The sequence below is a fragment of the Nyctibius grandis genome, chromosome 5 (assembly GCF_013368605.1).
Source record: "Nyctibius grandis isolate bNycGra1 chromosome 5, bNycGra1.pri, whole genome shotgun sequence".
NCBI lineage: Eukaryota > Metazoa > Chordata > Aves > Nyctibiiformes > Nyctibiidae > Nyctibius > Nyctibius grandis.
In genome coordinates, this window is record NC_090662.1 from 42,326,996 (window position 1) to 42,431,083 (window position 104,088).

The window sequence follows — 104,088 nt, forward strand, 5'->3', positions numbered from 1 at the left end:
TCAGACAACTTGTATTTGTTTCTGTAAAGATGACCAAGTTATCCTTTGCATGTTATGGAACTATTCAGCAGCCCTGTGAGCAAATCAAATGTGCTGTGCCAGGAAGTAAAAAAAAAAAGTGTGAATGTCTGTTTGCAATTTTTGTTCATTTGGCAAGGCAAGCAGCTTTCAAAATACAAATCTCTGGAGTTGACTTTAGGAGTTTTTTTTCTTTTTCAGGCTGAGATTGTGTGACAATATGAATGAAAAAACATAACAAGTGCTCTACTGGACTGCATACTTTGCTTGCACTCAATTGCTCACACTCAATTGCAGGTGCAAAATGGCAGGATTTTCCACAAATAAAAGTAATTACTTTTTTAAACTTAATGTTAATAGAGTTAACAAGCTTCTTTGACTACTTACAGCTTAATGAATATTGTGAATGCACCTTTGGCTTCCAAGTGTGTCAAAACTTTCAATTTTCCTGAATACAGTAGGGAAGAACAGCTTAACTTAAGTAAGGGGAAGAAGAGAGAATTAGGATAACAAAAAAGAATAGCGACAAAGAGAAATTATTGTTATATGTGCATCATGGTATACGTAGTTGGGATTTATTTTAACATTCATTTATGATACATTTATACTATTTCTGTTTTAAAATGTTTTAAGCTAGAACATGACATCATGTAAGTTTCTAGTGAAAGTCTTGCCTATGCAAATAGCTAATACACATCCAAAATGAAAATTTACGTTTCAATTTTGATAGGAAAAACCTCTTGAATGCCTAGTGATTAGGCCGTAAAAAGAACTCATTAGCACTGGAATATGCAGTATTTTTCCTACTCCCTCCCTGATAATTATGATACTTTTTAAGGTGTTCATGTGTTAAAGGAGTGGCTGGCACTTCTTATTCCCACAGTTGTGGAGAATTCTGTAGTTTAGGACAGAAACAAATTTCATCTCATCTACTGGCTTCTGCTTTGAGAATACTTTCACCTGAAGTGATCAATAGCTTTTTTCTTCAATGTCTAATTCTGCAATGTCTGGCAAATCTCACATTTTTTCACACTCTACAATTCAGCTTTATTTCACATAGTGTATTTCATTTAACCTCTGATCTAGAATGTTATTAAAATGCATGGTGGAACATGCTTCTAAGTTTCTCAGTGAAACATTTTGGTTTCTTTATTCATAGGATCAAGAAACAAGACATATGGCTAAGAGAGGTCTCCTTCACTTGCTGAATTGATCAGACAAAACTGCACCTCAGTTTAATGACTCCAAACAAAAGATCTGAAAACATTTCATAGTTAAATCATAGTTTCTAAGCTTGCATCTTTAAGCACCAGTATGCTGGGTAAATACAGGTATTAAGAGTTGGCAAAAACGACCAGGTTTATGCCTCTATGCATGTAACAAGGGTGACACCTTTTGGACTTAAAATTTGGAGAATGAATAGTGCTGCAGCACTCTTGCCGTTCCATGTGCTGAGTCTGTTGAATGTAGCAGGGCCAGCATGTGGCTCCTTTTTCCTGTCTGTGTTTATTAAAGCATGAATTAATCCAGGTAATTTTTGTTTCAATCACAGTCCTGATTAGAGTGATAACTATGTGCCACCTAAAGCTTCATTCAGGTCCTAAGCCACCTGAACTCTGAGTAGGCAACACAGAGAATCTTTAAAAGTTAGGTTCACTGAGCTTGCGGTTAACTTACGGTGTTATTTCCTGGTTTCTGTATGGCAGTCTGTGTAGTAGTTAAAGCATTTACTCCATAAACTAAATATTCCTGAGGAAGACTGAATCTGCAGTTTTAGAAGTTCTTAACCATGAGGTCATGAGAGTGCTGTCCGTTGCTGCTGATCACAGTGAGCTGTAGACAGTCAGCTCTGCAAGACTCCTCTAGGACTGGACAGGGAACAGGCGAAGGATAACCATAACCTCACTTGGTAATTAGGGCACTGGAGAAAACATTGAGTGCTTTTTTCCGAGCTGAATAAAGCCACCATCTCACGAAAGGGTTAGATTCTTAGTAAATGAACATGTCTAAATTAGATGGAATTAATTTCCCTTTACCTTGAGAAGTTACACACCTTTTTAGTGATTGTAGAAGAAATCTATATATTGGACAAATTGGAAGTGATTTTTTTCCTACTTGCTACACGTTAGGCATATTTGCATGGTGAGGCAAGGCACAAGATAGGCACTTAAACTAGACAGACTGGACTCCACCACCCTCCTACATGGTGTTTGGAAATGATCAAAGCATCCACTGCTTTGCAAAGCTTTGTGGTTGCTCTGAATCTTCCTTTTTCAGTCTTTATCGGCAGCAGCCAGGAACTGCAGTGTTAGATGAACACGGGCATTGCCTTGGATCACTGACAGAACGTCGTGGGCAATGTAAGAGGGCAAAACTGATTTGGTATGCACTCAACTGCCAGGCCTGCAAGTCAGCGTGTGTCTGCTCCTCTTGGGTAGTAGTTTGTACTCTCTGAGCATCTCCTCACTGATCAGTCTGCTGGTCCTGTTTCCTGCTAGATTCATTCTACAGTATTTAAAAGTCATGAGTCTGCAATTTCAAATAGCTAATGCAGCCTAGCTGAATTTAAAATAAACTGGTTTGAGTCTTGCTTACTTTTTATTAGTAAACAACCAAAGAATCCTAGTCCTGGTGCATTTACTGAGGACAGAGAAGATATATTTCTAAGGCTGTGAATTCTTTCTAGTATTTTTTTTCCCTTGAAGGATAAAAGGCAGAAACAAAGTCATTACTGTAAAGGTGATTAAATTAATTTGTATGAGCTTCAGTGTTACTTTCTTGGAACAGGCTGACACAGTATATGTCTTTTAAAATGGAAAAGCAGTAAAACTTTTCATGGTTTCATTGTCTGAAAAGTGAAATTCAATTGAAGTTTGTTCGTAGTCTAATCTGACCTCATATGGTACAAAAGGCTTGCATGTGCCCTGCCTCTGCATTTGGAGCTGGAAATGCTAATACTTCACTAAATAAACCTGATCTTCAATCCTTGTGAAGTCACTGGGTTTCAATCAGACCTCTGGTGAATGAAGGTAATAAATCAGTAAATGAAGAAGCCACATTTTCGTAGTAGAAGGGCCACTTGAGAAAAGGGTCACTTTAGTAAAGTTTTATATTTCATGACAGACTTTACAGCATTCCTTTACAAGTATTAAGCTAAGGCTTTTGGAAGTCTGATAGATAACTACGTATAAATTTATACAAATCATTTTTTCAATTTGTCACCTAGCCATTGCAACTGTATGCCCTCTTGTTGACTTTGCAGTAAAATTATTTTCTTGTAGAGTATTTCATACATTTGCCCAAGGATTTTCCCTTTATAAGTTCCGTCTCTCTTCTCAGTTCTATGCTACAGCTCCTTCACCACTCAACAAGGAGTACTAAAGAGAAATGATCTGTAAGACAAAAAGCAAAGTATAACTTGTTTTTGCTGCTGCTGTTACTTTCAGAGCTTTATCTGACACACTGATGCTTTAGAGTGCTAACTTCAGAGCCTTATGGAAATCTAGAGATAGTTTGTGTGACAACTCTGAATACATTTTGTAATCATGTAACAGCTGTCCACATACAAGCATGTTGAACTTGGTTAGAAGCCGTTATACCTGTGTCACCTCTTCATGGTCGGTGTAAAAATACCCCGAAAAACCAAAACCCTGTGGCTGAACCTCTATTGTAGTGTCCCTGATACAAAAAATAAAGTTTGCTGATCTACAGTATTTTAATAATAGTAACATATTGTAAATTGCATCTAACACTTAGTCATAGATGCATTGTGTCAGACATTTACTTGTTACCATTACAGCTTTGGTTGGAATTTCTGCCTAAAAAAAACCCACCACCAAATAAATCAACTCGGTTACTTGGGTGCCTTCTGATCTCTTTCCTGCTCCATAGTCCTATCTGTTTTTCAAGGACTAGCTGTGGTTTACTCCACTTGGACTAGAATTGCATCCAAACTAACTTTAGTAAAGACACTTTGCAACTGTGAAGGAGAACTGGATTTGAAATAACATTCTCATGATCAAAGATTCTAAGAAGCTTTTGTAATAATTGGAGAATAACAACTATATTAAATGTGTTTGCTTCTCATATTTAAATTAAGCATAAAGATAAAATGCATGAGAGGCTTATTAAATGAACATACAGATACTGCATCTGATAAGATCAAAGCAATTGAGTGGGATTTTAATTTAGGCATTTGACTGACTTTGTCTGAAAAAAAAAAGTTTTTGAAGTAATGCTGGCCTTGTTCCATAATATCTGAGATGTTCACTCAGTTGTGGATTGCTTCACTGCGCTATTCCCTCCACTGCTGATATATTATTATTTGTATCATATCCTGAGAATACTGTACATGCAAAATGTGCAGGCAGAGTTCCAGGCCTGACGGCCTTCAATCTAAATGGGCAATATAGGATGGGTGGTATAATAAATTGCAGCTCTTTACTTCAACTGTAAGCAATGTCTTTCAGCTCCAAAATTATACCCTTCAACCACTTTGAACTGAAGAAGCATTCAGTACAGTTTTCATCCTGTGGCAACACAACTCAGTCTGTAGTGGATAAGTGAAGCAACTGCTGTCTATGTGTTTCATCATCTTTAACAAAATAGGCTGCTTTTTAAAAATCACTGTTCCTGGAAGTCACTTGCATGAAAATTGTTCTTATGGTTTTAAAAAAATGAGAGCTGGAAATAAGACTCGAGCCAAAATTCTCTGAAAATCTCCCATTTGTATCAAAAAGGCTTTCATTTGGGGGGCTGCAGTGGGCATGCAGTTGTTTGGTACAGAACTAAGTAGCCTTGGGAAGAAAAACTAAGAACAAAAACTAAGCATCTTGATTCATTACTTTGACAAAATAAGTCTGTACCCACTGTCACGGTTTAAAGCTGGGCCAGCTATTAATCAGGTGGCAGATGCTCTCTGTTAACCCTCTCCCCCCCCTAAGGGAAAGGGAAAAGGGAGAGAGACTTATGGGTTGGAAAGTTAAAACAGTTTTAATAAACTATAATAATGAAAAAAAAAAGTATAATAACAATAATAATAGAAATAATCAAATATATACAAATATATACAAAACCAAGACTGAGAGCTTGGAAATCCTCCTCAAGCAGAGTTGCTCCCCCCAGCACGGGCAGAAGGGAAAATGCAGTAGCTCTCCCCAGCACAAGCAGAGGGGAAAATGCAGTAGCTCTCCCCAGCACAAGCAGAGGGGAAAATGCAGTAGCTCCCACTGCCATCACATCTGCAGGCTTTTAACTGGAGATTTGGCAAAGCTGGTACCAATCAGTGGGAGACAGGAGGGCCCCTCCCTCCTGGGCCCCACCTCCAGGAGGCAGTGGGTTAGTGATAAATAGGAAAGTAAGAATGATGTGTGTGGGATGGAATACCTCATTGGTCAATCTTGGGTCACCTGCCCTGTCTGCTCCCCCCTGCAGCTGCGACCCCCCTTCGGCTCTTCACTCGTAAGCAGTGAGGAATTTAGCAGTGACCTTGGTTTCTCTAAGACTAATTGGCCTGGTTTGGGCCAAACCAGGACATTCCACCCCTTATTCCATACCATTCACGTCATACTCAGATCACCACTACCTTTTCATTTTCAAATATATATACACATATCACTAGTTTATGATTCATCTCTATACAAAAAGTTCATTAAGTTCATTTGGTTCAGAATTGTGGGTTTCCATCTGGTTAGCAGTCTCTCAGCAATCTCTCTGGCTAACAGTCTCTCTTTCGTCGTGGTTCATGCCCACGGGTTGCAGGTTAAAGATGTCAGACTCGAGGAGGTTACTGGACGCCACTTGATGAAGCTAGCTCCGGTCTCATCACCACTGTCTTAACCTGAAAGACACTTATGCAGCAACGACATACAGTTCAGACTTAAGTAGTCTCACCCAGAATCAGATCACCTTCAGGGACACATCGGACTTCACCATCTTGCAACACCACCCACCAAGTACATCCAGGTCCCTGAGCAAAAGCAATCCCACGAATGGGTTTACCTTTGCCCATTACAGGAAGAATCCAGACAGTTTTTCCCAATAGATTCCTTTCATGCACCACCGGGACTTTATCTCCTTCTACTGTATGTAGAAGGTCTGACTGAGCAGGGCCAGCTCGATTGATAGATCCCCTGGTATTAACTAACCAGGTAGCTTGTGCCAGATGTTTATCCCAGTTTTTAAAGGTTCCACCCCCCATTGCTTTCAGGGTAGTTTTTAACAGCCCATTATACCGTTCAATTTTCCCAGAGGCTGGTGCATGATAGGGGATGTGATATACCCATTCAATGCCATGCTCTTTGGCCCAGTTGTCTATGAGACTGCTTCTGAAATGAGTCCCGTTGTCCGACTCAATTCTCTCTGGTGTGCCATGTCGCCACAAGATTTGCTTTTCAAGGCCCAGAATAGTGTTCCGGGCAGTGGCATGGGGCACAGAGTATGTTTCCAGCCATCCGGTGGTCGCCTCCACCATGGTAAGCACATAGTGTTTACCCTGGCGGGTTTGAGGGAGTGTGATGTAGTCAATTTGCCAGGCCTCCCCATATTTATATTTCAACCACCGCCCCCCATACCACAGAGGTTTTAACCGTTTGGCTTGCTTAATTGCGGCGCATGTTTCACAATCATGGATAACCTGTGCAATAGAGTCCATGGTTAAGTCCACCCCTCGGTCACGAGCCCATCTGTATGTTGCATCTCTCCCTTGATGACCTGAAGTGTCATGAGCCCACAGAGCTAAAAATAGTTCACCTTTATGTTCCCAGTCCAAATCTATTTGGAACACTTTAGCAGCTTGATCCGCTTGTTGGTTGTTTCGATGTTCCTCAGTTGCCCGACTTTTAGGTACGTGAGCATCTACATGACGTGCCTTCACGACTAGTTCCTCTAGCTGAGCAGCAATATTTTGCCACAATTCAGCAGCCCAAATAGGTTTCCCTTTGCGCTGCCAGTTGCTTTGCTTCCACTGCTTTAACCACCCCCACAAGGCATTTGCTACCATCCATGAGTCAGTATAGAGATACAGCCTTGGCCACTTTTCTCATTCAGCAATGTCTAGAGCCAGCTGGATGGCTTTTACTTCTGCAAATTGACTTGATTCACCTTGTCCTTCTGTGGCTTCTGTGACTCGTCGTATGGGACTCCATACAGCAGCTTTCCACTTCCGATGCTTTCCTACAAGACGGCAGGATCCATCGGTGAACAGGGCATACTGCTTCTCATCCTCTGGTAGTTCATTATATGGTGGGGCTTCTTCAGCACGTGTCACCTCCTTTTCTGGTGGCATTCCGAAGTCTTTGCCTTCTGGCCAGTCCATGATCACTTCTAAGATTCCTGGGCGATTAGGGTTTCCTATTCGAGCCCTCTGTGTAATTAATGCAATCCATTTACTCCACGTCGCATCAGTTGCATGATGAACCTTACCCTTGAACATCCAGCCTAGTACTGGTAATCGAGGTGCTAGGAGAAGTTGTGCTTCAGTACCAATTACCTCGGAAGCAGCTCTAACTCCTTCATATGCTGCCAGTATCTCTTTTTCAGTTGGAGTGTAATTGGCCTCAGAGCCCTTGTATCCTCGACTCCAAAATCCTAGGGGTCGACCTCGAGTCTCCCCTGGTACTTTCTGCCAGAGGCTCCAGGTAGGACCATTGTCCCCAGCTGCGGTGTAGAGCACATTTTTAACATCTTGTCCCGTACGGACTGGTCCAAGGGCTACTGCATGCACAATCTCTTGTTTAATCTGTTCAAAAGCCTGTTGTTGTTCAGGGCCCCACTGAAAATCATTCTTCTTTCTGGTCACTCGATAAAGAGGGCGTACAATCTGGCTGTAATCTGGAATATGCATTCTCCAGAAACCCACAACGCCTAAGAAGGCTTGTGTTTCCTTTTTGTTAGTAGGTGGGGACATAGCTGTTATTTTGTTGATCACCTCTATTGGGATCTGGCGACGCCCATCTTGCCATTTAATCCCTAAAAACTGGATCTCCCGGGCAGGTCCCTTGACCTTGCCTCTTTTTATGGCAAAACCAGCTTGCAGAAGAATTTGGATTATTTTCTCCCCTTTGTCAAAAACTTCTGCTGCTGTATCACCCCACACAATGATGTCATCAATGTATTGCAAATGTTCTGGAGCTCCACCCTTTTCTAGTGCAGTCTGGATCAGTCCGTGGCAAATAGTAGGACTGTGTTTCCACCCCTGGGGGAGTCGATTCCAGGTGTACTGGATACCTCTCCAGGTAAAAGCAAACTGTGGCCTGCACTTTGGTGCCAAGGGAATAGAGAAAAATGCATTAGCAATGTCTATGGTGGCATACCACTTGGCTGCCTTTGACTCCAGTTCGTATTGAAGTTCTAGCATGTCTGGCACGGCAGCACTCAGCGGTGGCGTAACTTCATTTAGGCCACGATAGTCCACAGTTAATCTCCATTCTCCATTAGACTTTTGCACTGGCCATATAGGACTATTAAAGGGTGAGCGAGTCTTGCCAATCACTCCTTGATTTTCTAATTGTCTAATCAGTTTATGAATGGGGATCAGGGAGTCTCGATTGGTGCGATATTGTCGTCGGTGCACCGTGGTAGTAGCAATTGGCACCTGTTGTTCTTCAACCTTCAGCAACCCCACAACAGAAGGATCTTCTGAGAGGCCAGGCAAGGTAGACAGCTGTTTAATGTCCTCAGTCTCTACAGCTGCTATACCAAAGGCCCATCTGTACCCTTTTGGGTCCTTAAAATACCCTCTCTTGAGGTAGTCTATGCCAAGGATACACGGAGCATCTGGGCCAGTCACAATGGGGTGCTTTTTCCATTCATTTTCAGTTAGGCTCACTTCGGCCTCCAATACAGATAACACTTGAGATCCTCCTGTTACTCCTGAAATGCTGATAGATTCTGCCCCTTTATGATCCGATGGCATTAGGGTGCACTGTGCACCAGTGTCTACCAGGGCTCGATACCTTTGTGGTTTTGATGTGCCAGGCCATCGAATCCACACAGTCCAATAAACTCGGTTGTCCCTCTCCTCCACCTGGCTGGAGGCAGGGCCCCCCTAATTAAGAAATGGATTCGTGCTGCTCACAGGGACTGGACCTTCATTTCTCCTATTCACACTTGGGAAAAAGTGATTTGAGGCCCATCTCCCCTGACTGGGGTCCTGCTCACTGGTAACTGGAGCAGCCATCCTTCTAGAAAAATTCTCTCTGGTATTTCTTTTAGCTTGCAACTCACATACTCGTGCCTGTAGGGTACTGGTAGGTTGTCCATGCCATCTGTTCATGTCCTCCCCATAACCACGCAGGGCAAACCACAGGATACCTCGTGATGTGTTCTGTTTCCTTTGAGCTGGTCCTGTAGGAGAGCGTTTTCTCCTAACAGCTGCAACGCGGGCCTGTGTAGGTAGAGAGTCAAGTTTATTCTCGATCCTGGACAGTTTGTCTGACAGTTGTTTAAATGAGTCCTTGTTCTCCTTAGTCAGTTTTTCCACAGCCGAGATGCGTGCCTGCAGTGGGGAAGAAATACTATCTTCATACTGTCGCATACAGTTAGCCATTTCGCCCACAGTAGAATGTGCCATATCATCTTCTCCCCAGACTATTATTGACAATGTATGGGTATATGTCGGTGGAGCATTCTTCACAACCTTCCGGAACATGGATCGGTTGCATTCCACTTCATCAAGATCTACAATGTCCCGTGGGTGTCTATAAACGATCTCTTGCACCGCTAGTTCTCTAAGGTAGTTAATACCTTTTTCTATAGTGGTCCATTTGCTCAGGTGGCTCATAACATCATCTTTATAGGGATACCTGCTCTTTACAGCTGACAAGAGTCGCCTCCAGAGACGGATAGTGTTTGACTTTCTTGCGAGCGCCTTATCAATACCACCATCTCTGGACAGGGATCCCAGCTGTCTGGCTTCTCTGCCATCCAATTGCATGCTGTCTGCCCCATTGTCCCAGCATCGGAGCAACCAGGTAATAATAGGTTCACCGTCATAACGGCTGAAGTCTTTCCTTATATTTCTCAGGTCCTTCAGGGATAAGGAGTGGTAGGTTATCTCTACGTCCGAGTCCTCCTCTTGTGATAGTTCTGCTTTAGAAGGACCTTTCTTCTGTGATGGGTCTGCTTTAAAAGGACGATCGAGGAAACCCCCATCTGTGTCAGGCCCTAACTCTGCCTGAGAAGGGCCCTCACCTGGGTCATATGATGGCTCTGCCTTAGAAGGCTCTGAGTCATCATCCTTCACTTCACGAGCTGATTTCTTTTGGTATTTCTTCCTGGTTACAGGAGCAATTGGTACAGATTCGATAGATGCTGGAGTCTGAGTAGCTGCAGTGGCCATCTTGGGGGGTGTAGCAGCTGTGGTACAGGCTGCCAAGGCTTCAGTGGGTTTAGTGGCTGTAGCAGCAGTACACACTGTAGGATCTGAGGTGGCTGCATAACACCTACAACTGTCCCTGCACCGATATTTAATCTTATCCCACATCAGAAACACATTCAGGACAACCAAAAATAAAAACATGCCACCTAGACAGCACCATCCTAATTTTGCAAAATCTAGTGGAATCAGCTTGGCAGAAAAGGAGAAGGTACTATTTCCCAAAGTAAAACTGGAAGTGTAATCATTAACAGAATCAGCTAAAGGGCGCCTGGAGCGTGCAGATGAAGTCGCTGCTACTGATTCGCGATTAAAGCTGCCCATCATTGTGTCATAGAGATAAGAGATCGGAATATTAACTGCCCAGTTTATCACAGCATAAATCAGTATCAAATCCCATACCAAAACAATACATTTCGACCAGCACCCACTGCTAAAGTGCATGTAAACATTCATAAGAAGCAAGCAATAACACAGTGCCCACGGCAGGTAAGGCATCATTGCAATACTCAACTGTGAAAGAAACTCCATAAAAAGATGAGATAACACAGCATTCAAAAATGACATCACCATCTTCACTATCTGTTTTAACTTTCCAACCCCTCGTAAATCTCAAAGGAAGAAATCTGTTACTCTCTCAGCTGAGCTCTCCAGGTCTCCTCCCACCAGAGCCAGGATTCAACTTATCAGAGCAACCTGTTGGAGCTTCTCTCGTGCCCCACGTTGGGCACCAATAAATCTGTCACGGTTTAAAGCTGGGCCAGCTATTAACCAGGTGGCAGATGCTCTCTGTTAACCCTCTTCCCCCCCACTTAAGGGAAAGGGAAAGGGAAAAGGGAGAGAGACTTATGGGTTGGAAAGTTAAAACAGTTTTAATAAACTATAATAATGAAAAAAAAAAGTATAATAACAATAATAATAGAAATAATCAAATATATACAAATATATACAAAACCAAGACTGAGAGCTTGGAAATCCTCCTCAAGCAGAGTTGCTCCCCCCAGCACGGGCAGAAGGGAAAATGCAGTAGCTCCCCCCAGCACAGGCAGAGGGGAAAATGCAGTAGATCTCCCCAGCACAGGCAGAGGGGAAAATGCAGTAGCTCTCCCCAGCACAAGCAAAGGGGAAAATGCAGTAGCTCCCCCTGCCATCACACCTGCAGGCTTTTAACTGGAGATTTGGCAAAGCTGGTACCAATCAGTGGGAGACAGGAGGGCCCCTCCCTCCTGGGCCCCACCTCCAGGAGGCAGTGGGTTAGTGATAAATAGGAAAGTAAGAATGACGTGTGTGGGATGGAATACCTCATTGGTCAATCTTGGGTTACCTGCCCTGCCCTGTCTGCTCCCCCCTGCAGCTGCGACCCCCCTTCGGCTCTTCACTCGTAAGCAGTGAGGAATTTAGCAGTGACCTTGGTTTCTCTAAGACTAATTGGCCTGGTTTGGGCCAAACCAGGACACCCACCGACCAATTGTGAATGTGGAATAAAAAACCCAAGTACTTCAGGCTGCTTCATAAAGGTTTGCACTGACAAGGGTGTCTTAAGATCAGGATACGCAGTCTGCCCTGAGCTCTAACATGAAGAGCAACTATTTGAACATCTCAGGAAAGGCCAAGGGTATGACAGAGAGAGAAGGAAAAAACCATCAAAGATGATCTATGGTCCACAGTTACCAGTTCGGTTCTTTTGTCACAGTGAAGCTCTCTTCTGCGAGGGGGCTGAAGCTTTCTTAGCAGTGGAATGAACTTCCCCAAAAGTCAAAGACTCATAGGCTCATAAACTTCAACTTTTCTCACTTCATCTCGAAGATCTGTTTCTTTGGGGTTCTTTAATATCAATGCAAGCCTTTTTTTTAATGCCTCAGTAAAGCAGAAACTGTTCTGTCATCTTTCTCTCCTCCTGCTAACAGGCAGTATGGAAAAACAAACACAATGGGACAAATATCTCTCTATAGTAGGGTTAGCTAGTCCCACGTGAGTCAAACTGCTTTGGGAAAAATTCCGTGAGCAGGACCTCCTTGGTCTCCATCCTTCAGACTCTTCCCCATACTTGTTTCTGTGTGAGAGAATAATGTTGGTATATATTTTGCTTCTGTCCCTGATTTGGCTTAAAATATATGCTATTATATGTAATTGAAGGGAAATCTAATTATTTCTGCTCAAAATAATTATTGCTTAAAATGCCATTAAATTAACAAGTCTGCTTTTATTTCCCTTGTTTCAAGCAATTAGGTAGTTTGCTTATACTAGTTATATGTGTGAATTTAGCCAATCCTAAAATTGAGAAATAATATGCTGGCTGCAAAATGAGGCACTGTAAAAGCAGCTTTATATTCCATTACCAATAATTCTGCTTTGCCATACTTCATCTTTTCTTCTTCTATGCCCCTTCTGAGGGAACATGCCCAAAGTTATCTCATAGACTTTTATGTTGGCTGTCTCAGCTCTAATTTTAAACTTATTTTTCCAAGGGCTGGAGTGGTTCCTCACCTTGGATAGCCCGTTACCCTCACTTAGTGGTTTTTGCCCACATGGTAAGAAGGTTCTCACTTTCCTGTAGAAGCCTACTCCTTATATACTGGGGAGAAATAAAAAAACTCTGGCATTTATGTTTTTCTTCTCTTAAAACGTCAGGCTGTGATCAGTAGTTCAGCAGTGGCTTCATATACTGAGCCTTCTGCCAAGCAGGGGTGAGACCCTTCAAGAGAAGGGTAGGCGATATCTTTCAGTCCTCCAATTTTCATCTGTCTGTGTAAATCATGATGCTCAGTTATCCATTCACATCTAGCTGTGATTTTGGAGTACGTGGGACAAAGGCACGTGAATGAAGGAGAGCAAAGCCTGCTGTACCAGTGTTCAAACTGTTGATCTTGCACTTTCTCTGACCACTGCTTTCACTAACAAATTACGATTAAGAGGCAGGAAAGAAGAGTAACCCTGCCAGGATTGATCTTGGGTTCCCTCTGCAGATTTACTGCTGAGCAAGTAGAGTTGTTTTGGAAGACAGAAAGTGTGTTTCACTGTTTTTCAACGTGACATTCTGACTTCTTCAGAGAAGCTTTTACTTCTTGCATAAAGTAATATATTCAACACAGAGAAATTGCACAAGGTCACTGTGAGTCCAATTTACTTCACTATTTACATCAAAGTTAATTTGAAGTAATTTATTTTATCTTTTCTATTCCAGATAGGAAAAACACTGAATGAAAACAAACACAGTTATATCTGATTTTGCTAAGTCAGATCCATCGCTGCTTGGGGAAAAAAAATCCAGCTTGCAACTTTAAATGTTCCTTTAAACGTTCTTCCTGGGCATACCAAAAGGCAATTTTCTTGAAAAAGCCAGGGTATCTTTCTCATTGCATACGACACAATAACTTGTGTGTTAGAGAAAGGAGTTTCAGAAAGGCAGGTACATAACTCTGGTATGTAATGTAGATTAGAATTTGACATTAAAGACCATTTCGCAAAGACAATTCAGTCATTCTGCCAACCGCAATGTCCCTTAGTTATGCAAATGACCCAGTAGAGCAGCGATTATCTGTTTATGCCAATACAGATCTTTACACCACTGCTAACTATACATTTTTGTGAAGCTACCTGCTGCCCCTATAGGGACTGGCTCCCCTCAGAGTAATTTTAACAATCTCTGAGCATGAAAAAAAAAGTTTATTTAAATGTAGTTGAGGAACCTGGACATCCACTCATGAAAAGCATCAAAAAGAGACTTTGAAGGTTTCATAAAAAACATTCTGTAAGTCATTCTGTAAGCTGATGGCAAAATGCATAGTAGTAACAGCTGTTCTAGTACAAGTTCACATCAATTTGCCAGTTTTCTTTTCTCACTGTCCCAGATCCTATATGTTGCCACGCTATGGCCAGACTTTCTGACACTGCAATGCTTTTCCTGACTGGAAACGGTAGCAGGACATATTCTTGAAAGGATGCAGGCCCAAGGAAAACGTAGTGTTATTTCTAACATTTTCTCTCTAGTAGTTACTATTCATAACTTACAACATACACTGTGAAAAGACTGAGAAAACCATTGATTGATTTAAATCTGCCTTAAGTTTTTACCAAAGGCAAAAACTCCACACACTGGTGCTTAATCATACTTTTCATCATGTACAAGCATGCCGTTTTCCGTACGAATTCCATAAGGTGTTTAATCTACTATTGCAAAAATACTTATTTGCATACAATCACACCCTACTGTGGTTTTAAATGTTTTCTGAGAATACATTTTGAGCCTATTATCTTAACCTCACTGCCTTTCTACCCACATATAGACTAGCAGACATGCAAACCCTTTAATTTTTATTCAGGCCTGACTGCAATTAAGTTGAAGTGCATTTGTTCTTTAAAACTATAGGACTCAGCTTATTCCGTAAGTATTGTTGGTGAATACACTGTTGTTCAGCTGCTGAGCTATAGCACAGTCTGCATCTTACAAATAAAAGTTCTTATTACAGGCGATGGGCAGTTTTGGGTACTTTTGTATTCTGAATTGTTTGTTCATGCCATGAATGCCAGCTGTTGAACAGCAGTCAGTCACGAACAGCACTATCTTATCTTTCAAAAACCTTAACCCAAATACCAAGAAGCACTGACCCTAGTTAGAGAAATCAAAGTGAAGAAAAACATCTTTTTACTGGCTTTCTTGTTGGAGACAGGTTTGATCCAGATGCAGAAAATATGCACTGACACAATCACATTGTGCAACACGGCAGCAGATGCTGTGCTAGGTGTACTCTTCCCCATCATTCAGTGTCTGACAAACTAATTAGATATTTGTTTAAAGAAGACATTAGAAGTAAAAAGCAAAAACTGTAAGCGTGGACAACAGTACCATGTACTGACTCCTGCTATAGCTGCACCCTGACAAACAACTCCTCCTCTTGATGTAATTTTACAAAGTATTTTAGTGACTACTGTCAAGCCACTAGACAGAAAGTACTGTACTGACTCTTGCTTCTTTATGGCAAATCCAAAGCGTCTTGTCCCCACTGTGTTCTTGCACTGAATTTTAATATATATTAGTTAACCCAGACCAAATATATTCCACTTTGTCAATTAATATACCATATGGGGTAATGTATAGCTAGGGCATAAGCACATGGTGAGAACAATTTTAAGATGACAAAACCACATAGGTTGCAGTGGGCCTCAGGAGGTCACCTAGGACCACGTTACTGCTCAAAGTGGGGCCAGTTAGAGCAGATTGCTCAGGACCATGTCTAGTCAAGCTTTGAGTATCTGCCAGGAAGGAGGTCGCACAACCTCTCTGGGTAACTTGTTCCAATATTTGACCATGTTCACGGTAAAAATCAATCAATCAATCGATCAATCAATCAATCAATCAACCAATCAATCTCTGTATCTAAGCAGAATTTCCCTCTCAGTCTGTCTGAGAAGAATCTGGCTTGGTCTTCCATGCAAACAACAGCAGCAAGCTCTTCTCTTAGCTGCCTTCTTAAGGCTGAACATCTCAGTTCTCTCAGAATTCTGCAATATACCATTTTCCAATCCCCTGACCATCTTGGTGTCTCTTTCCTGTATTGGCTGCAAAATGGCCATCTGCATCAGACTACACAGGTATGCCTAACTCACTTGTGATCTTAACGACCAGGACTGAACACTCAGGAAGAGCATAAAGAACAGGTCAGGTATAGCACAATCTTTCTTGATACCTAAGCAGAGTTTTCAGCAAATCATTGGTTAGGGAAAACCTGAACCAAAGGCCACTGTATTCCATTCCATTTACTAGCTGCTGATGCACTGCTTCCCTCTTGAGTTTAATCCCTTTTTGAAAGTAATGACAGTTTTAGCTTCCACACTTCTGGAAGCAGTGAGCTCCAAACTTCAGTTCTGCAGCATCTGAAAAAAAAAGGCTACCTTTTGGTTGTTTTAAACCTGATGTCCATTAATTCCCCTATGTGCCCACTTACTAGAAAAAGTGAATGAGAGCTCCCTACCTTCTCTCCATAAGCCACCATTTTATATAATTCGATTATCTTCCCTCAATCACCCAGGCATTGTCACTTTTGTCTTTTTCAAACGGAAAAGTCCAGGTGTTGGTAGTCGTTTTAAACAGAAGGCATTCTCTATGTTTTATTATTCTTTTCTACCTTTACCTTCTTTCTGACCTGGGAAGCCAGAGCTTCATACTGTTCTCTAGATGTGGTCACACCACTGATCCACACAAAGATGTCACAATGTTTTCTGCTCCATTCTGTCTTCCTTTTCTAATAATTCCCGGTATTTTTGACTTGGAGCTGGAAATTGAGTTTCCAAAGAATTACCTATAGAGACTGTCAGAACTCCTTCTATAGCAATAACAGCATATGTAGGACTTACCATTTGACACATACAATTAAGAATGGTTTTGCCTGTATGCATTACCTTACATTTATTGAGACTAAATTTCAGCTTCCAGTTTAACACCCATGCTGCTAAGCAGAATGAGATCCTTTTGCTTGCTGTCAGCTTCATATTCCACTACTGTAAAGGATTTTACATCAGCAGCAAACTGTGCTGCTTCCTTACTCACTCTCTTTCCAAGACCATTTCTGAGTATGCTAACTAGTGCAGGTCCCAGCATGAATCCCTGTGGGAGTCCAATCGTAACTCTCTCGCAGTGTAAAAAATGACTATTTATTGCTACCCCATTAACCCTTCTCTTTCAGCTTGTTACTAATTCACAAGGCAGCCTTCCTTCCTAACCTATGACAGCTGATGTTCTTCAGCAGCACTGGTGAGGGACTGTGCCAAAAGCTCTTTTGAAATCACTACAATGAATGTATCACCCTGGTTTATCTTTTTTTGTTCGTCAAAGAACTTCATAATTACGACAAAGCTTCTCTATCTACAAAAACCCGTGTTGATTTTTCCATAGTCTGACGTATTTGTCTGTATGCTGAAGCCTCACCCCAGCTCTCTGTCTCTGATTTGCTTATGTGACCTGAGACAAGTCTCAGTGACTACACCAGTAGGAGGACTCAGATGCTGAAAATGAACACTTATGATCCTTAAATCCAAAATGACTGTCTTCAAAATTCTCATCCAGTTGCTTTCCAGCTATGGAGGTACTTACATTCCATAAATTCTTATTTCAGTGACGTTCCCGAAACATCTCTGACCGCTTTAGCATATACTTCCCAGCAAGCTAATTCTGCTCCTAAAGGTTCAGTCCAGACAGTCACAACTATTTCAGTGGCTAGGATTAAGGAAGCTGTAATAACCGTATGATGGTTATAGCACACCCCGAGTGGAGGAAAATATTAATTTATATGTTCACAGACGGAGGATGAAACCAAACCGAGGTCCCCCACAAGCAGAGTTTTGGGGTTTCTAATCACTGAACTATAGGAAAAGGACAGGATAGTTTCTCCTACCCCTTAAATGTTCATGTCCTGTATAAAGGGGCCCCCTTAGGCATCTAACATGAAAGAGTTTACTGAAGTGAACTCCAAGTAGAGCAAGCAGCTCCTTCCAACTCGATTAATTTTGAGGATGTTGAGAGAGACACTTGTAAGTTTTGCAGCTGTACTTGCCCACCTGCTCTACCTCTGCATCGAAACACCTCCCATTGTGTTGGCAAAATGGACTATTTGTCAGGGTCCTTGTTATGGACTTGCAGTGTGGACCTAACTTAACATTCCTGAATTAGCACTGTAGTGGCTGAGGCAGTCGTAATACCTGCTCGTGGGACACAACAGACACAAGCCCAGCATCTTATAAGATTCTTTAGCACTAAGCAGTGGTCACTGTGACTTCAGTCACATGAATGTCATCGGCCTTTCACAATGAAAAGTTTAGTCAGCTTCTTGTTCAGAGTGGATCCCACATGATCCCATTCCTTAACTTGCTTCTGCCACGTACCATATAGGAAACCTCGATAGAGAGGTAGTTGGCGATTGATTTCACCCAGCAGCAAGGTTCTTCAATGTTAACTGCCACAAATCTGAGCACTGCAGCACCAAGACCCTCTGTAGACCTAATCCACTCTCCCTTGTAAGTAAAATGAAACTATACTTCTCTTGTAAAGGAAACACAGAAATAATTCCACTAATGCTAATGAAGTAGCAGCTAATACAATGACAAATGTCCTAAGAATACCTAAGTAGTTATTCATTGAATGAATAAATAAATAAGGCAAAGGGCACTTGCTGCACACAGAAATTTAAAATAAACAGCTGTTTTCTCCTGAGAGGCATCTATTCTGTGTCCTGAATGAGGAAGGGGCAAAATAAGAAAAATGGTTTATGATAGGCTACTTAATTCTATCCTACTTTGTGCCCACAACGGAGTCAAAATTACAGTTGCACAAGTTGCCTAATTTTTAGAAGTCTGACATTGTGACAATGCTCTTTGAACACTGTTTTGTACATAGTACATAGTCAAGCGTGCACAGTTCCGAGGCCCTCGGAAAGGGGTGAAGTAAGGACAAAGCAGCAATCTTCACTTGGAATTTCCTTGCTTTCGTCAGCTGAAGTCAGATCTTGAATGTTATTGCAAGACACTGTAGCTTTTTTGCATTTAATTAGATTTACATCCCCCTTGGTTATCACAGGCTAGTTGGAAACACGTGTGTACGTTCTACAGTCAACACATCGATGCTCCTCCTGGGGAACAGCCAGCAAGAAGTTACAGGAACTGTGTGTGGCAGCCTTTGTTAGGGGAATGAAAACAGTTCAATTTGGTTAAACAGAACATTCATTTGTGAAGAGAACTGAATTTGTATATATGCTTGGGAGGCCCAAAAGGCAGCTTCACTTGCAATGATGTTTTCCAGGCTTTCAATATTCAAACGGTAAGGGACCAAATATCTAGTATCTCAAGGAGTAAAATATATAGTATCATCTCAGACAGCAAGCTCAGTCTAATATGAGGTCAGAGAAAATACCTAAATTTAAAATTATGTTTTTGCAGCTCACTGTATTATCTTTAAAAGTCTACAAACCAACTGTCCCAGCAACAAGTATCCTCTCCTTCACAGTACATTACTTAGAGCTTATGGATCCTTTAACCATGTCAGTAGTATATTTGTACAAGAACAAGATAATTTATACAACTGAGGAAAAACAAATTACAATACAAACAGACACCTGAGGAATTCCTGAATGACCAGGTCTGCTCCACTTTTCCCTGGATAACACAGGAATAAGAGCAGAAGGTTTGTCATATGCCAGCAGTCATTTCAGGAAAAGTTTCAATATGTGAATTAAAATGTCCAGCTGAAAGACGCCTTTATTTACTGTTGAACTTTTTTTTTCCTTTTAACTGAAATGATGACAACTTAACTAACGATGACAATACTCAATGAAGTAGTGAACTACTGGTTTAAATTATTGGCTTAATCTTGTACTTCCTTCTGAAAAAAGAAGACTATTAACTTTACCAGGGAGGTGTTCTTTCTTAAGAAGTGCAGGACCAGGCCATAAGTGGCTGCTATATAGCCCTTTCTGTATGCAAGGGCTTTGGTCAATTGTGAAAACAAAAAACTTCTTGATTTGATATATGAAGGGTCATTCTACTTAGCATGCCACACATGAGGGGAGGCAGAATGTGATGTGACTGGCGTTGCTGTGTTCAGCTAGCACACCAAGTCCAACTCTCTCTCTTTGTAAATCTGTTTTCCAGCTCCTGAAATGTTGTTATAGACTGAATGTGTGGGTTTTTTTTAAAAAAGACGTTTTTGTTAGTGTCAAATGGATTTTGGAAAGGGGGTCTCAGAATAAAATTACACTCTAGGTAGCCTCTTAACAGCAGAGAGCGAGCTTCTGTACCACATTTCAACCAGAAACATGCTTTTGCCGCTGAGTCATAAACCCTGAAAGACAGTGTTTACAATAGAGCCCTCACCTATAGCTGGGTTAGGTGCCTATAGCAATATCAAAGGCCGCCTTTATTACAAAACAAAGTTTCTGCATGCAAAGTTCTATGATTTGTCATGAGGCTGTTGCTATGGTTTTATTTTTAAGAGAAACTGTTTACTCTCCTATGTTTACTTCAAGAGTAGAATTTATACTTGAAACATTAAAGTATCTGAATCAGTATCCATCTCCAAAAAATACATCCAGGCTTCATGCTGGTGTATACACATCTCATATTGATCAGAAGACTTCCCTGATGAGAAGACAAACTATACATGAAATGGGATAGGTTCCGAAGTTCTTGGGAAGAAGAAATATTAACTGCTTCTATTCAAACCCTTGAGCAGTTTGTTGCCATGAATCTCTGAAAAACATATGAAAGGCAACTGCAGAAACACAATGCAGAATCTGGCATTCTATTCCCCAGGAGTCCCCTCTTTGTCAGACCCAGGCATTAGGAAAGAATACAAGATAAATAAGGGAGCACTTTCCTAATCAGATAAATCTGCTGTTAGAATGCTGTATGTGACTGAACTGCTCTCTTGCTTACAGAACTGAATACTGCCTAAATCAACGTAGGTCACAGGCAAAAGCACTTGACCTGCAGAGTCCAAATTTCATGATAAAACCCACCACAAAATGTTGGTATCATCTCGTACGAATCCAGGAACTGGAACAAGAGGGCTCTATGGACCGATATTGAAATACATTAGGACAGTGAAATGAGAACTTCTGGAAATACAAGCTAGAGTATATCTGATGCAGTTCAATCTATCTTCATTCCTCTTCAAAGATGAAGACTCTTTTCAGAATATTTATATGACCTTCTGATTTTTAAATAAAAAGGAGGTGTTAACCTGAAGATTTTCACTTGGAGTGAAAGTTTCATTCTTAATAAAGGAGTTAATTCTAAATAGTACTAAAATTTAACACCTTTAATGGGAACATTTAACTGGGTAAACCAGTTATGAATCAGAGCATGACAAAACGTATGAATTCTTTTTTTGCCTCAGAAAAGCCATGCATTTAGCACACCCAGTAGCCACTGTATAAGACCATACATGAAATGCCCAAGCAAACAAATAGAAATGCTTAGCTACTAAAATAATAATTTTACAAATTTTAGCTATGGGCTAACCACTTCTGGAAAAGGTTTACAGGTGGTAGCAGCATCTAATTTTTAGAAAGAGAGAATATGAGCTCTAGTGAAACAACAGAGGAGTTCTCTGACTTTAAAGTTGATCAAAACAAAGTTTAGGAAGATCTAAAACAGAACTGAAGATGCTGTCAAAGGACTTAAAGCAATGTAAATGCATGATTTGTAGAAGTCTGCAAGCAGCTATGCAATCTTTGAAAGAATAGTAATCCATACAGCATCTGGATGGAGCTGCAATAATCTCAGTTTGGGATGACAAAAATGATTGCAGATATGACCAGCAACCAGTATATCAGGGATCCAAAAAATCTATGAAGTGAGAAAGAACAATGTGACCAGCTGGACATTCCCATCAGGAATGAGAAACAGCAAGGTCTTAAGAAGCCAGAAAACCACCTAGAGAAAGGTATGTATCCTGTTTTTGCGGAGATAAAATTTATAGAATCAATTTTCTGTTACATTTTGTTTCAGTTTGTGGCTAGCTGTGGTATGGTAATCAAGGCCATTAGCAGTAAGCAGCTGACCCAGGCTGGCCCACAGGTGTATTCTATAACATTAATGTCATGTTCACTATAAATGGGAAAGCTTGGTGGGGATGGGGGGTGCTTTTTGCCCTGCTTCTCCCCTGCCCCTCCTCCATAGTTGTGATCCCCGGATGAACTTGCCACCAGTCTGTGGGCTAAGTATAATTTTGTTTCTTTTGTATTAGTATTGATATTGTTTTCCGTATTTTATTAAATCTGTTTAAATTTTAACCCATGAGTCTCCCTCCTTCTCCCACTTCCCCTTCTTAGTTGGGGAAGGGACATTGAGTGACAGAACAACTGCTTATTGTTTAGCCCTGGGCGTGGGCTAAACGAAGACAATATGTAAGAGCCACAGAGCACAGCGGAGTTCCAGTATCTAAATACAGAATTGGTCTGTCAGTAAATCTGGGTGAGCTGGGTAAGACAACACTCAGCTAGATGGTGAAGGTGACTAATTTGACAGGTGAACAAAACCAGCACTTCACCTTTGATGAAGACATTGAACTTGATTGTTGATGAGACACTATGCTATCTAGATTTAATCTTGACATAAGGTTTACATGCAGCCATTCACATGAGCTGGTAAAGGCATGGTGAGAGCTAGAGGGAGCAGAAAAAGAAATAAATGACCCAGCAGAAGACACCTGTGGAGACATTGTTCCTTGTTCATCCAGATGCTGCTGAGAGGGCTATGGAAAAATTGCAATGTACAAATACTTACTTAGATGTGGACTCACAGATCAAGGTCAACAACTGAAGCCAAGCAGACTTTGTCAAGTCTGCATAACAGAGGACCTGAAGGTCATAGGGAATCCTGCAGATGTTTGTCTTAAGAGCAGCTCATTGCTTTGTAGCCCATTGATTATATTATGCTTACGGGATATGAGCATATACAGTATGTTAGATGACAGAGTTTGCTGTGTGACTTCATGTATTATGTGACTCAGCTATAGGAAAATCCCATTCCCTCTACTTTATCCATGCAGCTCTCTGAACATTGACTCACACACACAGAAGCCAACAGCTGCAATGGTACAAACATTAAACCACAGTTGTATTCCCTCTCCCCTTTCCTTCTAGATATTATCACCTTTCCAGGATGAACATCTGAAGAAAGTCTCTGCATGGACTTCAGCTTCTCCAGCTCATACAGCCTACAGATTAAATTAATATTGGGGTACTGGAGTACTGTCATCCTTTTGCTTCTGCTACGAAGCAGTAACTGTCAAGGGAAGGGGAGAAAGGTGAGCAACTGTCAGACCAAGATTCTGCATTCTCCCTGCCAAAGACTTTAGATAACTGAAACACAGTCAAAACACGAGTTGCACAACTGCTGAGAAAGTAAGATAGATAGATAGATAGTTCTGTGAAGCAACTTGGTGCTAGACATTGTTTGGTGGAGAGGTCAGAGGTTAAGGCAAGACGAAAGAAGCTAAACACAACAAGAAGGAAACATATGTAGCATGATCCGAGACAAAGCTGAGAGTTTTGTGCAGGTTGCTGTCTGCTCAAACTGTGAGCAAAGTGTTTGATTTGTGTGTGTGTTGGGACGTTAATTACACATTCAAGATTAATTGTAGATTACAAGGTCTTCTGGCCCAAGACCTTTCACACATATTGGTCTGTAAACAGGCAGCAGACAAGAGCGTATGTGTAAGGTAAGAGAGTAAGAACAAATGCAAGGTGGTTTTCTTGCACTGGCTAACAGGAGTGTTAAATGTTTCCACAAAACTGCACAATGTGCAGGTGTGGCACCTTCTCTCATTCTTGTTTCACACATTTATTTTTGCTGTATCTTTTAGTATATACAGTCTACCTCTGCCTTCAGCTGCACGTAGTGTATTTTATGGACACAGAGCGACTTCAGTGGCTGCAGATGAGTTACCGTGGCAGGGGCTAAAATATCACCGTGACATCGTGTACAGCACAACTGACGGAGGCTGCCTCGCAAGAAATTTAAAACAAACCACACCAAACCGACTGAGCCAATCCTTTCCAAAGCTCTGCGCGCAATTACAGCTTTAGTCTTTTTTTTTTAATTTTTTTAATTTTTACCTGAGAAACCAGTAAGACCCGCTCCGTGGCCGCCTCCCTCACAGCTGGCCCCCGCACCGCTCTGAGGCGCGCTTCCCGGGAGAAGCCCCGCCGGCCGGCTGGCGGGCCGGGTGACAGGGCGGCCACCGCCGCCCCCAGCACCGTTCAACGGCGCCCGCGCGCGTACCCCACAGCGCCCGCGCCCCGCCCGCTGCCCCCGCCCCTTGGCCGCTGCCCCCGGAAGGCGTTCGCGCCCTGCCCCGGAAGTTGTGGCGGGCAGTCCGGCCCACAGAGAGGCCCTGTCGCTGCCGCTGTCGGGAGGCGCAGCCGTTACCGGCCGCGGACGCGGGGCCGCCGTCTCGCCCCTCACAGGCGGCCCGGCCGGCTCGGCGCGGCGGCCAGCGCGGGGCTCATGGCGGAGGTGGGTGCTGGTCCTTCCCCTGCTCCTGCCCCCGGCTCCTTCTCGCGGGGGTGCCCAGCCGGCTCTGCTGGGAGGGGGCGGCAGCGGAGGCTCCCGGGGCCGGGCCCAGCTGGCCCGTGGGCGGGAGCAGCCCCGTGTTTCGCCTCCTCCTGTGGGAGCCGGGCTGGGACGTGCCTTGCGGTAGGACCTGCTCTCCTTCCCCGTCCGAGGTGTGCGTCCGGGGTGCGGGGACTCGCTGCGCGGGTCGAGGGAGATGGGTGGCGGCTGGGGCGCCCCGGGGTGGGGACTGCCAGGGGCACGGGGGAGAGGGGCTTGTTTGTGGCGGGGAAGGCCGTGGGGGGGTCACCGCCGTGCTGTGGGGCCGGGGCGGGAGGGAGGGAGCGGGGGTGGATGAGCGGAGTGTGAGCTGAAAAACAAAAGACGAGCCATGAAAGTTGTGCTGGTGGTTGGTTTGCTGGAGGCAGGTCTGGTGCGGGTTCCGGCTGCCCGACCGCCTCTTCGGTGCTTGGTGCGTCTGATAGCTCAGTCTCATCTTGTGTGACCTGTCAAGGGCTTGCACCTTCCTCTGGGTCAGCTGCTTTTGTTACATGCCTCTCAAGACAAGTGTATTTTCTGTTCCACGTCGCTGAGCAAGTCCAGGGGCTTTCGAGGTGTGAGTCTTGAGACTAATTGAGAGCTCTGTCAGGTCAGTGGGTTAGGGTCAGCAGATAGAGCCTCCCGAGGGGAAGGGGGTCCTCCGGGCTTTTCAAAGTGGTGCTGTGCGTATGAATTAAAGTGATACCTAGCTTGCTTGCTCGTCATTTTAAACTCCCCTTCCTCTGACATATACCTATATGCGAATGTAGCACGGATAGATTTGCAGAATCACAAAGGTCAAAAGGTGTCTCGGTACTAGTTTGACTCAGTTCTCCATCTAAACTTGATTTTCTGGAAAATGAAAGCAGGCTTTCTCATCTTCCTGGTCACTGCATCTTGTTGAGCGTTTATGCATAAGAAGTGATAATTATGATTAGGAATCACTAAGAATGTTGTTGGACTGTGAGTTGTAAGTCATACTGTTACCACAATGAATACGTACAGTAGAAATCAGAATTGATTTTAGTAAGTGTTAAAAAAACTGCAACTGCAGCTTGATATTCATAATATTTTTTAAAGTTTATTTGTGACTGTTTTGAATAGTCTGAATTTTTTTAACTTTTTACTTAAAGTGCTAGTGACAAAGTGACATTTAGTGTAATGAACGAAATAAATTTTGAATAAGTATTTTTTATCTTGCTTTAATGGTGTTAGCTGTAGTTCTGTATTATGAATCTGTCATTAAATCTGCTCTGCTGGCTCCACAACATATTTGTATTTAGGGGAACTAAAACCTAATTTTTCTAGGATTTATTGCTGTGTTAAAAGTGATTTGGTATTAAGACACATGGGTTCAGATCCAGTAAGCATCCTGTCTTCTTGTTAGAGTCAGCAGAACTGCCAGGGAACTTTGTTGTCTGTTTTCCTCAGTTAGCAAGTGCATTTGGAAAGCACACCTGTGTATGTGTGCTTAAAGAGAACCCTGTATCAGTATAAATCACCAGTTCAAGTCCAAAAACTATTAACTCTGTTCCAAGTGGAAAGTGATTAAGAACATTATTCCTTGACTAAGATTCCCTGAGTTTATTTGCCTCTGTGTCATGAATGCTTTGAAAACGCTCGTTGAAACAACACGCCAGCAGATGTATGTATATCTGGTTAAATGGCTTTCCAGGATTTTGCTCACTTTCCAGTACAGTGTCTTGTCTTAAATGTTGGTGGTGACTTGTAGTCAAAATAAACAGTTCTCATTTCTGTGTAATTCTTACAGGCAAAGTAGTTTGGAACACTTTTTCATCATACAAGAAACTTCTGTTAAAGAGAAGAGGGGTTGTCTTAAATTGTTGCGATGGGTAGATGGTAGTTTGTGAAGAATCTGTCTGTGTAAAAAAAGGAGAGTTTCAGAAACTGGAAGAATACAATATATGGCACTTGGGAGGACTGGTTTGCAGATACATTAATCTGATTCTGCACTTCAGTTATACAGTTCTTGAACTGTAATGTTGATATGTTTTGTCTTTTGAACTGGTGTGATTATGTTTCTTTTCTTTGTTAACTGGATGAAGATAAACAAATATGTTTACTTGCCATGGAAATAATTCTCTGCTAAATCTAATGATCCAGTAATAGATTCTATTGTTTGGAAGTTAGCAAGATTATTGCTAACAGTCTGTCTGTACTCCTACTCCTACTTTACTGTTCAAAAATTAGCTTGAAAGTAGCTATATCCATGTTTATTAGGGGTCTGATTCTGAACTCATTTCAATGAATTTTGTTCACTTCTGTGACCACTGGGTCTTGCAGTTTAAGCATAACAACTTTTTGAATAGTGGCTGAAATTCACTCCTGAGCAGAGAAGTTTGTAAGACCACTTTTATCACCTGAACCATTGTTTAAATTCCTTGTAAATACTAAACTACAGTTAAGATAATACTTAACATGTCTGTATTGGTGTGTATGTCCTTCCTATGCAAATATCTGAGGTGATTTAATCAGTGATATTTAAAAGAATATCTGGTGAAAGTATTAAGTTAGACTAACTAAAGCTCTATCTTCATTTTATTAAACACGAAGAGTGAAATTGGTTCCAAGTAGACTATGGCTGCTTAGGTTTCTGAAAAAAATTGGGACAAGGTTTAATCTTAGGAACAAATTAATTAAAATGATCATGTTCAGCTGCTCTGGGAAGTTTAAATTTAAAATGTGGTGGTGTACGAGTGTGTTTCCACGGCATCACAAGCTGATCAAAATCAGATCTTCCACCTTCCCAGCCTTCCACCTCCTCTTTCTTCCTTGTGCCGGTAAGGATTGCACCGGGAGCTGATCAGGAAGCTGAACTGGCTGAAAACTAGCAACTGTGTTTTTTTGGTAGAGTTAGTTTTTGACTGACTCAGTGCCCTGAACCGGCTCACCCTGCCGTTGCATACCTGTCAGTGGCTGTGTGAGGGAAGAGGTGGGATCTGAGAGAGGGAGTGGAAGAGCGGCACTGCATGGGCCCAGACGTGAGACTGATGTTATGGGACTCCAGCCTGCTGCTTTGCATAGGTGTACAGCTGGCGTGGACCAGCTCCACCATTGAAAAACATGGTCCTGTTTGTTTCCACCCCACTCTGCTACTTCCTCCTTTGTGCAGGCAAATACTTGTATGGTTATGTGGTGAACTGGGTTGAGGTTGGAACTAACTTGGGGGAGGGACAGGGAGGGGAGGGTTAGGTTTAAGCTGGATCAGTTTGCTGCACAAACATTTGTGCTGGCGCAAAGATGGGGGTGGAAGCAAGCAGTAAGGGGAGCAGGGTGTGTCTGTTTCTTTTGGTGACAGTGACACATTATGCCAGTTTAAAGTATATTCGATACTGGCCTAATGCAATGAGGTTAAGCTCGTATGGCATTCAGGGTTTGAAGACATTGTTCACTTATGGTTCGTGGGCATATTTTACATCTAAGACCCCTTAATCCATGGCAGTGTGTATCTGATTTCGTTATGTACTTTGAAGGGATTTTGAGGGAAGAATCTGGCCTTTCGTATAGTAACTATTTTTTTTTAGTATTTTTATTTGGTACCTATTGTTTCATTTAGCAGTACTTAATGAGAAAAATATGTTCCTATTTATAACTGCTGTTCATCTATCAAATTCTTAAAACAATGAATTTGTTCAGCATGTGTATCGAGTTCTTAAATTTAAAAGACTAACATCAGAAAAGATAGTGATCAGAGCATCCACTAAGAAAACTGCAAGGTATTTTGCAGTAATAAGTAGATTAAAAAAACCAAACTAACAAACGTATGAAAATTATGAGGCTGACCTAAGACATATATTATAACTTCAGACAGTTTCCTAGGAGGCAGTGTGTGACTTTTCTTCTTAAGTAACTATTTAATGGTTAGTGGTTTTCAAAGTCTGTCTTAAGGCTTTCAGGCTATCACAGAAGTTGTGTTTTATGTTTCAGGATATGGATAGGCATTGATTTTTTTTTTTTTTTTTTTTTTTTGGCAAACTTCTGTGAAAATTGTAGATACTGTGTCCCCCAGCTATTTGTCTCTACTGCTCTGCCATAGGTTACCATGCTTAATGATCCTTTCCACCAAAGCCAGCTGTATGCAGTGTTAGGTGCTTTAGGCACAATCAGCAGTTAAATGGACAGTATTAACTCAATCTGCCTTTGCTGGCCAGTTACCTTGATTGATTTTTTCTGAAGTGAATTAGTGTGCTCTTACACGATTCACTCTGTTGCAAGGCTATATGGGTGGTAACCTCTCTTTGCTGGGTGGCGATGAGTAACTCTGGGCGGTAGCTACTGCTGGAAGAGGTGACCTGTCTGCAGCTTTTCGGGGACGTTTTTTGAAACAAATGTAACAGGTTTTATTTTTGTCTGCTACTGAATAACATTGTTTTTTATCAAAGCTACTTGAGGAGTTGTTGGCCAAAAACTGCTCTCCAGAGATGTATAATTTCACGCAGCGTATGCAGATGGTATTTTAGTTGTGTGTAAGTTGTAGAACAGCAATCCTAATTGAATTTTCCCCCCGTAAGCATCATCTTTTCTTGTTGGCCCTTCTGTGTAATCAGTGTTAGATGTGAACATTCTTTTTGAACTTGAACTGGTGATAAACTGGCGTGTGATGTTCTCTTATACACGTGTGTATGCATATAAGTGTGTGTATATGTCATGTATTCTCCAAGTATAGTGTTCTCTTCAAAGTTTCCTCTTCACTGCTTCTGGCAGGGTGGCAACGATCATGACAGCCAATTTAGTTCACTCTTTATTGAGGCCCATCTTCCTGGAGCCATGTGATTCTCCAGAATTTCAGTCTTTCCCTCGAGCTTGAAATGACAACAGAAATAATTATCCCTTGGCTTTAATAAAAAGAACTAATAACTTATTGCTGATGTTTATACAATAAAATTTCATGATTATTGCATGTTTGGGACTGACTATATGCATTCTTTTCTAATTAGTGGAAATGGCATTGTGATTACTGACTGTTTCCTCCTCTTGTCTTAGAGGACTTTAATTTCATGTCTTATTTGTTCTTCTTCTAAAATGCTTTCACATCCATATGTGGGGTAGTGAGATGAGAAGCTTCTTGTCACATGAGCTGTACTTAATCTGTCACTGACTTCTCAGGTGGTCCAGGATAATCCCTAAATTTTTTGCTTGAATATCAGTCGACAAAGTAATGCTAATATCTGTGTTAGGCAATGTGTTCTTCTGAATTACTGCAAGTGTAAAATCATTGTGTTGTGTGTCATTGCTATCATAGGCACCCATGCTGGACGGCCACTTTTATTTACTTCAGCTTCCAGAATCAGCCACAGTTACTAGACCTGCCACTTCTTGTCACAGAATTTATTTTTCTTTTTTTTGAGGTAAAGGTTCAGGTTCAGTATTGGCTGTTGGTCGAAACACCTCTGTGTTGGATTTAAAAAAAAAAGGTCCCAAACGTAGGTTTTAGCTTATCCTTTTTCTTTTCCTTTATTTATGATAAACATGTATCTTAAGGCAAAGGTACTCAAGTATTTTGTGCTATTAAGCTTTTTGTTGTACATGTGTCTGTTACTTTTCTGCCGTGGAAAATGTGATTCAGAAATACTGTATGAATTGTCTATGCTTGTAGTAAAAGCTGAGAACTATAGGGCAGAGATAGTGAGAGTTTTCCTGGACTGTACTCCAAACTCAGGAGAGGCTGGGGCACCATGGTTTTAGCCTGAAAAAGTGACTTCTTTCCCTTGACTTTTCTTCATAGTGATTTTGGTCCTGGCAGGGTTGAGATGCTACTGCTGTCATCCATGCAGTGGTGACGGTTACTGTAAACCACTGATACGTTACTGTGTGCTGACTCAGTGGTGAAAAGTTGCTTTAATTTCCTGCCTTTTCAAGGGTAAAATAGATTCTCTATCCTGTATACCAGTACCTGGATTCCTGTGTTTCTAATGGAAGATACAGAACTTTGATCTATCTCTCACTGGAGCTGCAGTTTTAAACTGGTGTGTTGATATTTCCACTGTGTTCCTGTGGCTGCTGCCAAAGAAGTTGAACTGAGTGGTAGTTCTTACCTGCTGGGATTACTCAGCTTGACACAAATGAAGCATTTGTCTTTCAAGCTAATTTTCTTAAATGCTTTGCACAGGGATGTTATCTTCTGTGAATTAGTATGACACTTGGCACAATATGCAGGTGGGGATATTACATTCTTACCATAATTTAGTCAGAAAAAGTGATTGTAGTAATACTGTTTGGTTAGAATCATAGAGTATCATGAGTTGGAAGGGACCCATTATGTGAACACTGGAAAGATGTTCATCAGCACAATATTAGATGTATTTCTGAGGTGGAATGTCTTTATTTCATGACTTGCAAGATGTTTGACAGGGTGGAGAGTTGACTGGTTTTGCCATGCCTTAGGACAGTGTGACATCTTTTTCCCAAATGGAGATATTGAAGCAGTAGCTTTAAAGGGGAAACTCCCACTATTTTTTTTTCCCCCTGCAGGAATGCAAACTTTGGTTTATATATAAACTTAAAGTGAAAAATGTATGATCTAGTGCTCTGGTCTTGGTAGCAATGTATCTTATGCTGATCTTTTCTGAAATGACAGCAGTGACTTTTTGCTTAGCTGCACAGCAGAGCAAACCAGAGCTGACTGCAGCAGTTATCCTTCAGACATGTCTAAATTTTTCAGTCTATTTATGAGTATCAACAAGCGCTTTGTGCATACTTTTGCCATGCGTTGAATGTTTCTATTTTCCTTTAATTTAGCTTAAAACTAGTAATGGAATTCCTGAGGTTTTGAAAGGAATAGCTCTTGGCAAGCCTAGAGTTTTGAAACCAAAGGCAAATTAAGATACCAAGCAAACACAGGGAGGGCTACTTCTTCAGGGAAGTATGTTAAGATTCTTCCGACATCTTAGAGTTTGTTGTATTTATGTTTTAAAAAAAAAAAAAATCTCTATGATTTTACTCCTTTAAAGCACAGTTGTTGTTATTTTTCTTTTAAAAAAATCTTGCTGGAACACAAGGGGACTTTTTTTTTTCACTCCTTCGTTGTCACTCAATAAGTTTAGCCTTTTCAGCCAGCCATTAGAAGTAGAGGGTATAATACTCCTTTCTTTGTAGCTGTCTGTATTTTTCAGTAACTCAAACACTGATTGAAGCATGTAATTCAATTACAGATTTTAGTTTAAATTATGCGCTTGCTTTTAAATCACCACAATAATTGTAATTGAAAGTAGTTGTTATTATGTATCTATCAAGTGGTACAATAATACAATAAAAAAATTTATTTACATTTTCAAAGTGTAGTTGTGCTTTTTATAAAGTGTATAGGTAAGCCGCTTTAGCTTTGTTGGGAATAAGAGGAGATATGATGTAGGGAAACTTGCCTGGCTGTCACAGCCTTGTCCCTCTTTGGTATCTGTGGTACTGCTTGCTGCAGGCATCTTCCCTCTTCTGTACCCTCTTCCCACTAATCTCAAGGTGTGCAGTGTTCATAGAAATCTTGCGTGCTATCTCCTTTATTTAGGTTACTGTATTTCTTTGTAGAGTTTCGTGGCTCTATGTGCCTTCACTCAGTCCTGCATTTCCTTGCAGTGTTTCTTATTATCATAAAAATTTTTAATGTCTTGGAGCTCATTATCATCTCTCTCAAACTTAACTCGTTTGCTCGCCATTTGCGACGCTGCTGACAGTGGTATAATCCTCTCTGGCCCAGGGCATTTCTTTGGGAGTAGCCCTCTTTTCTTCTTCTTCTCCTTGAATCCACAATTGTGTTTTATTCATATCCTTCTTCCTTGTCCAAACAACATTTTCAAGTCCATGTTTTCTTTTTTTGTCTTTACAAATGAAGTTTGGGCTGGTATCTGTCATCTGGAGTATTTCAAGTACCTCCTCCATCTTCTCCTGATATTTCTATCTCTGCAATCAGTTTAAAATACAGCTGGTATGATTTTTCAGTAGTCTGTGTAACTGCTAGTTTTTCTCATCAAGCTAAAGCTCATTGTCTTTGAATTCGAAGATCCGCATCTCATATTTCTCAATCATACTCTTTTTTCCTTGCTACTGTTGGTGCTCAGATCAATCTTCCCTGCCCCCCTGCGCCTCCATGTCATTACTTATGTTTCATGTCATGTTCTTCACTTTGATTTTTGAAACTTTTGAGTATGATTGTATGTTACATATGTTAATGCTACTACAAGAGAAAATGATTGCACCTCTGACTTTTCTTCATGGGTATTGGAGTATCCTGTTGTCTCTCTGCTTATACAGATGAACTACATTTTTATCTACAAAAGCTGAAAGGGATGCATGTTACCTTTGGATCTTTTCTTATAGAGACCTGTGAAATGTATGTTGCTTTATATCTTCTAAATCTGGTTCACTTGTCTGATGACTATACTTTTACTCTGGGGTAAGCAAAGAGCACTGGTGGCATGCTTTAAACTCCACTGTGTGCGTACAGTGTCAGATTTTATGGACTTTTATTATCATATGTGATTTCAGTTAGTAAATCTTTTTTTCTGCACTTGGCAGGTTTCTTTGGTGAGGCAAATCAGATGTAATCTGCAGCTTTTATTTAAATGATATACAAATAGAATTAAGCTGGCAATAAAAGTAGTATTAAGTGCCATGTCCTATACTTGACTTATTGCAAAACTAAAGCTAATATTAATAGAGGCAATATATTTTTTTTTCATAAGGAAAGCCAAGTGACTCTTAAATATTTTTTTTGTGGTTCATGAAACTTTGAGTCACTAGGTTTTTGTGGCTTGTGTTTTGGTTTTTGTTTGGTGGTATTCTTTGGGGGTTTCTTTTTGAGAAAGTTACACTTTTGGGGCTCTTCATTATTTGAATGTTTTTGGCTGGTAATACAATGAAAAAGTAAAACAATTATAATAGTTAAAATAATAGATTTTAACATATAGCTTGCTATACCTGTCTTAGAAATGTTTTAGAATAGTAGAGTTAAATTGTCATGAATCTCTTCTGGGTCATTGCAGCTGCCTTGTGTTTCATTCTCTTAAATCTACTGAGTAGACTTTCATGCCTTGAAATGGAGAGTGCAGTGTACATGTTACTCATCAATTTCTATTGCCATAAATGTAAAAGGACTAGGGCAGTGGTAGTTTTAGTGTTAATTCTCTCAGGTGTGCAAATGTTAATGCTAAAGTAAGCTGGATGTTTCACATCAGTCTCTACAGTATTTGTGCAGCTAGACTGGAGGTGGTCTTAAATTCTTAAATAATTGGCCCCTACTTTAAGGTTCCTAAAAGCTTTTAATCGGCAAATGTTTGGATGCTCTGTGAATGTGAATGCCTACTTCCTTATCTTTCCGATAGTTGTCTCTTTCTTCATTTACTGTGTAGGTTTTAGGCAATGATATTCAGTTCCTGAAAGCTTCTTCTGTGCTTGCAGTTTTGCTAGGAAGGATACCATTATGTTCATCTTTGTTATTAAAAGTCATTTGGATAAGACATTTTAGATCTTAAAAAGTAATGAGCAAGCTAATATTAAATACAATATTATCCAATAAATAGTTCTCTAAACTTGAACTTAGTGGTATTTATTTAGTATTATTATAAGAACATTGTTGGCTTATATTTGGAGAAATTCTGAGTAATACATGCCAATCAGTCAGTCCTGCAACTCCAGAGAGTGCTCCATTCCTAAAAATTGCTGGACTAGAAAAGAATGTATACAGGAAGGGAAAAGGGAGTGTGCTACATAGGCTTCACACAAACTATTTTCTTTTTTTATTTTTTCTTTCCTCTTCCTCCTTTTTTTTGGTAGACAGGTAAATGGGCGAACCTTTCTTCTCTAGTGCTTACATCCTCCCTCCCCAAGTTCCAGAACGTTTTCTGATAACAGAGGTGGGGAGAGCATTTCCAGCTTGTCCTCTGGGTCTTTAGTTCTAGAGCAATGTGTATTTTGTCTCAGAGGTACAGCATATACCAGAAACTGAGATAAGCTTCTAGTTTCTGTGAGACTCTTTAGGTTTAAGTGTATATTATGACTTATTTTAAGATACTTAGGGTCTTGAAATATTTCTGCTAGTAAAGGACAACAAAGTGCCCTTCAAAATCCAAAGTTGAAGTTATTTGTCTTGGATTTTCTGTGCCTACAGTCAATGTGGATCATCTGACCTTCACAAATGTGTGTTCTTTTACTCTCTATGACTTCAGTCCATAAGTGTCAGTATGTTTGCTTAATAAATATTTATTTCTTCCTGCTTCAGGGTTCCTTGTTAAGTTCCTATAAATCGGTCCTGTAGAGCACAACTTCATGTAGGTCTGCTAAATTTAAATTTAATTCTCTTGAAGAGTTTGTATTTCTTAATGTCAGCTGTAATATAGAATTCTATGTGTTAAATGGATGTAACTTAATAATTTTAAATGGTATGGTTTTTAGATAGTTTCACATCAAAGTAAAAAGTAGTTTAACACTGTCACTAGTGTGAAATTAAAAAGAAAACTACTTTTCTGAAGGTTTGATCGGGTCAATACCATATCAGTTTAGCATTTTTCTGTGAATTCTTCACTGCTGATGTTAAAATAAATCAGTAACATTTATTCTAAAACCTATCCCCTACCGTGGCTCCCCCCTCCAAGGACATAAGCACCTCTGATTTACTCTAAGGCTAAGCCTAAGGCAAGCTGTGAATGTTTGTGTCCAGGTTTAAACATTTGTGAAGTGTTAAGGTTCACAGGTACAAGCGTGTAAAAAATTAATTGGCAAGCAGTTAAATCAAGTTTTGTATTCACATCTTGCCTCTGATAGCAAGAAATTCTGCTCCAATTATTGATAAGTAAATTGGAGCAGAATTTTGAGCAGCTCTTTATTTAAATCCTGATTTGTGTAAGATTTTTGCTTAGTGTTTTGACTTCTCATTGAACTATAGGTGACAAAACTTAGCAAGATATGTAGGAAGAATAAGGTTCAACTTAAGCATATGCTGGTCAGGTTGGAATTTACTGGTTATAAGCTCTCCTTGGGAAGGATGATTTCTTTGTAGTTCGGAGTAGGAAGATGTCTGAAGAGGAGGAAAGCTGTTCAGCTGAGGCTTTGAGGACAGACTGAAGAAATTAATGATAAGTAGTGTACTCTAGGGAAAGCTCTTAATAAAATGATTAAATGTTGACTACCATGAGATACTTTATGCTACTAAGTAGAGTGATATTAACCAGTTGTTATGTGATGTGTCCATCTGCTCTTGTATTGATTATAAGATGACTGGTTTGCAGCTGTACGGTTAGATTGATTTGCTCTAGTGCTGACTTAGAAAGTGAGCAGTGCATTAAAGATGGTGCATTGGGTTCTTATGAATTGTTCTATCATAAGCATAAGTTTTCATATGGTACATGAAATACGTAGTTCTAGGCTTTTGCACCAAAGAAGTTAAGTATTTGTTTCAGCATGCTACATGTTCAGTAGCTAATTATCTTGAAATTATCTGACAGTTTTTTATGAACTGCTGTAGTGCTTGATTACATACAGTCCTAGAATTTTTTCAAGAAAATAAACACATTTGAAGACTTGCTTTCTAATCCGGCTGTCAGATGTCAGAATATCTAGAATAAGCATCTAGATTGTATTTCTTCATGTTGCTTTCCAATGCCCCACATAAAAGTGTGTGACCTAGATGTGTGTGGGGTTTGTTTTTTCTTGTAACGGAGTTATGCAAGTTAACATAGCTTTTATTGTTGCTTAATAGCTAAAATTATTGGGGGGAAGGGATGGCTAGTGTTCATTCTTTTATAGAAAGAAAATCTTCAGTTCTCTTCCATCACTTGAGTGCTTTCAGCTTTATGTTCTGCTCCATCATTAGTCTGTAAAAATGCTGGCATTCAGATTGTCAAAAAATTGGACGTAACCCAGGAGCTGAAAACAGTGTAAACTCTTGTATAATGAAAGATATAAAACTTCCTTGTCAGCTAAGGAGGAATAAATGAAATACTGTATTAACGAGGTTTTTAAGTAGTTAGATTTTACGTTTGTTCTGTATGAAATTTTGTTTCTCAAGTGTGCTATACCAAGGAAATGTAGCTTCAGAAGCCCTTCTATATTCTTGACTTCAGAACAAACAAGGAAATATCACAGAAGAATGCTTGAGACGATGGAATAATAAAGCCTAGCAGTGTATGGTGAACAGTAGAAGTATTTTACATATTACTTGGAATAGTAAATATTGTGGGCTGACTGTTAGCAATTTGAGAGAGATCTTGGTTTACATTCATTGTAAAGGCTTTCTATGTATTAACTCCAGTACCAAACACAACTTCAGTAAAGTCACATCATTGATTACCTTCATTATGAATGGACTATTTTGAGGTGGGTAGTTATAGGAAATTTTGTAACTACATAGCGTCATGTAAAAAGAACATAAAACTAGAAAGAATAAGGGGGTGTTGTCTTTGAAATGCAAGTCTAGAGTTATGAATAAAATGTAACTAAAAATGTCACAAATATTTGATGTTAAATTTTGTATGCTAAAAGCTACTTGCTGAGTTACTTGTAAGCTAACCTTAATAACAAACTTTATTTAAACTTTTTCTTTAGGTTTCAAATCTGTATTTGTGAATATATTGCTTTTATGCTACTGATGAGAGTAAAACTATTGTTGAATGGAAATTTGGTAAAAATCTCAGAAACCTAGAAGCTGAGTTTCTTTTGCTTTGTGCTAAAATCCCGTCACACTTTTTTTTTCCAAACAGAGGTACAGAGAAGAAGAAAATAGCAGTTTTAAGTAGTGTGTAATTTGGGACTAGGGACTTCTGCTTTTTTTAAAAAAAATATTTTTATAGAAATGTGTTATTACTGAGTCTTGAAATTTTTGTGCTAATGCAGATACACAGTGAGTAGATCATTCGCACTTCCTCTAAATATATTTGTAAATTGTTTGAATGGCACAGTTTTGCCCAGCTGCCTTACACTTGGGTAAAGTGTTAACAGTTAAACTGAATGTCAGTAAGTTTTGTTTTTTTTTATTTTAACTGAAAAATAGTGACAGCATAGCTTGGAGCAGGCAGTGCACTTTTTTTCTACAGTTTGCTTTGCACAATCATCTCATACATGCATGATTAAACTATTTGTAAATCAGTTTACAGTATGCCTTACAGTATTTTTTTTGTTTGTTTGCTTTAAGAGGCCATGATGTGAACTGCAGCAATTTAGCAGCTGATTCATGAGTGGTTCAGTGTTTGTCTCCTGAATGAGGTAGGGATTTTGTTGGGGGGCTGGCACCTTGTGAGAACAGTGAATTTATCTATCTGCTGGGTCCATGGTGATTGAGGTTGCTGCTTCCCAGAACTTCATTTTATTTCCAAGAAAACTGTAAATGCTTCCCTGTGAAGTGTGTGCATTAGGCCTGAACCTAATGTAATGAATTGTACCAATGGGTTATGCAGTGCCCTGCGATTCTTCATACAGATTTTATGCATTATTTATACATCTATTTTAGTACTCTTTTTTACTAACTAAGCTATTAGATGTGCTTCATCTAAGGTTATATTTCACTATTGATGGCATAAATCTAAAGTAGTGACTTGGCAGAGATTTTAAACACCTGAAAATATAATTAAACTTCTCAAAAGTGTCAACTATAGAGGATTCTCTAGGGAAACTCTCAAATGAGTCATGTACAGTAGCACACAAGTAGTAGACTGAGTTCTGAGGATCTTATGATTACTTCTTGTTCCTTAGGCTATCTGATGGCCAACCAGGAAGCCTAGATGTTCTAGAGATTAAAGAACTCCGCTATCGCTTCAGTACATAGTGAGTTACAAAAATGGCTAAAATTAACATACCTATACAAATTTGTTCTATCCAGTTTGGCCTTAGAGTGGAATATAATATACAAAATATAATATAAAAATATATTATGTATATATTAATATATATAATATAAAAATGTATCACCTCAGCAGCCAAGAATTAATGCATTTTTGATTGAATAATGTAAAAATTACACCTCTGGGGCTAACTGATCCATGTTGCTGCTCTGTTAGAATGGGAAAGTTAACGTGCTCTTGATCCTGTTTCAAGTAGGCTAGTGTGTCAGGACTGCCTGCAAAAGTCACTGTTTCTGCTGCAATAGAAGAGTTTGCAGCAGTCTGCAGCACTAGGCAGGCTTCAGAATTTGACAGCAGCTCTCCTTGCAGCATACCACAGGCTTTCAGTTGCTGGCACAGCAGAAGTGAGGAATGAATATAATCTGGCTGCGGTTCCATCATGTATTATTTAGAAGTTTTCCAACTGTTTGTTTTCCCTTCTGTACTACAGTTTGCTGCCCTCTCACTTGTGATGTTATAGATGTATATAGAGTGACTGAAATAATGTAAATTAAAAGTCCTCTCTCCTTCCCAAGGAAAGTAACATCAGACACATCCTTTGCATAATATTCTTGCTTCTCTAGTTATTTTCCAGAACACTTGTTAAGCAGTATTGATTTCTAAATGAAACCCAACAATTCTCTCCTACTGTAATTTAAAGGGTAGTGTACAGAAATTGATCTGCGTATTCAGATAGTCAACATAAATGGGTTAGAATTTATGAAGGAGCGTAGGGATGTTAGGTTAATAATCTTTGAAATATTCAGGGTTAAATAATTTACTTGAAGTTGCACAGCATTATCAAAGCACATAACATGTTTAGAATAAGCAAATTATTAGTGTGTTGTAATGATCAGCTGTTATAAAGAATACATCCAATTCGGATGTAGAACTGGACCTGTGGAAACCTGGAGTGTTTCACATAGGTGAGCAGCCTAAAGTTTGGTGGGGTAAAACAGAAGTTGTAGTAGTGGGGCAAGATAAGATAAGGTAGTGGATGAGCATAAGGAATTCAGTGGGAACTGATAAAGAAAAGGGACTAGGAATCAGTTATGAAGAAGGCTGATTTTTGGAATATTTTGAATTTTGGGTTAATTTAATCCTTAATTTATCCTAATATCACATAGTACATATAGAATTTGAATTATAGTGTTTTACTGTCTTAGCAGTAGCTCATTATCATGTTTCTTCATTCTAACTCATTCTAAGTTACTTTCAAAATATCTGCAATATTGTTAGGCAGGGATAAGTGGCTGCTGTGCTTTTGTTCTGGGGTGTCTTCCAACGTAGACAAAGGAGTTGCAGTAAACAGATGGAGTATCTGGGATTAAAGTGCACCATAAGTAGCATAATGATTATTTCACACTGCTTCTGTAACTGCGTCTAAATTTTCTTCAATTCCTTTCTATTTCTGTTCTAGAAAATAATGTAGGTTTTGCAGATTTTGTTGTTGGTTTGCAGTTTCTGTAACATACTCTTGTTGACTAATTCCATTATTACTGGATGTAATGTGTTGCTTTGACAGAAGCTTGTGTTTTGTTTGCTTGTACAGTCTGAGACACACCATTTTCATTTGCTTTTGAATTTTTTATGTTAACTGCAAAAGTACAGAGAGAATAGGAGTCATGGTTTATCGTGGATTATCCAAACTTGCTTAGGAACATTATTGCCAAAGGCTATTAGGCTTAGTAATTATTATGTTTATGAAGTTGTTGTATTTTTCTAAAACCACAATTCTTGTAAAAGGATAATTAAGTTAAAGCTTGGGCTATTCTCTGCAGATTCTGTGCCAGTGCCAAAATATTTTCAAACAATATGTAGTTATCATTTCAAAGATATCTTTTTAACTTGAAGTACTAAGTAGTGTAATTTTAAAAACATACTACTGTCCTTCTAGTTTACTGAGTGTTAATTTTAGGGTGAAAGCAAGCTATTTATCTTGCACTGCCATTAGAAATCAGATGTGAAATGTGCTTCTTTATATGAAGGCTTAAAGTTTATGTTCTTGCCCTAATTTAATCTTTATGCTGTCAATCACAGAGAAGGACTTTTGGGTGATGTGATGGTTGGAGGCTGACTTGGGCACAGCCATCATGATAGAGTTTTCGATTCTCAGAGAAGTAAGGAGGAGGGTCAGCAGAACTGCCACCTTGGACTTCCAGAGGGCAGACTTTGGCCTGTTTAGGAGCCTGGTTGACAGAGTCCCTTGGGAGGCAGTCCTGAAGGGCAAAGGAGTCTAGGAAGGCTGGACACCCTTCAAGAAGGAATTCTTAAAGGTGCAGGAGCAGGCTGTCCCCATGTGCCGAAAGACGAGCTGGCAGGGAAGAAGACCGGCCTGGCTGAACAGAGAGCTTTGGCTGGAACTCGTGTGAAAAAAGAGAGCTTAGATCTTTGGAAGACAGGGCAGGCCACTCTGGAGGACTACAAGGATGTCATGAGGTTATGCAGGGAGAAAATTGGAAGGGCCAAAGCCCAACTAAAACTTAATCTGGCTACTGCCATAAAAGACAATAAAAAATGTTTCTATAAATATATTAGCAACAAAAGGAGGACTAAGGAGAATCTCCATCTTTTACTGGATGCAGGGGCAAACATAGTGACAAAGGATGAGGAAAAGGCTGAGGTGCTTAATGCCTTCTTTGCCTCAGTCTTTAGTAGTAAGACCAGTGTTTCTCCAGGTACCCAGCCCCCTGAGACAGAGGACAGGGATGAGGAGCAGAATGAAGCCCCCATAATCCAAGGGGAAACAGTTAGCGACCTACTATGTCACTTAGACATGTACAAGTCTATGGGGCCAGATGCGATCCACCCAAGGGTGTTGAGGGAGCTGGCGGAAGTGCTCACCAAGCCACTTTCCGTCATTTGTCAACAGTCCTGGCTAAACGGGGAAGTCCCAGTTCACTGGAAATTAGCAAATGTGATGCCGATCTACAAGAAAGGCCAGAAGGCGGATCCAGGGAACTACAGGCCTGCCAGTCTGACCTTGGTGCCGGGGAAGGTTATGGAGTAGATCATCTTAAGTGCCATCACGTGGCACGTACAGGACAACCAGGCAATCAGGCCCAGTCAGCATGGGTTTATGAAAAGCAGGTCCTGCTTGACTAACCTGATCTCCTTCTATGACAAGATGACCCGCTTACTGGATGAGGGAAAGGCTGTGGATGTTGTCTACCTAGACTTTAGTAAAGCCTTTGACACCGTTTCCCACAGCATTCTCCTGGAGAAACTGGCTGCCAATGGCTTGGACAGGTGTATGCTTCACTGGGTAAAAAACTGGCTGGATGGCCAGGCCCAAAGAGTTGTGGTGGATGGAGTTAAATCCAGTTGGTGGCCGGTCACAAGTGGTGTTCCCCAGGGCTCAGTACTGGGGCCAGTTCTGTTCAATATCTTTATCAATGATCTGGACAAGGGGATTGAATGCACCCTCAGTAAGTTCACAGACAACACTGAGTTGGGTGGGCGTGTTGATCTGCTGGAGGGTAGGAAGGTTCTGCAGAGGGATCTTGACAGGCTGGATCAATGGGCTGAGGCCAGTTGTATGAGGTTTAATAAGGCCAATTGCTGGGTCCTGCACTTGGGTCACAAGAACCCCATGCAATGCTACAGGCTGGGGGAAGAGTGGCTGGAAAGCTGTCTGGTGGAAAAGGACCTGGGGGTGTTGATCGATGGCCGGCTGAATATGAGCCAGCAGTGTGCCCAGGTGGCCAAGAAGGCCAACAGCATCCTGGCTTGTATCAGGAATAGTGTGGCCAGTAGGACTAGGGAAGTGATCGTCCCCCTGTACTCGGCACTGGTGAGGCCGCACCTCGAATGTTCAGTTTTGGGCCCCTCACTACAAGGAAGACATTGAGGTTCTGGAGAGAGTCCAAAGAAGGGCAGTGAAGCTGGTGAAGGGTCTGGAGAACAAGTCTTATGAGAAGCGGCTGAGGGAACTGGGGTTGTTTAGCCTGGAGAAAAGGAGGCTCAGAGGAGACCTTATTGCTCTCTACAACTACCTGAAAGGAAGTTGTAGCGAGGAGGGTGTCAGTCTCTTCTCCCAGGTAACAAGTGACAGGATGAGAGGAAATGGCCTCAAGTTGTGCCAGGGGAGGTTTAGGTTGGATATCAGGAAAAATTTCTTCACTGAAAGGGTTGTCAAGCATTGGAACAGGCTGCCCAGGGAAGTGGTTGAGTCACCATCCTTGGAGGTATTTAAGAGACCTGTGATGTGGTGCTCAGGGACATGGTTTAGTGGTGGACTTGGCAGTGTTAGGTTAACGGTTGGACGTGATGATCTTAAACATCTTTTCCAACCTAAATGATTCTATGATCTTTTGCGGAGGGGAGGGGGACAAAAATCTTGCTGTTTGCAGCTATTGTTGCTGAACACTTCAATAATCAGGTTTAGCAAATCACAAACTTCCAAAGGTTTCATGTGGTGTGTTTATGTAAAGTATAATTTTATACTGAATTGGATAATGTTTGAGGTGGAGTTTGTGAGGATGTGACTTTTTGAAAAATGATGGGAGTGACTTCCATCAGTCAAATGAAACAGATGTCAGGAGCTTAATCTTAACTTGTACACTTAAGTGAAGTTTTATGTTCTTATTTTAAAGAAAATGAAAAAGTGAACTTTTTTAAAAAAACAAAATCTGTACTGGCTAAATGGTCGGTAATCCTGTTCCTAAACGTTTAGGAACTTTTGAAGCTGTATTTGTGCAGAATTTTTGACACTTTTACTTCAGTGTAAATGGAAGTTAGAAGTAGCACTGTTAGCAGTTGTAAATGCCAACATGCTGCTTGTGTAAGTCTAGATTTAATAAGCCTCATCAATACCATTCTTGATGTCGCAACGGAAATACTGTGCTTTTTATAAAAATCTTACTTTTCCCAACTTTTACACAGATTTCAGTATTTGCTTGTAATCATATTTCACATGCATAACTGTAGCTTTATATGACCTTACCTTTTTGCATAAAACACATTGAAAGAAAGCAGTTTCAGAGGCCACAGCCTGTTGGTTTCCATTAGGGGTTCTATAGGTTTCTGTAGAAGTGGTATACAAGTTGATCTATTTTATCAGATCCCTGTAATATCTCTTTACATTATAATGAAGCTGTATTTTCATGACCACTTTAAAATGGTCAAACTATGACTTGTTACCAAAAAAAGAAGAGTATGATTGCACCTTAGGTTTCATGGTCCAGCCTCCCTTTTGTTGGCACTGGTAGTAGTGTGGCCTTCTGATCAGCACAGTGGTTTGGATTGTAGCTTGTTTTGCTAAATAGAAGATGAGCCAGAGCAGGAAAGACCATGTCTTTTCGCTGCAGTCACCTTTAGATCAGCTGAAGGTAATACAAAATAGCATTCTGAAAAAGAAGAGCACAGCAGTTAATTTAAAATACCCATCTCACAATGACTGTTTGATTCACAAAAAGAAAACTTCACACTACTTGATAGCTGTGCACCCATTTTCTGTATGTGGGAGGAAACGATCCATCCTTGCTGTAAATTGAATTTCTATTATCTCAGAAACATAGGCTTGGTTTTGAAAGGGATGTTTTTGTTATCTGTTACCTCCTATCAGTTCTAGTAGACATAATTCTAGTGGAGAATTACAAATTTTTAAAATAATGATTTATTTTTGGCATTTTTCTGGGCTTCAGTGTCAACATATAAAGAACAAGTTGAGTGAGACATAAATATGTAAATATTAGTATTGAATCATTTGGACTTCTCTGCGATTTCACAACAGTAGTAAGAAATTATTTTAATTTTTTTTTCCAGGGAAGCAAGCAGGGGTTGGCAGTGTAAAAGTTTATGGAGTAGCCCAATATTTAATCTGCAATATTTAGAATGGCCTTTAGTGAGTGTTACACAACTGTTTTGATTATCAATATTCACCGTTTTGGCTTTTTTTTTTAAAGGTGTACAGTCATTTTAGTTATTCCCTTTATGTAACTAATATCAAATGCTCTGGTTAAAGTACATAGGTACTACTTGTAATGGAAATGATATATGAATAGAATACAACTGAATTTCTTCTGTAAATAGGATGTTTTACATCTTTCTCCCTACCTCCCAGTCATTCCTGTACCACACATACTTAAATATGGCCACCGGGACACAATTAGTGTAGTGTGGTTTTTTTTAAATTGTGAAAGAGAATATTTAAGAGAAACTCAAAACTTTTAAAAGTTTAGCTTTAATCTTGAGTATATGGTTAAAAGAGCTTTCACAGTTTCAACTGTTTTGAAAGCTGTCTGCCTGTAATGTTAAAGTCTTTGACATAAAATGTGACCCTTATTAACATGAGCATCTGCTTATAAGAGTAGAAAAAGCACCTGTTTTCTTTAACCTTAACCTTAACATTTCCTTTTCAGTATAAATACCTGTTGCTACCTAGAAAATAATTGTGCTTTTGGTTATTTCAGCCTTCTCCTGTTCTGTCTGCTTAGATTAGTGCTCTTCCTTTGATGTGCAGAATAAATTAAGATGCAAAATTATTTGGGATTTCTTCTCACTGTTAAGTTCAGAATGATGGAAAGATTATTACATGAAACTTAAATTCTTAACGCTAACTTGTAGCTTTACTGGCTGTGAGGGGTGGTTTTAGACACAGCTGTTCACAGGAATTTTTTTCTCTGTTCTCCCCAGAAGTGTCCTATCTGTCCCTGTTGTGTGAAAACAGCAGAAACCCCAGGTTTCTGGGGTTGCACTGAATCAGTAGGAAGCTTGTGATGTTAATTACATATTGTTAGTAACATCTGCTTTTGCTATTCATACTGCTGTCTTTTTTCTGGATAGGCTAAATAAGCAAGAACACTTAAATATTTTGAATTTGAAAGCATCAGTTTCTGTAACTGAAGATGTGGCTTTTAAGGAATGACTTGGAAATGTACAGAGTGTGATATACATGCCTGTGCTATCCTTAATTTGTTTGACTCTTTTTGGTGGTCATTTGAGGGAGGTGTTTGTCTGTTAACTCAATGTGAAATGATAATCTTTGTGTTAGTCCTCATAGATCTGTTACAACTTTTTGAGAATCTGTGTTTATTTTTACAAGTAGTGTGATTTATCTAGCTGGCACAGACAGCAATAGCAGTGGAGAGATGGAGGCACTGGCAGAGAGTTGGTGCCTTAAAGTTTCTGGAAAACTCAAAGAGACTGTTCCTTTTCACAAATTGAAGACTGGCAACCTATTTCAGAGTTAGTGGAGCAAATGCTATATTTGTGTGTTGTGAGAACACATGTAAAATCCACCCTGCTTAAAACCAGTCACACGGGGTAACTGGGATGTTCTTGTGTATAGTAGAGCTTTAGAAAGGAGAAACAGCATGCTCAGGAACTAGCTGTGTCTGTATTACTGTGCCAATGGGTACAAATGATCATGTCCTTATCATAGAATCATAGAATGGTTTTGGTTGTAAGGGTCCTTAAAGATCATTTAGTTCCAGCCACCCTGCCATGGGCAGGGACACCTTTCCACTAGACCAGGTTGCTCAAAGCCTCGTCCAATCTGGCCTTAAACACTGCCAGGGAGGGGGCATCCACAACTTCTCGGGCAACCTGTTCCAGTGTCTCACCACCCTCACAGTAAAGAATTTCTTCCTAATATCTCATCTAAATCTATCCTCTTTTACTTTAAAACCATTACTCCTTGTCCTATCACTACTTGCCCTTGTAAAAGTTCCCTCTCCAGCTTTCCTGTAGGCCCCCTTCAGATACTGGAAGGCTGCTAGAAGGTCTCCCCAGAGCCTTCTCTTCTCCAGGCTGAAGAGCCCCAACTCTCTCAGCATGTCTTCATAGGAGAGGTGCTCCAGCCCTCTGATCATCTTCGTGGCCCTCCTCTGGACTTGCTCCAACAGCTCCATGTCCTTCTTCTCTTAGGGGCCCCAGAGCTGGACACAGTACTCCGAGTGGGGTCTCACGAGAGCGCGGTCCTTCTGCCTGTTTATTGTGGAGCTTTGGTGAAGATTGAACTTTTTGCATTAGGGGCTGTTAACTTGGATAATTCTGTGCATTTTGCGACTAGGTAATTCATGGATGTTTCAATCCAACTAATGACCAAAGTTCTTTGAAGCAGTCAGGCATACTTGCTGATGTGTTTCCAAAACATGCCAATATCCAAAATTACGAGATTGTTGGGCCACTTGGGCAGATTGATGAGATAATTTTTGTGCATTTGGTAGAAATAAGTTGCACCATCCTAATGACTGTTTATTCATTGAAGTTATCACTGATTGTTTACGGTGTAATCCATACTGATATATGCTCAACTTCATTTGCCATGCAGTAATAGTTTTTTGAAATGTTTGATGGGTAAATGTTCTCCTGACCCATCTTTTCTCCTTACCACATAGACTTTCCCTTGTATAGCCTTCAGATTGTAAGGGAATGGTGGGAGACTTCAACAAGGTACCCTTTTTGCCTTAGTATATATGACCAAAGCTCTAAAAATGGTTGTGGAAAAGATTTTAATCTCACATGATTGAGCCTCCTATATATGGACCTTTGGACTCACTAGTTGTATTATCCCTAAGAATACAGTTCCTGTAGGAAAAGTAAACTACTTTTGGAACAGCATGTCTTGAGAATGTCTTTATTTCAAGGTCTTCCACCATTACTTTTTCTTCCCTTGTCTCTTGTGCTATTGCAGACAAAGGTTTTAAACATAAAAATTTAAAAGTGGGTTTGTCAGCACTGTGTGCTGAGTGTAAGTAAGGTATAGCTGGAGTTCCTTAGGAAGCTTCGTCTAAGTCAAGTTTATTGACAAGTTGTACGCTTTCCGCTTTCCAAGCCTGTGTCCATCAGTTGTATGTTTGATGTCTTTACAGTTATGGGTTTGAAGGGTTATAAGCAGTACGATATCAAGTAATACCTCTGTAAGTATAGAATTGCACGTAAAAACTCATAACTTGTACTAAAGGGTGAAGTGCAAGGCACTTAAATTGTATGATAAGCATAACAGTGTTTTAACATAATTTAAATGGGTCTGCTTGTTGCCAGTTCTTGGATGGAGAGTATTTTCACTGCACGGGAACAGACAAAAACAACAAGATAGCTGTGCCATGAAATGGGGAGGCCAGTTCAGACTGGTAGGGGTGTTGCTGCCAAGGAATTGTGGCTGGACTTACAGTTTTCATGTCTATTACAGTGTGTGTGTAATGGTCAATTGAAATTACATCTCTCTGGTGGTAGCTGCAGTATAAATATTAGGGCAGGAATTACCAACTGTTTTTTAGAGTTTATAGTCTAAATGGATAAGACAGGCATGCTAAATAAGAAAAATACATGTATTACCTAAGTGATTGTAGATTGACAGCCATGGTGGTAGCAAGGTCCTGGGTATGGACTGGGGATGAGCTGAGCAATGAAAATTGAATGAGAGGCAGATAGCTGGGATGAGGTGTGGTGAGAGGCGAAGGAGCAAGGAAGTGAAATGAAGACTGTAACAGAAAGAAAAGGTCAGGCCAATGTAGGAAAGACAGTCAGTGAGATGTACAGAGGCTTTTCCAAATGTCCTGGAAACCAAAGGTCCTGGCCTTAGTCGCCTCTGGTCCTGTCAGCTGGGGTACTTGTCTGGCTTCATCTGACTGGCCATCTCCACTGGATGGAATAATTGGCAGTGTGGTCATTGATACTCATCACCCTACTGGTTTCCTAAACCCCAAAGTTGGTACAAAAGGGCTAATTGTTATTTTCAGGATATTTCCCAGTAGAAGTCTCTGTGGCAGGAGGTGGAATGGTATAGGAAGGATGGAAAAAAAAAAAAAATTGAGGTAGACAGAAAAGGAAGGAACACTACATTTAGTAATCGTGCTTTGTGAATCAATTATCATATAAAATTGTTACCTGAACTGTGTGCTTCTGGAAAACCTCCTCTTATACAGTACAGCGAGGTTTTTTTTCTTTATTGAGTAGGTGAAACTCATTATCAAGGATACTAGATCAAAAGTACCGGTTATGTTAATGAAACCTTAAAGTTTACACTTCAGACTTGGTAGCTTTGTTACATAGCAAATATTTTGATTTTTCTACCCAAAGATGCACATACTTTCACACCCTGTGTGTTCATTGATGTTATTTCCACTGTTCCATGTTTTAAGCTAATCAGTTATCACTTCTGTAATTTACGTCAGTCTTGTACGTAACGTGGTGATATGCTAAAATGTGGTCCTTGGCAGGAATATATTTCAACACCAAGTTCAAATGTAGTTTTTATTCTAAAACTGCTTTTGAAAATCTTGAAATATTGGAGAAAGGGTTGTTGTTTTTTGTTTGGTTGGGTTTTTTTAATGGCAACATTTATTCTTAGTCATAAGTTGCTTAAGGCTAGAATGGAGGAACCTAGTCTTGACTCCTTTGTGTTCTGATAAGATACTACATCTTGCCCATTTACTCTTGAATTGAAAGCAGTTAACGTTCTACCTAAATAATGTATTCCAAAAAGTTTTCTGACCTTGATTTTGGAGATACTCAAGACATCAAAGCTCTACCAGTTTTCTTGTCAGCTTATTATAGACATTAATTACCATGTATTTATTATATGTTTAATTATTTTGTGGTTTTTGTACTTAATGGTTTTTAAAAACATTTTTTTTTCAGTTCTCAAAGGTTGTATTAAGTTCTCTCATCTTGAAATGTAAACTTTTTTTTCCTATTTGACCAATGATTTTTGGGTGTAAATATTTATTAAACTGTAACTTCTAAACCTGGAAATCCCATCTTAATCCATTTGTAATGAATTTACTTGCTTAGGATAGAACAGCTCAGGTATCTGGCAATATCCCACATCTCTCAAACACAAGAGAGTGCCTCAAAAATGATTACTGTATTTCTTCAGAGAATAAAACACCATACAGGGGTTTCAGGTGGCACAAGTGTTCAGCTAATGAAATATGTATGAAGTAGCTCCTCAGAAATTACTTTTAAATTGCTGTATTTTGTTATGATAACTAGTAAAAACAAATCCTCTCTGTGGACAGTGGTTGGACATTAGGAAGAATTTCTTCTCAGAAGAATGTCGTCTTAGACATTGGAACGGGCTGCCCAGGGATGTGGTGGAGTCAACATCTCTTGATGTGTTTAAGAAAAGACTGGACATGGCACTTAGTGCCATGGTCTGGTTGACATGGTAGTGTCAGTGCAGTGGTTGGACTCGATGATCCCAGAGGTCTCTTCCAACCTGATTGATTCTGTGATTCTGTGGATGGGTCAGAATCTTAACTTTTTAAATGTTTCTGTTAAAAAAAGCTGCATAAATCTGAATTCTTCTCTGTTCTGTCCTTTCTTTCAGGTTTTCTGTGACTTTTCATTGACAATAAGGTGTGATTGATTATTAACTGCAGCACAGAATAGAGTAACTACAAAGGTGTATCTGTGGGTGTAGTTTCAAAGAGCATTTCTCTTTATGGTGCTGTTGATATAAACAGTGCCCCCCCCTTATTTGTGTTTAGGTGTTCATATGGTGAACCTGATCAGGAAGCTGGTCCAGATTAAAAAATAGCTGAGCAAGGAAAAGAATGATTGTTTTTAACCCAGATCAGTTATGAGTGACATACTGCTGCTTGGAAGTGATGGGTAACTGAAGAAACATTTCTAGAAAACCTGAGATGGCTGAAATTCAGGTGGGTATGGGGCTTTCTTATTATGTTTTTTGTTTGTATTTTATTTCTCAGTAGCAATAAATGATATTTTGTATACATTTAGGTGGAGATGTGCATATTAGCTGGAGGAGGAACATAAGTCAGTTTATCTCTGGTCAAGTTGTGCTAACGAAGCTGTGATCTGGGTATGGCTTGAAGTCCCAGCTGAGCTAAGCACTCAGCTAGCTGTAGTCCTGTCCCCCCCTGCACATTCCTGCCTTCTCTCAGTTGTGCCAGCTCTGTCACTAGGCCAGCAGGGAGGCAGCTCAGGAAGCTAAACTGGCTGAAACGTAACCTTCCAAAAACATGTTTTCTGCTGGCCTTGCTCCATGAAGCAGCTCACCATGGAGACCGATGAGAGCCAGAGCTCACCTGTGGCCAGGAGCAGCAGGAGAGCCCATCGCTGTACCTCCAACTTGAGTTATTGTGCAGCCTCTGGACAGCAGGAGTGTGACCTCCTGAAAGGTGGCTGCATGTGTTTCTAAGCAGCCCTGCCGTCCTGCTCTCTGCGCTGCCTGCCTGTCCCTCCATGCTACTGCTGCATGACCCCTGCCTGATTTCGGCAGTCACCTCTCCCCTCTGCTCCCCTGGCACCCTTGCGATTCTCCATCGCCTCATGCAAAGTGCTGCTCAAACTGGAGGGGCGAGGAGGAGGAATGGGAAGGTGAAATGAGCCTTGAGCTTGTGGACTCAGTTTGAGGAATACTGGTTTAGGAGATGCGGTGCCTGGCGTGTGAATAGGGACCCTTCATAAAGGAGACAACTTGTCTGCTTTAGCCAATAAAGCAGTTAATGTTAAGAGTACTTCAGAATTGGCAGCTCCCATGGAGGTGTGCAGGGCTTTCAGAGCATCACTAGTACGTTTATTTTGGTTTCTTGTTTGCAAGGCCTTTTTTGAAGTTTAATAATAAAAAATGTAACAGAAGAGCTACTGTTTGTACATTTTAAGCTCATGTACTCTACCAAGTGGTACTAATTCAATATCCATTAAATAGCACAGCTGGCACAGAATAATGAGTGTGATCTGTTTGGGTAGGGTTACTGATGAAAGAGAGTATAATACAAATATGAAGAATTAATGTAGTGTACCCTAGGAGCATGCATGTTGGTGGGTGTGTCCCCCCGCCTTCAATGTATGTGTTTTCCACTGTGGAAGTTCATCAGAAAAAAAAAAAAAATTGTGTAGCTGTGGAGGGTAAATTTTGGAGGCTTTAGTTCCAAGTAAAGACAAGACCCTGTTGTGGAATTGATACCAATTTCAAAGGGTGCTATGGGTGCTGCTTTGATGTAGTCATGGCTAGTAATGATAATAAAGTCTTGGCACCTTCAGCAGTCTCTAGAATTAATCCTTTATGAGATCAAATAAGCATTCAATATAGCCATCAGATGCTAGCAAAATGGATGGGCAAGGACAAGCTTGTCCATGCTAGCTATAAACCAAATCAGCTTATTTTCCATACCCAAGAGTATTTGAAGTCTTAGTGTGGTATTTCAAACTACATCGACCTCATTCTTAATATCTAGAAGTTGCAGAAGTTTGCAGTATATAATATTCACTCATAAAATAACACGGAATTATAAAGCCAGCGTGAACTCGTATGTAGAGATTACCACAGATGCAGTCGGTAGAGAAACAAAAAAATCTATATGAAGGCTTTGAGGACTACAGTATTTCAGGTAATATTTGACACTGTACAGTACTCAGAATTCCCCATAGCCAAGGAGAGGTGGCAGGGGGGGTGTGAGGTTTGTCTTAGGCTGAAACTTACGGCTACTGTCCCAGCACCAGGAAAGTTCAGTGCACTTCTTAGGCCTTTCATTTAGGTTTTTTTATTTAACGGAGTTGTGTCACTCTTTTGCTCATTCAGAGAGGATTATAGGTGGTGAGTCTTCATATGTATTTATGAATCCCAATTTTAGATATGACTGCTATGTGAGAGCATGTGCTGCACATATTCAGGCATCATGGTTGTTGATTAGAAAACATGCATGTGCTATCAAGATGAGAATCCAGAAAGGTTATTTTTATCCTTAAAGATTATCTGCTTCTTAAGGTAACAGGTAATAATTTCAGTACAGCAAGGTGAACATCACTTTTCTGTGTAGTTGAAGGTACCAATGCTTATAAATGTCATGTGACACACAAAGTCGACAGTTTAGTCCTGAAAACCTTCCACAGAAATTATTTTCTAAATGACACCTAGTCAAACTTGTTAATGGAAGGAATGTTATGGAAGGACTTGTTTAAACGGAAATATATATGATTTTTTTTGGTGAGGGAAGCTTCATTTTATTGTAAACATCAGTTCTTCAAAATGGGCATTGTAGAAACAGTCTTTCAAACTACAAATTTGGGACGATAAAATACCCAAAGAACCTTCAGTAATGTCGTGAGTCTTAAAAAAAGAAGAAAATCAGATTTTTTTTTTTTCATTTTCCACTATCTCAAATCATCTCACCCCAGATAATACTCTTCCAGGTAATAACGATATAGTTGGTAATACAGATTTAGAAAGGTGTCCCAGGGAAAGAAATAATTATGTAAATAGTAGCAAATCATGAGGTCCACAACTGATGGTATTGAGGAATTTTAAAATGTGTCTGGGTTTGCAAGCCACGTGTGCATTCTTATGTTACAGTCCATTATCTTGAAGAGTAAAAAAGAGCAAACAGTTACTCAAGCTAACTTTGTAATGAAACCAGTGGTTCTGTGACAATCATTTTACAATACTAGCTGAAGATAAAATTAGTTTATCTTTTTAGGAAGAATGGTATAACAAAATTCAGTGCAAGATCCCACAGAAGGGCAAGGTGGTATTTGTTTCTCTGATCTCTTAAGTTATTTGACAGTTGTTCTCTGACAGGTTTCATTTGCTTGCACTCTTGCGTCCACTTGCTCAACAAGCAGCAAGACTTGTGCCCAAGTGGTGGTATTAGTTTTTGATAACATCTTACTGAATCTGCTTAACATTTCAGACCTTGCAGGCTTTTCAGTGTTGTTTCTATTAAAGTATTAGAAGACTGTGTGCAAAACACGTCAAAAACATAAAAGCAAAACTTAACCTTTCCTGAAATGTTTGAATGAACAATGTTTCAGAGATTAAAATATTACAAAATGTAAACTCAATGCCATTTACTTAATTACAAAATTTGGCACTTTGCTGGCTTTGAAGACTTGGCAAGAGCTGTGGGCCTCAAGTTTTAGGAGGCATCTGTGGTTAAATGTTGGAGAACTGACTCACTATTTAAACAGTTTCAAGCCAGGCATCCTTTTCAAGAATTGAGCTAGATTCTCTCTTCCTCTTAGGCCCCATTACTTGACTTAATTGTTGTAGCCTTGTACTTTATTTTCCCATCTCCTTGCCTTTCTCCTTGATCCTATATCCAAAAACCTTTTCCATAGCACTGATGCTTAAAACTTCAGTCCTGTTTCTGCTCTTTTATTGTTGTGTAAAAACAATGCTTTTTGTATCTGCTGTTCCTCAGAGGACATTTTAAAGGAGATTCAGAACTTCCAAGAATAAAATAATTTAGTAGTGCTTGCTTGTTTAACCTAATGTCGTGGTTTGGAGTTTGATGTTCTGGCTGCTTCTTTTTAAAGGATGTCGTTAATCTGGCAGACATTCACAGAAAACAATATGGTGGTGTGGATCTGGAGAAATTTGTTTAGTAAGAAATTGAAAAATATTTGCATGTGTGTAAGTTGTTTTAAAAGTAATACCTAGTAAAATATAAATCTTGTTTGTCTGGAAGTTTAGAGTAGGAGGATTGTTATTTGGAGAGCGATTAAAGAATGCAACAAGGAACGCTGTCCCACATCCTCAGAAGGATTAATGGGGATGGTGGAGCAAACAGCTTGTGTGCTCCTGTTCAAGATGCACGTTCGTTAAAGACCTAGAGTTTTTGAAAAGTGCTGAGGTGAAGATTTGAAACTCCCTTTAATGCTGTGTGTATATGTATGTATGCACTTAATGAATAGGACAGTTGTATCAACCTAGTACCTGCATGATATGTGTGATTACCTTTTATATTGCATTAGGATAGGCCAAAATATGGGGTGCTACACCTTGGGATAAGGGAATGCAGGTCTTAGAATGTCATGCTAGAGGGAAGTGGAGAGGTGTAGGATCAGTGTCACATAAAGCAGTCTTAAACATCATGAAGTATTTAAGTGTTAGCACAACATTGCTGCCTGCTGCAATCTCTTCTGCAGCAGGCAGAAGTTCTCTCTGCTCGTCTAACTCAGCTGTTTGAGTTGGTTTTTAATTTTCAGATCTACTGTAATTGTGGTGAATAGAAGAGCTTTTCTGTCAGAATGAGAATGTTTAAGGAATTACTGATGAACAGTGTTCCAACAAATGTTTAACTCAGCAAAATGCTCAAATTTAGGCGAAGTGATCACTTTAAGGAGAACTGTAGAGAATTAAATTAATACTAACATGCCATTTCAAAATTTTACGTAATGACTCTTCAAGATCAGTTGGCAGTCCTGAATTTAAACAAACCAACAATTTGCTTTTCTTTGTTTTTTCTGTTTTTGAAATGGTATTGGGTATTTTTATACAGCACTAAGGTAAGGTGGGGTGAGGGGGAAGAAGTATTCCATTCTATGGAAAGACCAAACCATTCTATGATTCTGTGATTCTATTCTATAAAGTAAAAAGTTGCTGATCACTTTGAATCCAAATATACTGAAACATATACAGGAAAATGAATCGAGTTGTGAGGATCTAGGTGTGAAAAAGGAGGCATAAGAAAACAAAAGAAAGCCTCCTGTGAGTTTGAGGAGCAGGAGGTGCCAGCAGAGGAATGCTGCTGAGAGGGCGAGTTCCTGGTGCGATCCTGCGTCAGCCTCCTCACCGCGTGTTCAAAGAGGTCTCTGAGGGTGGCACGCCGAAACGGCAAGCTTGTGTGCTGAAGCTTGTGTGTGGTTGCAATAATTTTGTTTTCATAGGAGCCAGAAGGCTTTACAGTTTAGCTTGGGTTTTGCCAGTTTTGTGTTTTGGGTGGTGTTTTTTTTCTCTCTTTTGGAAAGGGCTAAAGAGAGAAAATGAGCGTACTGTATTTTAATCATAAGTCTGACAACATGCTCATTTAATAAAAATCTTGAGGTAAAACTCCACCTGTTAGCATAAACGAAGTTAGAAACTAGATTCTGCAACTTCACCTCTACCATTCGTAGTTTGTTTTCCATAATTGCAGCCAGCAGCACCAAAATCTTTCTCAGCATGTTTAGTTTCTTCTCGGATCTCCTTCACTGTCATTTTTAACTCTGTTATGGTTTGTTAGCACTGCTGCTTTTTCATCATTGTAGTACTTAGGCACTTTCAATATTAATTTTCTTAGTAATCCTTGCCAGGTGGATGAAGGGCAAGGATTATGTCTGACCTTACTTCAGCTTGCTTTACTATTAAAATGCCATCTCCCCAAAATGTGTTTACTGTTTGGGGGTGAATTGTTGTTACGTTGTCGTTTGTTAGACCGTGCAAAGCGAGAGCTTTCCAGGACACCTGAAAGAAAAGGAGTTGATTTGAAGGATGGCAGCATGCGTGGGCAGGCAAGGAGAGTGTTTGGTGCCCATTTTTCTGTATTTCTCAGGGATTTCTTCTTGGTCTGCTGAACACTTGTATCCCTTTAAACCTTTGTGTTTCCACGGGAGAACATTCCAGCTCTGGCACCTCTTACATCTGTTCTGTCTCCAAACATTAAAGTGAATTAGTCAGACTTTGCTGATGTACAGAAATATTTTATTTTTTTTCCAAGTAATTATAAAGTGAAGAGGTCCTTTTTGTGACCATTGGGGGAATGAAGCTCTTGGAGCTGACCACACTCAGTAATTACTAGTTCAGGGCAAATGCTTTATTTTGGTGCTACATCTCTTATGTGCATGTGAGGTCTGGTACGTGGGAGTCCCGTGTTCCAGAAACCTAAGTTTTGTTTTCCAGTTGAAAGAACTTGGCTTCATGGTAGTGAAGATATGCTAGCCAAAATAAATAGAAGGTCAAAGTATGGGCTATTTTAAGGCCTAAGTAGGATACCAGGATTCTCAAATCATATAGAATTTGGCACCATGGATTACATCACGACTCTGAAGATGCAGGATTTGCCACATCAGATAAATAGGTTATCCATGTAATCCGTTGTATTAGCCAGTTACGAAATGGGCAGTATCCGGCTACCAGCAAAACTCAAAGGACTGATTGCAGTACCGTTTCAGCCTTCTTCACGTATCTTCTGGAAGGAATAACATGGCAATAAAACAATCAATATTTTACTCAGTAACATTTTTCTTATGTGGTAAGTTGATTCTTCTGTTTATTAGTCAGCTTGCTGTCTTAAATGGCTGTAGGACTTCCACTTTCATCCAAAATTTGTTTTGTGTGGAAAAATTAAAGCTGCTTTGCTGTAGTGACAACTCTGGTTAATGAGCAGAGGATGTAATGAGTTATTTAGAAATTGTCTGTGTATAACCTGAGACTCTCAGTTTGTACTTAATCTCTGAGGTGACAGTATCCAGGTGAAATTATTCCGTGCTGTAGAATAACCGTTAGCACCAACAGTGCTCAAAAACTCTGAGCTGAGAAAATTACTTGTCATAATGTATCTGTAGGGATTTGGCTGTGCTTTCTTCAAGTATTTCCAATTGTGAGAGTTTAAAAGAGAAGGGTGTACTAGCATGAGCTTCAGGGAGGGGCCGGTTCTATGCTGTGTGGCTCATCATAGGGCAAACAGAAAAACAGAAAACAGAAGTTGAGTGGAGTTGCTAGCTGTCATAAGAAGATTTTGGGCTGGTAAAGGTAATGTGAATTTTGTCATTGTTTGGGGTGAATTTTTAAATAGAGGATTTAATCTACAATTCATGCAGTATCTCTTAAAGCATGTTTTTCCTTTGACATATTATGTCATCAGTATCCTTCGTGAAGGATCTAGAAAAACAGGCTGCTTTATAAATTGTGTTCCATCCTTGCTGCTTATATTTTTGCATGTTAAACATGCTGTTAAACAAATCTAAATACACCAGTTGTAATCAAATATCAAGCAATATTTAACGTGGTGTGCAGGGGTGGAAATGATGAAACATGAAGGATGTAAAATCTGAAATAAATCACTATATTTAGCATCATTCTGTAAAAAGTTTATAAGGAAAAATAGGTCCTTAAGGGAAAAATGAGGGACAGGGAGAGAGGTAAAAAGTAAGTTGCGGAGTGGTTTGTATCTGTAAATGTTTGACAGTGATTTTGTTTCCATATACTGAAAGCCATAAAAAAGATTTAAAATTACTTCTGTTTTAAAAGAAAGCAGCGTTAAGACATCTGTAACATTCCTATAAGAAGCCATTCATCCAACTGTAATGAAATTAAATTCGTTGTTTTGAATAGATCACCTCTGTCACCAAGTATTTTGTGTGTGAGACTAGTCTTGCAGCACATGCCAGGCAGGTGTACTGATGGTTGCTGTAATACCTGCTCTGAATCGGGGATGCTTCTTGTCTGAATCCCTGTGTAAATGTAAACATCCAAACACTTAGGGGCCATGAATTTTGAACTTTGAGAGGAAATTATCAAAGTTAGTTTTTCTTATTTCAATGTGTTCAGTTGCCTAGCAAATTATTTGTGATGTCTACTCCTAGTGTCTAGTTTAGATGCAATTGGGACAAACAAAATTTGGACTCTCTTACACACTGAATGGAAAGAGATCAGTCTCTGTGAAGACATTGATTGACTGTGTTTAGGTTAATGACCTAAAATACGGGAGGAATCTGCTTAAATAATAAAATCTACTTAAGTAATAAATACTTTAAAAATCTACTTAAATAAATAAATCAATCTACTTAAATAATAAAAACCTTTCCTCTGTGCTCCCTAGGTTTTCCTTTGCATCTTTCTACTTGAAGTAAAGAATTTACTTTTTTTTCTTATTTTTTACCGCAGGTGAGGTAGGAAAAAAAAATGGGTCTGTAAGAGGCAAAATCTAGAAATGTGATGGGTCTATTCCTGCACAAAGTATTTTGTGTTAGCTGTCTTAAGTAATCATTTTGAGGAGAATAATGTTTATTTTTAAGGAGTTTTATAAGAGATGACAACAGTAACATGCTTGGAGGAAGGGAGAAATGGGAGTTTTACTTAATGATAGGCAATTTGTGCATATTTTTATACAGATACAAATAATTTGCCATTGCCATCACTTCTGATAATTCCTGAACTCCAAGGCATCAGGAGAAAGAGCCCTTTCCAGGCTTGGGACGGTCCTTTGTGGAGAGCTAATTCTACCTTTAAGCAGCAAATAACAACAGACTTCATGTCTCTTAATGGAGACTTTATGGGTTTTCAGAAAAAAAAAAAAATTCATTGTCTCCTACTTGCTTTTGTAGTTTGTGGCTACATCCTCTTACCTGAGAGGAGGTTAAGGAGGGGCACCCTCAAGCTCTCCCATTTCAAATAAGCTCACATAACAGGCACCAAGGAACAAAAAACCTACTCGTAGCTTGCCTGCGCTACAGTTGATGAGGAGAGATTCAACTATGTTGCAGGAGAACGAGGCTCCAGTCTGACACATAGCTTAGGTCCCCAACAAGGCAATTGTAAAGGCTTCCCAGAAGCCTCCTCATTTTCCTAGGAGGTCTGTTCCCTACTGCTGTTGCGGCCATCAAACAAAAGGATGAAATTTGGCTTTCAGCCAAACGCGCTCCACTTTACACAGGTTATTATATCTGCAAGGTCACGGTTTCTGTGAAGGATACCATTTTTGTTAGGTATTCAAGTAAACTTCTGTATTTCTGTTGTGTGGGTCATTGCCAGTTGTTCTTGAGATGAGAATGCTTCATGATGAAAAGTGCCCAACATTGATGACCCTAGGATGGAGAGTCATGTGCAAGTTAAAAATTTTTCCTTTTGTGTTAAAGTGTCTTTTACATGGTACATGTAAATTGAAACATGGCATAATTTGAGTTTGAAATAGCTTGTAGAGTCTGTTCTTTCAAAGTTTTAAGAACTTAGGAAGAAAACATGCTAGTTACTTGCAAAGTATAATTATGTTCTAATGATTGATTTCAGTGTTAGTATAAAGAATGGTGGCTAACATTTCAAGTTTAAGTAAACCATGGCAAACACTTTACAATGGTTATGGAACCCATTTTGAGAAATGTATTTTAGGAAGTGGCAGAGTTTAAACTCTGAAGGTTACATTCATGCGTTGTTATTGAAGACAAAAGAAATATGAAGTGCCAGGCAGTTTCAAGTTTTAAAAATAATTAACAATTTGAAAAATATTATTCTACTCACTATGCCAAATGGCATTGATTAAAGAAATGAATGGAAAAGGTAAAATACTCCTGATTTTGATTTGCCAATGAGTTTGCAATTTTAATATACCTCCAAAACTTGCAGCATTTATGTTGGTTTGTTTTTCTATTATAACTGCTTTATTTCTACAGAATTTGATGTTAAATGTAGAGGGTTTGATAATACTTCTTTTTACTCTACGTTTTTAAGCAAATATTTTAAATAAGAGTAGGAAATAAAAGTACAGAGGAGTTCAGTGTTCTAGTGGTTGGGATTATGTCCTTTTACTTTTTTCTTTTTTAAGTAGCGTAGGCCAAACAAGAAACAGTCTTTGAACATGGTCGATGCTGATACTTTAAATTTAGATGTAGATGTAGTCTTCTAAATTGGGCGATTTAGAATGTTATAGGCAAAAATGACAGTATAAGTGAGTGTTCGTATCGCTTAGCTGTGATCAAAATATTAACAAGTTCTTGACAATATGCTAATGAATAGGTTCAAGTGCTTGTCAGCCTGAGTGCTAACAACCTGTACACAGGCACCTTTCTCCAGTTATTCCATTGTAGTCAATGGGCTTTCTAGATATTAAAATTTCTGAAGGAGGAAAAAGCCCTAGTTATCTTTTTTTTTTTTAACTACAATTGTGTGGTATAAAACGCCTTGAAATTATGTTAATGCGCTTTAGTTACGTTTTCTGCTCTCTACTTGTAGGTCTGAGAGCAAGAGATGAAGAGGATCTAGCACTGTGGCAGCTAGTGCTTTCAAAGGCCACTTTTTCATTTGAAAAGAGCATGCGCAAAAGATCGGTTTACAGACAAGGCACCTTTGCTTTTCCCTACCTCTTCTGAGGAGTACTATGGTTTGGGGTTTTTCCTTCCCTGATTTTTAAATGGTGTGTGCTAGGAATTAATGTGTACAGAAGATAGCCCCCAAAGTTTGTTTGATTCTGCAACCAGAGCATGCAGAACTAAGTTAATGCCAGTTGGTAGATGCAACCGTGAGCTGACTTTAATGGGGCAACCAGTTGTCATGCGTGGAAGGAGGAGTACAGTTGCAGCTTGTCCATGTGGCCTTTCTTACACAAGGGGAATGCACACGTCGTTCAGACCATTCCCAACCTGGGGAACTTGCAGAATTGCAAATGTTAGAATTTCTACAAGATTTTGATAGTCTGTGACTTCTTAAAAAAAAAAAAAAAAAAATCTACTATGTTTACACTGATGCCTTCTCTTCCTTGCCTTCTGAAAGATTGGCATAACTTGTTGCCACTGCTGTGAGGAACAGAGACGTGTTTTACTTCACAAAGCCAAGTAATAAATCTTACTGAAGTTACTGCAGTTCCTAACTTTCACTCCTGTTAACAAGGTTTAGATAAGTGCTGGTCCACGTTTGTCTTGCCTGGATTTTCACCTTGTGGTGCAGGAATGAATGTGTCAGGGAGAAGCAAAAAATACTTTCTGTCCCCTTCCCCCTCCTTGCAGGACTGCACCCAACCACCACTGATGCTTCATGAACGGGAAATTACAGCTCCTAAATTTGACATTGTAGACATAATTGAAAAGATTAACTTTTAGGGTTGTGACTGTGAAAATGTCTACTTCTCCTTGTATGTTTAAGTTTGGGTAGATATTTTGCAATCTGGGAAGATTTAAGAAAATCCCAAACAGAGTAAATAGCCAACTTGTAATTGGAAACAACTGGTTGGAGAATTTTGTTATTGCTTTACATTTAAAAGAAGTTAGGTGCTGTAAATTTGTGTGCTTTCTTTTATCCATTAAAAATGCTGTTTAGATAATTTAAGAATCATTCGTAGGTAACTGAAAGAGGCTAGTTTGCTTTAGGTAGCCAAACCATGTGAAGGCTTTAAGACTTTTCTAGAATAATATCAGGGTAAATACCAGCGCAAACACACCTACATTAGTATAGCTTGCCTGTGAAAATTTTTAATTTTATTATTTTTCTAATGACTGCCTCTAAGATTCCACGAGAGTGGGTGCGTCAAGCTTTCTCTTCCCTTTTTCGTTTCTCCTGTCCTGAAGATTTTAGCAGGCAATTTGGTAAACTAAGTAAATCCTAGTAATTAGTGAAAGGGCTAAGTTTTCTGAAAACCGGGCAGCAGGTGATAAAAGCTGTGATTCTGTCCCCAGCTGGCTCTGGCACTTGCTAGACTCTCTGCTGAGCCGGTTTGGTGTGCTAAGACAACAAAAATCTAACCTGACCAAACAACCTAGTTAAATAATACCAGCAAGATTGGGTAGGGCCATCACAGAACCAGAGCCTGTGCATATTGCAGCAGGATAGGTCTTGAATACAACTGTGTACAATTTTCTCCAAGATCAAGAAAGCTTATGGCTAAAGGGCAAATAAATTATAGGAAGGGTATGTGACTTGCTGCAAGTTCCTGATACTAAATATCACTTAGGCACAGCAGAGAATCTTTGTTTAGTATGTGTATGCAAATACACATATCTATCAAGCAGTTCAATAAGTTTATCCTTCTGTACCTTTGTGAAATCTAGGTTTTAGTTTCAAGTTAAATACAAGTTGTTAATTATTTTTTTCATGTCTTACAACAGTGCACTCAAAAATTTATGCTGAGTCCATGTCATCCTTTTATGTTAACTAGAATGGCTTTATTGGGTCAAACTTGAAGTATCAGTTTGTCCAGTATCCTATTTCTGACAGTAAATAGTAAATTCTGACAGCCAAAAGTAAATATATATGGAAGGGAATAGTAAGAAGGAGCATTTTATGATCATTCCCTAAGATTCTTTTAAATATCTGCAGCTTAGAGACTTTTTGAACCAGATGTGACATCCTTGAGTTAAAAAGCTCTTCATGGAGCTTGCGTTTGTCTAGTTATTTTCTGAATCTTTAAATTTTTGGAACTCATTCCCACAAGACGTTGTGGATCACAAAGTTTAACTACATACCATGTCCAAAAAGTACTTCTGTGCAGTTTTTTTTGAACCTGCCCCTTAATCATGTCAACTGCTGCTCCCTAATGCTTGCATTTGGAAGGTAGTTGTGCTTTATTTATCTTTTCTGTGTCACCTGTAATTCTATACTCATCTCTTCTGTCCTGTATGGTCCCTTTTTCCAGGCTGAGCAGTCCAAGTAGCATATTTCTGGTTTTACTCTTGTCCTTTTTGACGGTGGGAGACACAATGGCATACATTACTACATCTGTGGGTGCACTGTGGGTTCATGGAATAGAATTGCTTTTTTGTTTTAGTTCTTTCTGAACAATTCTGTTTTATTTGCTTTATGATAGCTATTGAGCTAGTGTTTTCATTGAACTGCCTGACTACATGACCGATCTTTCCTAGCAGATAGAGCTCCTTTGCTAGGTGTGTTATTTTGCATTTACCAGTATTGAATTTCTGCTGTTCTCTTGCACAGTCACTCCAGAGTAAGAGTGTTCTGCAACTGTTATCATGATGCCTAGGACCTGGGATGAGTTTGGGACTACACTACACTTGATACTATGCAAAAAAAGAGGAGTGCTTTGGGTTCCCAAAATGCTTTTAATCCAGGTGCAAGGCAGAGGACAGCAGATGAATACAAAGAGTTGCAGCAGTATTGATAAGCAGAGCTGCAGTGATCTCAAACAAGTTTGCACAGACATCCTGAAAGGCTGATAAGAAAGGCTAATAATAAAGTAGTTTGCTGAGAATTTAGCCCTTCTCTCGAGTTTAAGAAGCAGTGTCAGGAAACATCAAGTGCTCATTTGGCAATTTTACAAACAGAGAAGGGAGGCTGCCAACTGTTAGCCTGATGGAAGCAGCAGTCGAGTTTTCGGTGTGAAATGTGAGTGGATAGCTAGTATGAGAGTAATCTAGGCGGGCGTGAGGGAAGTGAAAGCAAGCAATTTATGGTTAATGTCATGGAGCAAGAATTGTGAGGGAAGCAGAGAAAGGGTGATGTGTTAGCCATACAAGTCAGCATTTGTATATGTTCAGTAGGATAAGCAAGAGGGAGTTAAGCAGAGTAAGTTGTATGTGTTCTTCTGTTTGTCTGCTGTGGTTTGGTTTGGATAACGGGAGCTTCACATCTGTTATTTCCACACACTAAATTGGGTAAGAAGTGAGTGGAGAATGAGTGGAGTCCCCAGTGTGGCAGGCTACACTGCAGAAAGGGATACCAGATTATTTTCTTCCAAGACCCAGCTAGGCACTGAAATGCTGGGGAAGCTCTAAGAGATCAGTCTCTTGTCTAAAACTCAACTTCAGATGCATCCTAGCTATGAAGACCTCACTTGACATAATACTGCCACAGTAAAAATAATTGTATGTATTTTTGTTAATTTACTAACTGGCATCTTAAAACCAAGAAAAATTACGTTTTTATGTACTCGTCTAGTTCTAGGTCAAATGATTAGTTCTGTGACAAGACAACATGACACTCTGAGTATGACAGAAGCCCTGATGCTGCAGCAGAGGCTGGGAATATTAATGGCCAAATCTAGGTGAGTGACTTTTAATTCTGTCAGTGCCCTATCTGTTTTCATTTCTTCATCATAGCCTTGGTTCGCATCTCTCCTTTGAAGCAGCATTGCAGTTCTTGGTTTTCTGAAGTAATATTAGAATCTATTGGAGACAAAATAATGAGCTTGTATGATTATTGATTACATACCCTTTCTTTGTTGTTCTTGAGATAACAGTGGCTATACTCCATACATCTTCATATACCACAGCTTTCTACTTGCAACTCTAGTGATTTTTCCCAAACTACTTTGCAGTTAAGGATTTTTTTAATTGTTTTTTAAGTTTGCAGGCACCTGCCCCCAACAGATTTGATCAGTTATTTTATGCTGAATGCAGAGAAAGTAATGATGATGTAATAGCATGCCACTATCTAGTTCTGTTTCCGTTTCCACTTTGTCAAAACATTTGGGGAAGTCTAAGACTGGGCTTTATTAAGTGCAAGCATCTGTGCCTGAAGGCTGCTAGAAGCATCTGCAACTGACTGCTGTATGGACCAGAGCTTGAAAACCTTTGCTGCAGATTTATATATTCATTGTTAATCTGCATTGCAGCTATTGTCACTTGTTGCTCTTTTTAGCAGTGAATTACCAGAATAAATAGGGTAGCATCAGTAGGCTAACAAGACCAAACATCTGAACATTACTGTAGTGAGGCATTGTGGGGTGCCAAGGTAGGAAATTTGTAATAGGTGTTATTACCTGTATCTCCCTTTCTAAGCAAAACAGGCAGAATTAATAAGCAAAAAAATGGAATAGTTAAAATAATAATGGGATGTATGTGTGGAGACTATTAAAAGTAGTCTGTAATTGAGAGACTGATTGGACTGATTAATAAAATTCAGGAGTTCATTATGTAAAAAAACAGTTGTGTGTAGTATAGCTTCTGTCTGCAACAGCAGAAGCAAACAACCAACCCCCCAGTTTCATGTTGAGTTGGGAAAAAACCTCTGACCAATTAATACATCTTTTCATGTTATGGCCAGAAATGACATTAGAGAATCTGTGATTTTGACTACGTGTCTGGTGCTCTACCTCTTTGTTACTAGATTCATCCAAGTAATGTTGTTACCTTTTCTGTTAAGTTCTCCATTTCACCTCTGCAGGGGTTTGGTGGCAGATTTATACAAATTTATACCGTCTCTAGGGTAGCAGTATCTCTTTTGAGTGGCTTTTCTGGTCAAGAAGAGGGGAAGAATTAGCTGCTCTTCATTGTATTCCTTGCACCTTATTTCTCAGCAGACTGAAGTGCTACTTGGATACTACTGCTGCATGCTAATACAAATGCCTGTCTAGAAAGCAAGTCCTGGTTTTCTTAAGGTGACATCAGATTTTTTTCCCCTTTAGTCAGGAAAAACTATCAACCAGTTCTCTCTCCCTTCTTGATTGCTAATGTCATATCTCTTGTTGACTTACTAGCTCTCTTCCAGGATTTTGCCCCACTTTTCATTTGTGTAGTGGAAATTTTAGTTCTTATCCAATATAAAGATTATGTAAATGGGTTGGTTTTTTTTGTCTGACTTTCTTGTATTTAAGAAATAAGAGACTTAACCACCCTCTGCAAGGTGGTAGAGGGAGGAGAAGCAAGTTGTGAGACTTGGTTCTATGAACATTATATCATACTGTTTTATGAAAGTTTTACCATACATACAAAAATCTTTACATGAAAATATAAAAAAATCAAATATTTATTTTTTATTTCCTTAATTTAGCCATGCTGTTCTGTGTTAGTTGAATATTTTACTGGTTTACAGCAAATGAAGTAGACTGTGTAACACAATCCAAACGGAACTTAATAGAAATAAAAAAAAAAAAAATTTTTTTAAATATTTGTGCGGAATGTGGGGTTTTTTCCTTCCCTTGACTTCGAGTACATAGTTTTATGTACATTGCTATATGGGAAGTATTTAAAAGTGGAAGCACAGAGCCTCACTGCTGGTCTGCCAGCACAGGGCTGCCTCCAGGCCTGGAACGCCTCCAGCCTCTATTGCAAGCCAGCCCTGGAGCTGCCGAAGCCAGGGCAGCTTTTCAGGATTGCCATGTGGGCTCTTTGTGTTGCCTGTGCCTGGTAACCTCCTACAGCCCAGGGCTTGTATGGGTGTCACTAGGGCTGTGCTCAGCAGGGGAGTGCTCTCCTTTAGACTGAACTGGAATCCAGGTAGTTGCTTTGTGTAAAGGTCCTGGTTTAGGAGATGAGAATCGCACCCAGTAAGTTGTTGGGTTTTGTTTTCCCCCAAGCTGCTGCCATGGGAATTAAGTGACAAATCAAATGGGTCTGTTTGGTAGTAACCTCAAGTTAAATTATTGGTAGGACTTTAACAGCTCGGTGTTGCCACTCCTTAATGCCAAATCTAACCTAACTATTTGAAAATATTTGTAATATTTATGTTGATTTTTTTTATTACTTATGATTGCAAAATTCATCACGAAGAATTGTAATTTCAGAGAGCAATTTGTGTTGGGTTGTTTTGTTGATGTTACTCTTTTTATTTCAACTAAATGATCATTTTGGTTTTTTTTTTCCCCTTTAGACATCACATGGTCTTCTAAAGACGTCATGGGTAGCTGTTGTAGCTGTCCAGATAAAGAAACTGTCCCAGATAACCATCGAAACAAGTTTAAGGTAAGCAACTGACGTGGTATGCTGTGAATTATTTTGCTGCTTTCTTGCAAAGTAGGTCTGTGATGGAGAAAAATGAAATGAAAATAGGGTGAGAATTACTGAACGGTTAAAACATTGCAGAGTTGCAGGTGTCTGTGGCTACAGGTTTCTCTTGCCCCTTTGAGAAATCCTCTCTTACCAGCAGTGATAGGAATTCTCTAGATAGGGTAGGCTTTTTTATGACAGTTTTGATCTTCAGGAAGGAGAAGCTGCCCTCTGCTTTTGATCCATCTCCATTTCAGTTGGTAGGGCCCAAGTAAGTGTTGTTGCCTGTGGGAGGTTATGCTTATGACTCCCTTCCTAACTTCCATAAGGGAAGAGCTGTTGGAGAAGTGTGGTTATGAACCTGGATGCGTGGTCAGCAATGGAAAATTTTAGGACTGCTGATTTTACTTGGAGGTCACTACTGATTATAGCATTTTGAGAACTTTTGTCCTTTACTTGAAGAAATTTTATTTATAAATGTGCTTCTGTCCCTTATATCCCTGGAATTTATAAGCTTGTGAACACTTGTTCATGTGCTTAACATGCTTAACATGGAGCTGCTGACTTTAAGTAAACATACCTTTGCATAGTCACACAAGTCAGATTTGCTTATGTGCTCCAAACTGTCTCTGTGAGTTGGCAAAGGAATGTAATGCTTCCATAGTGAAAAATGATTCATGCGTTGCCTTAGGGCAACACTGAAATGAGCTTTAAAGCCATGGGAATTTCTGGAAATGTTTAATATTATCAGTACAAAAAGCTGAAGGATAAAATATTTTTCTGTTTTCTTGCTTTTTATGCATTTGACATCACTTTGTGTAACTAGTTCCTATTTTTCTCCTCATAGAATTTCTCTATTGTTTGTGTGGGTCGCTGATTTCGCAGCAGGGGGGAGGAGATGAAAGAATGTAATTTGCAAAATGAAGAAAGTTGGCATATGCCTCAGTGGCAGATGAAACTATTCCTAATTCTTTTCAATTGACTAGATTTCAAGTTGAAAATGTCTCTTTAAGGAGTAATATTAATTGATACCACAGGGAAGAGTTTTTGGTAGCCTTTTTATTGAGTAAGAAAGAATCCCACTAAAAGCAGCATTGTGAGATAAAATACATGTGGAGGAAAATATACATTGTCCGAATTCCATAAAGGATGCAGATGACTTCAAACTGGTTTAAAAGCAGAAAGAATAAGAGTTTAAGCTTTATGCACATGTTTTCATGCAAGATAACCATAGGGTATTTGAATTATTTGTTGCCTTTTAAAAAAGCAGATAAAGTCTAAAACAGTCTGCTGATTCAGCAGAGTGCAAGGCTATACAGGTATGTGAAGGAAGCTTTATCTTGGAGCCACTTATCCTCTTTCATTCCTTTTCCCAACTGTAAGTGGGGTTATATGACAAAGCAAATATTTTTTTTTTTTAGAAACAGGGCTCTGAAAGATTCCATTATCTGAGGTATGCTTTATCCCTGTGGAAATACTAGAATATGTACATAAAGACAGTTTAAAAAAAATAAATACTTAACTTATGAATCTCTTATATTTTAAATTTCTCCTCAGATTTTACGATAATGTTATGCAGTCTCATTCATATTGCTTTAAAATATGTATTATTTTACTTCTGGATTGGGGGAGCAAAAGAACTGGTTTGATGAGGTTTTTTTTTTTTGTTTTTTTTTTTTTTTAACTTTTACCTCAAAGATTGTAACTAATTTGACAGAGCAGATGGAGCACATCAGTGAAACATTAAGATTATTAGTAGTGTTACTGGTGCTCAAAAGAGTACTTACCTAATGCTATTTAACTTCCTTTTTATAGGTTATTAATGTGGATGATGATGGTAATGAACTGGGTTCTGGCATAATGGAACTTACAGATACAGAACTAATTTTGTACACCCGTAAAAGGGACTCCGTAAAATGGCACTACCTCTGTCTCCGTCGCTATGGCTATGACTCAAATCTTTTCTCTTTTGAAAGTGGCCGAAGGTGTCAAACTGGACAAGGTATGTGGAATTTTTGTATATAAAGCTTTTTGGAAATTTATTTGATGTTGGAAGACAATTTTGTTTAAAAAAAGTATATTTGCCTGTCCTTTGTCAAGGGTTATAAAGGCTATAGCTTTACATGTGAATGTGGTTTCTGGGAAAAAAGTAAGTTACCTTATGAGGAATAGTCTCATAGTAAAATGAGGATTTGAGTTGCGCGTAGTTTTTGGAATTGTAGGTCTGGAGTACTTCACGCTTCTATGTGTGGATACTTCTGGTCAACTTAGGAGGTGGTTTTGACAGGGAAATTCTCCTACTTCAGAAGTTGACTTGACTTTCAGGGAGGGGTAGTGAAACCTGGAACTGTGGAGGAATCTCCTCAGGATCCGAAGGATTCTCTCTTTTTATATTTTAAAAGACTGGAGCACTGGTATGAACTGGATATCACTACCCTATTATTGTCTTCAGTAACACACTTGTGTTTCATCCTCTTCCTAAAACAAATAACCACTTTCAATGACATCATTCTCAAATTTTGATGCATTTTTATATGAAGTGTGTAAACTCCAGCTATGCTCAGTTATTTTTTGTGTGGTTTTAATTGGAAAAAGATGATTACCTTTCTAGTTCCCAGATCACGTCTGCCTTGGCCAAGGTTGGCTCCCAGTGAGAAGATTTAGGCTTTTCTCTCTCTCTTCTCTGCAGTAGTCCCTGAGGGAATAGCTGTTTTGGTTCAGGTCTCAGCCTCGTTTTGCATCTTTCTACTGTGATGTAGCTGTGTGTAGTTGGAATGCTTATGTATTCATATGTTGTGAAACTAAGTTGCGTTTTAATTTTCTTATAGATTTTTAGCATTTACTAGTGTTTTTATCAATAATGATATTTAGCAATTGCAAATTTTTTTTTAATTTCACTGTAAAAAATCAGGAAGATGAAAGAACTTGATCATAAACAAAGCTGGTCAATCTTCATTGTCCAAGCAGAGGTAAGGGCAGTCATTTTTTTTTTTATAAGAGTTTAGAAGGCATTCTCAGTTCATGTCCTAATGAGAAATGGAGATATTTTCAAATGTTACAGTATACACCATATTAAACTAAATTGTCAGACTTCTAAGAAGAAAGTAATAACTTTGTTTTGAAGAAAATCACTTTAATTGATTTTGCAGGTTTAATTTACTGCTTCTTCTAAACATGTAAAATAGATACTAATAAAACTAAACTGACAATACTGTTTTCCATGGCCTGTGAGCAAGTCTGCAAAATTTTCCACCAAGTCTAAATGGCTTTTCTGCTTCCCTCGTATTTTTTTTTAAATAGAGAAGATTAAGCAGGCTGTGCAAGCAGCAACCCTTTCCTCCCTCTTTTGTTTCTTGCATTCCTTACGTAATATTAAAATACTGTGTATATTGAGAAAAAAGAAATCTGGCAGAAAATGTTCTCTCTGCTGCCTTTTTGCAATGGAGCATTGTTCCTGAGACCTACACTGGGTTTTGTGGGCACAGTTGCAAAACTTCATCTTCACTTGGTGAGATGACCGAAAAGTTTTTCATTTGAGATGAACACTGCCCAGCAACTTTTAGTGGTTGTGTTAGTCAATATTCTGTTTGTGGTTTACATTTAATGTCAAATTATATCTATTGATAAGTTGTCAGAATGAACTGATGGCAAAACAGTGAGTTTGTGCTGGATATTAAAAACCTGGAAGACATGTTTTGGGAGCGTAGCTAATAGATAATTCAGGATAGAAAACTTGGAGGAGCTGGTGTGTCACTGTATTGTGTAAGTGACACATTGTGTTTAATGTGAATGTAATTAATAAAAATCAAGTTTTCATCAAGTTTGTTTTGCTGGCAGTTTCAGTGCCAATTTGGTTCACCTCATATTTTACGGAATCGGCAATTTGGAAGCACTTTTTTTAAACAAAGGGGTGAAGGCAGCTGAATTTCTCAGAAATGTACTGGGAGCTTTTTAAAGCTTGTGAACCTAGATTTTTTTTTTTAATTTTGTTTTTTGTCCATTAAGATTTAAGTATCCAGTGTGAATTTTCAGAAATACACAAAAAAATTGAACCTGGATTGTTGTCCTTGAGATGGATCATGGGTTGTGGAAATGTAGAGCTGCTTCTACTACAGCTGCTGTGTTGCAAGCATGAAGCTTATTCACTGCACCAGCTGAATATTAATTGTTGAGTGTCATTCCTCTTAGCCCATTTGGTATATTCCCAGCTGGGTTTTTTGTGAATTTCTGCCATGGGAGCATTTCTAGTAGTTCTGATCTATCACAGTTCTGCGTCCTTAAATAAATATACAATGATAGTAATTGTCAGCATATTAACATAATTACACTTACAGAACTAGCTATATAGGTAGGTAGTTTTTAGTAAAGAGTGTTTTAAGATTGTAATACTCACTTTAAAAAATGAGCACCTGCACCCACGTTTAACAAGCATGTCAACTTTAACTTCATGCTTTCAATGGAAGAATAATCCAAAGCTGCGACTTTGCTGGTGAGGGTAAGTTGGGGCGCTCCCTGCTGTTTAAAGGCAAAGTGGCACAATACACACGCAAAATCTATGGTATTGCTGCTAACTTTGTGTTCTGTGTCTATCCTTTAGCCTAAAACAATTGGTTTGTTACTGTCCGTTTCACACAGTTTGTCTTACTAGCTTTTCATTTTAATTTTCTTAAAGAAACAAAACTTTTACCCAGTGTTTAAATCCTTCTTTCCTGTTGTGCAGGTATCTTATTTTTATGGTAATTTAATAGAAATCTGGTTTAAAAAATGTGACCTTGTAGCACCACAGTAGTTTAATTTAGTGTTTTTATTGCTTTATTTACATAACAGGTATCCTTTTTATCAGCTTAAAAAAACAGAAGAAATCTTGCCCTGTTTTGTGCCTTTTTTTTTTACCCCTCATTTAGCACTCAAAACTTAGTTTTGCTTTTAATTGAATCAATTTTCTGTTCTAATTTAACTTTTGGTGCATGGGAAACTTATTCTTCTATTAGATAACACTTTAAAGGTTCTCACAGTAATTTTGTGTGTTTTGGTGCAATAAAATTTTCTTAATATTTTTGCTTCTTTAACAGGTATTCATTATGTGGATTCCAGTTCTATTGTTTGAAAGTTATATACACTGTAAGGCATGTTTCTTACATTAAAGGATTTTGAATTTTTTCTTGTGTGTTTATAGGAATCTTTGCCTTTAAATGTGCCCGTGCAGAAGAGCTATTTAATATGTTGCAAGAGATAATGCAGAATAATAGCATAAATGTGGTAGAAGAACCAGTAGTAGAAAGGAATAATCATCAAACAGAGTTGGAAGCTCCAAGAACCCCTCGAACGCCTACCAGTAAGTATGGTTAAACTGTCAGATGACATACCTGACTATAATGTGGTACTTAGCTTTAAATTAATTTTCCTCTTAATTACTTGAAGATTTAATGCAAATTAAATGCCATTTTCAGCTAAGAGGCTAATTACCAGTGGTGCATTCTCTTGATGTACTTGCTGAGGATTCTCTTTTGAGAATCCTAAGTCTTGGGAGCAAAACTGCTGTAGTCAAGTTCTTCAGCTTTAAGAAATAAGTTTTGGGAACTTAGTCGTTGCATAAGAACACTGCTTCAGTATATTTCTATTGAATTGCTTTGTAATAGATCAGCATATTTTACTTGTAGCATTTCTGAGAAATGTTAATGTTGGGCAATGTTCCAACCTTTTTATTAGGAAAAAAGTAATGGTAGTATCACATCTATAGTGGATTTGGAATCTTTCTTTTGCTGTGAGTAGATGGATGGGTAGAGTGAAGTCCTTTCAAAAATACCGGAGGATTTTAAGTAATCCCAGGCAGATGGCTTGATATTTGAAACTAGGAATTCCAGGTTACTGATTATTTCAGAGAAATGGAAGCTTAAGTACGTAAGTCCCTGTTTGTTAGGGAGACGTATTGTTAATGGTAGAAAGAGAAGTTGGATAAGGAGCTTACTGGGAGGACTGTGGGGCGTAATACACCTAGATTTCAGTGGTTGCTTCAGAAATGTTTCCTTGTAAATACTGGGACGCTATACTATGCAATTTACTTTCCCTTTCCTTCCCCCTGGCAAAATTGAGTCTTGTGATTATTTAATACTGTTTTACATATTCTAATTTCTCTTTTGAAAATCGAAAACGAAGATATAAAGCATCTTACTCATATACAGTAAAATGTTCTGTTTTAATATGGTTTTGCTTGTTTTCTAATTGAATCAGCTCCTGGGTTCAATGCACAAAGCTTACCTAACGGCTATCCCAGATACCCATCTTTTGGAGATGCTTCATCACATCCTTCCAGCAGACATCCTTCTGTCGGCAGTGCACGCCTCCCCTCTGTCGGTGAAGAATCAACACATCCTTTACTTGTAGCGGAGGAGCAAGTGGGTATTTTTTTCCCCCCATATAATTTAGGTTCTACATTAGTTCAGATTTTTCTAATGTTTATTCTGTAGGCTTTCATTTGTGCTTTTCACTATCAGGTTTCATGTATTTCAACCCTATATTAACTACCTCAGAAAAGTGTTTGCTTTGCCTCTTTAAAATGATACTTTATAGCATAGGTGGCTGAGGAAGAGTAACTATTTTAACTTGCTTTTCCTATTTACATACAAATAAAGATACAGAAAGTATGTATTTTCATATACTCTTCCCAAAAATTTCAGTAATTGTTTTTAAACACATAAATTGTATTTTATAATGAGAGATCCTGGTCAAAAAGCTTCTTTACATGTAAGTCTTCTATTTGGCAAATAGAAATCATGGGATAATTTAGGTTAGAAGGGACCTCTAGAGCTCTCTAGGTCAAATTTTAAAGCTGGAGGAAACTTAAACAAGGGGATTGACAGAGAAGTTGGGAAGGCTAGGTGACTGCTGCTGTAAAATACAACTTTTGCTGTTTGGGTATCCAGACACAGAATTAAATTTAGAGGAAGAATCCATTACTTCTGTCTTTACCTTTCAGCTTCATGTTGATCCACTGTGGGGACTTGGAGGCATAAACTAGTGGTGTATTCCTGCCTTTCTTAGTGGCATCTGGTCTAACTCCTGCTCCTTTTTCATTCCGAGTGCCACAGTTCTTATGGAAGTGTATGTTTGTCTGTTTCAGTTTCTGGTATTAGGAAGCTATTGGCTCTTGAAGAAAGAACGGACTATTCTGCCAGTAGAGCCAACCTCTCTTTTCATTGCTTAAGTAGTACACAAGGCAAGATCCTGGGTTTTTTTAGTTGTTCTTGGTTTTGTTTGTTTGTTTTAAATGGATAGTAAATTTCCTTTGCAGTGTGGAAATTAAAGATAAATTTAGCTGAAGCAACTATTGAAGTGTTGGTCACTGTCATGTAAGGCACAACTAATGAGCTAAGTTAGAGCAGCCCAAGGTTGCCCTGACCAGAGCAGAGGTGGGATAGAACCTGTAAAGCTGTAACTAGAGCACAGCTGGGATAAAAAGTCAAATCAAAATAGTTATTAATGTAGGATGTAAATTGCATTCTTTTGTCTGCCTTGAGTACCTCTAATTTTATTTAGAGTGATGTTAACAAACCCAACAAGAAAATTTCAGGGGAAAACCCAAAACTGAGCACAGTTCAGCAAAATGTGAGAGAGATGACCTTTGCTCTTAAACAGCTGCTATCATGAGATTTGGTTTTCAGGTATTTTGATTAGAAAAGTGGGGAGTTAAGAAGGAAAGAAATCTGGAGGGGGGGAAAAAAGCCACAAATAGCATTTGAACTTCCTTTTTTTTTTCCTTCTCCTTTTAGGTGCACACGTATGTTAACACTACTGGGGTACAAGAGGAAAGAAAAAATCGATCAAGTGTGCATGTGCCACTGGAATCAAAGCTTTCAAACACTGAAACAACTAAAGTGAAAGAAGATCAGATGTGTACTGATGACAGAGATGCTCAGGTTCTCCTGGAGCCTGAAGGAGTCAAGTTTGTTTTAGGACCAACGCCTGTTCAAAGGCAGTTAATGGAAAGAGAGAAACTGGAGCAACTTGGGAGAGACCAAGTTAGCGGCAGCAGCACAAACAACACTGAATGGGACACTGGGTATGACAGTGATGAACGCAGAGAAACGCCATCTGGTAATAAATTGGTGTATGAAAATATAAATAGGTTATCAATCCCTAGTGCCTCAGGGGTCAGGAGAGGTCGTTTGACATCAACCAGTACCTCAGACACCCAGAACATTAACAACTCTGCTCAGAGGAGAACTGCACTGTTGAACTACGAGAACTTGCCATCCTTGCCTCCTGTTTGGGAAGCCCGCAAGCTGAGTAGAGATGAAGATGACAGTTTAGGACCAAAGACCCCATCTCTGAATGGCTACCACAATAACCTAGATCCAATGCATAATTATGTCAATACGGAGAATGTAACAGTACCAGCAAGTGCTCATAAAGTAGAATTTACACGACGTCGGGACTGTACCCCAACAGTCTTCAACTTTGACATTAGGCGTCCAAGTTTAGAACACAGGCAGCTCAACTATATACAGGTTGACTTGGAAGGTGGTAGTGACTCCGACAACCCTCAGACTCCAAAAACCCCCACCACTCCACTTCCGCAAACTCCAACCAGGCGCACAGAGTTGTATGCTGTGATAGACATTGAAAGAACTGCTGCTATGTCAAGCTTGCAAAAAGCACTGCCTCGAGATGATGGTACTTCTAGGAAAACGAGACATAACAGTACTGACCTGCCGATGTGAGCCTGGGAAGCATTAAATCATTTGCACCTTTTGTGAAGTTTATAAAATTGAAGATGCAAATACTTTGCATTTCTTAACACTAACGCCTTTTATAGACTAATAGAACTTTTTTCTGCATACTTCATGTACTTGTCTAACTAAAGGGAATTAATGTAGAGCAAGTATTCATTTAGATAACACTATTTCATTCTACAGTAGTAGTAATTACTGCATAGCAGCATCACCACCTTTCACAGTGCCTCTTTAAATTGATTAGAGTCTGAGTGACATGCCAGTTTTGAATTTATAAATATTCTGGTCGGTGCCTATACTCGTTAATGGCATTTATAACACTTTTTAAAGCCTCTTGATATGTGCATTATTAGCAGGTAAACCTAATCTTTCAAGATACCTATCTTACGTTCGTTCCTCATTGAAGTGGCTCCTCCAGAATGAAATGTATGTAATGCATTAACTCACTCAGTTTGATGTACACAAGATATATTGGTTCATCTCAAGGGATACAAACACCACACCTTTTTTGTCTTTTTCTTTTTTTTTTTCTTTTTAAGACCACATGGGCAAGAAGGCCTCTAATTCCCAATAGTCTTCTTAACTTGTGTGATATTCGAGATGTCACATGGAAGTTTGTTGATCAGAACTATAAACGCATCTAAACCCAGCCTTAAGTTCCTTCCGCTAGAATAGAATTCTGAGTGGCTATCAAGTTCCCTGTGAAATCTGACAGAATTTTAATTTCATGAGAGTTTGGGTGGGGTTTTTTTTGTGAAGGAATTCACAGGTTGGCTGTATGAATTAAGGCTCTCTTGTCATTTCTTAGTTCAGTGTGCCTTCCTTTCTTTGCATTTGTGTGTTTCTTTTTTATCTGTTCCATATTGTCTTGTTTTAAAAGTTGAAATTTTGTACATAGCTTTATTGTTGAGGGTCATTTGTGTGTTTGTCTTACTCTGCATTTGACAAAGAAAGACTGTTGAAGGTCAAATGATTGTCTTTGTCCAGTCTTCTACTTTTTTATGCCTCACAGAAATATCCCAGCTCTCCAGCAGCATGCGTTATTGCACAACTGGAAAGGTTTATTATGCAGTTATTGTCTTCCTCTAAAGCATCAGACACAGGTTACACGGGAGGCAGGGTACTGGACTTGATAATTCTTTACAGAAAATTGTACGTTCTAGCAATGTGCATCCATTGTTGATAGTATAATTTAGAAAGATATGTAGTAAATTATCTGAAGGTGGTATTATCTAGAAGCATACTTCTTTTCCTTTTGCAGTTGGTGAACTTGGTTACAGTGATGGCTGCTCAGTGTTACAGGTACATCCAGGTAGAATGTTGTTTGTCAAATATGCCAGATGCACCCTTAGCAGAAGTTTTGGGTTTGTGTTTTTTTTTTTTTTTTTTTAAATACTCTGAATAATTTTAGAATTCTGGCAGTATTGCGGGTGCACCTTGGTACTAGCAGCAGAAGAGATTACTCTTGAGCCTGTGATTGCAAAGGAACTGAGACTTGTGTGAACTGGTATGATGTAAAATAACCCTTGAACTGTGAGTGAGGAAAAACATGAAAGAAAAGCCATTTGGAGATCTGAAAAATAATTAAGGGTCTTCACACAATATTTGAATTGAAGTTTTATAAAAAACAAACAGCAGTTATTTTCAGTCTTTTAAATTGGAGCATATTCCTGTTCCTTTGTTAACTTTTTCTTTGGTCTTCTCTCAGTTTAGTAGTAGCACCTGAAATACATGCATCTTGCCATACCATTAAGGATATCAGGCAACCTTTTCACTCTGACTTTCATTATTCTTTCCAGACTGTATGGTACTGAAATACCAGATGCACAAAGAACATAATTTGCAGAAGTAAAAGATGAGAGTCATTAAGACCATTATGAGGAACTTAAATGAGATTGAAAACACCCTCATTAATGATTTCACGGTCAACTCTATGCATACTCTTGTGATAGACCCGTTGACTTGTGAGGAGACCTTGGTACTCAAGAAGGTAATGACTACCTAGAGCTAGATGTTTTACAGGTCTGCAGTGTTAGTGCTCCTTCACATCTTTGCCGTTGCCTCACCTTATGCTATGGACCAGTCTTGGTCTGTACTAACGCAAAATTCCCAGGTACTGCAAAATACTTGATGGGTTCATGATACTGGCGTGATTCTTGTTCTTAGCTTATAGCTCACTTGAATTTGTGAGATGAACTAATGCTTCAGCGTGTGTTTTGAGGCAAACGTGTTTTATCTAGCTAGCTGCCTAGAAACATTTGGTCCTTATCTGTATAGTTATGGGTGTTTCAGAAATACTAATTAATTGGACCCTTAAAACACACCTGTAAGGCAGGGAAGTCATATTCTTAATTGACAAATAGGGAAACAGAGGCTTCAGGTAGATCCTAAGTGACCTGCCGAAATTACAACAACCAATCATATCCCTCCTTAGTTCTGGTGCACTGTCCTATGTATTTGTCCTGAATAGTCTCAGACACAAGGGATGGTCTAAGTAATTTTTTTTTTATGTTGTTGCAAGTTTCACAATACTTCATAGGGGATGTTTTCTTAGCTCTGGTCCCCAGAATTGAGAACATACTGAAATTTCAACTTTCGGTAGCCTTAATTATATTAACAAGTCTGACAATATATTTTCCAGGGTGATTTTTTTACCCTCTTACATTTTGCAGGTGGGATAATGCTTTCTCGTTTTGTGTACGCTGCAAACATACTGGGTAGTCCCTGTTACCCGCACTTCTCATCTTTAGCATTCCTTATTTTCTGACCCTTGAAGTAGATGTAGTTGCAATGCACTTTACCCTTTGAGACTTGGTAAATATTTTTTCAATTCAGTCTCTTTAAAGGCTGTGATGTTAGGTCTGTAATCTAGGATTCAGTTTTCAGCTGAAATCTCTCCAGAGCATTTAGATCATGTTTATTTTGGGCCCACAGGTGTATAGATTGAGAAACTACGAATACGTAACCATTTTCTTTAGTAACTGAGACATGTAAAGTTTACATGCAGGTCCTGCAAAAATCGCAGCATCTCTATCAGTTCTACTTTTCATCCATAACATGCAGTTGGCTGCTGCCCTTCAAGCACGTTTGACACGGGAAAGCCTTTAACTGTCGGTATTCCTTTAATGCAATGATTTGGGGAAGACAGACATTAGTGTATCTTTTAAACAAGGAAACCGCGTTGATAGAAAAGATGAAACGGCAACCAAAAGTACATAATAAAGCTTGTACTAGAAATACAGTTAGTGAGAATTTAATCCACTGGTTATATCAGCAAAATATTTTTTCTCCAATTGATGTCAAGAGGAGGACCAATTTTTTTAATTTTGTGGTGTTTCTTCATGACTCCATAAAAGGACGTTAAAAAGACCATTCTGAAAACCTTAACTCTCATTAGAACGTTTTTTGTTTCCCCCAATAAGTATGTTTTGCATATGACAGGGTTGAATATAACAGTGAGTGCTGAAGAACTATTCCTATTGCTGTTAAAGTCTACAGAACATTTATAGAAATCTTAAGTGTTCCAATAGACATTTCATATCATGAACTGCTTAATTCCGCCCCCACAGTGTTTGGGTATTTGTGTGTGTGTTTACACCTCTGACTAGGGCTTGGGTGTAAAAAGGGCCACAGAAAGGTGTAAGCTGTACGAAGTCCAAACCAATGTCAAAACAGGGCTGCTCTTTTGCAGGTGACAGACCAGCAGTTGATTTTGCTGTTTTTTTAACAGTGTATTGGCTCAAAATCTGGCTATCCTTGTTTTTGTTTTATATTTAACCACTTCTCAATGAGACAGTGTCAGGAGAGAGCAGATTGTCTTTATTCACTGTTGGTGACATAAAAATGCAGGTTTTGATTAATGTCAGTTACTACTTTGAGCATATAATGATGTATTTCATTTGGACCTCTATTTCTAAGCAGTATTCTCCTCTTTGTGTAAGGTGGGATCAATGGTGGAATTCCATTTCTGCACTGTACTAATTTATTTAATGGCTGCAAATAAGATGAAACTGTTTTAGTAGGAACTAATAGTGGACTTCAATCTGAAATTCTCCTACGTCCCCTAAAGAAGTTTGGTCCTTCGGTTTGATAGATAGAATTAGGTATTTTTGGAATTTAATAAGACCTTTCCCATCTTTTCCTTGAGGTAGCAATTCAGGCATTTATATTTGACAGTATTTACTTAATATAAACATAAGTTCATTTATGATATCTTTATTTTAAATTCTTATACACTCCAGAAAAACAAATCCAGAAGAAATTCCACCACAAAAAACTGCGTTAAGATGGAGTCAAGGTTGCTGATGTCCTTCTTACAGAGCATATACGAAAAAGATGGGAAGTCATGAGTTAAGGTTCTTCTACAATCTTTAGGAATTGCTTCCTCTTTTGGACAAGATCAGTGAATAAGAAAAAAAAAACCACTTAGCAGCTGTAACTCTGACCACGTATACATTATTTCTTGTGATACTGTGCTGTAGGGTATGTGACTAAGTCTGTCAGATGTCTTATGAGGATATTATCCTAACACGGTGTTTACTCCAGATTAACGCAGTATTTTGTTTGGAAATATGCAGGTGTACAGATAGAAATAGAATACGAGATATAAAGTTACCTTTAAAGTTGGTGGAACAAGTGTTGGACATTTCTATATTTTTATATATTACAAAGGGCATTTTGAAATCTTTCTTGCAGTTTTAGTAATTTAGTGTGGTAATATACATGTATTGTGACAACATTTGCTCCTATATCCATTACTTTGGTGTAATTCTATTTTATGTAGAAAATATGTGTATATACAAAGGAGATTATGTAAAAAATATGATTAAGAAATAGGCTCGAGCCCTTCAGAACAGGGACTGTCTTCCTCTGTGTCTGCAAAGTACGTAATGCCTTGAGGTCCCAGCCACAGCTCACGTCTGAGACCTGTGGTGACTGAATTGCCAAGTGATGAGCGTGGAGGAGCAGGTCCTGTGCTTTCCATGAGAAGCCTTAGTACAAATGGTGCCATGAAGATCACCTTGCTGTTCCCTGGTGCTGGGGCTGTGCTCTACATGGTCATTCCCAGTGCCACCTGCCAATAACCCAGAGAGCCCAGAGTCCATGTATCCTTTGCTCCAGTCCTTCCCTTTGGCAGTAGGAAAGGAAGTCTGAGGTAGGAGCTTGGATGTCATCAGGAAATCTTCCTTGTTAGCAGGGCAATCCTTCTGGAGCTTGTTCGGGCCTCATGCAGCGTCCTTTGAAGCCAAACGAATGATTCGTGTTGAGTTCAAGGGTCACTGGATGTGTTCCTACAAGATCAAGTTCTGCTGACGTAACAGCTCTGTTACACCTGAGGACCTGGTTGGTCAAGTTCTTCAGGAATGGTCTAAAAATAATGTAAAAATATAAATATATTTAATTACATGTACTGAAAGAAAAACCCTATTTGTTGTGGTCAGAGTTCAGATTATGATGTCAATTTTGATTTCTTAGTCATACTTGCATATATATTGCTTTAACTATTATGTATGAAAGAGGAAGTGATTCTAAAGTGTGTGAAAGATCAGGATTACACCTGTTTTTTAATGGTTATGTTATTTAGGAATGGATGTCAGTAAATTAACTCCATATTAATGCAGTTTTTTTGCATTAGAATATGTGTGTATATCATACACCTACATTTTATATATAATATATATTTGGTACTAACTTTGTATTTTCCCCGAAATTTTGCCAAATCTCGAACACAGATGTTCTCACTTGTAAGACTTTGGTACTTAATAACTGAATGTATAAGAAATGCTCTGGTATGAAAGGAAAGAGTGTTGTACGGTGTCCCACAATACAGGTGTCTCAACCAGCAGGCACGTTGCCTTTTTCATGTCTCGCTTCATTGCAGCTTCACCTTTCGTCTCCTGAAAAACAGTCTGTGTTTTTTAACTGAACTGCAGACCTGCCATTGCAGTACAGCTGAATACCGCTCTAGCATGAAAGCTGACTGGTAGTAGTAAGAATACAATAGTCACCAGTGTGCCACAAATGCATTTATTAAATGCAGAAACAGACATTTCTACAAAGGCCAAAATCTTATGTTGTATGTTCCTTTCTTGTCATTACATATGTATGATATTGTAAGATTATTGTATGTCCTAATTTGCATTATTAAATGTTTTTTTCCTACTTAAAGGCATAAATATAGCAACTTTGTATAAAGGTAGCTTTCTAGATTTTTATTTCTTTTATATAAAAAAGTCTAAACAGTGGGAGTACCATTGCCAAATTGTTTATAAAATTTGAATTAATTTGCCCTGTTCAATGAATTTGTTTTTACAAACATTCCATATTTCTTTTATGATAAAAGTGATATTATACTATGCAGAAAGAGTGTATTTTTATGCCATTCCACATTAATCTTTTAAAAAAAATTAATTTCACTTGTTTTAAGCTGTCATTATTGAGAAAGCTTACCAAATGCGCATTTTTAAAAAATGTATTATGACATGTTTCCCCTTTACCAGTGCCAACTTCATTTGGAAAAAAAAAATGTAGCATGGCAATAAACTATTGATTTTATTGAAAATCATCTATGGGTTACTTCAATATTTCCCAGTGTTAGTGTTTGCTGTATTGTATTTCGTTAGTAAAACCTTTTTTTGCTTTTGTTTAAATCATTGCTTCAGGTTCCTGTCTTTCCTGCCTCCTTGTATTCCACTCATTACTCAGTGGTAAAAAAAAAAAACAAAACAAAAAAACAAAAAAAAACACAAAAAAAAAAAAACAAAAAAAAAACCAAAACCCCCCCCCCAAAAAAACCCAAAAAAAACCCAACCCAACCAACCAAACAAACAGCCAGAACATGATGACCTGGAGTCTGTAAATTTTTCTGTGTTCTGTCACATCTTTCTCATGTACTAGGCTTACGTTTTTTTGTTGCGGTACTACTGTTGCTCTTGACTGTTGCTGTTGAGCCTGAATACTGTTGCTAGTGAATCACATGCCAGCAATGTGAATGTGTGCCTTTCTCAGTGATTAAACAACCAAGGTTTCACAAAACCCAAATGGACTTTGCTAGCATAGAACTGATAAATTCAGAAAGAAAGTAATAAGAAAATACAAGGTTGAAGTCCTGTCCAGGTGGCCTTTTCGCTTTCTTCTAGAGACTATAAAATATGGTGGTGATTTATCAAAATTCAGTATTTCCTCTTTTCTCCCTCATAAGTTACTGTTTTCAGGCATAATTTCAGTAAAGATGTTTCTGGCCAACAAATGCACCAAACCCCTAGAAACATCAGGAGATGTTTTGTTTTCAGAACCTCTTAAGAACCAACATTACATGGTCCTTGCACAATGTTGGTTACAGAATCACAGAATGTGATTGGGGTTGTAAGGGACCTCTGGAGATCATCTAGTCCAACCCCCTGCTAAAGCAGGTTCCCCTAGAGCAGGCTGCACAGGGTCATGTCCAGGCGGGTTTTGAATATCTCCAGAGAAGGGGACTCCACAACCTCCCTGGGCAGCCTGTTCCAGTGCTCTGTCACCCTCAAAGTAAAGAAGTTTTTTCTCATATTGAGATGGAACTTCCCATGTTTCAGTTTGTGCCCGTTGCCCCTTGTCCTGTCACTGGGTACCACTGAGAAGTTAGTTAACTTAGACATCTGAAAACTCAGTTCTCAAGAAGGTTTTCATATCCCTGGCCAACAGTTTTGCAGCTTTCCTAACAGGAACGACTGCTTAGCAGTCCATTGCACTTAACATTTCCATACTAACATGATACAGAATTTTGCAGAAACTCTGGTTCTTTGTACCTTCATTTCAAATAGAAAGAAAGCTTGCCAGTAATGTTTGGTTGAAATGCTTCAGTGCACCCGTTCTGATGTGACAGTAGGTAAAATACATGGTTAACCATTAATTCTCTAGCAATATTATAACAAAAACATCATGCAACTGATATAAGTGATTCCAATTAAAATAAGCGTATGCCTTGCATTGTTTACCTAATGCTGCTTTGTTCTGAAATAAAATTTTGAAGCCAGCTCAAAATAGGTGGTGTTGAACAGCCAAGCACTACAGAGCCGACCTGCCAGCCGTATGTGCCTAGTACTAGGATTTCCAATAATTATATAAACTGGCCTTGTTGAAATCCCTGTACCTGAATCACAATAATACATGGTTAATTTTTAGTTGGGAGCACGTGAAGAGCTGGATTTTGTGAGGTGTGTCTGTTTTCCTTCCTTCCTTGAACTCGTATCTGCTCAGAGGCTTAAGCGACTGGTTTGACTGAAGTTAAGCTTCCACCTAGATAATGTGATTGATGCCTGAATTATTGGTCCCGGAGAAACCAGGGAATGGTTGCTGCTCTATTATTCCTACATCCTTAATAGCTCGGCTGTAAGCAGAAGGTCTTGATCTGAATTAAAGTGCTGTCAGTAGGTACTGAGGCACGTGGAGGTCTGATTGAGAATTCATCCATGAGCAGCTGAGCCTGTGTGCTTCGCTGTGTGCTTCGCTGTGTGCTTCGCTGAGCTATCTGATGTGTCAAATGTTCTTTGGGACTGAAACACAGTCCATTTCTTAACCTTAAAATAGATGAGGTCATTTACAAATTATATGTGTTTACAAAAACATTAAAATGAGGCACTTTTCCTTTTTTCCTTCACTTACAGGGTGACCTTAAAAATTGCCATCTGCACAACAGATGTGAGGGCACTGCGCAGCTGGAAGCAAGAGGTGGGAACCCAGAACTAGTGCTGCTGTTGGGCTCTTCATATTCAGGTGTCGCTACTTTTACACATTATAAATCACAGCTTAGCAGTAGTCAAAAGCACCTTAAACCAAACTTAAAACTTTCTACAGCAAATTTGTTCTACGAGCACCTGATCTTCCAAAGGCCGTAACTTGGTTAATTGTCGGAGGCACTTCAAAATCTTTTTTCCCCCAGCTCGCATCACAGTAGCAGCAAATGTGAATTGAAATGAATCATTAGTTCAGTGCAAATCATTATGAATTCTCTAATTATGAGATAAAAAGTTAAGATAGTTTTAGTTGGGTTATTAGCCCTAGCCAAAACTTAAGATACTTTTCTACTTAACTATGAGGAAAACTGAAGATGTTAAAATTCAATTAGCACTCTAGTTTTCAGAGCAAGGTTAGGTGGGGATAACATATCTAACTCTCTGGAGAAAACAAAGAGAAAAAACTCAAGAAAAATACTAACTAGGTATTGACAGACTAAAACCCAGAGACAGATGTGAAAGTTTTGGGCAGTTTTATTCATCTTCTTTTTTGCCATCTCCATTGGGATAGATCTGTGTCTTTGGCCAGTTTGAATCTAGATGAAACAGCTTTGCATATATCCCAAGAGATTTGTATCTGGCAGCAAGAAGGGGAATATCAGCTGGAATTAATTCTTAAGGAAGAAGTCATACAAACTAATTCACGTTTTTTGTATGACCAGGTAACTAACGGGCTTTTTATGTGCCAGGAAAAGCTGCGACAGAACAAGGCTTGGCTGTGGCCTCACACATCTGCTAAGCTGCCAAAAGAATAGTTCCAAATTTTTGAATATTGAAATGAAGAGCGTATTGAGTGGGATTGTGCAGAGGTATCTCCTGTTCGCTGCTTTTCATTGGCCACGTGGCTGAAACACCAGCAGAGATCTGGGATGGTCTGGGCAAGCGCACGGGAGGCCAGGAGCGATAATTTAAAATGCTTTTCACCAGTTTGAGAACTGACCTCTAGGAATATGATGAAATTAAACTGGGGCAACTGCAAGCTCCTTTGCTGAGGCAGAAATACCTTTGTACAGAAATACAGTGGAAAGTAAGTGCCTAGATGGCAGCTCTCGGGAGAGCGGTTGGTGTGCCGCGGTGCGCTGCCAGGCCAGCCCAGGCGAGGTGCTGCCGTGCAAGAAGCTGGCATTACACGCAACGGGCGAAGAGGCAACAGGCCTCCAAGCCACGTAGCTCATTGAAAAAAAGAACGTTCCTGCAGCAGGCCTGTGCCGGCCCCGCACGGCCGGTAAGGCAGCCGGGCCCGGGTCAGGGCAGCGCCAGGGCCCGCCTGGGGGACGGACTGCGGCTCCCACAATGCCCCACGCCACCGGAAGCGGCCGCTCCTCTGACGCCAGTTCCGCCAGGAGCTCGTTGGGGGCTGCGGAGCCGCGCGCTGGTTCTCTGGTGGAGGCGGCGGTTGGCGGGATCCCGGCGGCACCGGCATCATGGTGGGCGGCGGGGCGCGGTGCCTGCGGCGCGGCGGCGCTTTCGCCCGCGGGGAGGGTGGGGTAGGGTGTGGCGCGGCCGGGGGGGGCGGCCGCGGCCGCGGCCGCGCTCCCCGTACACACGCGTGCGAGGGCCTGGCGGTCGCGCCCCTCCCCCACGCTTTGTCGGCGGCGGTTGCCGCGCTCGCGTGGGGGCGGCCTCGCGCCCTGCCCCGCGCGCGCCTGTGGGGGGGAGGCGGTGGCGGCGTGTTGGGCCTGGAAGGTTCTAGAGCGCGCGCGAGGAGGGTCCGTCAGGGCGCGGCCGGGCCGGGCCGCCGCGTGGGAGCGGCCGCGGCTGCAGCGGGGAGGCTCTGGGCGGTTCCCGGTCCCACGGTGGGACCCCCTCCGCGCCGCGCAGGACAGGCAGTGTCGGCCCGGCCATGCCGGGCGCCCGCAGCACGGCTGACGTGATGGAGGCGGGCGGGAGGCCGCTGCTGCCCTCCCCTCGCCTCTTAAGCACACCCGGAGAGGTAGCGCCGAGTCCCCGAGCGTGACAGGCCGCTCTTGAGGATCTCCTGAGAGCTGCCCTCGCGCTGTGCGGCGTCTCCTACCCCGCCCTGTCGGTTTTTCTTGTCAAAGCAATGATGGAATGGACGCGAAACTGGTAGAAAAACTGTGTGCTGGTCACACAGCAAAGGAAATAGTCGCGGGACTCTCTTAAGAGGGTTGGTGCATTTGTTCTTTTGGGATTTGATCCTAATTCATTTAAGTGCTTGAGTTCTTTGCAGGTACTAGTCTTTAATGGCATGTATTCATTACTCATATAATTAATCTGCAGGGAAATGCAAAAAAAAAAAAAAAAAAGATGAGGGTTCAACACAAATATCAAAGTATTAAAGCCCCAACATGCTCAGTAACTGGACTTTTTAGGTTCTTCTGGTTGTATCTATCTTTGGGTTGTCTGGATCTGACAGTTAGCCATGCAGAAGAGCAGCACAGACCGGCAACGCAGATGTTGCCATAAAGCACTGGTAACGGCCTTTCAGGCTTATAGATCTTATCAAAGAATATGGTATGCAGTTTCTTGGAGTACATGGCAATCTGTCTTGTAATCCTTTCACACAATGAAGAGACAGCAAGATAGGTTTTTAAGAAAGAATCAAGGTGAATTTATCTTGAATATACTTTTTATCAAAACCAAATGGGGTATAGAAATAAATCATTTTAATAATAAAAATATTGTTTAGGTTGTTAGTGTCAGGGATTTGTTTTTAAAAGGCATTGTTTTAATAAAACTAAGGGAATACGCTTATGTTAACTCTGTTTTAGGCATCCATTTCCCTTGCTCCTGTGAACATTTTCAAGGCAGGTGCAGATGAAGAAAAGGCTGAAACAGCTCGGTTGGTAAGTTTAATTCTCTAAGAAACTGGTAATACTTGGAGTAATTAAACTTTGTCTTTTCTACTGTTAAATGTAGTTTCAGTTTATGGTGATGTGGAACTTCATCTGTCTCATTGTTTTTTCTTGTTGTGTGTCCATGAACAGAAGGTAGGAGGAGTGTTGTTTATATTAACAATTAGAGAAACTTCTCGTAAGTGTTCAAAAACTAGGTACCTTAGCTCAGAAGATTGATGTTCATTGGAAGGCATTTCTTTTGTTTGTGAGACAGGCTTTTATGGTTTCTGTGAGAATTAAGTATATTTGATTTGGTTATCAAAGCAGTTAAGAAACTTGGGCCCAGGCTCTGCTGAAAGGAGTGTGGCTGTGGAAGGGTTAGGTTTTGATGTCCCATTGGAAGTTATGGGCTAGTATCTCCTTCTTGTATTAAAGTAGAAATAAATCCTTTTCTAAGGTGTATTTGCTTTCATTTCAGTCATCGTTTGTTGGTGCCATTGCTATTGGTGACCTGGTCAAGAGCACTCTGGGGCCTAAAGGCATGGTAAGATGGCTGCAAGTTCTGAGTAGTCATATCTGTTAATTTAGTTTTAATAGTTACAGTATGTTTTCAGCAGTATTCTAAATCTTGTGTCTTGTAGGACAAGATTCTTTTAAGTACTGGAAGAGATAGCACAGTAACAGTTACCAATGATGGTGCAACCATCCTGAAAGCTATTGGAGTTGACAACCCAGCTGCCAAGGTCTTGGTTGGTGAGTTCTTGACAGCTTGACATTGGAGTACATTTCTTCATTTGTAACTTTATTATGTATTTTTATTTGTTCTTAGAAAAGCAGTCTTCAAATAATGTGAAAAAATGAAGGGGGAGGGAGCAGAATTCCTGAAGTAAGGAGGCCAAGGCATTGCAGGAGTTGTGGAACTCCGCAAAAGTAAAATTGAGGTGTATGCTGCTCTTGCAAAACTGTTCTGGTGTATCCTCGTTTTCCCTCAACCCTGGTTTGTCCCAGGAGTCAAAAGGGACAAAAGATGGCTATGTGCCCCTGTTTTTTCCCTGGGAAAATTCGGAACAGAAATCTACTGGGGTACAGAGGTTCTCTCTGTTTCTCCCTGATTTAAATCTCTCTTTATCACTATCAACATTGTACTCTGGACAGAGTTTACCTCTGTGATCAACTGTCTTAGTGTGCAAATGGTCAAGTTTTAGTGACAAGTAGGACCCTGAACAATTTGGTGTCAAGTTTCTTGATGATTCTGTGTTTGCTGGGTCCTCCTTTATCAATGGTTCATGGGGCATACTTGGTTATTATACTCTGTGATCCTGTGTGTAAAGCTTAGAATTTTCATCTGGCCCTGCTTCCTTTTGATGACCATCTTTAGGAATGAGGAGAGAGATGAGTAGCTCTTAACCATCGCCAGACTGGAACTGGTGTCTAGGTTGCAAATGAAGAGCAGGAATTTGAAGGATGCTGAATTTGATTTGCGTTTCAGGTTTTTTGGTGACTTAAAAGAGTTACTTCTTTAAACTACTGAGGAGTAAGATTCTTTTTCTTCTCCAAACTAATGCAAGATAAAAATATTTCTATGTAAAGCTGGTACTGGTGAGGATGGTATTTTGAATCAAAACATTGATGCAGTGGCTTCTCTCTTTAGATATGTCAAAAGTTCAAGATGATGAAGTTGGTGATGGAACTACGTCTGTCACAGTGTTGGCAGCTGAATTATTGAGGGTAACGTATTACAGTTTTTTAGATGTGTTTTTATTTGGCAGTGTACTCCTGTGATATCAATAGGGGATGTGTTATTTGATGTTTATGAAGAGGGCTCCCAAAGTACAGGGATAGCTTGCTCTGTTGCTGTTAAAATTGATAGGAAAAAAACCCCCTTAACTATTGTGTCATAATTTTTTTTTTATTTTAAGCTATATTCCTTATTTTGTTATTTATAAATTCACAAGTAGTTTAATGTGGTACATTTTAGAAAATTACCTTCTTTTATTTCATTATGCAAGTGAAACAGAAGTATCACTTTGTTACAGGTCACTTCCTGGATGTTGCAATGGGCAGCATGCAGCACTGCTTAGTTGTGAGGTTCAGTACTCTGAAATCCTTTTCATAACGTTAATGAGAAAAAAAAAAAACAAGGCATGTTAAATTCTGTTCTTGTGTGCACAAGACCTGAATTCGTGCTGTTCCTTTACATTCTGCATATGAGGTTACACTGCCAAACTAAATCTCAGATTACTATGAAAGAGACTTCAGAAGTGAGTAACTCTTGTTAGCAGAGCTGTGCCAGTAAATCTAATCATCTCAGATCCAGGAACTGTAATCAAGAGCATCTGAAAAATGATCTATAAGCTTGCCAAGTTCCTTGCAAAAATGGAGTTTGGAGATGTTTGTTTTTTCCAGCTACACTTTAAGTTGCAGCTGTAAGTGAACAGGAAACTGATCTCAAACATGAAGTGAAAGATCGCTATTTTGAAGTATATGTCTGGTTACTGTTCATATTAGTTATGATTTTTTTTCTAATTAATCAAAATTTGTTGATATTCCAAAGGCAAATCATATTTGCCTAGATTGGAAAAAAAAAGCTGCCAGTGGGGTGACTTTAATTTCAGTCTTACAGCGCTCTGGCTTTTACTGCTATTCAGAATTTTCTGATTACTTGAAATTGTCTTTCCTAGTTAGTGTAAACATACCTTGAGGAAAAATTAACCTTTAATTTCATTTAAATAGGAGGCAGAATTACTGATTTCAAAGAAGATTCATCCTCAGACCATCATTGCAGGCTGGAGAGCAGCCACAAAAGCTTCAAGAGAGGCACTTTTGAAAGCAGCTGTGGATCATGGGTTAGTAATGTACATTTGCTATAACTCTTTATAAACCAGTCACGATTAAAATATCAGTGAGAAATATATAGCATTGGGAAATTCTTCACTCTCTTTTAAGTAACGTAAAGGATGAAGTTATGAATTTTAACAGTTAAGAAAAAAAAGACTGCTTTTTTTTTTAGATGAACTACAGAAGCTTTATGAAATTATTTAAAATTACTTATGATGTGCAGAAACAAAATATGAGCAATAGTTTGCTCCCTAGAACAAAAATCTGAGCTGTTATTTCAGATTTCACACTCTGATTTTAAATGCAACTATTTTCTTCATGCGACACTTTGAGAGCCACTGGCGTTCTAAAGCTGAATGCCAAGGTTCTCCTAATTGAACTTGCATTTCAAATAGGAGGTTGTATTCTGGGACACTGGAGGGACTCAAAATGAAACATGGTGCACATAGATATGGGTTAGAAAAAGCAGGGAGAGACTCACAGTGATAGGTTAATGATAGTTAAGGCTTTCAGACTTTCCACTTTAACTGTACTGACTTTATTTTAGTGATGATGAAGTGAAGTTCCGTGAAGACTTGATGAACATTGCGGGAACAACTCTTTCATCAAAATTACTTACTCATCATAAAGATCACTTTGTCAAGCTAGCTGTAGAAGCTGTTCTTAGGTTGAAAGGTTCTGGTAATTTGGAGGCTATTCATGTCATTAAGAAACTTGGTGGGAGTTTGGCTGATTCCTACTTGGATGAAGGTAAGTCTGTATGTTGGCTGTAAGTGTGCTTCAGAAATGAAGCTGTTAAAAGTTACACATCTCTATAAAAATTTGTTGTAGGAAACGTTTCTGTGTTACTATTACTCTGAATAACAAATATGAGGGGGTTTTGTAATAATTTAAATTAGCTATTCTCCTTTTTTAATTTGAAGTCTTACAAGACCTTTCTGTTACTACAGGCTTTTTACTTGACAAGAAGATTGGTGTAAATCAGCCAAAAAGAATTGAAAATGCAAAGATTCTTATTGCAAATACTGGTATGGATACAGACAAGATTAAGGTATGTGACAGAACTACTGTTATGAAACGCTGTTTTTGTAAGTGGAATTCATTTTTAGACTGAATTCTTTTTTTCTTTGATTTAGATTTTTGGCTCTCGTGTTAGAGTGGACTCCACAGCAAAAGTAGCAGAAATAGAACAGGCAGAAAAAGAAAAAATGAAGGAGAAGGTAGAGCGTATTCTTAAGCATGGAATAAACTGCTTTATTAACAGGTATGTACTTTCTTGGAAAAAGGGGAGAGTTACAAAGTAGCAAGATTTTAATATTGTATGAGTGTGAAGAACATTATTTATGTCTGTATCTGTAAAATTAGGTGATCTTGCCTAATGCTTAATTGATTCACCTCGCTGAGGTTGATGTTATTTTCTGTGCTTCCCCTCGTGCACAATGGCCCCTCTTTTTTTTTTGTATGTGTGTTTTGTTTTAAAGAGGAAGAAGTTATGTTATTTAATCAGGGATCCATGTTTAAGTTCAGTTGAAGTGATGTCACTGTGCTTTTATACTAACAGAGTTATTTAGTTATGATACCAGCAGCATTGTCCACATCCGTATTCCCCCTTTTGGGGGGAAATGGGTGCTGAGTCTGTACTGCCTAATGCATTTAGTTCAGATTGAACCAGCTATGTTTTATCCTGCATTAAAATGCTGGTGCTGGAATACTGCTCCAAATTCAAGAGTGTTTCAGAGACCTCCGTGATCCCTGCCATTTTGTAGACATCTTTGGAAGTATGAAAGATAACCATTTTCATGTAATGATTCATTCAGCTCATAAGAAATGTCACAATCTAAGTTACTTATTTTTGTTAGCAGTGAACTTCTCTTTTAAACTATCACAGTGCAACAAATGCATTCAGTTAATGACACGAGACATGCTTCTGCCTTTCAGTGATTCTCATTTGAGTGCAGCTGCCATACATACAAGCAGCTTGACACCTGGTGTTTTGGCTCATTGTGTAGTCTACTAGGAAGCTGATTAGCTAGAACTATGCCAAAGGATGGGAGTTGTACGAGCAGCACTGTTTTCCACAGTAGCAAAAATTTACTCTTTGAGGACATAGTGCATCTTATAACTCACCTTCAAAATTCGTGTTAAATGTCTGTAAGAACCACTGACAGACTGATGAATCTCATAGTCTTTCTATCTATGTCATGTTTCACATACATTGCATGCAAGTGTAGGCAAAATGAGTATTCTGTCCAGTGGACGTGTTAACAAATACAAAGACTTCTAGAGTCAGGAGTCCTGTTGGCAAATTGACGGAAGAATCCTTTGAGGTATGCAGAAAAAATCCTTAACTCCATCACTGCCATCCAGTGTGCTTGTAATACAGGTAGTTGCCGTGCGGAAGCTCAGGTAGCAGTCAATCACTGTAGCCAGGCTAGTGGTATTCCAGTTAGATTGACTCTTGACTTTCAGATTTATTCCCTGACAAAATTTACTTCTGCCTATAGGCATAATGTAGATCCACTTCACATCTAATGCTGTAAATGTTAGCCAGTTAAATACCGCTGAGGAGATGCTTGGCAAAGGTCAAGGCTATATGGATGCAGAGTTGGAAGAATCTTCTCTGTACATACCCAGCAGCGCCAGTTGTCTCTTTTGAAGGTAGATTAGAAACATCTTTTTTGACAGAGATGGCATCTCCCAACTCCTGCTGAATGTCTACAACACTCAATCTCTGATTTGGAAGGGAAAAATAATTTGGCGTAGCACTCCTGAATGGTCAGTGACCGTTCAACTATGCATGACTACTTTGTTCTAGAGAGAACATGTTAATAAGGGAGCACATACTCTTCTCTGTGGTCTGCTATTTGTATATGTTACAAGTCTGGCCATATATTGTTCCCACAGACAAGTCTACTGTTTGGATTTTGTATTAGTGAAGGAAGTAAAGATGTTACTTCACATGTTATTCTCGTGCACTCTGCTAGAATAGGCAGTTAAGTGCCCAGCAGGCGCTTAGGATCAAAGGACTTAGAATTTAAAGCATATGGGTGCCTGTGCATTGATAGTGTGTCTTCGGGGGAAGGGTATTTCAAAGAGCTATAATACTTCGAATTTTTTATTTTTTTTAGCTTTATGTGTTTTCCTGTCACTGCATTTGCTTCTGTGTGCTGTAACATTCTGTGTGTGACAGGTGCCTCACATACTGAGTGCTTTTGTAGCTTTCAGAAATCTCTCCATGTCCATGCTACTGAGAATCAGGTGTCCTTTGTTACTCTGGTATTTAAAAGGTTTGTTCAGTGTGTAGTTAGAAGATGTACCTGTGTTTTAATTGTAGACAGTTGATCTACAACTACCCTGAACAGCTCTTTGGAGCTGCTGGTGTCATGGCTATTGAACATGCAGACTTTGCTGGTGTAGAACGTCTGGCTCTTGTTACAGGTATGTAGAGTACATTGTCGTATGAATCTCGGAGAGTCATGTTACTTGTTTGATCTTTAGTAAATGTTAATGCCTGATCACAGAGTTTGTACTTTTTACCATTAAGCAGATCTGTGAATATGAAAAGTATTCCAAAAAAGCTTGATTTTACAGTACTTAAATACAAATGTATAGGGAGGACCCTATGAAATTTGCCATAAGAAACTTTGAAATTACTTCGTTGAATTATCAACTGCTATATAACTCAGTATTTTTTCAGAAGCAGGGAACTCGGTTTCTATCATTAGTATGTTGTAATTCAGGGGTAAAATACCTGTTTTGGTTCTGTATCCTCCCTGCATAATGGTTTAAACATAGGGTTTTTTTCTCTAGAAACTTTGAATAAAGGATCATAATGCTAACTGTGGAGTATGATTTAGCCAATTAGTGCCGGTTAGTAATTTTCTTTCATATTTAAAAAAATATTTTTAGTTAAGTCCCTGCTTGACAAACTTTTGAAATGTTTGTATTCTAGGGAAAAGGTGAAACTTAGCAGTAGAAAGAATAAGATGATAAATCCACAAGTTAGTTAATACCATCTTATAATAAGTGGCTGTTGTTTAATTGTAATAACAGAGAAGACGAAAGAGTCATCCTGAGTTAAAAATGTGGGCCTGAGTCATCGACTTGAGGTGGACCTCAAATAACATGAACAACCTTGATATTTTTAGTAGTGGTCAGTGTAAATGTGACTCTAGTAACTAATGAAAATGAAACATCTGGAATGCTACAGATGATTCTCATTGCTGAAGTTAGAGGTAGTTCGCTGGAACATTGTAAAAAGTTGATTGTGAAAGTGATCAGGAGAATGGAGAATTTGCTTTGCCAGGGAGAAAGGAAAAGATACGGACTGGTTTAGCTTAGCAAAACTGAAGTAACAGTTGTATGTAAGTGCGTGTAGGCACATTGACACAGGCAAACTCTTGAATGAGAGCAACATTGCTTATGTTCTGAAACAAACTCAAAGCGAATTTTGTAGGCAGAGCAAGTGGACCATATCAGACCACACTGGATCAAATAGTATAGCTGGAAAAAAGACAAGCTTTTAGTAAGCACAGACTGTACTACAAATCTTGTCTTTCCTTGTACTGCTACAACTACAGCAATGCTGCAAGCTAATGTGGAGTAACTGAGCATACATTTGAAGTGAATACATGTAAATGGTTTTCTAATGGGAAGAGCAAAGTACTAGAAAAATACTCAGTTCAGAGACATTTTGGTCTTTGTAATATCCGTTTTGTTTATGATATGGGAATTTACGAATGGTGCACTATGTCACTGCTGCAGCATGGCACGAGACTCATGATTCAGGAGAGTGGTGGCCAACTGCTCTCAGCCATTGTCAGGCAGGCAAAATGAATGCTGGCACAAGCTCAAGTTTAAAAACGTAACAAACTTCATTTAGTATTTTATAAATACTTCATCAGTAAATACTACTAAAACTTTAAACAGATTGACATTTTAATACTGGCAAATATCAACATTTAGTCTCTAATCCAGACAGAACTCAAAAGCATTACAGCTATTGTAGTTCTTGTGATGTGAAACAAAATATTGATGTTTTAAGGACTTCTCAACATGAGTAGAACGTTTCTGGTGCCATATGCTGACGTTGGAAAAATTTGGCTTATCAGTATTGTTAATTTCAATTTATTTTGGGGCAATTATGAAGATTTTTTTTTTCATATCCCTCCCCCCTCCCCCCCGCCTTGGGTAGACCTTGCGTGAATGGATGCTTTCATTGTGAGCTCTTTTGACTTTTGTATGATCTTACATTTGTAGGTGGTGAAATTGCATCAACCTTTGATCACCCTGAGCTAGTAAAACTAGGAAGCTGCAAGCTTATTGAAGAAGTCATGATTGGAGAAGATAAACTCATCCATTTCTCTGGAGTGGCAATGGGTAAGTGTTTTACCACTAATGACTTGTTGTAACATTTGTGTTAACCCTCTGGTAACACTATTTAGTTACCTGGATGGCATAGGAATTTTGTAATAATTCATGTAACCATTTTTATTAATGCCTTGCTCTTCAATAAAAGATCCTGCAAAGATCATGGTTGAAATTGTTCATCTACATAACATTAAACAAACACGTAAACATTTGTAAGGATGCGAACCAAAGTTTCCGCTTTAGGAGATTAAATTGACAAGAAAAGTAGCAACCTGTCATACTTGAAGAACTTGAGAACTTGTTCTGTAAATGCCAGTACTGTAGGTTTCTGAGGGGTTGTTTTGACGTAACATTCATTTTTTATTAAGTTAAATAAGGTGTTGTGGTACAGTTCATTGATAAAAGCAATGGCATAGTGTGCATCATTTCATTCTACCTGTGAAATGTCATCGTGCTTTCTTTTCGCCCCAGAATTGATCTATGTAAAACTTGACTGCAGTAATAGCAAAACCGTTACTAATGCTTTGCGATAGCCTCTTCTTGTGCTTTGGTTTGGTTTTTAATCTTTTGCATTTGTGCTTTTTAGGTGAAGCGTGCACCATAGTTTTGCGTGGAGCAACACAGCAGATTCTAGATGAAGCAGAGAGGTCTTTGCATGATGCTCTCTGTGTTCTTGCCCAGACCGTGAAGGACACTAGAACTGTATATGGTGGAGGTGAATATTAGATTCTTTGTACTTTGGACATTATATACATTTTGTATTACTGTTCAAGTCAGATACAAAACGTCTGTGTGTGTTCAATGACTAGGTTGTTCAGAGATGCTGATGGCTAATGCTGTTGCAGAACTTGCCATGAGAACACCTGGCAAAGAGTCTGTTGCAATGGAGTCCTTTGCTAAGGCTTTACGGATGGTAAGTTTGTTTAATCAGATTGCTGGATGAATAGACATAAAGTTGTACTAAGTTTACTAACTTCTGACATCGGATAGTTGCTTCTCTTTCAAAGTTTTGGTTTTCTAAAAGTAAAGTGAAATTTAGCAGCATATCCTCGATGAAGAAATGGGAAAAAGTTTCTGTTTTCTCTCTTTACTAAAAAGTATTTGTGTTACAGAATGTTCTAGAATGTTCTAAAATTCTGAATGCTCATATGCTAGCCCTCTTCTAATTGGTTCTTGCTCCTCTTACCTGCAAGGTTAAAAGTGCAGCAGAACTAGCACATAAAAATCTTGGCTGGTTCAGTTGACAACTGATTTAGAAAAGAGCAACTCTTCTGTTCTATTGATACGCTAGTGCTATTTGATTGTATTCATACCAGTACTATCTAGAAGTTTCTAGACTAATTTGGAGGTTGCATCTTAGTAGGAAATAAAAGTATCACAAGAAACGTTTACAGAATACTATTGTGCCAACAGACTGTCAATTTCAGAAAAAAATGCCTTCCTGTATTTTAAATCAGGGAAAACCTTTCTTAGGAAATGAAAGACCATAGGAAAAACATTTCTCCCAAGAAAATTAAATTAAAGAGCATGGTAAGACTTGGCGTTACTTCTTCAGTCAGCACATGTGATTTGCACTGCTGTCACTTAAACAGTGAACAGAATGATCTGGTGGTTAATGCTTACCAGCAAGCTTATGTTCTTAAAATGAATACATTTCGCCAATTGTAGTCTGAAGTTAAAAAGGAAGAGACAGATTTTTGTTTCTATCCATGTGAAATGAACTGATAAATATATTAACACACGTCTGTCCTCTCAGCTACTGTTTTAATAGGGTCTTAAACAAAATCCTTTGAAGTGTAGTTTGGCTTTTTTCTTTTTCTCTGTCTTCTGATCACTGTAACAGATCATCTGCCATGTTTTTGAAACTGCCTCTTGAATAGTAAACTAGTAACATCAGAGTATGTTTCATGTTTCCTAGGGATCAGTCCCTGCATTAATTAAAAACAACCTGTGTTTGTCCCCTTAGATCCCAACAATAATAGCTGATAATGCTGGCTATGACAGTGCAGATTTGGTTGCTCAGCTCAGAGCTGCTCACAGTGAAGGCAAGGCTACTTACGGACTTGGTAAGGGGCTTGATATTCCTTCTGTTACTGGATGGGTGTTTGGGAGAGGGATTAGGCTTATTAAACTTGGTCGCATCTGTTTGTCACCGATACATTCAGCTGGAAGAACTGAATATGTTGATTTCTGTTTGCTTTGCATAGAACGTAGGCATACAGTGTTACATTCCTTTATCTTTCTGCCAGGCTTTTCACAATAGAGTGAAAAGTTTTGTTTTTGAAGGGGATGGTTTGCACCTGTAAAACCACTTACCTTACTTACATTGAGTCTAGTTACATGAAGCTCGAAAAGAAAGGCACCGATTTAAAAAGAAACAAAGAACCAACACAACTGAACCCCTCTCCTCCTTCCCAACTTAAAAAAGAAGATGTTTTTGAGAATTCTGAAGTTGATACACCTGAGGAAATAGTGCTGAGAGGCCTGTTGGAGTCTTGTCTCCTTTTCCCAGTGTATACATTTTTCATCATTAATTTTTTTCATGTAATTGCAACGTTAGGCTTAAATCAGGAGCCTTGAAGTGAAAGACTTAATTTAATACTTCCCTTACTTTCAGTATGGTTCATTTCAGCAGGTAAGTTACTGTATTGTCAGCTTCTTGTAATTTTCTTAAAAAAAAAAAAAAAATAAACCCACCCCAAACAAACTCTTCCTGTGTGTCCTCTTCTAGATATGAAAGAGGGTACCATTGGAGACATGGCAGCCTTGGGAGTAACAGAAAGCTTCCAAGTCAAGAGACAAGTTTTGCTGAGCGCAGCTGAAGCAGCAGAAATGATTCTTCGTGTAGACGACATTATTAAAGCAGCACCAAGGTAAGATTTGAGTACCTACAGTGGTCAGTTAAAATGGGTATAGAGTAACCTCCTCCTGTGCAAACGTAACTACGCCGAAAAGTCTTGTTCTAAAAAATGTTTTCTTTGACGTGAAGACTGACGCACCTGACGTTCATGTTACGTGATTTTTTAGCATTAGCAGTATGAACAGGCCCGTAGAGCCATCAGTGCGCTTAAAGTAGTGTGCCTGAGCAATGCCTCGTTCATCTGAGGTCACCAGCTGCTCGTGTGCCGTATCTAGTACGAAAGCATCTGCACAAGTGGCTGACCAAAATGTAAGGGATCGTTGCTGCCTTTTTTTTTTTCTTTTGGGAAAAATTGCAGTTAAATGCGCAGCTGCTTGTGCAGTGGGATCGGCAGCTAAAACAAAACCACATTTGTTAAAAAGTTTGGGAAGAAAGGCAGGTTATCCTACGCATGCCCACTTCCGGATAGTTTGCGCTGTTTTGTGAATCACGGGTTTTTATTGCGGTCAAAGGTGGTGTATTAGGTCTGAGATGATGCTGCCTTTTGTGCTGTGAGATAAAGCTGGCACGGAACACAAAATATCAACTGAAAATGAAAAATAAGGGTGGGTGGGGAGGCTGATGGACGTCAGCATCAGGGGGAATTTTCTGATTTTTTTCTTGTTCTCCCCAGAAAACGTGTGCCAGACCATCGCCCGTGTTAAATTTGCTTCAGTAGCTGCGGATGTGTGGACCAGATCTCACTTACTGATTTTTTTAATGATCTAATCTTCGTGAGGTTATGGAACAGAAGCTTGAGATGAGCATCTCCCATCAATGGCATGAAATAACTGTCTTCAGTTGGTTTTAACTTATTTCAGTTTATATGTATTGTGGGAAAGTTTCACTTTCAAGTAAAACAGGGGTTTTATACAACCCTGTTCCTTCTGTTCCTCTCCAGGTTCCACTTAAAATACACAGAAATAAATAAAGAAAATAAAGTCAAATGAATCAAAGTTGTATTTGTCTTTGTGTAGTACCAAGAAGGGCAGTTTCATCAGAAAAGCACAGTGCACACCTGCACTCCTCGGATGCTTCAGGCAGTGACCAGGCAGGCAGTGCTGTGGGTAACCTCTCAAGGCATTGTAGCTTGGTGGTTCTGATTGCCCTGGTGCATTCAGTGTGGGCCGTTTATTCCAGTCCTGGCTCTCTAAGTTTTGAGTTGGGCTCCTAGAAATAGGCACTGAAGGTAAATATTACAATTTTCTGGTGATACTGGAGTGTCACTCATTTTGTGATGATGAAGAGAAAAACCTGAAGAGGAACCTTGGTCAATGCCCTGAACTACAAATTAAGGGATTTCACAGCTGCTTACTGTGAAAATTTGTGGTATTTTATGTAGATGAGTGCTGCTGAGGGGGGTGAGAGGAAGATGCAGTTTGGGAGAGAGATCAGCACCCTGGACCAACCAGTCTCTGTGTTTGTAAAGTACTGGACTGTTTACATTTATAATAGAGGGCAGTTAGAGGAAAATGTGCCAGGCTCTGTCGCATTCCCTTTTCTGTCTTCCCTGGCTTCATACCTGTTGTGGCCTACCTTTATATTCTCTTTCATGTTCAAGTAGTTGCTGCAAAGGCAACGTGTTTCTGAGCTGGACTAGTTTCTTTATGCTCAGGTTGTGAGGGAGGCCGTGGTGCCTGCAGCAGTCTTCGCGCAGGTTCTGGATGACTGTAAGCAGAGCCGAGCGGAGGCACCTCATTTGCGTGGGAACCCCTTCGAGAGGTGCCAGCTGGGTGTTGTGACCCTTCTGGCCCTTGTGAGTGCACTGCAGCACCTCGGCCAACACCAGGGGAGGTCTGCCAGAGCAGGGAGATTAACTGGAAAACAAGGAACGATCTGTGCATTTTTCTCCCTTAAGTTTCCTGAAATGAAGAGAATCTGCTTACAGAGTGCTCCTCCACGCACTCAAACTAGACTCTTATGTTCTCCAACAGTGACAATACTGTGCAGAGTGCTGTGTTAGATAAAAACTGCTGACAAGCAGGCGAAAGCACCTTCTTCCCCACCCCCTCAGATAAAGTACCAATCAGTACTACAGGAAATAAAACATTGAACTTGGATTGTAAAAAAAGCCCCAAACTCTTGTCCTGTTGAATAATTTGGTTTTGTAGCAAGAAATAGTTTGTTGGAACAAGGTTAGATAAAGAATTTGAAAGAGAATTCAGTTAATTCCAAAGAAGGATGGTTTGACTCAGCGAGATGCTAGTACACTTTATTTAATTTAATGACTAGTAAGCACACTACATGGGTGCCAGCCAGATCCAAATCCAGACTGCATTTAACGAAGCAGCAAGCGCTAGCAGAGTCTATATAATTTCCCGATAATTTTTCAAGCACGTAAATGACATTGAGTAGTCACAAACTGGCATTGAATCAAACCTTTTCTGGGAAGTCAACGGTGGCTGCTACAGGCTGCTCTGGGGAGACGGTGCCACTGACGAGTGAGGCGGAGAGGGAAGCGGCTGTTCTGCACCGCCGAGGGCTCCCCGCCCTTTTAAAAAGCTGTATTTTACCAAACTCAATGATCCATCCAATGGAATCAAAAGCTAAAAATGTCATTTTGAGCCAGATTTCTGTGTTACACCATTAAAGCAAAACATACTTAAAAATAGTTCAGCGCGTTTACAAGGGAATCTGAACCGCTCCGAGTTGCAAGCTGGAGAAACACCCAGCTGAAGTCCACTGAGTGAAGTTCGCCTCAGCTTCAAATTCCATGCAAGCCTGTAGCAGCAGCTCCCAGCCCTGGGTTTTATTCATGCAAGTTTACCTCTGCAGCTCTCGTGGGTTTTCTGTTTTAGTCAGGCTTTGATTTTCTTTGCTACTGCATGAAAACTCGGTGTGTACAGCTGCCCTTACAGGCAGCGTCATTGGTAACGTAAAAACTAGCAGCTAAGCCTCTAGCTCTCCTCACCGTCATTTAAAATGCTGCTTGGTGATAACAAAACAAGAGTGGTCGCTAATTTTCCAGGAAGAAGGCGGCAGCGGTAAGAGGAGAGCTCACTGGTACGTACACGCTGTTCCCTTGATAGCGCAGCCAGGGCTCTGCTACCACTTGCCACGTGGCAGGCGGGGAAACCTGCAAGCTGTTGCTGCTCCTGCTGCATTTCAGAGAAGTCATTTGAGATGAACGTTGTGGGTTACTTCAGAGCTGTGACTCCCAGCAGCGATCACCACCTTGAACAGTGGCTTCCAGCTGAGCTCAGACACCTCAGCAAAGTAGAGAGGAGAAGAGCGAGCCCACGGGCTTGGCTTCCCATGGGTAAAAAGCAGCGAGTCCATACGTGCTCTGTACAATCCACCCATGGAAAACATCTAAACTGTGTCTTCATCTCTACTGCAGGCTCTGAGTGGTCCCCACATAGGAGGAAGGGGAATGGGAGGAAGTCTTTGCTCTAGAGAGGGTGCTGGGTGCTGCGCAAAAGGGGGTGTCTGTACAAGAGAGTTTTGCTGTCACCTAGGTCTAAACTGGTGCACCTGCTCCTGAAGACTAGCCAGGCGGTGTGGTACTCCCTGGACACCAGCAAGCAAGGGAGAGGTAGAGGTCGGGCGGCATTGTGGGTGCACTGTGCCTTTGCCAGTGCAGGCAGCTGAGCATCAGCAGGGCTCGGCTTCTGACTCAGGCTTGGTGGCAGGAGGTGGTGACAGTTTCTCATCAAGCGTGATTTCTATCACTGCCCCGGACCGCTTGCGGGGTTCAGGGCTCTCCTCTGACCATCTCCCCACCCTGCGCACCCCTTTGGCCACTTTGGGTGCATTCCTGCAGGGGTTGTGGTCGTAGATCACCAGCTTCAGGCCAGGGAGGTGAGCCAGGCTAGGGAAGAACCGGATGGAGTTGCGGTCCACGTCAATCACCTCCAGAAAAGGCATGTCAAGGAGCACAGGGGGAAACTCAGACAGCAGGTTGCCTGACAGCCAGATGGTGCGCAGCTCCTGCAGGCACCGCAGCTGGGCAGGGAGTGTGCGCAGTGCATTGGAGCCGGCGTGCAGGGTCTTGAGCAGGCTGAGCTCGCACACCACCTCGGGCAGACACTGCAGGCAGTTGGACTCGATCCAGAGGGTTTTGAGGTTCTGCAGGAGCCGGAGCTCGATGGGCAGGCTGCAGAGCTTGTTGTTGCCCAGGTAGAGGATGCATAGCTGCTTCAGCGTGCACACGACCAGGGGCAGTGCTTTGAAGTTGTTGAAGTCCAGCGCCAGGATCTGCAGGTTTTGCAGCTGCTCCAGCTCAGGGGGCAGATGGTTCAGGTTGTTGTCGCTCAGGTACAGCTTGACCAGTTCCCTAAAAGAGCAAATGTGCAGAGGCAGGCGCCTCAGCTGCCTGCCACTCAGATCCACCATTTTATCCACTGGCATCTCTTCTAGGTCTTCCAGGAGGTACTTCTGGCACTCGTCAGCGGGCACAAAAGCAACTATGGCTTTCAGGCTGTTGCCCATCCCAGGACTTACTTTGTTTGGGGACCACCGAGACTGGAAGGGACAGGGACCCGCCTTGGTCTTCGCCTTCTGTGCACTGACCTGCCGGTAACTCTGTCTTCCCAATATAAGGCTCTGTTTACACGGCACCAGCCATTAATCTCAAGGGCTCTGAAATGTTTCTGATAACCAAATGAGTGTTTGGTGACAGGGATTACGGACAGGACGACTTAGAGCGCAGGTCTTCCACTCTCACCCACACTCCTGCTTGCTCCCCCCCCTCAAAAAAGTTCCTTCTTGCCTCTTGCTGCACACTACAAATGTTCTCCGATTTTGCCCCAAACCATCTCCCTGATGCCCCAGCCCCTCACCTCTCACTCCCGCTGTGCTGTCTGTGCAGCCGGTGCTGGCTGCAGGGATTGGCTCGGGAAAGTAAATACCACAGAAGACCAGATTTTTAAACTCAGATGTTTAGCTTTCATGAAACTTTCAGCAGAAATGTTGGATGTAATCGAATTGTTGTTTAAAATACCTGTCAAGACTTGACTGACTTTCCAGACAAGTGGCACTTGTAGGGATTTACTTTGCAAGGTGCCAAATACATAATTTCGGAGTGTAACTTGCCACCCAGTACTTATCTTAAGCCTTTAACACAAATACTTGGCAAACTGCTATCTTGAACTGTTCTACTATTTATGTTCCTAATTTAATGGTGTTTACTATAGCCTCTGGCACTCTTGACTGTGTAGGGCCTTTTTCATTACATTATGTTTTGCTTCTTGTCTGAATCCCAGTTTCATATGCTCACTATCACAACCTGCCAAGGCTCCGGCCACCTTCCGACTGTGCTACTGCAGTTCCCGTGTCCCTACCAAAACCTGGCAAGAAACTGCCATGATTTAGTTCCATCAAGATTCTCACTTGGTAGGAGTGAGATAAATATGATGCTAAAAGTTATGACTATTCAGATGTGACAGTGTAAACTGTTCCCCTCCTTCTCTCAGCAAGACCCATTGCTTTTCAGGTCAGGAGCACCTCTGATTTTTAGGAGGAGCCTTCCCATGTGTAGGCACCTCTGTGTACTTCCAACTTCTTGAGCTGCTGCTTGTTTAAGCTTTCATGGGGATTGTCCCACCTGCGTGTTGGCCGTGGCTCTACCATGATCTTTGGGTTTGCAAGCTGGCAGAGTGTTTTAAGGTGAAACAGCCTTTCTGGCAGCTGGCTCTCTACTTTGATACCTATAGCTCATTGCTGTCATTTCCCACACTTACCATAATTTAGGGAGGATACTTTCTTCAAACAATCCACGGTCAGTTTCTGGGCATTAGGTGCTACACAATCAAAAGACATGATTGCTGGGAGCCACGTATTCTTGGAAAAGCAAAAGACAGAACAAACAGAAGACTGAGAAAAAGGCAATATCAAACAGGGTGGCCTTGGGATCTCTGGTCAAATCTGGTAATACAGAGCTCTACCATCACTTCAAATGTAAAGCAGCTCTTAACTATCAACTGGGTATAGGCTATAGGTGGTTTACTGGTCTTTTCCCTGCAAGATGAGTGTCCCAGTCATGCAGCAGTGATGGTATGAAGGATGTATGGAGGGTTTCCTAGGGGAGGAGAACAGAGAGGGCATCTGGGAACCAGTAGTGCAGCAGGATGGAGAACGAGTACTGCAACCTGAGTGCCGTAAAATAGGTATTGGACAGAGAAGCAGAGTATCAAACCTGGAGAATGTCACAGTTGTCTGTGGCCATGCTGTGGAAGAGTGGTGCTGAAAATACTCTCACGACAGAAGGTGGGACGTGCTGTGCATAGCATGCGAGTAGTAAGAGCTGGTTTGCACTGAATGAGCATCTCAGAGTAGCTCTTTCTTTACTAGCCACTTCTTTACTGCTTTAACACTACGTGCCCTGTCAGAGGACCGCC

General features: G+C 39.9%; 3 protein-coding genes across 4 annotated transcripts; 2 read left to right on the plus strand and 1 right to left on the minus strand.

The window, feature by feature from the left end:
• Nucleotides 1-24,542: 24,542 nt before the first annotated feature.
• FRS2 (fibroblast growth factor receptor substrate 2) lies at nucleotides 24,543-81,633 on the plus strand. 2 transcript variants are annotated; one of them, XM_068401896.1, is made up of 7 exons: nucleotides 24,543-24,612; nucleotides 63,572-63,677; nucleotides 66,224-66,315; nucleotides 68,155-68,341; nucleotides 71,516-71,674; nucleotides 72,571-72,734; nucleotides 74,109-81,633. In XM_068401896.1, the coding sequence occupies exons 3-7, from the start codon at nucleotides 66,250-66,252 to the stop codon at nucleotides 75,057-75,059; spliced, it is 1,527 nt and encodes a 508-aa protein (XP_068257997.1). In that variant the 5' UTR covers nucleotides 24,543-24,612; nucleotides 63,572-63,677; nucleotides 66,224-66,249; the 3' UTR covers nucleotides 75,060-81,633. The 2 variants fall into 2 exon arrangements, with proteins under 2 accessions (XP_068257997.1, XP_068257998.1); XM_068401897.1 differs by lacking the exon at nucleotides 24,543-24,612 and adding an exon at nucleotides 49,863-49,910.
• A 3,546-nt stretch (nucleotides 81,634-85,179) lies between these two features.
• CCT2 (chaperonin containing TCP1 subunit 2) lies at nucleotides 85,180-98,706 on the plus strand. Its single transcript, XM_068401266.1, has 16 exons — nucleotides 85,180-85,272; nucleotides 86,578-86,652; nucleotides 87,122-87,187; nucleotides 87,285-87,396; nucleotides 88,295-88,371; nucleotides 89,377-89,489; nucleotides 90,029-90,231; nucleotides 90,432-90,532; nucleotides 90,618-90,745; nucleotides 92,816-92,919; nucleotides 94,741-94,860; nucleotides 95,438-95,566; nucleotides 95,661-95,764; nucleotides 96,818-96,917; nucleotides 97,583-97,724; nucleotides 98,385-98,706. The coding sequence occupies exons 1-16, from the start codon at nucleotides 85,270-85,272 to the stop codon at nucleotides 98,413-98,415; spliced, it is 1,608 nt and encodes a 535-aa protein (XP_068257367.1). The 5' UTR covers nucleotides 85,180-85,269; the 3' UTR covers nucleotides 98,416-98,706.
• A 2,638-nt stretch (nucleotides 98,707-101,344) lies between these two features.
• On the minus strand, nucleotides 101,345-102,181 carry LRRC10 (leucine rich repeat containing 10). Its single transcript, XM_068402333.1, has one exon. It carries the CDS (start codon nucleotides 102,179-102,181, stop codon nucleotides 101,345-101,347), a length of 837 nt encoding a protein of 278 aa, XP_068258434.1.
• Nucleotides 102,182-104,088: the final 1,907 nt, after the last annotated feature.

What these genes read in the sequence shown, in the direction of transcription:
- FRS2 (XM_068401896.1), top strand. Translation starts at nt 66,250, where the DNA reads ATGGGTAGCTGTTGTAGCTGTCCAGATAAAGAAACTGTCCCAGATAAC. An exon ending in ACCATCGAAACAAGTTTAAG is followed by an intron (nt 66,316 to 68,154) that starts GTAAGCAACTGA and finishes TCCTTTTTATAG; the next exon opens with GTTATTAATGTGGATGATGA. An exon ending in TACTTGTAGCGGAGGAGCAA is followed by an intron (nt 72,735 to 74,108) that starts GTGGGTATTTTT and finishes TTCTCCTTTTAG; the next exon opens with GTGCACACGTATGTTAACAC.
- CCT2 (XM_068401266.1), top strand. An exon ending in TGGATACAGACAAGATTAAG is followed by an intron (nt 90,533 to 90,617) that starts GTATGTGACAGA and finishes TCTTTGATTTAG; the next exon opens with ATTTTTGGCTCTCGTGTTAG. An exon ending in ATAAACTGCTTTATTAACAG is followed by an intron (nt 90,746 to 92,815) that starts GTATGTACTTTC and finishes TTTTAATTGTAG; the next exon opens with ACAGTTGATCTACAACTACC.
- LRRC10 (XM_068402333.1), bottom strand. Translation starts at nt 102,181, where the DNA reads ATGGGCAACAGCCTGAAAGCCATAGTTGCTTTTGTGCCCGCTGACGAG.